The 144,179-nt window shown below is 44.0% G+C and overlaps 3 protein-coding genes across 3 annotated transcripts in view; 2 read left to right on the forward strand and 1 right to left on the reverse strand.

The window, feature by feature from the left end:
• The first annotated feature begins 15,781 nt into the window (after positions 1-15,781).
• On the forward strand, positions 15,782-29,998 carry znf507 (zinc finger protein 507). The gene is made up of 7 exons (XM_030095827.1): positions 15,782-15,892; positions 17,619-19,775; positions 20,678-20,789; positions 21,035-21,143; positions 26,533-26,637; positions 28,064-28,198; positions 29,050-29,998. Exons 2-7 carry the CDS (start codon positions 17,622-17,624, stop codon positions 29,459-29,461), a joined length of 3,027 nt encoding a protein of 1,008 aa, XP_029951687.1. The 5' UTR covers positions 15,782-15,892; positions 17,619-17,621; the 3' UTR covers positions 29,462-29,998.
• Positions 29,999-38,402: 8,404 nt separating this feature from the next.
• On the forward strand, positions 38,403-109,863 carry dpy19l3 (dpy-19 like C-mannosyltransferase 3). Its single transcript, XM_030098419.1, has 19 exons — positions 38,403-38,553; positions 39,130-39,259; positions 42,727-42,854; positions 51,257-51,347; positions 54,744-54,865; positions 55,315-55,460; positions 59,567-59,690; positions 59,863-59,997; positions 63,321-63,452; positions 64,353-64,454; positions 64,654-64,727; positions 65,534-65,692; positions 70,033-70,164; positions 73,808-73,919; positions 76,158-76,214; positions 76,704-76,786; positions 97,161-97,293; positions 104,257-104,415; positions 108,920-109,863. The coding sequence occupies exons 2-19, from the start codon at positions 39,142-39,144 to the stop codon at positions 109,121-109,123; spliced, it is 2,211 nt and encodes a 736-aa protein (XP_029954279.1). The 5' UTR covers positions 38,403-38,553; positions 39,130-39,141; the 3' UTR covers positions 109,124-109,863.
• A 9,890-nt stretch (positions 109,864-119,753) lies between these two features.
• Positions 119,754-144,179, reverse strand: part of LOC115389974 (neural-cadherin-like) — a 292,942-nt gene continuing 268,516 nt past the window's right edge. The window contains exons 35-37 of the mRNA XM_030093594.1: positions 140,900-141,144; positions 122,395-122,549; positions 119,754-120,489 (exon numbers count right to left, since the gene is read on the reverse strand). Of these exons, the coding sequence (XP_029949454.1) occupies positions 119,839-120,489; positions 122,395-122,549; positions 140,900-141,144 (1,051 nt within the window). The 3' untranslated portion in view covers positions 119,754-119,838. The remainder of the gene's footprint in view (positions 120,490-122,394; positions 122,550-140,899; positions 141,145-144,179) is intronic.

Here is a 144,179-nt window from a genome sequence, read left to right on the forward strand (position 1 = left end):
GAATGATAATAAAGTTAGAATAATCGTGTTAAGATGCAGAAATCTGATTTTGAGCCTTCCCTTGTCCAGTCTGGTTTGTATTTGGCTCCACTCTCTCATTCCGTGTGTTTTACATGGGAATTTTTATTCCTGTTTAATTCCGAATAAAGCCTAATTCCGCACTAAAATGACCATGTAAACGCCTGAAAACCATGTTTGGAATTAAGTTTAAATCCAAATAAACCGGCCGGTTTATATCAAATTAGGTAAGATTTTATTCTGGTCATCAGCCGTCAGAACAAGGCGATATTCCAAGATGGCGGCCCGTGGTTCAACTCATATGGAGACTATTTATTTAACGGGAACCTCAGAAGCAATTTCTATAATTAAGCAAGCGGATGGACGGGCGTATAACAATGTAAATATTTTCAAAGCATCAAAGTTAATCGAGAAATAAGAAGAGAAAAATTGCCGTCAACATGCTTTGTTTACTTCTGGTAGACGTCACTACGTCACGGCCGTCCCCTGTCCACTCAGAATGCTTTGCAGCCCCCAGTGTTAAAGAGGATACGGAGTACTCAGAAGTACCTCGGCTTTGGTAGACTGCTTTGCAGTACATGCCCGTTCTCATCAAATCTGTTTTTCAGTGTAGACTCATGGAGTTGCTAACTCTCCTGCTGCTAAGGGTCTTAAACTCTCCAGTCCAGCTTGTCATCTTGGTTGGCTCTAAAAGTCTGAAATCACAACTTTGTCGTGTTTTGCGTCCCTTTGCAAGCTGGGAGCCACTGAAAATACAACTTTTAGCAAATGGTTCCCAAGGTGGAACTTTTTGAAAACACGGAGATGGAGCCGAAACGTGAAAATCTGAGTTTTCAGTGGTCCCCGAGCAATGTTCTTCTGAAATGTTTTGCTGTAAACGACTCCTAAAAGATTTGCGAGATTATTCAAGTTCCACATGTTGTGCCTTTCTGCAAACATTTCCTAACATGCACTACAGTCAGATGCATTGTGGGACAGAAAGCAATCCCATCAGTGAAGAGGAAAGTCCAGTGTCTCTGTGTTCATTTAGCTTCTAAGATTAGACAGGCTCGTCTGGAGTGGTCGTTGGATGTATCTGATTGTCTGTTGGACTTGCAGAGAACAGATCTTCAAATCGAGTCTGTCTGGTTTGGAACAGTGTGAATATTGTGGAGTCTTGACCCATCTGAACAGTGCTAGAATCAATAAACTGGTAATTCTGGTGATCAAACTGCATCCCCCCCCCCACCCCTCTCTCTCTCTCTCTCTCTCTCTCTCTCTCTCTCTCTCTCTCTCTCTCTCTCTCTCTCTCTCTCGCCATGGTCCCCCATGGCAGGTCCAGACTAATGCACCTTGTCACAGCATGTGATGATAAAGCGTCTTATTACCCAACAAGCAGGAATTTTAAGATTACTATGAATATCTTAGGGAATCAATCTGACTCTTTGCTGCTTGTGACCCACTTGTGTTTGCTTCAGCATGTTTGCGGCTCAGCGCTGCTGCAGCGTCCGTGCATGAAGATCTGCATGTGGAATCATGCAGTAATCTGTCAGGTTTCCTGTAACTGCAAGTGGTAAAAACTTGACATTAAACAAAGAGAAAACTGACTGTCATCACATAGATGTTGAAAAAGGCACTTTCCTCATCATTTTTGATCATTAGAGGAACATCACAGAAGTCAGACCTTTTGCAACCTCCACCTGCTCTGAAATCAGATCCAAACACATCAAAGAAAACTACAATAAGATCATTTCTTCACATTTCCTCTTGATCAGATCTTGTAAAACTATCCTTCTGCCACGTATTGATCATTCTATTATGAGGAACATAATGAAATATACAAAAAAATAGGGTTTAATCAGGCTTCATTTACACAACAAAGTTTTCAGGTAAAAACAGAAAACTTCACTGCATTTTAGGATCTTTTTACACAACAACGATGCTCAGATCCACTGAAAACACAACTTTTCGGAAATCCTTTGTCACTGTGAGAACGGCAGGAAATGCAAGTTTTTCGAAACCCTGCTACTGTTCATGTCAAAGTAATTAATTCTCCCTCTGGTCCCGGTCTCTCTCTCTCTCTCTCTCTCTCTCTCTCTCTGTCTGTCTGTCTCTCCCTCTCTCTCTCTCTCTCTTTCTCCTGGACAGTCCAAAACGTTTTAAAGCCATCCAACATTCTGAACCTGTCCCACATCTTATTACTATCATAAACACATTATCATTCTTCTTCTTCTTCTTCTTCTTCTTCTTCTTCTTCTTCTTCTCCTTCTTAATTTATTAACTGCCACCCTAAAGCTTCCTGTTGTCGTGGATATCTGTCCGATGATGTCACTTCCTATAAAAATGGCGCCAACTTTGAAGAATTGTTTCTTGAAGTCTTTGTGCGTCTTTTGTTCAACTTTGTCCTCCTCTTTGTCCCAAAACTCTGCAGGCCGGAGGTCCAAAAGCCAACGAGACGCAGTGAAAAACAACATCCATCTCCGTGCCTCCGCCCGCCGACGCCAACTGCTCGGGCCGCCCCCCTCCGTTAACAGCGAGTCGCGCGGGACGGATTTATCCCTGAAAATATTTTGACTCCTTGACTTTGCAGATAACTCCCACTTTATGGGGGTAATATTTCCCCCTTTTCTTTCTTTCTTTCTTTTTTTTTTATTTTGCATTAGGTGAATATTGCACTTAAAACTCCGCCATTTAATTATTTGCACCGGCCCGATAAATATGACTTTATAGTCTCCATAAATCAAAGAAAAAATAAATATAAAAAAAACACACACACAGTTAAATCGCACATATTCCACCATAAAGCAGCGTCTATAAAGAACGGGTGTTTTACACCAAATGTGCATCCCTGAATACCTTAAGTAAATGTAATAAATGTGTGTGAGCCGCTGTGTAAATCTCACCGGTTGTTAATTTGATGCATTGGGCAATAATTTGTTATAAATAATTGTTTATTAGCGCTCGCACGTCCGGCGCCGAGGCCTAATGATACGTACTTAGCAAGTTTTAAGGGCGGTTCCAATCAGAGCCCAACTTTCCAGCAGCAGGGCCGTTAATTAAAAGGACGGATGAAATTATGGCCCCAAACATTAAAAGGACAAAGTAAAATATTCACATTCCGCCTTTTTTTTTTTTTTTACTGTTTTGCTGGGATGCTCTGGACATGCAGTATTTCACAGATTAAATGTTAGCATGGTGACCTTCCTGCAGCAGCTGCTCTCCCATTTCCCTCCTCTTTCTTTAAAAAAACTATCATATTTTAATCAAAGGCTCCTGCAATGGAAAACAAATGGGATCTGCCAACCATGATGTTTGCAAATGTGAGCCAGTAGCCCACCTATGGCCCGCTCTCCTCTATCTGTTCACTCATTTATTCATTCTACTCATTTTATTCTCCTGCGCTCTTGATCAATAAGTAATTAATTTCCCTGGCTGAGGGAAAACAGCTCTTATAATGTGCGCTTTTTCTTTCTTTTCTTCTTGGAAAACTTCAGGTTCAACTTCCAAGCGAAGCAGGAAAAGCAGATAAATAGATGTGAAGGGAAGAAGTGGAAACCCTCAGCATCATCCTGGAGATTTTCCCAGAGACGAGTCAAAGATTTCTGATTTATTGAGACAAAATGTGCCGACAGGTTTTATCTGAACTTTCTCTGTGGCAAAATAATGAATAAATATAGTTTTCACAGCAAAGAGGTGAAACACATAAAATTAATAAACAACTAAAATTTAATTAATAAAGAAAGTACTGAAATGAAATATAATTACCTTCAAAGTAAAAAGAAAACATAAAATAAAATGTTAAAATGAAGATTTGTCCAATGTCTTCACACAAGTCCAAATTTCCCTGAAACTAATGGAAGTAATGAAATAGTAACTAAACTAAAAATTATTGCAATCAAATTGAGGAGAAAATGTAGTTTTTTTATTTCTGAACTTATAAGTTACTAAACAAAAGTTATGTAACAACTATCAACTAAAAATAAAATGTACAAATTAATAATGATAAAATCTTTTAAAAAATCTAATGAAAAGCAACATTAAACTAAAAATGTGTCAAGAAAACTAAATTTAGCACAAATTCAATAAAGTAATCCAATCATTACAGCTAAATTATGATTTTTTTTAATTAATGGAAAAATTATCCCCCCAAAATAAAAAAAAAAAATCATATGAAGTATGTTTAAATTAAATAGAGTTTTTTTTATATTATGTGATGAACTAAATACAAGAGCTTAGTTTTTTAAAGTCTTTTAGAGAGAGTATAGGATATACTCCCACTACTACCCTGCAGACTAAAGAGACTATTTAGGCAGAGTAATCTGAGTAGTGGTGTCGCCCCTTGTCCTCCGATCCGGGGATCCGAAGGGGCAAATTACACAGAGGTGAGGTGTGTGTGTGTGTATGTGTGTGTGTGTGTGTGTGTGTGTGTGTGTGTGTGTGTGTGTGGGGGGGGGGGGGGGGGGGGGGGTATGGTCATCCAGCTACAATCGCAGAGAAAATGAGGCTGCATTAGAGGAATATCTATATCTGCGGGCATGAAGGAGTAGCGCACGTATAACTACAGGCTGTCGTTTTGTTTGCTCACAAAATGGAGGACATACATCGTCCCTTATTGCCCGAGAAGAAGAAAAACACACACACACACACAGAAAGGGAGAGGAGAGGTGGAGGTGGGGGTGGAGGAGGGGGGCAATGCAATTCCAGTTGCCCTTGGGTGTGGCGTGGCGCTGGTCACTCGGGGAGTGTGCTGCAGGAGTCACATGGTTCAGATGGATCACATCAATTTACCACACCAACGCCACCCCCGCCTCCACCCAGCCCTCCGTCAGCCACCCTGCCCTTTTACCCCTTTTACCTCCAGTCCATCATCACACAGTAGACCAAAGAGGCCCAGACATCTTTTTCCAAACCTTAATCACTCTATTTTCTGTCTTTTTTTCCTTTCTCTGTAACTTTTCCTCTTTTTTAAAAACATTTCTCCGTCTTTCTCCATCAGGTTTTGAACAGAAAGCTTCTCAAAAGTTATAACTGATGTTCAAAAGCTACACATATGAACGACAGGAACAGGAGCCCTCAACAGAACACACCGTCTTGCTGTGTATTTTTGTTTGCTTGTTTTTTTGTTTGTTTGTTTGTTTTAGTCCCTGCTGCACTTCCTCCTCTCACCTGAAGGTCGCTACTGCTCTCCTGTGGTCATAACAGGAACTGTGAGGCAGATAATAAAGATATGGGATTTACAATAAAAAACATCTGAATTTGTACTTCCTCATTTAATTATTATAATTATTTTTTTAACCATAGAAGATGTTGTTGGTGAAACCTGAAATAACTACTGCATTAGTGATTTGATATAGCTGGAGAACACCAAATTTAAATGACAAAACAGCAGTATATCTCATTTAAACTGGAAGACAATCAGCACGAAGACATACGGTACAATAATCCTGTAATATCAAGACAAACACATCAGGTTTTTCATATTTCTGAGGATTAACAGTTCAAAGCTGAGAGATATGTAAATTATTCTAGGTTAATGTCTTAAAGTCAATCAAATTTGTTTTCTAGCACAACTGCCTTTTTAAAGCAGCATTTTTTTTCTAATGAACACACACACAGAACTGAGTATTACAGCAAATAATGCACACAATACAAGATACACAGTCAAATATTGGAATCGAATATTTAGCCGAACAAACTGAAGCAGAGAAACAACTGTGACCACAAACGACGAACCATAATGAGCCAAAAAATAGAAACTGTTCTGTTTTAAACAGCTAAATGTTGTGATGTGTGCAGCTGAGACCCTGACACCATGCTGGAGGAATATCCAGTCAAAAATAAACAAAACATTAATGAAACATGAAATTCAAAAACTCTTCATGAGATGATTTGCTCTGTGCTTGTACGTCGAAATAGATGTCTTCATATTTCTATAGATGATTGTCAGTCTTTCATGTGCATCTGTATGTTGTTAGGCTGATTTAGTGATCTTGAATAAGCAGTGTGTGTGTGTGTGTGTGTGTGTGTGTGTGGGTGTGTGTGTGTGTGTGTGTGTGTGTTTGTTTTCAGCCTGTGATGGATCTCCTGAGTTGTTCAGTGTCTGCACTCTTTTTTTTTTTCATGAAGTTATCTTGGATTAATTTAACTGGAACTCCAGAGGGTGACTGCTGGATTTTATGTTCTCATTCATCAAGTTAACTTGATGAACTCCTGTTCCATCATCCCGGTCTGAATGTTGATGTTTTGACTTGGTTTCATTTTTTCCATCTCTACAATGTGTCTGTTCTTTCATTACGTTTCTCTCCATCTTAAGGACACTATCTCCAGGTTATCTGTGTACATGTTGTACTGTACACTTAAACTTTGAAGCAGCAGAGGATTTGTCCAACCTTTTTAAAAATAAAGATTAGGTTTCTTTACTTTAAACTGCAGGTGTCAAACATAAGGCCTGTGGGCCTGTGAGACGCCCACCAATCCAACTGCGAACATTTAGAAGAAATCATCAGGGACTAAAAAAGTAGCATTATCCTCAAAGTCGTGATGATACACTGAGCGCTGAAAAACACCCATAATGCAACAATGAAGAAACAGTTTAAATTTAAAGGTTATCATGGCACTATTTTACTGCTCCGGCCCACTCTGGGCCGGAAGCGGCCCCTCAACTAACATGGCTGTAGTATCAAGGTTAGATTTTGTTATTTTACGGCAATCATGATCTGACTGCTGCTCATTTTCTCTTTAGTTATGGAATGATGCTCACAAAATTATGTTGTCTTCTGCTATAATTAAAGTGTAGAATTTATTACATAATGAACATTTATGGTGCACAACCATGCTACCAACATGTGGAAAAATCGGAAGTGAATGTAGAATTGGTTCCAGGGACCTGATTCTGGACCCGGATTGATCCTGGACCCAGACTTTGAACATACCTGTCTTGAAGAGCAACTGAGGCATCAACACCAGCTTCACATCGAGCATAAGTATGTTCTCCGTTTAATGCAACTTAACTGATAAATTCTTCATTTAGAAGATAAAAAATGTTTCTAATCACTCAATAAATGATAAAAAGAAGCAGAGATTTGGATGTAAGGAGGGAAATATTCCCATTTTATGCTTCATGAACTGCAATAAACTCTATTGAAAAACAATTCTTGTGTCTTTCTTTAAAACAATCAAATGTATTTTACCAAATACGCAGATATGAATTAAAATAAATCTATGAATGATTTATGTCCCAGAATAAAAGTAAATGTAGATTTTTTTGGGGGGTATTCCTCTGTTGTGTAAACTAAAATAAAAGAAAACATTTCATTCATTCTCTCAACCTCTTGATGCTGTTCAGGGTGGCGAGGTGCTGCAGCCAATCAAAACTGTCGATGGGTGAGGGCAGAGGGACAAACACACACTCATTCACTCCGAGGGGCAATTCAGAGTCACCAGTTACCCTCACATGCATGTTTCTGGACCATGGGAGGAAGTCGGAGTACCCAGAGGAAACACACACACACACACACACACACACACACACACACACACACACACACACACACACACACACACACACACACACACAAAGGAAGAACATGCAAACTCCATACAGAAAAGCCCCAAACCCCAACTGGGAATTGAACCAAGGACCTTCTTGCTGTGAGACAAGCGCGCTAATCACTGTGAGTTGAAATATTTTACTTTAAATAAAGTTATTCATCGCTTTGTCATTGAACTGTTGACCTGAGGTCAAACTGGGCTGTATGTGGTTTCTGACCCAACAGAAACGTGATCCAGATTCTTCAGAGCTTTTACATTCAACCCACTTCTTTCCACTTTTTCTTCATTGATCTTGCATTTAAGGTATTTTTTATCCTCTGATTCCAGCATGAGCTAACCGTCACGTTGTGAAATGTTTGCACAGTTCAGACAGTTCAGTTCAAAAATCCAGTTCAGACTGCAATAAATACTTGCAGCATTGGTATTTTTAAATAATTCCCCACTTCGTGCTTCTTGTTCTGCTTTTTTCACACAATTTGCATTCAAAAATCTTGATTATTTGCACTTTTTTCAGTATTCTGGTTCTCTCCTGGCTCATTTCAATCAGTCCAGCTTCCCAGAAACACACACAGAGCCATGGATAATAGCTTAAACTGAAGTATTGCTTTAATACTTCAATAGAAATAAGCAACATTTTGAAAGGAGCGGGCCGGCTGGCCCCAGGCTACGCTGTAATGTGTGAGAGGAAGTCTGTGGGCTGTCACTTCACATTACAGCAGCAGCATGACGGAGAGCCAACAGGGCTAATAGGAGGTGGAAGGAATTACACTTCATGAAAAATCACATATGAATGGCGATAACCTGCAATGAAAGATGTCATTTTCAGCAGGGGCTTGTTTTACAGCAATCAGGCCTGAATTACATTACCTGTGTGATGTGTGTGTGTGTGTGTGTGTGTGTGTGTGTGTGTGTGTGTGTGTGTGTGTGTGTGTGTGTGCAAAAGAGAGACATGGTTCACCCTTATGGCACATAAAGCAGCAGAACACTTGGTTCTGAGAGTTCTGCTGACTGAGTGTTCCTGGGTTTTCTAAAAGTAGAGGAGGCAGAGTTTTCAGCTATCGCTCTCCCCTTGTGTGGAACCAGATAACGCTGATACAGTCTCTACTTTCAGTGTTAAGCTTTTCTGTTTAACGGAGCATACAGTTTGAACTGGTTCACAACACGTTACCATTTTGTAGTGAAGCTGCTGTAGGTTTAGACTGCTGTAGGACCTACGCTGAGCTTTCCTTTCTCACTCTCCTACAGAAGAAAGTTTACATACCTGATTCTGAGTCTGCGGGTTTCTTCTTGTTATTAAAAGGGAGGTTTTCCTTTCCATTGTCGCTTATGTGTATTTGTGGAGGATTCTGACTTCGTTTCTGTAAAAGTTCCAAAAAATAGCTGTTTCTATTTGGCACTATAATAACAAAATTGAATTGAAATTGAATTGAAATTGAATTGAAGCGTACCTGATGTCACACGCATGCGCAGTTTGCAGGATGTCAAATCCAGCCCAGGGACCAAGAAATTCATAACACCTCTGAAGGGTAAGCTCAAGCTTTCGGTCTTTTGAATAATATTTTTTGACCTGTTGCCAAATCAGCAGCATGGAAAGTGAATAACAAAACTGAAGTGAAATAATTGATCACTTAAAAAAAAAAAAAAAGCGTGCTGGATGTTGAGAGCATGCGCAGTTCAGCGGATGTCAAATCCAGTCCGGGGTCCAAAACGTTCATAACATATCCGAAGGTAAGCTCGAACTTCATTATTAACTCAAAGTTTCAGTCTTTTTAATTAATTTTTCCTGACCTGTCGGGAGATAAGTAGCACGGAAAGTGAATTAGACACAAACTTAAGTCAATGTTTGGCTTTTTGGAGCCAGAAGTGGTTTGGTGATTGGAATAGAGAAGTTAACTAATGCTAACTGCGTTTGCTAACTGTCCCTAAAATCCACATCAGTATCAGTTGTATCTTTTGTTCAGGATTTCAGTTGAAAAATGACCCATTTAACAATTTCAAAAGAAATCAAGACACTTAAGAAAAATTAAAAGCCCATGAACTTCTTTCTTCAAATGAAACAAATACATATTTCAGCTTCTTCTTTCGTGTAAAATGACTAGTTAATATAACTGATTAACTTGTCTGTAATTACTCTACTTTTTTTTATCATTATCGACTGATCAATCCAGTTTGGTAAAATATGAAGGACAGTAGTTATTAGTGTTTTCTAAGGATTTTTCCAGAATGTGTATAAATTAAAGAATGTTAATTTGTGAGAGATTTGTGTGTTTAATAGTGCTCCCAAGACTAAGGCCTAATTTACAGCAGTCTGCTGGTTTGATCACAAGGACATGAATGCTGAAAAATCATAGATTACCATCAGTCTATGAATGTTTTTTTTTTTACTGTTTCTTCAATTGTACCTCAAATTTTGTGACTAATATTTATTTATTTTTCTCCCACATTCAGATTTATCCACAGAAACACTTCCGATATGTTTGATCATGTCCACCTTCACTGCATGCAGTGATGCTCATTTGTTTACTCCCTTTTACATGTGACTTCACTCATGTTATTGATCAGTGCAGGCACAGACTTTGGACATAATTATGCAATTTATCACCTGTTTATGATATGAGTTGATCAAACCCATAGTATCTTACTGCAGTGTGTTTTACTATGTGAGTTTTTACTTAGTAAAACATCTGAATCCTTGATGTTCTTCCTTCTTCTAGTTTATTGCAGTGGAGATGAACACCAGATCCTCCAGGTGAGCTCAGACACCTAATTTCACAGGGGATCATTGCCCTATGTAAGAAATATTTCCTCCTACTGCACCAGATTTAATGTCAGTTATTACCTGCTTTGTGACGCTAAAATTGTAAAACAAGACCAGTACATTGATGGCTACAATTTCTTACCACTGCTTCTTAGGGATGGGAATTGTTAAGAATTTAGCAATTCCGATTCCATTATCGATACTGCTCAGGGCCGGTCCGGGCTTCTCCGGCACCCGAGGCGAGCCCAACACGAGTGCCCCGTGCTGACAGTTGCTGAGCGGGTGGGGGTGGTGCCGAGCGATGCCGAGAAGTGCGGTGCTCACATGGACCGTCAGAGCGGCGCTGAGCGGTGCACTGAGCGTCGGGATGCCCCTTGTACGGCCACGGCGCACCCCCAGTACGTGCCGCCCCAGGCAGGAAACTGCTTCGCCTGTAGGACGGACCGGCCCTGATACTGCTTAACAATACGATTCCTTATCAGTTCTCTTACCGATTCTCATTGAGTGAGAAATGAAATAATACAAATGGGGTGTTTGCATTAACTCTTTAATATCTTCATCCTGAACAGAAGACAAAAATATCCATGTCATGAAAACTTCGCAAGTTGCAGGCAGCCCCAGTTTCATCTTTTAGTGTGAAATACGGCCAAACTCTGGAGCTTCTTCCTGACGCCAGGTTGGAAAGCTCAAAACCAAAATACACCGGCCTCACACTGGATGCCCTTGTGTGTCTGGTCCAGCTCCACAGCACTGTCACTGACACAGCCTCAGTGTGTCTGCTGTCAGCTGATGGAGGTTGCCAGATCTGCCCCAAATATAATATTAAAACCGTCCAACAACAGAAAGCAGTCCAAACCTACATCTCTGTAGAGAATGCATGTTAAAACCGTAAAAACCGGATTTGCGTTTAAAAAAAAAAAAAAAAACACGTCACAAACACATAGCCATTCCGTCAACCCACCTCGGGTTCAAAAGAAGCTTGATTGTGCAGAGACCCGCCCAATCTGGCAACACAGCCGCTCCGTCATACAGCTATGTTTTGTGCAATTTTGGCATCGTTTGACTTTCCTACAATGAGTAAGTACAACATTGTTCATTGTTCTAATGCATATAATGATTATATCGCGTTGTTTGTTATATATTCTACCAGAAGAATTACAAAAAACAATGTAATGGCAAAAACGCGACACAGATTTTTTTTTTTAATCAGATTTTGGAACACGTAACGAGTTTCCATCTGGCACCCGACTTGTTTCTGTTTAGATTGAAGCAGCAGGGCTCCGGAGTGAGGAAAAATAGGATCCTTGCTGAAAGTTTCCGGCCCACGGCTCTGTAGCGGCGCCAGAGCCGACGCAGCTGCGTGAGTCCATACGCTCGCGCATGATACGTCGTCACGCACACAGTGGAATCGATAGCGGAATCGTAAAGGAGACAGCCAAACGATTCCTTGGAATCGAGACATGAGGAACCGGTTCTACAGAAGAATCGGTTCTCGTTTCCCATCCCGACTGCTTCTTTGTAAATCTACTTACAGATGAGGATCCACTGACTGATTAGGATTATCCGACTGTACTCATTCTGACTCAGAATTCTGGTTTACATCAACTTTTTCAGTCATTTCAATACTTTAAGCCTGCCGCTGTGGAACTAGTACAGCACACTGTCCAGGGAAAAGCAGAAAATGATACCGGTGTGTTTTTAAATACTGGTCTTTTGGACCATCTTCAACAAAAGTAAACAAAAAGTAAACCTTTCCAAAATGACGCAGCCTTCAAAACCAATCAACATGTCTGACAATCAACTTTTGTTTCATGCAGTTCGACTCAATTTAAAGATTAATACAATGATGACATGAAACTCAAAGTCCAAGACAATGTAACATTTTAAAATCCTGTATAAGATTGAAATTCAAAATAATTGTTACAATAAATGAATATGAATAAATGTATATACTTTGTTAGGCATTTCTTTCCTTTCTCTTTCCAGCTCATGTCTGTACTTTATGACAGTTAATTATGATTAAATTCCTCATGCTGATGCTTTGACCTTTAAATTTAATGAATAAATCGGGGAAAAAATGTTTTAAGAAAGCTTAGTGCACAGAAAAGTCCTTACTTTTTCTAAATGAAAAATTATATAGAAGGAAAATGTTACTTAATTGCAAACAGTCAGTCTGTTCAACACCTCAAGTCCCGACGATGCAGCCGTGACACTTTGCCCACAAACCGCTTTGAACTGTTTAGCTCCAGATGTACTGCAGGTCGACAGCTCTCTTCAGACAGCCATTTTTCTCAGCTCTGAAGACAGCAGGAATCAAATATTATTGAAAAAAAGGTATTTGTACAAGTGAATGGTGAATGGACACCCAACGCACAACAGAAGTTTCCAGTTTTTACTTGAAATTGTTGTCTAAGTGGTGCCTAAGAGATTTAATAAGCAGTAAATTGGCAAAAACATGAGATTTGATTGTGCGTGAATGAAACATCACTGTGCTGTGAGACAAAGTGTTCTCCACATGTTCTCAGTTCAGGCCCGTCCCTTAGTTTTTCTTTTCTGCTTCTTCAGAAGAAGAGCACTTCTGAGCGCACAGTTCTCTGAAGTGATCCAGCAGGAGTCCAGATGGACAAAGGAGGAGGTGAGACACTAGCACATTAGCACGTTAGCTTCAGGATGACGATGATGATGATGATGCTCCTCCTCAGGATGATAAGCTGCTCAGACTGATGGAGGAGTTTGGACGATGTCCATGGAGTTTTATTTCTTCACACTTCAACGTGAGTCCATGGAAGCAGGAAGTCCATTCAGTCATATTTCTGTTGTCATTTATTTAATGAAGCGATCGATGAAGAGCTAGGATTTAATAAGTATTCACTTCTTTCTTCTTCTCCCTTTCGTACATGTAAACAACACTTTTACATGTTGTGTTGTCTCTTTATATCATTCTGTCTTTCTTTTTTTTCACGGGATTGTTTACTTCGAAATAAAGGTTTCTTTCATTCATTCATTCATTCATTCATGCATTCATTCATTCATTCATTATCACTGGATTGAGGGTCTGAAGGAGTTTGTCTTCTCAGGGACAGAAGTCCAATGTCGACTGCTACAAGCGCTGGAAGCTGATCCAGAGCCTGGTCAGTGGCTGTTGGACCGAGGAGGAGCTCCAGAAGGTCAGATTAGCCGGACAGCCTCCATTTAATGAGATCTTTAATCCTATTGTTGTATCTTGCTGAGTCCCGTCAGACAGGAGAAAGGTTCAGGTTGTGTCGCTGTAAAATAACTGCAATTATCACAAACATCTGTGTGTTGCCGACATGGTCCAGGACCTTCATCAGACTGTGACTTTGTACTTGATATGATTTGGGAAGTTTAATGAGAAGATGTTTGACTACATGTCCTGACATATCGTCCTCCAACTGCATGCACTCTGTAAAACAATTAACATCTGTCCAACAGCTGCCCAGCATCCACCCAACATCTGTCCAACATCAGCACATGGGCACTCCCGGTCCTGGGGGTCCAGCATGTTTTCAATGCTTCTCGCTCCAACACACCTGGATTTAATGCATGTATCGAACGGCGTGTTGGAGAGAGAGCACGTTGACCGCATGCAGGACGGCGGCCCTCCAGGACCAGGACTTCCCACCCCTGCAGTGAGCAGTGGAGATCAACCTGCGTGACTGGCTTTAGTGAAGGTAATGTGATTTTTTTTTTCACAGAACAAGGAGACACTCAGCAGCACCTCCACGGAAATGACGTTTCCTTTGGAGGGCTCTGCGGACGCTGAAGCCGTGGACCCTCCAGTCAGCAGTTTGGACGGTGTCAATGTAAAACCATCATGTTCACAGCAGATCGGAGCTGCTGAGGCTTCAGCTGTGAGGGAAGACCAGGTGATGTTGGTGTCAACAGACTGCAGAGCGTTGACAGTCCTGCTGCTGCACGTCTAAAAACACCCCTCCTCCGCTTGTGCTCCAGGCTCCAGTTTGCCCACCGTTGGAGAGCAGGAGCGTCGATGGAGTCGACCAACCATCCTGCAGCTCTTTCCCCGAAGAGAATGGAACTTCAGTCCAAGTTTCTGAGACATCAGGAGCAAACAGCGATCCGGACTGCACCCAGGAGCTGTTCGCTCTCTATGGTTGTCCTTTAGATATGGAGCAGCTGTGCGCTGACCTGCTCATCTTCGTGGAGGAAGAACTTTCCAAGATTTCAGAAGACCATCAGATGGACCAGACGCAAGTCTCCATGCAGTTTTGATTCTCATGAATTCTCATCAGTCAAAACTGTCTGAAGAACAGGAGACGACTCATAAACGTTCAGAGTTCTTCATACAGTCGTCTTGTGGTTCTTACTCAGCATTTCATGTTGTTTAATTATTTTCCAGGGGTCAGTGGAGTCTTATGGGGGCTCCTAATTCACTGTGAGTGTGCATGTGTAAGTTCTTAATCTGATTTTTAACTATTTAAGCTAATTCTGCATTTTAGAACAATATAACTTAATTAAATTAAAATTCTGCTACTTTGTCAAATTGTTGTCATTAAATTTTTACTTTTTGCAAGATGTTACAAGAAGTATTCTTTCTGTATGTAAAGCAGACTGTTTGGATTAAACTGTTTAAAGCATGTAGATGATTGATTTTATTGTGTTACATTTCAAATCAAATCGTTTCAGATCCCTTCAATCCTGATGGAAAAGGAGCAGCAACTTTTATTTCATGCATTTATGTGAAATTTTCAAGAGAAAACATAAAATATGGCAGTTGACAGACAATAACGTTTGCTTCCAGAGTTGGCAGTCACTGTTATAACAGTCCAACTTGATCATCTGTCCTTACCGTGTCTGTGTGTTTAGTGTGTTCTCTGTGCACATGCATTTGGTTTCATTACAAAACAAACAACGGCCAAAAGTTACACTATTTTCAGCATTTCTGCTGTGGAAGCACATTTTCAAAACGCTGCCATGTAAACGAAAAATTCATAAACAATGCATTTTCACTTAGACACTTTCTGAGAAACCTCAAGCAGAAACACTGATCAAACTAAACACCACCTAACAGCAGTACATCAGTGTATTTAAAATCTATGAAAAAGTTACTTATTTTCCAGAATATGTGAATGAATATGAATATGAATACTTAATTTTATTTTTCAAATTGTGACGTTGAATGTCACATAATTTCAGAAATATATCAGATAATGGGGAATCAAGAAGCAAGAATGCTTAAGAACATTACAGTTGCCTTTCTTACAATGACGTGAGATTTTATGCACTCAAACACGAAGTTGTTTTTGTTGAATTTTAGAAATTAAAGTCGCAAGATTAGAAATGAACGCGTAGCCTTTTAGGGTGTCCTATCTGTCAAATTTACTGGGAGAGTTGAGATTTACGCAGCCGCATTGAACGCAGCAGCACCACACCGGCTGTCAGTCAGTGGTCACCTGACCGCAAACTCTCGGTCACGTGACTGATATTCCATCCTCGCCATTTTGCAATGTGGGAGAGTGAGAGAGGCCACTTTTTATGGCTGAGGAATAAAACTACACTTTTTATATACGCCGAGGACACAAAGAGCAGCCGAGCTTTTTACTGCCAGTGAGTATGAAAATAAAACCTTGCTGGAACGCGCCTGCGTGCTTACGTCACAACAATGACGTCCTTGTTGCACTCGCGTGGAGCTGTTAGCACCGACATGCTAACAGAGAAGCTAACAGAGGTGGTTTTATTTTAGGCAGAAGAGTGTGGAAAGGGCGAATATTGGGAGGAAAGTTCTATAGCAGAAAGTGTGCGCGGGTGTCGGAAGGGAAGGGGCGCCAGTGTGGAAGTTAATTCCCCCGTGGAGGGACATATTTTTAGATCCTGACATAACAGGTGCTCATCTGAGACACATGATGGTGTCAGCCCAATCCAGACTCCGTGCACTGCTCCTGCAGGATCTCACTTTCAGACCGCGAGGAAAAGCAGAAGCAGGAGGAAAGGGGAAGGTGATCTGTGGTTAGAAAGAGGGAAGCGATGGGAACATGTACTCATCTCCTCCACGGTCATGGTTGTAAACACTCACACGTGTTTCCAGGAGAACAGAGAAAGCTTATCATCACCCCGGTCACACTCATCAGGGTCTCTGACTGCTTTCCTTTCATGGTGAACAGCTGATTACAGCCAGGGTCAATACACTGCTGATAACTGGGAGCCTTGAAAACCACGTATTGACGTATATATTTGAACTAGATGGGGGTTTGCGCATCGAAAGGATCTGCAGAAGTTAAATAGACTTTAAAAACTCCACACTTCTGAGAGTTTATGAGAATCAACACATATTACTTAAAAAGAAAACAACTTAAATTAAGAGACACAAAAACGGTGTAAAGCAATACTCATAATGATTAAATTAATAGAGCTTAAATTACTTATGAAATCAAGGTCTAAAAGTGGAGTAAAATGTCTAATATGTATGTAAGGTGTGTACCATGTAATGTACATATTTTTGAGTAATGGTTCCACATTCATATTCAGTGTCACTTGGAAAAAATAACCATTATATATAATTATAATGATTATTATTATTTTGAAAAGCAGTAGGATTAAAAAATTACTTGATTACTTGATTCTTCAAAGGACATTTGAGTTATAGCTTCATATTTGAAGCTGAAAATGTAAAATAATTTAGCTCAATTCATCAACTCTCTGGCCTCTGCTGTTGCTATGAAATTCATCACATTGTTGTTGGTTGGATCCGTCATCTGTTCTTGGGTCCTTGAGCAAGACAATTTAAACAATTTAACACATTTTCAGACCGATGACATTTGACATAACGGTGTAATTGATTTATGGATTTCATGTGTAATATTTCTAAATTGTGATAGTATAATGATTTAAAAAAGAAACTTAGAAAACCATATCACAAAAAAAATGCATAGCACAAAAAGAAGAACGCATGTTGCAGTTTTAGGGAAGTTGAATGTGAACTATATGAAGTAATTTGTCATTTTCTTGAAATACTAAATAAAAGGAAATGCTGATGTGGACCTGCTCCGATTGTTGAATCGACATTTCGACACCGAGGTTCATGAAGATCTGAGTTTCAATCAATATTCTTTAAACAGCAGATTTTTCTTGCATCTTGCATATTTGTTATTTTAGTGATTGTATTTTGTATTTTGTACAGATTATTTTTATGTGAAGCACTTTGTGACCCTGGTCTGGGAAAAGTGCTATACAAATAAAGCTTACTTACTTACTTACTTACTTTCTATTAAAAACTGTAAAACCTTTGTGGAACTTGCATCTCAGATTTCCCGCCTTGTCCCCTCTCGTCCGCCAGGCCATGGAGGAGGTCAGCAGTGTTGCTGTCCTCATCTCGCAGTCGTCCTCGCCGACGCCGTCAGCGCTGCGACCTCAGAGCCTCAGCCCCCCGTCCGCAGGAGACGAGCCCTCGCACAGCTCCCAGCAGCGGCAGGCCAGCGACTCTCTGGTCCAGGTCATCGAGAAGCTCAGCAAGATCGTGGAGAAGCGGCCTCAGCGCCGCTGCGCCTTCCTGGGCCAGAAGAGAGGCGGCGAGGAGGAGTCCCGGAGCGGCGGCCAAGCATCTCCCAGTAAGAGGGTCAAGAGGAGCTGTAGGGACGCCGACGGCGCTCTGTCCCCGCCGGTATCGGGTGACAGTAACAACAACAGCATCCCGCCCTCGGTGACGGAGGTGGCGGGCAGCCCCGACCCCCGGCGCACGGTGACGTGCTACCAGTGCAGCCTCTGCCCGTACCTGTCCCAGACGCTGCCGCTGCTGCGGGAGCACCTGAAGCAGCACAACGAGCAGCACAGCGACCTGATCCTCATGTGCTCCGAGTGCCACTTCACCTCCAGGGACCACCGGCAGCTGGAGGCTCACGTCCGCCTGCACTTCGACAACGGCGGCCCGGACTCTTTAAAGAAGCGGGACGGGGAATGGACGGGCTACCACTGCGCTTTAGGGGCCGAGGAGATCAAAACCTCCGCGGACTCCCTGAAGGAGCTGCCGCAGAAGAAGAAGTGGTACAGCTACGAGGAGTACGGTCTGTACCGCTGCCTGATCTGCAGCTACGTGTGCAGCCAGCAGAGGATGCTCAAGACCCACGCCTGGAAGCACGCCGGCCTCGTCGACTGCTCCTACCCCATCTTCGAGGACGAAGACGAGGGTTTCCCGAAGAAGGACGCAGGAGCAGCTGTCAACAGCTCCGCCGGCAGAGAGGAGATAGTTGTTCTCTCCCCGGTTCTTCAAGAGAAGAACCTGCAAAAGCTCCCCGCCGCCTTCAAGCTGCAGCTCTGTGTGCCTGTGACCGTCGACGACAAACCGGATGCCTTGAATCTTCACGTTTCCGACCTGAGCCAAAGTCCAAAAGCAGCAGCCGAAGAAGAGGAGGAGCACGCCTACCCCATCAAAGACCTGGCCTCCGAGGAGCCCGTGGTGGAGGTGCAGGTGAAGACAGAGGCCGAGGCCGAGGTGGAGGCGGAGGGGGACGACAGCTTACTGTCGTCGGCTCAGAAGATCATCAACAGCAGCCCCAACAGCGCCGGACACATCAACGTCATCGTGGAGCGCCTTCCGTCAGCCGAGGATTCAGTCATGACCACCAACCCTCTTCTGCTCACGCAGGAGGAGGACCGGGAGGAGGGCTTGATGGGCGTGAAGAAGGACGACGCCAAAGAGGAGCGCGCTTCTGCCGAGAGCCAGATGTCAGGAGCCGACGTGAAGTCATCAAAGACCAGCGATTCGTCAAGCGATGAGAACGTTCCCCCGGCCGGTCGGAAGAGGACGCACTCCGAGTCTCTCCGGCTTCACTCGCTGGCCGCCGAGGCCCTGGTCGCCATGCCGATGAGGACGACAGAGCTGCCCACCACCAGCTCCAAGGCCAGCGTGAAGAGCATCACCGCGCAGGCGCAGAGCCAGAAGATGTCCGAGGCGGGGGCACCGGCTGCCTTCCTGGACCTGGAGCTGCCCGCCGACGACAGGGAGGAGGATCTGGGACCCCTAGGATACGTGGAGGGCGACGAGGAAAGCCCCGCCGTCAAGGCGGGCATCAGCCTGTCTCTGCTCACCGTCATCGAACGGCTCCGAGAGCGCTCGGACCAGAACGCCTCGGACGAAGACATCCTGAAGGAGCTCCAGGACAACGCCCAGTTCCACAACGGCGCCGTGGCCGGAGTGGTGGCGGGGGCCGGGGGCGGGGCCTACGTGGAGGGGCTGGTGGGCCCGGCGGAGAGCGGGCTGGTGGATTACATCCCCGGCAGCGAGAGGCCGTACCGCTGCCGGCTCTGTCGCTACAGCAGCGGCAACAAGGGCTACATCAAGCAGCACCTCCGGGTGCACAAGCAGCGGGAGCCGTACCAGTGTCCCATCTGCGAGCACATCGCCGCCGACAGCAAGGACCTGGAGAACCACATGATCCACCACTGCAAGAGCCGCATGTACCAGTGCAAGCAGTGTCCGCTCGCCTTCCACTACAAGGTGAACTATGACTGTTGAATAATGCGTGTTTTTATAGACTCCTGCTAACGATCTTTCATGGCAGCATCACTGATATCTCAGCTCGGCTCTCGGTGTTCTGTTGGGTTCATTACTCTGAGGAAGTTAGTTTAAAAAAAAAAAAAAAAAAGTAGTTTTCTTTGAAATTTAATAGGCGGTATGATGGGCCGGTGTTCCCCACAAGCTTTATACAGAGCTGTGTTAGACCAATAAATTTGGTGAAATCTGATCAATGTTCCCAAAGCTGAGAAGACCCAAAACATATTTTGTTCATCGGTTCATGTCATGTGGAACTGAAGGAAACAGACACTTTCACCTCAGTCTGTACCTTTAAAAAACAAACTAGTCTCATAGATTCAGTCATTCAAGCAAGTTGATCAAATGTCCTGAGTGACTGCACTGAATTACTGAACACTGGAATTCAAACTGGCTTTCTTTATGTTAATGATCAGTTTTACTGTCAAGGAATCATTTCCAGGTTTTCTTTCATGAATAAAGCGACATTAATTTCATTGATACTTTCTTGACAAATCATAAACTGTAAATAGTGAGGACTTCAACGTGTCAGAGTTCGACTGATTAGTTTGTTTCTCGGAGAATGTGAAAGTATCAGATCAGCACTGCAGAGGCGGTTTGATGGTGCTGGCAGCGGATGAAACTATTGATTCCTGGTCTATCGGGGGAGTCCGGGGCCCATCTGCAGCCGAGATGATGGAGTTCATCATAATATCCTGCAGATTTGGGATTTGGGCCGAGAGCGAGCTAATTGTGAAGGGCACGGGTCGGAGCCAGAGGTGGCATTAGCGGAACAGAGGGTGTATTAAACCTGCATCTGTGTGTGTGTGTGTGTGTGTGTGTGCGTGTGTGTGTTTCATTTGCTCCAGAGTCAGTTAAGGAGCCACGAAAGAGAGCAGCACAGCGGCGTCAGCGACTCGACGGCGCTCCCAGCCGTCACTGAAACCGTGACCATTGTGGAGGACAGCGAGCAGATCACAGGTGAGCATCTTCAGCCTCTGCTGCAGAACATTCCAGAGAGGAGAGAACAGTGAAGGCTGCACAGCGACAAGAGGACAGACACTGTTGTCTCCCACAAAGTTAGCATCGAATTCATAACTGTCAGCTCGCCGTCGCTCCTGCAGCCTCCTGTTGGATCACCTGCTTTAAAAGCTCCACGTCTGATGGACCACGTATCAACCTGTTCTTCCGAGCGAGTTGTTGAATCTGATTTGTCTCCTTTGCAGAATGCAGCACACAAAAAGTCTACAAGTGCGACGTGTGCAGCTACACCAGCTCCACCTACGTCGGCGTGAGGAACCACCGCAGGATCCACAACTCGGACAAGCCTTACCGGTGAGTCCCCGACCGCGGCTCAGCCTCATCCAGACCAGGGCCAACGAAAAGGTTCACGTCTACACGATTTGGTTTACACGGTGTCTGTTTCCATGGAAGCAGCAAAAACGCTGAAGATGATGTAGTTTTCATGTCCAGCCACTAGTGGCTGCTGTTATTTCCGCCACAAAAAATTCTCTGGAGCCACAAAACCTGGATATTTTTTTTTTAATCTGGATTAAAGAAATAAACTAAAACATTTGCAAAAATCATTGCTGTGAATACAAAAACAGAGTTCGTGTTCTTGAGGTGTCACAAATGAAATTTAGATTTATTTTAGCTGTTGTAGTGATTTTTAAAGATTGTTTTTTTTTTTCATGGATTTTCCTAATTTGTTCGTTTCACACATCTTGCCTATTTTAGCCTCTTTAACTATTATAGCTGGTACCGGCTCTTTTAGTTTTCCTCTTTCTTCTTTTCCTCTAAAGAAAGCAAAGCTGTCTAGCAGTTTTAGTTAGCCTATCTCAGGGGTCAGGGGTCTGCAGCCTCCGGCTCCGGAGCCACATATGGCTCTTTAGTCCCTCTGTAGCGGCTCCATGAAGCTTTTCAGCATGAAACGTGAAAAAACAATTAACTAATTTTATTGTAGTTACGTAATAGTTATTATAGTTCTTAGTTCAGAATGGATTCAAAAAAAGGTACAAGTAAAATTGGGGGAAAAAAACACAAAAAATGTGGGAAGAAAATGATAGAACAGCTTGAGAAACCTGAAATGTAAAAGATTTCTTAAAAAAGAGAATTAAATATGCTATGGACAAAACGAACAAAACTGCCTAAGAAGAGGTAACATTTTTAAAACAGATATAATTTTAAAATTGTCGACAACAAATGGAATGAAACTGTTGAAATCAGGTACAAAATAGGTTAGATGTAATGAAATGTTCAGTATTCTAAACGGTAGTTAAATCTTCATAATCATAGTTTTTTATGTTTCCATCAAAACTATTACCTGAAGCCTCATGAGCTGCAGTCGCCTCATTTTAAAGGTTAAATGTGTTTTGTGACTCCAGACCAACTTGACTTGGTGGAAAACGGCTCTTTAGGTCATAAAGTTTCAGACCCGTGCCCTCGGTTCAACGTTTTGCAAAACGCTGTATTTCCAGTTTCTCCAAGCGCTGTTGTCGAGTAAACGGACTCCCAAAACGCACTCGTAAAGGGTCCTCGGATCCTCGGCAGTCTGCTGGCAGTGGACTGGGCTTCATTAAGAACTCTTTTACTCTCACCAGCTTTATAACCGCATGCAAATCAAGTCCAGCAGCAAAGCCCGGAGTCGTACGTCGCTCATTACGGAGTTCACAGGTGCGTCCTGGAGCCGCCAGCTGAATGAGAACAAGATTCTGCAATCATTAGGAAGTTTGAAGCTAAAAAAATCCACACTCACTCTTGGGCTTCACAGTATTCCCTCCAGAGGAGCGGCCGGCTGCCGGGTTCCCTCATTTTCATTCAGCTGGAAAGTGGCGCTGCAAAACAAACGGGCCTTTTTTTATTTGTCACTCTAAGCTCTGTGGAGAGAAGAGGACGCTCCGCTCCTCCGGTAATAATGCGGACCTGGTGCCGGCGCTGAGGACTGTCAGTCACATATCACAGCAGCCTTTCTGCTCGTCCCAGAGGAGCAACCCAACCAAACCTGGGCTCGACGCGATGAAAAACGCAGCATTTCCCGTCTGAAAACATAGAAAACAGTTAAGAAAGAGGTTTTGGCGAAAGAAGCTGTTGATAAATGTCAAGCATCCACAATGTAAAAGTGCATTTTCAGAATAAAGCTGTTGTCTCTTTGTTGCCTGGTAACATCCGACCCACAGTTCAGTCTTGCAAACAGCTGCTGTTGCTGAGTTTAATCATCACCTCAGCAGTTTTCATAAAGGTGATTTGTTCAATAAATTCCAGGACTGGAAACTTTCCTCACACATTTCATCAGCTGTATGTCAGAACTTTGTCCAGTATTTCAAACATTGAGCCAATCAAAGCCTTTATTCACTGAGGCCAGCAGGTAGCATCCCGATAACTTTATTGAACAGTGGCGAGGCTGCAGGCTGATCAGTAACAGACTTCCAGTCAGTCAAAAATGAAATCAGGATTTGATAAACCAGAAGAAAATGGTTATTAATTCATGGTGGGCTCAAGCCTCATGAGTCTTGAGTAACGGTTTGGTTCGACGGCCCTCGGTGACCGATTAGAGAAACATGAGCGCCGACACTCTGCCTCTCATTGAGACGGATGATTCTGAGAATCGGAGAGAAGCTGGGGCTGTAGAGAAACACGAAGGGAAGGAAGTTGGCTAATAACACATCACACTGCCTCACCTTCCCACCAGTCTTCTTTATTATCAGCCAAGCCTCTTGTTCGTGACTTGCACTGGTTTGGTGATTTCATCCAGATGATCTGGAGGTTGGGACTGATTTGTTTATCAAAGTTTTGACTCCAAACGTCGCATTACCTGCTCACCTCCTATCTGGGTCTGGATGCAACGCCTTTTAGGTTTTAGTTACTTTACATAGAAAGAGACATGTTAGACAGAATAAATGATTCACACCTTCAAGCTAAATCAAACCATTTTTCTGCTTTTATCCTGAAGAGTTCCCTGGAATCAGTCGGATGTTTCTCGTGTTCCGTCTTCAGTGAGGCTGAGTCAGACGAGCTCGTCACTTTCTCCACTAGATGGCACTGCCAGCCTTCTGATGGTGTGACCAGAGACCATAGCCACACTCTGTGTGTGTGTGTGTGTGTGTGTGTGTGTGTGTGTGTGTGTGTGTGTGTGTGTGTGTGTGTGTGTGTGTGTGTGTGTGTGTGTGTGTGTGTGTGTGTGTGTGTGTGTGTGTGTGTGTGTGTGTGTGTGTGTGTGTGTGTGTGTCCTCGCTGTGGAAAAGGTCGGGTCTCTTGTAATTGCAGCTTCCAGACGGAGCGATCAGCCGCCGTGTGAACACAGGAGATCGTTCAAACTGTCAGTTCACTGCTTTTCTACTGGATTGATGCTCTAAATCATGTGGTGTGTGTGTGTTTTAAGCAGAGTATTACTTAGTTTTAACAACAATTGGCAGACATTTTCATTCATATATTAGTGGTGGCCTTTATTAAATTCCTGCAGCTCTGATCACCTCCTTCAGAGTTTTTAGAAACTTGTTAACTGATGATGCAGAAGAAAACGCTCCAGTCCTTATTTTCAGCGCCATGATTGTAACCGTAGTCTACTCTCAGTCAGAATTTGGTGCAGAATAATATCCAATGTGTTGCTTCATGTGGGTGGAGCAGGGCTCTGTAGTGCCCACTAGTGGTCGGTTCACATATGACAGTTGTGCTGCATGTTGTTCATGAATTAAAGTGGAGACATTCATGCATCATGTGTGCATCTCTTATAAAAACTCAGACTTACCTTCTGCAGCAGTGTGAGTTGATGTGTGCAATCACTCCTGACCTGCATCAGGGACCATGACCTCCCATGATCCCGTTCACCTCGTCTCGCTCTCTGAACCGCTTTTGAAAGATCCTGACGAATGCAGACCAGAAACGCTCCACAAACGCTGCAGTTCAAATAGACGCTTCGATTCAGGCGCGGTGGTTCTCGTAAAAAACTCTTCAAAAAGTTTTCCTGCTTTGCTGACATTTCCTGGACAAAGTGAGCACTCGATGAAACCAGAAAGTAATCAGGAGATTAATTATTAGAATGATCATTAATCGCAGGACCAAACTGAATGCCACCCTGTAAAAGGTCGACTTTCAGCCTCCGCAGGCTGATTTTCTAAAACCCGCTATCGATTTGGCACCGCGCACGTTTGCAATCTGATGTGGTTAACAGAAAGATTTCCATCTGGACGGATCAATGAGGACCGGAGCGTGGGCTGCAGGTGTTCCCACCAGCGCCGCCTCGCTCCGGCACTCTGGACCTGAAATGAAAGAGTTTCGGGTTAAAGTGCTGACTTTCAGCTTCCACTGCAGTGCAGGAGGATGATGACGGGGCTTCGGTTCTGCAGCGCTCCACCGCCGGCCTGGCGCAGCTCTGCCCCGCTCTGTCATTCACGCACACAGAAATGCGTCCAAGTACAGACGGCCGCGTTCACGACGCTGTGGAGCCGCCTTACGTCGCTTTGAACCGGAGTGTTTCACTGAAAAACTTCAGACTCGCGATGCTTTTTCTTCATGTTTGATCGTGTCATTACCACAAGCTGCTCAGTGAAGTACTGCCGCCGTGTGTGAAACCTTAAATCTGTTTGTACTGTAGCAACACAACATGAAAGTAAAGCACGTGCTGGATTGCGACTGGCAGAGAGCTGAAATGTCCGCTGTCAGTGAGATACGTTGCATTACTGCATCGTGTTGTAAGTGAGAGACCTCTTTAAGACCCAGCTGGAGAAGTCTTTTTGCCAGGAAGTGGCGTAACTAGTCATCTAAAAGCTGGAAACGAACAAACTGATAAAATTATAGATCAACAATGTCGGGAATTGGAAGTTTTCTGTCTTCGTGGATAAACCCGTCGGCAGGAAGCGGTAACCTCCAGCTTTATACCGAGAGAGACACAGAATCCAGCGGCAGCAGAATCGGTCATTGTGAAGCCGGACGTCATGATGTTGTCCTGTGAGGATCTTCAAAGCTGGAAGTGTCTTTAAATGGATTTGAATCTCCCTGCAGCAAGGCCCTGGTATTTACCACGTTACCACAACAGGCCCCAGGCTAATCAATGTATTTGTTATGATCCTCGTGCTCTTTGAGTCACAAACAGTCCAGATTCAGAGGTTTTCCAGCTCGTTGTTGGAAGGTCTGTCTTCACATGAGGGAAAATGTGAGATACTTCATGATGGCTTCATGTGTTTAGGGTATCGAATTTCATCTGAAACAAAATAACCCCAAGTATTGCGTTGAGTTGAAGCAGAGTGTGAGGAGACAACACGGTTTTATCTTTCCCTCTTAATTTGTTTTAATTCTGTGCGAATGGGAATGAGTTGAGCGTTGCTTCTGTGTGCAGACCTTGTACAGTTCCTCTTTTTTTTTTTTTTTTTTTGCCTCCAAGCTACTACAAAGTGAGTTTCATCTTCCAAGAGCAGCAAAGTAGAAAACATTGTGATTTATTCTTTTTCTTAAAGTGGTCATTTCCACTCTGTTTTCCTGTTTTCAGGCTACGAGTGTGGAGGGAAAGCAACACTTTGACTTGGGCTGGGCGATTTGGCCACAAATTAATCTATATCTGTATATTTTTAGGTCGTGACATGATATTCCATATGTATCTCGATGTTTTTCCTCAGCCATGCTGTTCATGCATACTCCCAGTGCAGTCATTTCTCCATCCGAGTCGCCCAGCCCCTAACTCTGAGTCCTAACGCCGAGTCCTCCCGTCACTCGTTTTGTCGTCGTCCGCCAGGTGCTGCAGCTGCGACTTCGCCACCACCAACATGAACAGCTTGAAGAGCCACATGAGGAGGCACCCGCAGGAGCACCAGGCCGTGCAGCTGCTGGAGCAGTACAGGTGAGCCAGCTGCCCGACCCACATCGACCCACGCCGGCCTGCAGCCTCCGCCCGGGCTCAGGCTACTGGGGGGGGGGGGTTTGGGGACCAGCTCCTGATTGCTGCTTCAGCGGATGGTGGGTGGGTGGAGAAGCTGAGCGGCTGCCTGAAGCATCCTCCGCTGATTGCTGATTTGCGTCTTGCTCGCCACTCGTGCTCAGTACCTGCAGAGCCTGGTGTTTCCATACAGCGAGGATGTCTCAGCCTGGCTGCTCAAGTGGCGCTGAAGAGATTCAGCTCGGCTCTTCAGCCCAGTTACAGCTCGCCTCAAGATTAGACGAGCACATATATTCTTTAAAGCCGCCGTGACTTTAGATTTGATTTCTGACTCGTGTGTTTAAACCCTGTCGTTCCTGCTCCCACGGATCTCTTGCATTGGCCTGTTTGTTAATCAGTAGTTCCAGTAGAGGGCAGTGAATTTTAGGGTACGACGTTACAAGTGAAAAACCATCTCCTGTGTTTAAGGTCTAAAGCTTTTAGAGGAACATTAAGGGAATATCAGTTTCCATTTCATAGTGTGTCAACTGAATGAGAAAATAAAAACAGCTGAACCGAGAGGAAATCCTCTGAAAATAATCAGTAAGTTTCTGAAACAAATAACCCAGGGCACTGTTGAGCGGTTGAGCTCACAAACTGTGTTTGTACAGTCTGAATTCCATCAGTCGTGGTGTCGTCTGGTCCAACTCAGAGTAAATGATCAGTCATAGTGCAAACAGCGCAGGACGCTAATGTCACTGCAATCTGAAGCACACACACACTGAAGTCCAACGCCGAGTGTGTTTGACTTGATAAACGTGTGACAGGCGAATCTGACGGCCGCTTCCTGGAGGTAGGGCCGTTCGTGGTCCTGTCGCCTCATGCCCTGCTGCACCTGACCACTGACGGTGCTGACTTGTTTGTTTGAGTTGCTAATTTTGTCTCCGGTTGATAGCTACCAGAATTCATTGAACACGTGTGCTGTGAACATTAGCAGTGGGAGAACACGGACAGACGACCGGTCGGATTGTTACTAAGGTGACTGTCGGCTCTAAAGCTTCACGGGAGGAAGTGTTCTCGACTTCCTTAGCCTAAATGACACGAATGCCCGAAGCGTTTGAGTGCTTCTTAAATGTCTAATCCATAATAACTTCTAATTTTGACAAATGACTTCAGCACTGTGCTGCAAATCCTATTTCCTCCCCTGCGACTCTTTGTCTCTGCCTGTCTGGCTCAGCGGCCCCCGTGGAGCGTGCAGTGGGATGATTCCTCTTGATAGAAAGTCGTGGAAGGATTAGTGGAACCTCGGTACACATATTAAATCAACTTCCTCTTGATCCGCTCAGGCTGCTCCTGCTCCCCCGCTTTATTTATTTATTTATTTATTAATCAGGCCTGGTTCCTCCTGCAGGTGCTCCCTCTGCGGCTACGTGTGCAGCCACCCCCCCTCGCTCAAATCCCACATGTGGAAGCACGCCGGGGACCAGAACTACAACTACGAGCAGGTGAACCGAGCCATCAACGAGGCCATCTCCCAGAGCAGCCGGTGAGTTCCTGCCCTCAAGGAGGGAGTTTTCTTCAGCCACTGGGACCATTTTTTAAAAAAGTATTTTAATATCTGCAGCTGTCGTTATCTCCATCGAGCCTTCCTTCCCTGCTTCACAAAGCTCGGGCAGACTTTGGAAGTTTGTCAAACTCTGCATTGTTTCCTTCTTTGTTTACCAGTCTGTCCTCTCCGTCCGGGTGTTTGGTGACATTATCATTACAGCACTGAGTGTGCGTCCTCATGCTGATCCACAAGATCAAAACCTGGTCACCCACTCATACAAAGACCGCTCCACGGTGCTCCGGCAGTTCAAACCCTCCACAGGAGACGCTTGCTCTGTGATGTCTGTCAGTGAAAAGACCCAAAAACCGGTTTTGGACCATCCATTAGTGTCCCCAGCGCAGTGTGGCCAAATGTGTCTTTGAATCCCAGTGTTTTTATGTTTGTTTGCGACACTTCATTCATGTGGGCTTTCAGTGATCACTCATTGTTTAGATCCTTTGACGCTAACGAGCTCTGAAAACTGAGCTGAAACGCCGGGAACAATTTCACTGTTTTCCCCCAAAAAAAGACCAAACATTCATTTGCCCTCGACCAAAGGCTCGGACTGACGGTGGTCTGCTGAACATGGAGCAGAATCACGACGATGGTCATTTTAATGTTGCATGCATCAATTTGTAGCTTTATGAAAGCAAAAATCTGGGTGTTATTTAGTGAGCAGGGCTCTCCAGGGCAACAGCTGAATTCATCGTAGATAGACTAATTAGTTGTTTCTATTACTGGTTTGATATGTGAAGAGAGTGCGCTTCGTTGTGCTGAAGTTTTCCCTGTGTGTGACTCTGCTCCCTCAGAGCTTCCCAGAAGCCGCCGGCGGTGCTGGACCCAGCCGCCGAGCGCCCGGCGGCCCCCCGCTCGGAGGACAGACCCGGGGATCCGGTGGAGGAGCCGCTCTCTCCCACCAAACCTGGGCCGCCGGGCGACGGCTCCTCCGGCGTCACCCCAGACCCCCCGCAGTGGTCGGCCGAGTCCCCGACCCCCCAGGAGAAAGACGGCGCCCCGCCACCGCCGCAGAGCCACCCCCACGGCGCCCCGCTGGCGGCCCCCGGGCCCGGCATGGAGTACTGCGTCCTCCTGTTCTGCTGCTGCATCTGCGGCCTGGAGTTCACCAGCAAGGAGCGGCTGATGGAGCACATGAAGGAGCACGAGGGAGACATCATCAGCATCATCCTGAGCCGCGAGCAGCAGGCGCAGACCGCGGAGTGACGGGGGCTGACGGGGGCTGACGGGGGACGCCTCCGTGTCGTGCTCGCCGAGGGAAGGCGACTCGGGTTGCACAGTTCAGAGAATTTTTCAAAGTTGGGATCTTTCCATGGGAACAAACCAAAACATTTAAATATATAGTTGGGAAATATATTTTAGCATAATTCCTGATTGAAACAACCTTTTTTTTACATTTCATGTGAAAACAGCTGAATACGTGTGCAGTCCTCCACCACATGCACTGATGGCTTCTGCAGTCCTGGACCGCAGCAGACGACTGAATCCTGTCAGCTACACAGCGACATCAGTTTCAGTGACATGAAGTATTACTAATGTTAAACCTAAAAAATATCACATACACATGTTCGGGGTGTTGAATTTCATCGTTTCTGTGATGCATCACCATGCAGACGTGGAAAATTCTGCATTGATGCAGCTTCAAAATGATCAATTTTAATGAATATTTCCACAATTTTACCAAAAAAAAAAAAAAGTTCCCATGGAATTTCACCAGAAACTTTCCTCCCCTTTGCAACCCTGGTGGGACTCGTTCATGCCCCGTCAGGCTCCGTGTTGAGCCCCCCTCCGTTAATCCGTTAGATATTTGTGTCAAATAATTTCACGTTGTTTGATTTGAGCTCTGACCCAAGTTTCCTGGACGACACCGGGAAGTTCATACCTCACAGAGAACACAATCCCTCAGCCGCGACGAGCCGCGGGACAAATCACAATCTTTTCCAGTTTGGTTCATTTAATAGTGACTGTAAGGCAGCTCTTTTATTGCTACTGTAATATTTAATGTATTTAATCCGACACGGCTGAGGCTCGCGCCTCGTAGAGGTACAAACTCACCGACGCCTCCAGGCAAGTATCACAGCTTGAACATTATCTAATATTTATCAGTTTATCTTTATGCATGTTAGCTTCCGTTATGCAAGTTAAAGAGGAATATTTGTTATTTTTATCATGTTTTTTTTGTTCGTATAAGTGTCTTCACTTGTAATTTTAATAGTTGAATCATTCATAAAGTAGCTTGTTTCAGAGGGAAAAGAGAAGGTGGAGAGAGGAACTGAAGATTTGTGTCTGGCGGTGAGCAAGGGATCAGCATGTGAACTAAAAGGGAAGCTAGTGTCGCTAAAGCTCTTATTTTCACTAAACGGTGCCTGTGTGTCCGATGGAAGGAACATGTTCTCAGTGCTCCAGGATCCACAATCCAGTGGTGGTGCTGGAAGGTATTTTATATTTATATAACCCATCCCGTTTCATCTTGTACATAGTTCTATTTTTATGAGTGTTTTTTAAACGGTCGCACTTTTCAGTGTCAAGCCAAGTCAGTGCTGTTCCCACCGGACATGAAACCCAGCTGGACGCAGGCGGAAATAAACTTTGTAAGAAGTTTTTGACGTTTTGTTTTTATTTTCCCAAATAAAGACTAATTTCTAAGACAAAGTTCTACCTGTGCAGTTTGGTCTGGTGAGTTTTCTGCTGATTCTGCGAAAGTGATGTGCTTTATAGGGACTGTCAGAGTGAATGGTAATTATCTTAGGATGGGGCAGACATTATAAACCATTTGTCCATTGAGACATCAACCACAGAAGACTAAATGTTTTTGTCCATCCAGAAGACCTGTATACACACATCATCCAAGAAGGGGAATAAAATGAAGCTCATGCACGCTCAGGGAGAACATGCTAACTCATTATAAAACTCTGAATCTGAGCGAATGAATGGAACTTGTGGGGTTCCTCAAGGCTCCATCATTGGGCCTCTTTTATTTAACATCTGCTGTCAGTCATGCCGGAGACACACCGCTTTATCCACACATAGACAAAATGGTCGGTCCGTCTCTGTTAATAAAAGAAAAACTCACAGTGGTCACAGAAATAACCTCAAATGGCATTATTATGCGTTGACAAGAACAACGTTACGCAGTCAAAGTTTAGGGAATCCATGTTGCACAACATTAAAAAAAAAAACAAAAAGCTTGAAGTCCAGCCTTTAAATGGGTCTTAGCAGTAAAAGTCATCAGTGCAGGGAGAGAAGATGAAGACGAGGATGATGGGCCTCAAGCGTCGGGACTGTTTGTATCGTGCAGTCGTGTCATGCACGACACCGTGACGCTCATTCATCAGTGCGACCCCACCGTCACCCCTCCTCCTTCCATCCACTCAGACAGAGGCTGAGGAAATGAAGATAAAATGGAATATCCATAATTCATCCAGTCACCAGCACCTGACATAACAGCCCGACAGGACGTGCGTGTGTGTGTGTGTGTGTGTGTGTGTGTGTGTGTGTGTGTGTGTGTGTGTGTGTGTGAGTGTGTGTCATGGTGCGTGAAACCAAATGAAGTCTGTATCTCCAGGACCCGGTACCTGGCCTGGATTTCTCATTATCACAGCCGATAATTATTGTCTGGTTTTTAATTTACAGTCTGACGTGGACGGTTTGACGATGAGGCCGACGAGCTTCTCGGAAAATGAAATAAATACAAGACAGGATGGGAAACGTTTTCTCTCCGCTGACGATCCATGAGCAGGAAGATTTACAGGATACACACGAGTAGGCTCAATACACCGCGACTGAACTCTGAATTTGACCTATTTTCAGGACAGTAAATCACGTCTGTTGGAGAACAGTTCATGACGAGGAAATAAAACACATGAGACATGATGCTCGGTTTCTTCTGTGGGTGGCTCTCTGTTCACAGGAGTCATGGAGGTTTTTGTGAGGCGCTGTAGCCTCGTTCTCTTGTCATACAGTGACATCTAGTGGTCACAGATGGTAAATATATCTGTAGTTGTTTCAAAGCACTTTTAAAAAGAATGTTTAAAAAAGAAGATAGTGTATCAGCCTGTAGATGTGTGTCCTCTGCTGGTTGACTGTTGGAGAATTAGTAGGGATGTTGGCTTCAGACTGAAGCTGCAGAGCAAACTGACCATGGAGGAAGTTTGAGACGCACTCTCAGCTTCAACATCCACACTCCAGGAGAAGGAAACGCTCACAGGTCTCCTCTTCAGCTGTTGGTTTTTAACTAAAGACATATTGTTTGACTGTCTTCTTTCTTTTACTTACAAATGAATCAGACTCTCATGAATATTGTTCTCACCTTCAGACGCCCAAACTGATGCAGATCTTTCCAAATTACTGCTGCTAATTCACTGGAAGGTCCCAGGAGATCAGTCGCTCACCGGTTTCTCATGCAGACCATTGAAGTGAGCCTTGTCCTCGGCCGCGAGTCACAACGTTAAAGTGTTAAAAAAACATCTGAAAACATTCTTTTTTCCTTCTCCGAGACCCGAGCGCAGGGTTGAGGAGCGTGTTTGTGCTTCAACAAGGCCTCGCGATTTGCTTCCATTTATCTTAAAGCGGACACCTCATCACGCCGTTATGCAAGGCTGTTCGCAAGGTTGGCGTTTAATTAAAATCTGCTTGACACGCAAAGAATCGAAATGCGGTTGTGGAGAAGAGCTTTCAGGAGATTTGTTGGAAACTTGCTTGAACAAATATGTGTTTGTGTGATTTCACACAGTGAAACAACCACTGAGCTGTAATGAAGCTAAACACTCCGACTGCTCCTGCTCCAGCATGGAGCTCTGACCAGGCAGGCGGTCTTTACATGTCTTTACAGCATCAGCTTTTCTACCTAGACCATTTAAGGCCCACCTATGAAAGTGGAGATCAACGTGAGAGAATCCTGAACGAAGAGAGGCGACGACGGAGCGGAGGGTGAGGACGAGTGGAGGACCCGGGGCCGCCCTCCAGACGGTTCAAGGCCCTCCTGCTGCCAATTGCTTTTCAGCCTGCTTCGGATTAAGTTCTTGAATTCTGCTCCCTGAGACCCGTTTGTGTTACACCGAGTTTAAAAAAGAAGATTTTCAGTTGATTGTCGGTGAGAAACGGGTCACTCCCAGGAATTTGTTTTGAAACACCTTCTCTGTGTTTACCCCCTCTGTTTGTACATTTAAATGATTATTTGTATTACATTTTTCAAAAATTATACATTTTGTTTAACATAGATTTAAATATAACTTATTTTTTCAAACCATCAGGTTTTTTTTTTCAACTCTAAAGTGATTATCTCCAAAAGTTTCTGCAGATTCTCAGCAGTTCCAACAATATTTGTGCCATCTGCAAATAACACAAAATTTCACAATTTCAGATACTTTGCAAATTTCGTTGAGGTATAGTATGAACAGTTTAGGTCCCAACACTGAACCCTGAGGGACGCCACACACAGTATCCAGATGTTCAGAGAGACAGTCTCCCAACTGCACAAACAGCTCACACTCAGTTCTGCAGCCGTGGCTCAGGTGGTGCAGTAAACTGTTGGGAGCACAATCCCCGTTCACACATGTTCATGTGTTGCGGTGTCCTTCTGCTTCAAAGAATTTATTCATTCAGTCATTTATTTTTTGATAATAAGCTCTGTCGAGTTGTAATTTTTTTTCTTCGAGAAGAACTCATGTCTACAATAGTAGAAGGTGAACTAATATAATGTGTTCATTTCAATCTTAGTACACCTGCAAGTCCTGCTTCTCCCTTCAGCAACAACATCACTGTGGGACGAACATTAGCAGCTGCTGCATGTGAGAGTGAAACAGACGCTTGAAGTTTCAGTTAACATAAACTTCGGGATAGAAGCGTGGAGAAGAGCTCAGGAGCGAAAACATGACAAAAGCTTGAATCCTTGTTTGTAGCAAGTAGTTTATAGTAAACCATTTCCAGAATGATCATTGTGCTGTGGTTTTACCTGAGTTCCCCTCTCCTGCTGCGGTGGAGAAAGCTGGACTCAGACTCCCGGGATGCTGGGAAAGGTGAAGAGCTGCCAGAACAGAGCGAGCCCTCCGACTAATCTGTGAAACGACAAGGTGCCAGAAATCTGATCTTTGAGCTGCAGACATGATTGAAGTCTGCCGCAGAAAGATCAGACAGACGATTGTTGTGTTGTTAGAACTGCGGATGAAAGGTTTCTGACAAAGTGGACACGCAGAAAGGTCACGAGAACGCCTGCAGGAACGCCTTCATGTTTCCATTTTAACAAGACAACGCCGATATCAAAGCTGCCCCAAAGACCGGGATCGAGCCAGGAAATCTCAATCATCTGCCCGTCATAATGAGCGTGTGCAGAGGTTTCACGGCACATACGTGCAAGAAAATACAGGAGGAGAGGTTTAATGTTTGAGGATTGATAGTATCGGGCTGACAGAGCCTTGCTTACACCACGTTCTCAAGTGAAAACAGAAAGCTTTATTGTGTTTCTGTGTAAATGGACATCGTTTTCAAAATTCTGCTGTGTAAATGTGACACATTCAAACAAAAATGCTACATTTTCAGCTGAAATGAGATTAGTCCTTCAACTCATGACCACTGAAAATACATTTGTCAGAAAAATTTACATCATTGTATAAACTCTTTAAATGAGTGACGTACATCGGTTTAAAGGAACCTCTTTCCTTGTTCATGACCAGCATGCATTGCATTTATGATATTGTTCAATATCCTGAGTCTGGTTCTACAGAAAGTCTCCTCTGTGTCTGGTTCTGCAGGTTTCCTGTTAAAAAGCAGTTTTTCCTCCTCTGCTTATGGCTGTGGAATTGTTGGATTTTGATTTAAAAGTGTCTTGAGATTTTGTATTTGATGCTATATGATTAAAATTGAATTGAATTGAATTGAATTAGAGGTTCAGCATAAACCCATGTGAACCAAAATCCCAAAACCAGAAGCTGCACTCGGTCCTCTGGGTTTTCCAGATCCAGTCCCACTCAGGATGTTTCTGCTTGGTTGTCACTGACAGAGACCCATGTGTTTAAATAAAGCTTTTGTTTCAAGTCTTATAGCAGATCTAATGAACTGCTGATGGCTTTTATCCCAGTTTGTTTTGACAGTAATGTTTGGGCTAAGTGTAGACCAGCAGCCTTCACGTGACTCAAAGTGTTACCAAAGTAACACTTACCAAAGTGAGCTGTTTGATTACCAAATACAGGACAAATGGTTCTCTAAGGCCCCATTTACACCACAACATTTCATTGCAGAACTTTCATGTTTTGATGACGACATTTTGAAAATGCTGTACATTTACATAGAAACTGCAGAAATGCTGAGGATGGTGTCGTTTTCACGTTGGACCACTAGTGGGTGTTGTTTTAATGTAATAAACCCAACTATGCATACAAGCAGAGAATTAGATGCTGTAAACTTTGAAGCTCTTTTAAACTGACTTTGTTGATATTTTTCAAAATCAGAATCTGTGTCATGAAATAAAATGTGTCTCCGTGACTGCAGGTGACGTTGACGGTGTCGTACACTTGCTGTTCATTTCAAAGCAGAGAGCACACACCACATTCACTGTTGTTAATTAATCTGAAGCTTTTACTGTGGTTGTAGTGCGCAAATGCAGTCGAAGTGTTTTCCAAAAGCTGTGTTTTCCTCTGTTTCCATGAACACAGAGTCAGAAGTTGTTTTAAAAAGTTGTGTTTTCAGTGGCTCTGTTGTTGTGTAAATGCTACATTTAGCCTTATGTGCCTTAATAGCACAAGCCTTATTGTTATAACATGGTATAATGTTATGTTATTATATTCAATATACCATATACATTTTAGTGGTGTTACTATAGGATGGTATAATGTTCAGTTATATGTTAAGTTGATATGCATGATATGTAATCAGGCACTTAGGGTCCCCTGGAGGGACGTGTGAGGCAGATGGGGGCCTGGAAGAGAAGGAATTGTTAGCGGGAGCAGAGTTGGAGTTACTCAGTTGTGAGTTGATGAAAAGACTTAAAATAAAAACCCAAGACTGGATGAAGATGTCTCTGTGACTTTATTACACTTATGCTTCGTGTTATTACAGTAACTGCAGGTTTATTTCATTTCTCGGTGCCTGTCCATAATATGAAAACCTAAGTTACTTATTAAAATGCTGTCGCTGCGTGATTTCAAATATTTTATTAGTTTATTGTTACTTTATTGGATATGTTTTAGTGTCAGGGTCTTGTCTGTGCAAAAGACCTATCACTCCTCATGTAAAAATATGATATAGATAAAGATCGACTGGATGGTTGTCTAATAAGTGAAAAGTCTTTAACCTTACAGGAATATTTAGAGGACATACAGAGTCCAAATGAAGTTATTTAGAAAAAAAGGAGAAAAAAAAACAGCAAGTCCAAGCAATTAAGTCTTGTTTGGTAGTGAGAGTTGTTGGATTCACAGAGTGCTGACCTAATGTCATCTTATCTGCTCTCCCCATTCTTGCTTAGTCTCCGAAATTCACAACATGCATTGAATTCAAAATTAGCACCGGTCCCTGTGGAGCAGAGCTGCAGGGCTGCAAAGCTGCAAAGCTGCAGAGCTGCAGAGCGGCTGAGCTGCAGGGATGTAAAGCTGCAAAGCTACAGAGCTGCAAAGCTGCAGAACTGCTGAGCGCGGGAGCTGCAGGGCTGTAAAGCTGCAGAGCTGCTGAGCTGCAGGGATGTAAAGCTGCAAAGCTACAGAGCTGCAAAGCTGCAGAGCGGCTGAGCTGCAGGGCTGTAGAGCTGCAAAGCTACAGAGCTGCAGAGCTGCAAAGCTGCAAAGCTGCAGGGCTGTAAAGCTGCAGAGCTGCAGACTTCAGCTGCTCTGCAGACCCCACTGTCCCCCAAGCTGTTGTTTCCTTCCTTCAAGTGCAGCGCCCCTCATGGTGCGCGGAGCTGTGTTGGCAGAACACCTCTAAACTGAATTTCCTCTTGAGGATCAATAAAGTTTCTTGAATCTTGAATCTCTCTCAGGCTCTCTGCAGCTCATTTAAGCTCTGGACTCAGCCTCCTCCCATCCCAGGTAGAGGTATTCTTCAGTGGAGCTGCTGCTTTCCAATCTCTCCTCCTTCATTTCAGTTTCATTTGCTGTCCTCGTGTCGCTGCACTAACAAGAAGTGACTCATAAACTAAAGAGCAGCAGTGAATCACACTGCACCGAAGACTAAAACCAGACCAGAAAGAATACCCTGTGCTGCGTTCCGTTGTCTCTATAATTAAAATAAAGGCCTGCAGGGTTTAATTTATTTATATAGGAAACATGAAATTATGTTTTTAATGTAATTCAATCTGGTTAGACTTTAATAGAAATAATATGGATTCAAGAATTTTAAGAATACATTGATATTTCTGCGAATCATCAGATCAATATCAAAAGTCTCATTGATTCTTTCATTGTGACTCTGATTAGTCCTCAGTGAGATAAAAACAAGGAAAAATGAATGTCATTTGTGTGCTGGAAACCGTGTAATTTTACTCAGCTTTATATTTAAATGACATGTAAATGTTCTGATTTAAATCTGAGGATTTGAAATTGCAAGCTGTACTAATAAATAAACAGCTTCAATGTATTTTTTCATTGTTAGAATATAAAAGGCTGCTCAAGTTTCTAAAAACTGTGATCATAATTACAACATGTACTGCAATTAACTTTTGTGTCTCTTCTATATTTATCTGCCTGTATTCCTTATTGTGCTGTGACCTTTAAAAATCGTCTTTTACAGTCCTGTTGAATTAATTCCTTGCATGCCTTGTTTATATTCTAATCATTAACAAAATAATCCTGGATCATAACTTCTGTACATGTTTGCCTTTTGTGACAATCCGAATTAATAATAATTTTAATTACATTACATGAATAGCTCTAACCTTAATATAAGTGAGTGTGAAAGAAAAGACAGCATTATTTTATAATTATTTAAAATCTATTTACCAACTGCTCCTATTTTCTACAACAGAGGCTGAAGTAAACAGTCAACATAAATGAACAAACACTTTATAATACCATTTGCTATAAAGAAAATGTCCTCTAAATCTCAACGCATCATATGTCCATGTTTCCTCCCTGGCGGCGTGCGATGTCCGCTGGTGCTCTTATTGTGAAGGAGCCGCGTCCTTTTCCGGTGCTGTGTCTGCCGGTGCTCTTATTGTGACGGAGGCGGCTGTGTTGTTCCGGTGTGTGGATGTGAAGAGGAGGAGAGCGAAGAGGAGAGGAGAAGGAAAAAGGAAGGAGTGAGGGACACGTAGGGAAAGAGGGGAGGAGGTGGAGAGCTGTCGGACCGTCCTTCCCGCGCTGCTGTAGAGGAGGGTGAGCTTCCCGAGCTTTCAATCGTCTTTGTCGGTCAGACTGACTCAAAGTGTGGCGTCCATCACGGCAGCTCGCCTGCTTCACGTCCAAACCAGAAACCCTGCACATTCATGTAAACAGGATGTGTCTGCTTGTGTGTATATGTGTGTGCGCGTGCGTGTGTGTGTCCGTGATGCACATGGCTCTAATCCCCCCCGGACCTCTGTCCCTCCCCTCGGGTGGTCTGTGGTGGTGGACGGAGGGACAGACCGGGACAATCCGGGACAGAGTCCACCGGTCTGGAGCGTCATTTTAGGACCTCATGTGTTACGTTTCAGTGTGTGTGTGTGTGTGTGTGTGTGTGTGTGTGTGTGTGTGTGTGTGTGTGTGTGTGTGTGTCATGAGGCGCATGCAGCATCAGTGCCGTTTCCCAAATCCCATTGATGGTCCTCTCTTCCTCCTCTTCCTCTCGTTTCCTCCTCCTCTTCCTCCCTCCTCCCTCTTCTTCCTGCTCCTTCCTCCTCCACCTGTTCCTCCTCCCCCTTCGCCTCCTTCTCCCTCCTCCTCATCCACCTGTTCCTCCTCCTCCTCCTCCAGTTCCTCTCCATCATGACCAGCCTTCGTCAGAGGAAGGGCAGCAGGGGGAAGGACCCCCCCCTGGCTGCAGATCTCCCGTCCAGGCAGCCCGGCTGTTGCTCGGATCACCACCCGGAGAACATCCTGCATGGTGAGTTGCAGCTTTTCCCTGGATGACTGTCACCCCCCCCCCCCCCCCCCCCCCCCCCCCCTCCCACGCCCCACCCCCCCTCCAGATCTGCTTCTCCAGAACCTGACCTCTGCACGTTGACTTCTGGACTTGTGTTTTTCTCCACTTTGCCTCGGATGCTTTTATCTTTATCTCAGATGTGTGTGCAGTCGTGCTTTCCCTGAGTGTTATGAAACCAATGTCAGAAAGTTGTGTTTTCAGTGGCTCTTTGCACCGTTGTTGTCTAAACGACAGCCAAAATACTAAAAAAAATTGTGTTTTCAATTGAAAATATTGAATAATAAACACGTGTCCAGTCCTTCACAAGACAAACAGACAACCACGCCAGGGACGGCTGGTATAAATGGGCTAGCAGGACTAAGCCCTCCCAGCACAGAAAGACAGCTATTACAAAAAAGTTGAGAAAATTATTTTTTAAATAACTTACAACAGATTGTTTTAAGTTGAGATAAAACCAAAGGTAGCAACAGCACCAATCAACCACTTGCCACACTGTCTATTGAGACGGACTTCATCCAAAAATTACCAGACTTCAACGACATGGTGGTTAACCAGTTTGCATCCCAGAAAGGCATCAATGTGAGCTTCTTTTCAAATAAGGTAGGCCCGTGTCGACCTGTTCAAGGACTGTGACGCCTTGTTTTTGCTGAGGTCAGCTGTTGTACTGAAGGCGTGTTTGGCTACATGTCACCAAGCAGCTGTAATAAGACAGTTGTAGCAGGCTATCTGTGGGCAGTCGTTGAAGTTGGGTTGGAACACGTCTGCAGTGTGCGAGAGAGCGAGAGAGGGAGAGAGAGAGAGTTGATGTATAGCACTAAAAAAGTATAGTGTTCCTGTAATTGATGTAAATATGTGTATCATAGGTGATGTTGCTTTTGCAGCTCTGTTAACTATTTAATCGGTATTATGCAAGCATTTGTAGCCCCCACCAACAAATTTCACCACCAGCCACCACTGAACCACACACATTCTCTCACCAGCAAACCTCACATGCATGAGAGGAAACAGATGCACCCATGGGGAGAACATGCAAACTCCAGAGAGGCCAAGCGAGGCGAGTAACTGCTCCACAGTACAGATTTATTTGTTTATGCCGAACTCCACGTGGAGTAATTATCAAAGTCGTGAAGTTAAATTGCAAAAACTTTTATTCAGGAGAGAAAATTCATCAGCGTCACCTCAGCAAGTCATTAAAATATGCAAATTATTTAAAATCAAAGCAGCCCAGAGGACAATAACAAAGAACTAGATAAACTATACTGGTTACACAAAAGTTTGTTTGGATAGACAAAAATTCTTTAATTGTGTTTCAACAGTTGTTAAAGAAAAAAAAAACAATGTTCATAATAAAAATAATTTCTTTGCATTTTTCAGTTAAGAAAGTTTAGTTTTAGACATGCAGAATAAACTGAAATCCATGTTCGAAAAGTCAATGGAATGAATTAATCTCTATAAAAGTTTGTTAAATAGGGATTTCAATGAGCAGTTTGAAATGGTCACGTTTTTATCAAATGGTCTCAATTTTTCTGGTTTTTAGGCACTAAAACTATTTGATGAGAGCACAGGTGTCACAGGGAGTTTTTTTTTATTTTGTAAAGAAATTTCTCGACAGTAGCAGACACGGAGACAGCACTGAGACCCGAACGTTTCACTGTAGTCTGCACCAGAACATTTAAGTAAAATTGGCTTTATATTGCGATTGTAGTCATTTTTGGCACTAATTGTTCATATTTGGGAGAATGTAGACATTTCTATCATAGATACTCTAAACCATGTCAAATAAAAACTGAAGTTTAAGTTTAAATGCTATTATAGCAGTATTTTCCCCTGGAGATGAAATTGGGCTGGTATGTGGCCCCTGAACTAGAATGAGGTTGACACTCCTGGACTAGACGCATTATTGTCTTGTTACTGTGTGAAATGTATGTTCGTTATTTGAACCACTTCATGAGGTTGGAGTGGGCGTCCTGCTGGTTTCACTGTTTTTTTTTTTTGTTTGTTTGTTTTTGTTTTTAATCTCAGATCTGAAGAGTATTTCTAAGAAGGTTGAGGAAATTCAGGTTGGAAATCTCTTATGAAATGTCTCCTCGCCCTTTAGCCAAGTTCTCTGTCAGCGTCTTTGGTTTTACAGCGGGCGCAGAGGTTTGACCCCACTTTGACCTCGATAGTCCTGGACCTGTTGATGAAAGCAGGATAACTCCAACAAAAAAAAAATTAAAGAAGTAGAAGGAGAATGACTGTAGTTTTGCTGTGATGCTGTTTTTACTGATGACTCCAACGCTGGTGTCAGACTCATTTTAGTTCAGCTCCGTTTCACCTTGAGCTGGCCGGGCTGGTCAAATAATGCCGTAATAACCTTTAAATTTAAACTTTAAAGTTAGTTGTTGGCTAAAATCAGGTAATTACAACTGAAAATGACTACAGTCTCAACATAAAGCCAATTTTAATGAAACCCTCTGATGCAAAATCCAGTGAAATGTCTGAATCTGTGACAAAAGACAGTTTATCATATAGAGAAAGATAAGTAGGCCGGTAGGCCGGTTTTGGTCTGTGGGCCACATGTTTGGCCCCCTGAAGATGTGAGCGCTGTTGATGACTCTTCCATCATGTGATCACAGCAGGTGAAGCTCTGGACATACAGATGAAGAGAAGTCAGACCTTTTGGACCTTTTCATGGGTCACTTCTCTCAGCATGCTTTCCAAAGTCTGACCAGTGAAACGTTCTTCCCTTCTTTTATATAACTAGCAGAGAATCTGCGGTCTTAACTTTGTCTTTCCACTCCCAAAAAGGAGCAGACTGGCTTTTTGTCGAGGGACTCCTGAAAAGTTCATAGTCTGACTCACAGGCAGTGAAACTTGGCATGCATTGAGTTCAACATTTTCTGATGCTAACGGAATTGTTCCCTTCCAGATAAACTGACACTGATTTAGGAATTCAGGGCTTTGAAAAAAGATGTTGAAATTGTGCTGTGGCGTAACGTCTTCTGAGTCGGCCTATGAACTTTTCAGCCCTCCTTCATAAGCAGCTTAACACAAGTCATATTCAGATTATTTTATATGGAGTGGAGTGGCTGAGGGGGGTTGATCACCCTCATTACTGCTGTTTGTCTCCCTGCAAATCCCCAAAAACACGAGACATTATGACTTCAGTCGGACTTACATAACTTACTGAGCAGAAATCTGGTTAAGTGAATATTTCCTGACATTCTCCATACTTAATTCTCCGTTTTTAAACATTTAGGTACATTATTGGCAATAATCTCATGGCCTCAATGTTCACTGTGGAAAAAAAGGCGACTAAGTAGGGCTGTGTGCTGTTTGTAATTTATTTTTTGATCTTAGTACAATTTTTTGGCATCAAAACCCAGCTAAACTGAAAAGATTTACCACAAAAGAAAACCCTGAATGACTGGGCGATGTCCTTGCAGGAGATTGGTCGTGGGGTGCGATCATCTGGACGTCGATCGGCTGGTCTGTTTCCGTGGGCCTCGGCCTGCTGTGCTGCATCTACATGGCGACGCTGCATGAGAACGACCTGTGGTTCTCCAACATCAAGGTAACGTCCTGCAGTGCTGCCGTCTCTCGCTGGAAGTGTTCCTTTAGTGACCCGTGGCCTGAGTGCTTAGCTGCAACCAGACTGCTGAAAACACATGGGAGGTCTGCTTTTACACTTTAAACTGAAGTAAAGGACGGCAGCATGACTTCTTTAACAGAGATCAATTTCTTTTTTAAATATGGGAGATATCTCAGCATCTGCAGATCTTGAGATCCATTCTTTTTTTTTTACATGAAGAAAGAAGGGAGTTGACCAGTAAAGTTGATCCAATCAGAGGGGTCGATCTGCATCCTGTAAATGCTGTACACACTGGGTGCGTAGACACGCTAAAGGCATCTCTGGTAAGGTGCACGTCTCCGTGTTTCATTACTGTTGGCTTTTAAAAGTTAGCAATTGGTTATAGAGTTGTTAGAAATGATGCTGTGAGAGCCGTCCTTTTTAATTCATGTGACACAGCAATGTTTTGGAACCAACGTTCATTCGCATAGAAAAAGCAGAAACGCTGAAAATGATGTAGCTAGGCCATAAGTCGGCGCTGTTTTTTTTAAATAATACTTTTTATGGTGGTACACCAATACAAGCTCAGGCCCTGTTCACATGTTTCAAGTGGAACATTTTCGCATTTTCAGTTCAGGAAAGTTTTGCGTGTTTTTGTAATGAAACCGAATGAACCAGACGATTAAGTTTGATTGTTATTATGGTCACTGTCAACTTGAATACTACAAAACCCCTGTAGATTAAGGACCAGGAGAATGTGGTCTGGGAGTCACGACGCTCTGGAGGAACCCATTCCTTTTATGGTCCGGAGTCAAAGTGTTTTCAAAAAGTTGTGTTTTCTTTGGCTCTCAGTACCGTTGCTGTGTAAACAGACTCCTAAAATGTCACAAATGTTTTCTGTTTTCATTCAAAAACATTGTAAATTTGGCCTGAATTTGCGTGATGCAGTCTTTCATAAATCAGTCAATTCCAAAGCAGTTTAATCAGACGGACTGTACTTGGTCATGTGTTGAAAGACATTTAGAATCATCCGGCCAGGTCCAGCTGACCTGCTTCAGTAGCTTCACCGTTCCTCCTGCTCTGACATATGAGATGTTTTTTCCCGGGCGAAGGTTTTACAACGGGGGCCGACCCCGAGACGGCTGTTTGTCTGTGATAATGAAGGTTGACGTGCGTCTGGAGCGCCACGGTGAAATACTTTCATATTCTGCTGCCATTTTTAATTACCTTGCAAATCAAAGAGTGGGACGGTAGTTGTCAGGCCAGGAGGCACTTTGACCACTGAGTATGTGTGATTACGTACGTCTCAGCGAGTCAGCGGCTCCACGCCTCTCGTCGAGGGCTCGCAGCGATGACTGTGTCCATGAATCGGCACTTTTATAGCAAAGTTCCGAACGACTTGACATCCATGTGCAAGATTCATCAGCCACATCTCAGACGTGGGTTTTTACAAATGGAAAGCGTCTCCAGCTTTGAACGTTCAGCGCAGAAACATCCATCCAGCCTCTGCGCTTATCTCCAGAGGAGGCACGGGTTCGGCGTCGGTGCCTCCGTTCAGGTCGGCCCTGCCGCCGCGTCGCGAACACTCCGTCCTGCAGCGGGATGATTGTTTCTCCATGCTCTCCATGGGATTGATTTTCAGGCCCGTTAAAGCGGCCACGTGAGCCCCTAAATCTTTGGACTAGTTAAGCCAGTAGTCTTTAAAAATCTGCTGGGCGTCGGACCCAGCAGAGCATCGCGCCCTGCCAGATGTGGTGTCGCTCTTTAAAAGCCTCCTTTCACAGAGCCGGCGCTGCACTGGTTCGCTCTGAGATATTCATAGCAGATTCTGAGCTGGTTGACACGGCGGAACCGATTTCTCTGTCAGAGTCAAAAGTGGGGTGAAATGCAGAGGAGCACCGTGGCTGGGAGTTGTTTTTGGATCTTTTTTTTTTTTTAAATAATTTTTAAAGCAGCAGTGGTATCATGAAGCACCTGAGGGGACAAAAATGACCCAAAAGGCTGTTGGACAAATATGATAAAATACACTGAAGATCTGGTGCAATTATGTTAAAATCACTCATATATTTCTACTCCCCAAAAGTCCGTGGGTCTTTTGGTACCGGGCCACAAAAAGAGAACAAAGATGTAAAACCATTTCAGTATGTGGACAAATTCAAGACTTCCAAATCTCTCAAGTTAAAACTGTACATTTATTTAGAAACAAAAAGCCTTATTCATCAAGGTTTGGATTTGACTTTTGCCAGGAGATTTTGGCATCTTTTCTTTAACAGATTAATTTCACTGCTGGCACCTGTTGGAGGTAAAATCGTCTGTATGCTGCCATTCCTGATATTATTTCACGTAGAAATTTTTAAATCATGTAGAAAAAACAACCCTAGCCCAGGATAGACCACTTTTTTGCATGTACAATAGAGATGCACCATACATCACAAAATCAGTCTTTTAATATATCATGTGATAATATCAACATATGAACTATAAATACTGTATAATCGTGCGTTCTTGATTTAAACATTCAATATAATGTTGACTGACTGACAGACCTAATTATTTCATACCTGGTGGTCACAGGCAGTGTTGCCAGATTGGACAGGTTGATAAAATTTGGGCTGGTTTTCACAATATGTGTGGTGGGTTTTTCGTAACTATTTACACCCATTTCCAACACCCCCGATGCGCTACTTGGTATGATATATGAGCCATATTGACCATATGATAACACTATGAGCCGCCCTCCTCTGTCTCTGATTGGCTGGAATTCATTACATTCACTGATTTGATTGGTTATGTTCTGTGTTGCGTGGGCGTGTGTGTGGGTCAGCGGGAGAGAAAAGTTATTACCAGGCAGCCTGCACAGTTGGTAATCAACAATTTGACTGCAGTAAGTTGGATTTAGGTGTTTTGTTGCTCATGTTTCATTAGTATTGGATTAGTTTTTGCACTGTTGTCTGATTGCAAAGAGTTTTGTGGAGCCTGTTTTACTGCAGCTATGTGCTCATGATGTTATCTTTATTATGCAAATAAGATAATTACAGTTTTGTCCTAAATTTCTACAGCGATTGAGATTTGGGCTGGTTTTTGATGCGTTGGGCGAGTTTCACATCGTGTTTGGGCTGGAAACGGTGAGTCCGATCTGGCAACCCTGGTCACAGGGCAGAAGAGAGATGGGCTGAAATCACAGAGAAATGACCCAAAACAACAGTTTACAAAGCTTCTGCTCCTGAAACATTCCTGGTGGAAACTATACATACGTACATACGTATGACGGAAGGGAAAAATAAACTGTCCAGCTGGTGTCATTTAGGGGCAAGAGAAAGAACACTGTTATTGGAGAGAACAACTCTCCAGCCGTGTGGACAGCTTGGACTGTAGAGACGGCCGTCACCTGTTCATGTCACTGCAGAGTGGACTGTGTAGGAACACTGAGAAGCTGAGAAATCAAGGCCGATAAGTCGGTGGGATCTTAAGTTCTCTGCCCACCAGGTGCTCATGTGTTTCTCCTGCAGCCCTGAGAGGCATGTTTACCACAGAGAGAGAGAGAGAGAGAGAGAGAGAGAGAGAGAGAGAGAGAGAGAGAGAGAGAGAGAGAGAGAGAGCTCGGGGCAATTAGGGGAGTTTTGTCAACAGGAGACAAAGCAGCACACTGTGGTAAACGAGCAGAGCCTGGACGGACGTAGTCTGTGCTTCTGCCATGCTCCTCGTGTGTGTGTGTGCGTGTGTGTGTGTGGTATGTGTGTGTGTGTGTGTGTGTAAGTAGACAGATGCTTTCATGCATAATAAATGTGGGTCAGTTTACAGGCCTGGGCGGACCGCTCCCCAAATTGTTCCCACAATAGCAGACTCCTGGTTGACATCATCGCAGATTGCGTGTGTGTGTGTGTGTGAGAGTGTGAGTGTGTGTGGATTGTTTCCTTCTGTTAATGTTATCACGCTCTCTGCCAGGGACTGTGTTCACGGTTCGCACGGAGCTCACAGGCTCGATCTGAGAAAACGCTGGGTACAAAGTAGCATCGTTTATTGTCGGCTCCTTCAGTCAAATCCATTTTTCCAACAACAGTGACATGGAAGTGTGCCTGTTGGGTCAGCAGAGGGCGACCTGTAGCCCCACCCGGTGGTAACAACGGCTTGCTTCATACTTTTCGTCACAGGGTGGAAGGTGTCCGAGCTGTGGAGCTCTCAGAAGAGACACAATGATTCGTTATGTGTGTGTGAACCCGACAATGGTTTGACCCATTTATTCGCTGTTCTGAAGTTAAAACAGTGATGCTGTTGCATGTTGGCTGTTTGCAACAACACAATGTTTTGGAAATAAAACTTGTAGTCTTGGTAGTTTTAGTGTTTTTTTTTTTTTTGTGAGTCAAATAGCAATACTACTTCATGATTTATCCAGAAATGATCCCTCGTCAGTGTAGAAAAGGAAAATAATCATCTGTGGCAAAAATGCAGATACGAGAAATATTTATAGACCTCATTTTCACATGTCAACATGACTGTTATATAAACTTTACACATCAAGAAGCGTCCATGTGCTGAGGGCACATTGGGAGTTTTTATATTTTCATTGAGTCCAGTCAGAAGCAGCCAAAGGTCAGCTCTGAGACAGAATGATTATTTTCCAGATTCACCAAGAAATAAATAACTGTCATTGGCTGGAATAAAGAAAAATCAACCTTTCCACACAACAAACGATCGTCCTATGGCTTGGGTTATTGCACTATTTTGAGTTTCTGTATAAGTTTTTTATTGTATCAGCAGTGTCCTGCATATATGAGATGTGTGACGTGGCTTTCTGTCTTATTCCAGTCAGGAGCTGCTTCAAGAAGTGGCACAAGTCAAGGAAACTTTAAAAAAAAAAGGATAAAGATGGAAATACTTTTTGTTGTTTATTTTTTCCTTCCTGGTTGCCAAAGCCTTTACAGAGACATAGTCAGAAACTTGTTCATTGTTTTTTTTTTTTTCTTTAAAAGGAAATCTAATTCTGTGAAATGTTACTTTTGTTCTGTTTTAATGTTGATTTTTCTACAAATACAGCAATTTTCACATTATTGAGACATTCTTTCACCAAACAAATGGTGATGGCTCAAGTTCTCCAGGAAAAAAAAAGGTGTATTACTTGATTGTGAATCAGGACATTCCTCTGAACCTGAAAATTTCTTTGGTCTAAGGACAGTAATGCTCTTAGACAGTGGCCTGTAGCATAGCGTGGCATCGTCAAGACACTACAGTCTTATTCAGACACTTGTTAGGAAATGCGTGAAGAAGAAGTTTGTGTCATTTATTTTATGCTGTGACGTTGAATATGAATACCCATTGAGCCTTTGATGAAATCTATCAACTTCAGGGTGACACAACTTCCCTTAAAGATCAATTTATGAAAAAATACCAATATGGTTACCAGGAAAAGTCACCAGTTCATTGTGGGAATGTCTTGAGAAAGTTTTCACACACAAGAACACAGAAGGAAAGAAGCTTGTTCTCACAGTTTCACATCTGGACCGTCATGCTTGCTTCGTGAACCATGAAAGCGAGGCTCTCGTCTCTCCGCCAAAGCGCCTCGTGGTGCAGTTACCACCCCACTCAGGAGCTGCTACGTCTCCGCCCTGAGCCGCCCGCCTCCTGCTGCTGCTTCCCACCAGTTGGGATGATGGATTTCATTTCCTGCCACTGTCTGTATCTCCGTGCTGCTTGGTCTTCTGCTGACTGTCTCAGACACACACACTGCGAGCGTCTCCAGGTCGCTGGGATGGAAAGGACCGTGAAACATGCTGGAAAGTAATTTGGGAGTTTAGGTCTCCTTTGCGCTTGCTGTTGCTTGTTGCCTGCCCCGCCTGACCCCCTGCGACTGATGCTATCTGATCGCTCTGTTGAGGAAGATCGAGGGACGGATCTCGTTCCGTAATCGTCTCACATTTGGTTCCTTTTACACGGCGCGTTGCTGCAGGAATCGGTTTCTGTCTGAGTTGAAAAGTCTGAAGGCTTGTCTTTCTGTCTCTCTTGCTCGCGGAGCCTCGCTGTGCTTATTATCAGCAGCTCTTCTTGTGTGGGCAGCGAGGCAGCTGACTTCATCTGCCCTCCTGGCTTCACCAGGTGTGAAGTCATGTCCATGTCGGCCCCCGGCGCTCTCTGGACTCCATTTCAGACATGTGCTCACAGCTCAACGCCGGTTCCAGATCCACAAAAACTCTCTGACAAATGTTTCCCCGCATTTTCCGAGCGATGTTCCAACAGGCTCCCTCGCTGCTCCCCCGCCCCCGCCTCAACTTATTCTGTTCCTGTATGCATGTGTGTTTTTATAGACAAGAGGTCACCAGTAGTCATCCCTCTTTTCTTTCCCTCCCTCTGGTTGTTCCAGTTATTCACAGCCTGTCCTGTTGTTCGCACGAACTGTCACTGCAGCTCAGTCTTTAGGTTTGTTTTCCTCTCCTCTTGCTCACTGTGAAAGATTCCCTTTTTCTGTTGAGAGTTCAAGAGAGAGGTTCGACCCAGGTCGAGGCTCAGGCTTTGGAAGACATAAAGCAACGACGAGGCGAGGCCAACGGTGGACGGACACTGGCTCGGATTCTTCAGGCACTACATCACAGAGATGGGAGTTCTCCAGAGAGCCGTGAGGAAGAAATGCTAACAGAGGGAAACAGAGCAAAGGATCGGTGCCTTCCGAGAAGCAAACTAGCTCGCAGGGTAATGAGCAGTGTGTGAACTTGTTGACCAAGCCCGTTCTCTTTGACTTTAATTTAAACTTGAGGATTAGCCATCTCATCAGAGTTTCTGGTGAAAAGCCAAGGCTTGTTTTGCCTGAGGCAAACGCAAAAGAAGGGATTGGGAAGTAAACTAGCTACTCATTCCCTCAGAGGAAGCTTTTGCATATTTCCTTTTGGCAAGGAACTCCGAGCGATTAAAAAGCTAATTTATTTGGACTCACTTCAAGAGAAGAGAAACGCACCACATTTACATTTATTTCCGTATTGGATTTGGATCTGTTTGATTGCTACGCCCAGGAGCACGCTGTTTATCTACCTTGATTCAGCTCATCAGAGAATCCCACACTTTATTGACAATCTCTGTTTTTCCAGGCGATGGAGCTCCGTAAGAGAGTTAACCCCAGCCCGTTAGAGAACAATCCGGGGCTCTGGCCCAGCGCGCCAGCTGAAAGGAGCTGCAACAGTTACACAGTGTCGGGGACGGCGAGGTCTCATGCCACTCAGGAGGGGGGCAGAGGGGGGGTCTCTGTGTTTGGAGGAGCCGCCGCTCGTTCCGGTTCAGCCATTCTGCCCTGCCGGCCTTGGCAACAGTGTGTTTCCATGGCAGCGGGGCTGTTAGTGGCCGGGCTGCTGGCGCTGTCTCAGGCCTGGTGTGTCAACGCCATACATGAGAATCTGCTGTGGTTTTCTCAGCTCACGGTAGGAGTTCTTGCTTGAATTATTGACACTGTTTCATTTTGAACCCTCAGTAAACCATCATAAACACGCTCTGCCTTCCAGTAACAGACGGGGGACGGCGCTCTCGGGTTCTGTCAGTAAAAGACTGTTATTCCCCCCAGTAGTGCAATCTGGTTTTACTTTTTCCTCTTCATTGGGAAGTGAGCTCACACTCTGAGTGTCCCCTGAATAGCTCACTCTCTATACTCTCGCAGGCATACAGTAACTTTGTGATATTGACAGGTGGGTGGGATATTTTGCATTGGGGGAAGTTATCAGTCTTTTGAAGTTGATTTAAAAATGGCTTGCCTAAGCAAGTGCTTATCGTGCAGTGATGGATCGACGGTCCCATTTGTACGCCGGTGGACTCACAAATAAAAACTCTGCTTGCTGTTTTTTATTCAAAAGTCTTTATCTATTAGTTCATTTTGAGTATTACGCAGTCTACTGGAAACAGGCAGCTTTTGTTGTGATTTAGCTGCTTCCACTCAGCTGTAGAGAGACAATAAAACCAGCGAGACTCGAACTGAAGTCAAAGAAATCAGTCACCAGAGGAGATGAAGATCTTTTTTTTCTTTAGTTTTGTGGAGCACAGCTGTAGAAACTATTTACAAAATGAAAGCAATGGAGTAATGATTGACTTAATATTCTGCAGCTGCTGGCTCACTGTGTGTTTTCTCGCTCTCTCTCTCACTCTCACTCTCTCTCTCTCACTCTTTACCCCCCAGTGGAACAGTAATCATGCATAGCAAGCAGGGAGTCTCTGGGGAAGACTTCCCACACACACACACACACACACACACACACTCACACGCACGCGTGCACAGAGCATTACCTGTCTGGTTGTTAATGTGCAGGATTACCAGCGTGTTAGCTCCTTTGCTTAGATCCTCCATGTTTCTGTCATGTCTTGCCAGGAAATCCGTCTTCCGTGTTCCAGAGAACACAAGCGCTCGCTTCACCAAATGTTCTGTGCTTTGATTTCAGGAGGTGGAACGGGAAATCTCCTTTCGGACGGAGTGTGGACTGTACTACTCGTACTACAAGCAGATGCTGCAGGCCCCGTCCATTCAGCAAGGTATGTGCAAGGACTCAGTTCAGTGTCGATCAGTGAGTTTGATGCTTCTTTGTGTGTTTTCAGTGCTGTTTCAGTGTTTTCACCGGGAAAAACTTTAACATTTCTTCCTAAAAAGTTGTGAAATTGAATCAACTTCTACATCAATATTGACTATATCATTATTTGAGTCGTGTATAGCTCAATAATTTTTCGGTGGTGCTCTCATAGGAACTCAGGCCCTCTTTACACGTTTCAAGTGGAACATTTTTGTTTTCGATTTGGAAAGGTTTTGTGTGTTTTTGTAATGAAACCACACACACATGTTCACAGAGAACAATACGCTATAAACATCAACAGCAGGCCGCTGAGCTGCCGCTGTGATAAAAATGCTGGTGATGCTACGCTAATGCAGAGATTCAAACCGTTTTTCTAACCCTTTTAATCTAAGAACAAGTCGAAGGCCAAGAAACATTTGACTGAATGATCAAGGGAGGAAAAGACGAAGAAAAAAACATGAACGTTAATGATAAAACGTTAATGATAGACTTTTTTGTTTCCTTTTTTCTGGTGTAGAATTTAAATGTGACACGATGGCTGAGGCTGAGATTTAGGAGCAGATATCACTTTCCTGGGTCAGATTGGTGCTGTTCAGGCTGGTAGAGGTCACAGAAGTCAGATTTCAGCCACTGCTGGCTGCAGTGTGAATGTAATTACAGAAAATCCTCCTTCATAAGGTCGATACTCATTTTAAATCCCTTTAAACTGAACTCTCACAGTATGGTTTTCATCTGCTGCTCCTGGTTAAAGCAGATGCTCCAGTGAAACCACAGAAAAATGTTAAGTATTCTCAACTAAAATAAATATTTTTCAAAAGACTGCCAAGAAATTAGCAACTCACAAGAAGACTTTTGTGCAAATGTTTTGCCCATTACTTGTTTTTATTTGGTATTCATTAGTCTGAAGTTGATGTCAGGGGAATAAAAAAAACTGATTGAGTAGAAATATTGCGATACGTGCCTTGGTTTGAATTCCCCGGAGAGCTCGCATTCATCTGCAGAGAAACAATATTATCGGGGCGACGTTTTGACAGACTCTCATTGAAGTCACGTAACTAATTTGTCAAAGAAGTCAACCACCGGTTCTTTTCTTTTCATTTTTTTTGGGAGCACAGCTGCAGAAAGTATTTACAAAGCAGAGAGTTTGCGTGAGTGCCACTGTGCTTTTATTTGTCGTCTGATTAGATTTGGACAAGCAATCAGTTTTAACAGCTGAGAATATCAAGACTGTTAAGTAGATGGTTTTTCAGCTCAGACTCTTTGGAAAAATGCCTATAAATGAATTAAAAAAACAAAACAAAACAAAAACAGCCTAATATCATTCAGATTGGGTTGAATTCTCTGGTTTTGTGACGTTTGGACCTTGGATTGTGTGTGTTTTGTTGATTGTAGATGCCATATCGCAGAGACTTTGTTTGGATTTTTGATGCCAGGCTGGATTTTGGCTCCCGTCGGGGTCAAACATTCAGGCGTGCATCTTTTCTTTCTCCCCCTGTGCATGTCCACTCGGCTCTCCGAAGCCAACAGGACTCGGCTGATTGACTCTTCTTTCAACATGGAGCTTACCAGATGGCCTTCTGTACCTAGAAAAGAGGAAAAAACTGATTTTCACTTTACCGACTAGACCAAAACAGATGACTGCAGTTCTTTGTGACGCACAGTCTGGGCTGAGGGAAATTAGTCTAATTATTTAGTTCCCATTATCATGTTAAACTCGAGGTTGGAAATGAGTTCACTCCACAAAGGGAACAGAGCTGTTCTCCAATTAGAGGAGGAACTGGCTGACCTCCCTCTTCACCGCCTCCCCGTCGGTGTCACAGCGTGACGGCGGGACGAGCAGAAGCGAGCGAGAGCGAGGGAATAACAAGAGTGATGGGGAAAGAAAAGAGGCAATGATGGAGAAGCGAGGGGGAATGAAGCGTCGGGAGGAAAACTGAACGGACCATCCATCCATTTAATGTACCGCTGTACGGACTTCCATCACAGAGAGACGGACAGTCAAACACCTTGACTGATTCATTTTGAAAAACATCAGACCCCGTCGAGGTGATCTGACCTCACCAGCAGACACTTCACTTCTGTTTTTTCTTCGTTTGGAGAAAAACCCTCGAACAGGAAGATCATGCAAACTAAACACCTGATAGAGTTGTTGACGATTCTGATTAAAGGTTTCAGATGGCTCCTCGTACACACAGTATATATTGGGATACAATGTTTAAAAGACTTGGAAATGAGCTGTGCTAAATGAAATAAACTGCTTTATCAGTTTTCAGTTTAGTAATTTAGTTGCCCTTTAGTTAGCTTTGTAGCCTGTTAAAGATTAAACTGTTTTGTTTTCCCTTGTTCATCCTATAGGTGGCAGTGATGCTAACATTCTCTACTTTTCTTCCAGAGAAGAAATCGGTGAAACATGCAGTTATAAGAAGACTCCATGATATGAATTATTGTGCTTATTATTTGGATTCTGTATTGTTAGCTGTCTTTTTATCATTCATTAGCGTTGAAATATTCGACAATTCTAGAATCTTAGCTGGTGTTTCACTCATTTATGTCTTTATAGGCAGTTGATGCCAGTTGTCTTCCTGAACGCAGTGCTACTGTTTGGTCTTTTAAAGTCTCATCGGACAATAAATACAGGCAGTGTGATAATCAGACAGATTGTAAACTCCCAGTCTCATTGTGTAAGGAAAAACAATGTTAAGGTTATAATTTGACCTGTTGCTCGCTTCTGCTGTGATTCGTGGTGCAAAAAAGTCTCTGAGGCGGAATCAAGTTCAGGATGAGAGGCTGTGGTCAAATGTTTTTTTTCCGGGATCATCCCCCTGAGATACGGCTGAGCATTTAAATCAAAGAGTCTCCACAGACGCCCCTGGCCACACAGGAGGTGCCGACCTTGCTTTCTTTGTTGGAGAAATGGATTTTCTCTTGCTGGTGTCAGCCAGGATCTCACTTGGATTGAGCGTCTTGGGGAAACCCTGACACACTGTACGTGGGCCTTGTGTTTACCGTCACTTGTCGGCGAGAACTTTGCTGCGAAACAAAACAGCTCGACAGTATTCAGCTTTTTAAATCCAGGAAATGAAGCCCGAAGGGCTGCCGGCTTGAACGCACCAATGAGTCTTAACTTTCACTGTGCTTTCAGCAATTAAAGAATTAAAATTGGGGCAGAACGAGCAGCGGTTTCAACCGTTGACAGAAACTTCATGCAGTGCTGTTTTCCTTTCACAGCAGCACCGCTCTCTGTAAACCAGCCAAGCGATCCGTTCCCTCTGTCCTCCCCCGGCTGTCACAAAGCCAATAATAATAATTGTTATCAGTCGGCTTCGCAGGCTGAAGTGTGTGTGTCCGTGTGTGTTTACAGGCCTCTCGGAATTGATCCACGACAACTTGACAGAATCCAAGAGGACCATCAATCTCTTACAGCGCATGAACATCTACCAGGAGGTCTTCCTCAGCGTTCTCTACAGATTGTTACCCATCCAGGTAACGCCGCACTCCTCTTTCAGTGGACTGAAGCGCTCCCTCCGTCTGCATTTATAGATGCTGAAGCTGCTGGCACTGTTCTGTCTGACTGTCACTGGCTGTTCCACGTGTCGTGGCATTGAGTTGTTTTTTTTTTCACGTTGGAAAGCCGACGCGATCCCGCGCGCTTAGCGCCCGCCACGTTGGAGGAAAAGGTTTCCATATTGGCATATCAATTAACCAAGGAGGCGCCATTAAACTTGATCTGCCATCGCGCCGTGTGACGAGGATGTCGGCGAGCCAAATATCAGAGCAAGCTTTGAAAATGCCACGGTCTTCCTGAGTGTCCGGGTCGGCCGCTGTCACCGCACTGAACTCGTGTGTGCTCATGAGCAGTGAATAATGAACTAATCTCTGCTTTCTGTGTGTGCGTGTGTGTGTGTGTGTGTGTGTGTGTGTGTGTGGTCCAGTCCTATCTGGAGCCGGTGTATTTCTACATTTACACAGTGTTCTCCCTGCAAGCCGTGTATGTGATCGCGCTGTACCTCACGGCGTGGCTCCTGTCTGGCTCCTGGCTGGCCGGGACGCTCACTGGGGTCTGGTACATTCTCAACAGGTGAGCAGCCGCCATGCGTTTGCCCGTGGGCACTCGGGACGGTCACCGGATCAGAGAATCGGTTTCAGTTTCAGTGTCTTGGCAGTAACAGGACTCCTCAAGCTCCATGTTAAAACTACTCCTTTGGTGAGAAAAAGTATGGAAATCGTTGGAAATTGAAGCAACTGGTCCACATCTCAGTCAACAGCACAGAAATACTGAATGTTCTTAGCATCACATAAACACTTGAAGCTAATTATACCAGAGGAGGTAACTGGGATAAGGAGTTGGCAGACCTGAAGTCTAATTAGTGAAACCAGATTTGACACAGATGTGAAGCTTGGTGACGAAGGATTTTTCCTCACTAACTCCCAGCATGCACTGCAGCTCCCTCAAACACACCAGTTCCAGATCTTCTAGACCAGGGGTGTCAAACTCACACATTCAGCCCAATTTCATCTTAAAGGCTGGACCAGTGAAGTCTGGAAATCACAAACATTTTCCAGAATTCAGACATCAACACCAGTTTAAGACTCTTTCAGTGCCGTTTTCAGTCATTCTCTTGATGGAAACTGGACTTACAGTGGACAGAAAATCTGCCTTTTCTGCTTTATGCTGCCTACTGTCCGCATGCCTTGATCAGTTGGATCAGTGCTAGAAGTTCAAAAACACTTCAGATGTACTGCTGGAATTTTCTCTTTAGTCCTTTCAGATCAGTGCAGACGCCAGATTTCTCTGGTGACCTCTGGAAGTAGTGGGAGGCTTGTAGAGGACAACAACAACAAAAACAACAACAACAACAAGCTGCCATGATCTCATAAACTGCAGAGTGTTTTTATATAAAAAAAAGTGAAGTGCAACATTTCAAAGATTTCTTTTGATATTTTACAGCAAGAGGAAAAATGATTTCAATTTTTTGTATTTTTCTGTAAAGTGTTCAGCTTTTTCTCAGAGATTACAAACATCTTCAGATGTAGACTTGAATGAATTCACCCCTATTTGCACTTAAGCAATGGAAAACAGTTGGAGTTGCTCTAAAAACCTTAAAGGTGCATTCAGAAGTTTGCATGTTTTATGCAAAACAGCGGCCCCTGCAGGCCTTGGACGTAACTGCAGCTTAGTGAAACGCTCGTGTCTGTGGCTTGCGTCCATGTGCGTGCACAGAAGAGGGGAACTCCTTCCTCGCTCTTTTAGTAGCGCTTGAGTAAAATTTAAGTTTCTTTTGCCTGGTGGGTCTGTGCTGGAGCTGTGGCAGTGCTAGAAGCCAGTCTGCTCTTTTTTTCTGGAAGATCCATCCTCAGTACTGCTCAGTTGTTGCTGCTAAGCATCTGGCGGACTAACGAAACCTAAGGGAATCAGGCCAGCGGGAGCGCACATTACGTCACATCCTCTCAAATTCTCCCCCAAAAAACTCTGGTGCCGGACCGGCACTGCAACTTTCAAGTGACAATTTAGCGCTGTTAGAGGTACTTGCAATGAATATATCAGGGCACATTGTACACATCATTAAAATGTGTAACGTATTTATGGTGGAAAAAAAGTATTTTTAAAGTTGAAAAACTCCTTAATGCACCTTTAATTAAAAAGGTTATAATGTTTACATTTTTCTTCTCCAGCTCATTCAGATTGAGATGTATGCAGCCCCTGGACTAAAATAAGATTCAACACTGTATTTACTTTGAGCTTTTGACGTCATTTTGTTGGTCTCAAGTCGAGGGCAAATCCTGTGGGGGAAAAAAAATAGGACTATTTCCTCCAACACATCAGTTGAGAAAACAATATCAACTATATACAATGGGGGAAATAAGTATTGAACGCATTAACTGTTTTGTCATTACATTTATTTCCAAAGATGCAATTCATGTGACATTTCTTCCAGACACTGGTATTAACTCAAATAATCCACACATGAAAAGAAATCACAACATTCAAATCCATAAATAGTGATTATGTGGAATTAAGTGCAATAACACAGGAAAAAAGTATTGAACACACCATGGGAAAGCTGTATAGTTTGTCAAGGAAAGGCACCATACCATCTCACACCTGAAAGTAATTAGTCTTTGTACTTCCTATAAGTGCAAACCAACATCAGCTGGGTTAGTGCTAATTGATGGCCCTATAAACAGGTTGTTTTTTCACCAAGTAGTCAAACAAGACACATCTCATGATGGGTAAAAGCAAGGAGCTCTCTCAAGACCTTCGCAGCCTGATTTTTGCTCAGCATCAGAATGGAACTGGTTACAGACTTATCTCAAAGAATCTGAGTATTCCAGTAAGCACCGTTGGGGCCATTATCCGCAAGTGGAAGAAGCATCACCTTATCATCAACAGGCCGCGCACAGGAGCTCCTCGCAAGATTTCTGACCAGGGAGTCAGAAAGATGGTCAGAAGAGTTCTCAAAGAGCCAAGGACCACCCGGAAAACACTCCAGCAAGACATGGAGGCAGCAGGTACAAGTGTTACAGAGAAAACGATAGGCAATGCACTCCACCGCCATGGCCTCTATGGACGCTCAGCCCGCAAGACTCCGTTCCTCAAAAAAAGGCATGTTGAAGCTCGTCTAAAGTTTGCTAAACAGCATCTGGATAAGCCTGTGGAATACTGGGAGAATGTTGTCTGGTCAGATGAGACCAAAATTGAACTTTTGGCTGTCATACTACACACCATGTTTGGAGGAGAAATGGCACTGTACATCACCCAAATAACACTATACCAACAGTGAAGTTTGGTTGTGGAAACATCATGGCATGGGGTTGTTTCTCATCTCGTGGTACTGGCAGACTTCATATAATTGAAGGAGCAATGAATGGAAACATCTATCGGCAAATTCTTGAGATGAACCTCCTGCCATCCACCAGGATGATGAAGATGAGACGGGGCTGGACCTTTCAACAGGACAACGATCCGAAGCACACGGCAAAGTTGACTCTCGAATGGTTTGAAAAAAAGAAAATCAATGTGTTAGAATGGCCCAGTCAATCACCTGACTTAAATCCGATCGAACATTTGTGGAAAGAACTAAAGATAAGGGTTCACCAGAGGGCACCAAAGAATATTCAGGATTTGAAGACAATCTGTGCGGAGGAATGGGCAAAAATCACACCTGAGCAGTGTGGGCGATTAGTTCATACATACAACAAGCGTCTGGAAGCAGTCATTGCAAACAAAGGCTTTTCCACAAAGTATTAAACGAGTCTCAGATAGTGTGTTCAATATTTTTTTCCTGTGTTATTGCACTTAATTCCACATAATCACTATTTATGGATTTGAATGTTGTGATTTCTTTTCATGTGTGGATTATTTGAGTTAATACCAGTGTCTGGAAGAAATGTCACATGAATTGCATCTTTGGAAATAAATGTAATGACAAAACAGTTAATGCGTTCAATACTTATTTCCCCCATTGTAAATTAATATTATAAAGCAACATATTACATTCATAGTCCTCAAGATTGGATTCATTCATTTCAATGGAAAGTTGAATGAAAGTTTTGTTTTCTCTGGAAACGTCATGTAAACAAGGCCTGAGTGGCTTTGTGGACGAGGCGGAGGAAAGAAACAGAGCTTCAGCTGGATTCTACAGTTTGAAGAGCGTTTATGAGTCATAATGTTCAGTTTTCATTGGCATTTTCAAAAATATTTTGATAATTCTGACTGCATCTTTTCTGAAAATGAAATCAGTGTCATTTCAATAAATACATTCTAAGTATAGTTTTCTCACGTTTCCTGCAATGATGGTTTGATTTTATTCCTAGTAGACTTTATCTTGTTATGAGGCATCGTATCAAAATCAATATCACTGAACAACCCCATAGCAATATGATAAAGAGATTAACTGACACTGTCTCCATGATAATATTCAGTCATAATAAGGAAAAGGAGTCAACCACTGCCCTCCACTGGACGTTCTTGGTAATGCAGGGCGAACATTACTAATAATACAATATGCTAATAATATATGATATACTATACTAATAATACAATCTAAAATTAAAAACGTGCTGGTTTCACCATAAAATCAAAATAAATACAATCTGGTAGTGTCTGTGCTAATCAATGTAAAAGATAAATACAGTCTGTTAGGTGGAGTTGTTAAAGTGTGTTGGTGATCCTCTCCTGTGCAGAGTCGACACCACCCGTGTGGAGTTCACCATCTCACTCAGAGAGAACTGGTCTCTGCCCTTCCTGGCGCTGCAGGTCACCGCCATCACCTGTTACCTCAGGCCTCAGCTCACACACCTGCAGCAGGTACACACCCCGCAACGGTTCATCCTCTCTGCAAGGACAGCAGCTGGGAGCAGCGTGAGAACCCCCCTGTGTGTGTGTGTGTGTGTGTGTGTGTGTGTGTGTGTGTGTGTGTGTGTGTGTGTGTGTGTGTGTGTGTGTGTGTGTGTGTGTGTGTGTGTGTGTGTGTCTGCAGAAGGTGATGGTGTGGTTGATGTACGTGACCACGTTCTGCTTCTGCCTGACGTGGCAGTTCAACCAGTTCATCCTGCTGGTTCAGGCGCTCATCATCTACACGCTGGACTGCACCGACTTCCTCACAACCTCACAGGTACGAAAACAAGGATTCAGTCGCAGAACGAACCCAGTTTGTCTCTTGAGCATCACAATCAACAACAATGCCCAACAATCTTTCTTTTACATGATGTACGTGAACCTCAGCCACTCTACAGATTGAATTTATTCTGTTTGTCTTCACCCTTAACATTAGTGCTGTGTGACGTTATCAACTTTCCCATGTTCAGTTGTTCTGCTTTCACTACTCGTCATTTTATTTTAACACATTTAAAAGCATCCAACTCTTTTCATTTAATAAATAATACAAAAAATCCTAAATGCAGCTGAAAGCATGTTTTAAAGAGAAAACAGAGGATGACACAGTGAGTCATGATTTTTTAAAATAGATTTTTATGAAGTGTATAAGTAAAGCTCAACCCTGCTCTGTAACGTCTGTGCTAATGTCATCCTGACACCAAACGACAGACTGAAGCTCCGTTCACTGCTGACGGAACTACAAGCCATAGTCCAACCAGGAACCTGAAGCAGAAAACAAGCTTTAAGTGGAAAAACCCTGAGAGAGAAGCAGGCAAATGTCTGAATCCAGAGGAGAAGAGGAAAGAACAACACTAGTGTGTTTCTGCTTCAGTCTGAAAAGAAAACAACTTCATTTACAGACGGAAACATCAAGGCTGCTACAGGTACACACAGAGCGTCAGGCAGTAGATGGTACGCAGGGTTACCATGACGACCACAATCCGTAATTTATTCTTAATGGAGTTGACGAAGAAACACTTAGAAAATCAATCGGAAGTGGCTGTTTCTGACAAATACAAAGATTACTGTAATATCGTGACTCCCACACAGCTTTCCTTTCTGTCTCCACAAAACACATCATGTCTTCTTCTTTAAGTGTTAAAATTCTTCTTCTTGTATTGTGTTCGGTTTCTAATATTTACAGTTTATTCCTTTTGGACCATTCAGGCACGAGTGCTTTACAGGGAAATAAAGGAAATACATTAAAGCAATGCGATTAAAAGGCAATTTAAAGAAGATGAAATAAAGTAAAACCTCTAATAAAATAGGTCAAATCTGTTGTTTACTGGAAAGCCCGCGCTGATAAGAGTGTTTTTAGTCCTCATTTAACAGAAGTGAGCGTCAGCAGGAAGTCAGTTCTGCAGCTGAGGAGGAGTGAAAAGCTAATTGACCTCGTTTCTTCTGACTCTGGGAACACTGAGGGCCTGTTTTCAAACCAATATACTAAACTTTCATTGGGTTTTGGGAGTCCCTTTACATGACAACGGTGCTCGGAGCCACTGAAAACACAACTTTCTGAGAACAACTCCCAAGGTGGAACTTTTTGAAAGCGCTCGGGCTCCATCTTTGTTCTCTGTACACGTGTGTGGTTTCATTACAAAAACGAAGAACAACTCCATCATGCCCAGCATGCTCTCTACACTGTTTCCAGGGTTTCTGGCGCTGCCTTGTAAACCGACACCGTTTGTGAAACGTTGCTGTGTAAATGCAAAACTTTTCTAAAACGAAAAGGAAAAAAAAATGCTTTTTCACTTCTCCAAGAAAGCTGCACATCACCCCTCCTGCACACACACACACACACCCCGATTTAATTAGCAAAATTGTTCAGGGAATTTGTGAGTGTCAAGTAGCAGCAGTGATTTCAAATGCACAGCTGTTAAGCCTTTGTTTTGAGTGACTAAAGAAAAATGCTAAAATCGAATGAAAGTGCAGAGTGTGTGCATATCAGGATCAGCAGTTCAGCGTTCTGACGGTTGGTGGACTGAAGCCGTTGGTCAGTCTGGTGTTCCTCCACCGGCCCTCCAGACGTTCCACCTCCTCCCTCCTCGTTGATCCCTGGTTCCCCCGGAGCTTGGTGGTCTGGATCTTTGGCGCGTGGCTGCAGTCGTCTGTTAGCAGTGTGAGCAGGAGGGGGCTGAGCTCAGAAGGCTTTGAGCAGATCCAGTTCTCCATCCACTGTTGTCTCTGGGTCAGAACGTCCAGGACCCAGACACATGTGACTGAGGTGTCCAGTGGAGGTCTGCGCTCGCTCACTGCCTTTCTAGTTTGGAATGATCTTAGTTGATATTGGAAAATGTGTTTAGTTTTTCAAAGTATTATTATTTCAGGATGTCCAATGCCTTACTTTTTACATTTAAAAAGAAATAGTAGCTATAGTAATTAAATAAAAAATGATTTGATCTCATGATCCAAAGCATTGCTTTGGATGTGGCTCTGCTTTGATTTTAGTTGATAACGACCCTGTTTTACATCAAGTTTCTCCACAAACTGAAGGATATTTCCAGCTGTGAAGCCTCGTGTGCCTTACTTCGCTGGCGGCTGAGTATTTTAGATGATCAAAGGTTAAAAGTTTGAGTCTCTTTAAGCCGACTTACTGGTTAAATAATTCTAAAAGAAAAAGACAAACAAACTGTGGATTCTCATATATTTATCTGCTCTTTAAAATAAAAAAGTGTCCTGAACTTGTCATTGCTTTAACCACTGGATACAATTGAAATGATTTGAACACTAAAGAAACACAAATGAAATTCTGAAAATGATGAAGCTGTGTTGTCTGCTAACATTCCAGTACCTACAACCCTGAAAATGTTTTTTTAACAACAAAGAACGCAACACAAAGTGCTTTCCACAGTAAATAGAAAAACTAACCTTCTATTTCCTGAACACGTCTAAATTCGACATAATAATGACAATAATGAAGGCTGTGCAGGTGGAGGGCAGAGAGTTCATGAAGCTGTTTTCAAAGATAAAGAGTGAAACCAAAACAATACAACTCTAAACTAAATAAATTCATTCTTAATCTCTTTTTTAAAATAAGTTTTCTTCTAATTCATAACTGTTAGTACAGATACAAATATGAATTCCAAATTTATGGAAGACAGAAAGTCAAGCATTTTCTTTCCATTGAAGTTCATTTAATGACTCGAACAGGCAGTTTATTGTCCTGGTCCTTATTTTACTGGTTTTCCTTTCATTCCTGTGAGTCCCTGAAGAAAGATGTTGCTGTGGAACCTGGAGAGTCTCTCGTGTCTCGCTGCGGCTGTGTGCAGCGCGGTTTGGTTGAACGTGGCTGGAGGGAGGCGGCGGTTTCTCCGTTTGATGCTGTAAGCAGCGTTCATCTGTGAAAAGCGGAGACGGAACGTCACCTAAAATTAGAACATGGAGCGAGTTATCTTTCAACCAGGGGGTGGCTGATAAAGCTGTGCACGTCTCTGACGATCAGCAGCTAAATCTACTCTGCAACATGTTAACCTGCTGCTGTGTGTGTGTGTGTGTGTGTGTGTGTGTGTGTGTGTGTGTGTGTGTGCGTGTGTGTGGGTGTGGGTTCGTCCGTCCGTCTAGGTGACCACTCTGTACCTGGTCCAGGTGAGCAGCCTGCTGACTGTTTGGCTGCTGCAGTTCTGTAACTCCATGATCTTAGGATCTCTGGTCCTGAGCTTCATCGTGGCTGCGCTCTTCATCAGGCACTGCCAGGTGAGTGTGTGTACGTGTGTGTGTGTGTGTGTGTGTGTGTTCAGATCTAAATGGGAGCAAAGAGGAAGGATTTGTAATTCGGTCTCTTGGTTTACAGAACACAGACGGGAGATTAACCTGCGCTTCAGTTGACTCCAAGACATCGGCGTTTGCGGTCGATAACTCAGATGTGTGTGTGCATCGCGCTGTTGAGTCAGATGTGGTTTAGATCAATCAGGTCTTATCGCTGTAATGGCTGCAGAAGCCTTTAATGTGACAGGATGGAGGAGGGGTGCAGAGGGAGATGGAGGGGGCTTCAGAGAGAGAGACTGACATTCAGATCCGCGTTCAACACAAACTTTATTTCATTTATTTTATTTTCTGTCAGTTTTTTTCCTTATCTCCTCATGTGCCACACAATGATGCAACGGTGGTTAAAACTCATCCAGTTTCAGGCCCCAAAAAGTCGATTCCAGCCAATTTTCATGCCCGATGAACAACCACAAGCCCAAGACGGAGGATCTTATTAGTGTACTGTGAGAGGAAGGAAAAAAAAAGAGTTGTCACTATCTCTAAAAACTGACAGATTCTCACATCTTTATCGAAGCAGCTTCAGAGTGAAAAGCTGTGACGAAACCCCGAGATGTCCGTCTGCAGAGCAGCAGTGCTGCGCGCTGTGATTCCAGATCACCGTGCTGACTAATTAAAGTCTGCTCGGTGTCACTCTGAGAGGTGGAACACATCCTGGCACATCCTCGCCGTGCACTCTCTGTTTACGTGTGACCTTATCCACAAGACTTTTAAACAGCTTCATGCATATTCCCTGCATTAGCATAAAATTGAGGGAGCGTTGACGAGTCGGGAAGTAATTCCTGAGTCCTCGTTCAGGAGCCCAGTCACTGACGCCTTCTGTTCCCGCAGCCCGGGCTGAAGACGGGAAGCCTGCTGGTCCGTGTGAGCAAAGTGATCCTCCACAGCACCATGGTCCTCCTCCTCACCGTCACCATCAACTACCTGGCAAAGGTGCTCCTCAGCTTCTTGTCTTGTACTCTTTCATCCCTTTCATCCTCTCACCTCCGTCACCCCCGACCTCCTCTCTGTTCACCATGTTTCTAAACTCGCAGGTACGATATAACCCCGCCACCCGCTCGCAGCCTGCTTTATTTACCTCCTTCCACATTCTCACAAGATGACCTCTTCCCTCTTCCGTGTGTGTTTGCAGAAAGCTCTTCAGCTCAGATCAGACGAGCACATCTTCAAATTTATCAAGTCAAAGTTCGCGTTGGGCCCGACCAGGTAAGAACACACTCTCTCACTCTCTCACACTCTCTCACACACGTCTGCTGTGGTCCCGCTCGGCTCTTTCAGAGTCTGTTGGCTCATAATAAACCGTCTGCGGCGGCTGATCCACAGCGTAACTCTTGACTCCATCCACAGCCACTGCATTGTTCGCTAAGCACCTGGAGTGTTGGCGTGTTTGTGAATAATAGATGGCGGGGTAACACCGGCAGACCTCCCATCGATCACACACTCGGTGTGTGTGTGTGTATTTATGTGTGTGTGTGTGTGTGTGTTGAGCCGCTCAGCCGCTGGATAGCTGCTCCGGGGTGGCAGATAACACAGCTCACAGCCCGCCGCTACACAACTGGTCCTTCAATTATTCAGGAGGCTGTGCACGACGCTGCTGCTTTCCCTCGCTCGCTGCTACACTTCTCTCTTCTCTCTCTCTTTTTTTTATCCTCTTCCCTGCCGAGACTGGCGCTGGGATTGTGATGTCTCAATTCTCTGTTTTGTTATTTATCAGAAGCAGCGTGGCCCACGTTAACGTGTGCAATGTGCACAGTTCACGGAGAAAATAAAGTTTGAGCTCATTCTGAAGACGTTTTGCAGCAACATCGGTCTGTTCTGGCCTCAAAGCTTTGAGCCTGAAATTCAGGGTCTCTCTGGCTTTAAGAAGTGCACACATCCTCCAGCCAGTTATTTCTGTGCTGATTGACTCTGTTGACAAACCCGGCGCTGAAATAATCACCTGATCGTGAAAACTGGCCGAGAGGTGCCTTGTCGTCATGGTTGTGTCGTCGTGTTTGTCCGTCGCTCTCCAGGGATTTCGATGCCAGCTTGTACCTGTGCGAGGAGGCGTTCGGCGTGCTGCCGCTGGACACTCTGGAGCGCATGGCGGGCACCCTGCTGGTGTACCCGTACGTCATCACCCTGCTGCTGCTCGGCGCCATGCTGCTGGTGGCAGCGCTGCACAACCTCAGGTAGGCAGCGGCGCGGCATCAACATGGCAAGAAGGTGAAGCCAGACACCAGGCAGAATCTCAGTCTGACCCCAGTGTGACCTTAATATGACCTTGATATCACGACTGAAACACTCATCAGAATGATCGCATGTCACATGTTCAGCTAAAACCGAGAAGTTTTACAAGCAACTGAATCGAACCAGGAGAAACGCTGATTCAGATGTTGGTTGATCAGGATGAAGAGAGAAAAACGGGCACGTTTACAGACTTGTCACATCGATAGCTTAGGTAAGGGAACTGTAACGAACACTAGAACCACTGGAACCACCAGAACCAGACTCTCTGCAATGACTGAAGGTGATTTATATTCCCAAATATTAAAAAAGCAGGACAATCAAGGCTATACACAAAAGATGAAAGTGACAGTTTACTAGTGAATCCATATAAACAAAGAAAATGTGTTTTAACCTCATTAGATGGACTTCAGATCTCCTCTCAGCTTCTCCTCTAGGTTTTATCATTAATAGCCCCACCTACCTGGACAGACCCAGGCCAGGAAATGTTTACACAGCAGCGTTTCAAGTGAAAACGCATTGTTTTTGTGTCAGAAAAGTTATGCATTGTTTTGAGAACAGTGTTTGTTTCCACAGAAACAGCTGAAATTCCAAAAATGATGCAGTTGTCCATCCACTGAACATGTGTAGAAGAACTATTTACAAAGGCCGTGGTTCACACGAGCAGTAGCTGTGTTTCCTCCCGTTTCCAAGTGGAGTGTTTTCAAAGAGTTGTGTTTTTGGTGGTTGCTGTGTAAACAGACCCCTGAAATGCTGTGGAAGTTATCATTTTTCTCTTGAAAATGTTGCATAAACTTGACCTACATGTACAATATCTGTGTTTTAGTCCAGGTTGTTCTCCAATCACACTGTAAATATTGTCCAATATTAATCGTTCTTGTCCATTAATGTCTTTTAAACACATCTCCACAGTGCAGGTGGACACATTCAGTTCAATGAATTTATAATCTATCGATCAGTACACATCTGACCCATGACTTTTTGGAATTCCAGGAAATTATCCAGGTGCGTACTGAACAGTTGCTGAGTTTGAACTGCCAGGCTCATCCTTCCATGCATACAGCAGTTTGGTGTTTAGTGCATCAGCGCAGCAGTGGCCATGCTGGAGCACACACTCACACACTGCTCTGTGTCTTAAATCTTCATAATGAATAATTAAAGTGGTCACAGACTCGTTCTCTCCACGCTCAGTACAGACTGATAACACAGGCGGAGTTATCAAGTATGATTCCTTTTACCGGACCGGTGGGTTTATACGAGCTGCCGTAAAGTCAGTCTCACACAATTAAAAGGCTAAAATGTATTTTTTATTGATGAACCTGGAAGCTGAGTGGAACGGCAGAGTGTGTACCAGAGGACACCAAGTTATTTAGATGAAGAACTGTTAGTGAGGCCGTGCGCCGCCGCCGCTGCTGCTGCTTTATTAAACTGTGAGGGCAGCTGACTCACAGCCAGTCGAAAACAACAGAGGGAACATCGGTTTGGTTTTAATGTTCGCAAAATTCTCAGTCACATGAAGAGACTCCAGAACTGCCTGTGGTGACGGACTTTTTAAAGACAGGAAGCTTTAATAGCTGCTCCACTCGCTGTGCAAACTGCCTCCACCGCCCCAGATCCAGCTCGCTCTGAGCAGCAGCGTCTTCTCTCTCTTCTGTGTTTGGAGTCGGTTTGACAAGAAGAAACAAAACCATGTAGATTTAGTTTCATCAGCAGATTAGACGTGCGATATCCGCTACACTCAGGTGCAAGGATACGTTTTGCAACATTCTTCTGTTGTTGTTGTTTCTGTATAACAATCACTTTGTCACGGTTGTTGTGTAAACGGCACCTGACTTTGTTGTTTATTTCATTCTTGATTATTTTTTCGTTTTCTGATTGTAATTTTCCAGTTGTGAAGCAATTCTGGCTGTCGATTTCAGTTTTTATCACTATTCTCAATCAAGAATGATCAAATTCACACAATTTTTTAGAATTAATCACACTGTTCTTCCATATCTGAAACCCTGCCACTCTGAATTGACAGATCACGGGTGCACAGAAACCTAATTGTAGTTCTGTCAGCTTGTGTTTAAAGCAGCAGTGATATGTCATCTCAGGCTGCACAGAATGATTATCACGATATCAACATCCGTAACGTGCTGAACGCATACGGACTGAGAGAACTGTGATAAAGAATGTTTACATGCACCTTTACTCACATTCTGCAAATTCAAACTGACACGACCTTAAATGTAGAAGAAAAAAGTTATCACTTTATAGAAATTCTGCGAAAAATGGACTACAACTAGAAAAGTTTGTCTGAAGGCAAGAGAACAGCATCATCTGCATAACTGTTTATATTCATCCAGATCATATTATCACTTGTTAACCTGCTGTATTCTGACCCTACATCAGTGAATCTGATCAGGTTTGAGTTCAGTGAATCATCGACTGTGTATCCAGCCTCACGGGGAATGTTTCAACACATTCACTGGACTAATTACTCTGCATGAAGTGAGTTATACATCTCTTTTGTTAAGCGTAGTCACACACTGCTGCAGGTCAAGCAGCTGCTTACAGTGAAAGAAAGAAGCGGGGTAATTCAACACAGCCCCCCTCCTGCTGGGAACCAAATGACAATTGATAAGTGATGGCTGCAGCCTCATGAGATTAAACACAAGGGCACTGAGGCTCCACCTACAAGTGGTGTCGCTCACCTAAATCCCCAGACGAGGAAGCATGAGGGACGAGGAAACATGAAGGATGAGGACTCATTTCACTGCAGGTTCACTTACAGATGGGAAGTGATGAGTGTCATTTCTCCTGGTGGCAGAAGACATTGAAAAATCTGAGAGAATTACAAAGCAAAATGTGCAAACACTCAAACACGTGATGTTAATGGTATTTCTTCTAAATAGTAAGTCATCTATACAGTTAGGGGTTTTTCAATATGGATTAATATTCCAGCAATGATGAATTTGCAGTATATTTTGCAACACTATTAGACCACTATACATGCAAAGGATGTAGTAATTTCACATTAAAGCTGCAGAGCTGAAGTCATAAATCAGCTTCAGTGTTTTGATTTCAGACTGATATAATCCAGACGTTCGCCTCCCCTTCAGACCTGAGAGGAAGAAGAAGTCAAGTAAATATAGAATTTACTTAAAATAAACAGTGTTTTTGTAGAAAGACGACAGTTATATTAAAGTCCACAAGTCTGTATAAACAGGGTTTTTTTTTTTTTATTCCAACAATTTTGCCTGGTTCACATTTCTATTATAAAGACGGATGATGCAAAGTTCAGTTCAGTTTTATTTCTCTATATGTATTATAAATACAATACGGCCATTTTAAGACACTTTCACAGAGAAGAACCAACAATTCCTCATAAGCAAGCAGAGAAGATGGAGGAAGGGAAAAACTATCTTTAACAGGATGAAACCTACAGCACTCAGAGGTGGAGACTTTCTGCAGAACAAGAGACAGAGCTTTAGTAAAATGAAACGTCTCTAGTAGAGATTAAAGAAGCTCCCTGCAGTCTAAACCTACAGGAGCTTCAGTGGAGAATGGTCCAGAGTAGCCTGAACCTGCTCTAACTCTACGTTTCATTCAATGGAAGGTTAGACTGAAGACGGTGTTTTCCTCCGTAGAGTGTCCCACATAGGTCCTGCTGGTATCTTGAGTATTTACCAAATCCTGCAGACAGCTGGAGGCAGTAAACAGTCGATCAGAGAAGAAACGTGATTAAATGTTGGGTTTCTGCCCTTGCTGAGAATGACAAAGGCTTCCAGTGGAGGCGGAGGACGTTAAGAGCTCTGAAGTAGCAGAGACCCGGTCCCCGCCTCTGTGTCACGGCTCCGGATTGTTGATTCACACTGAAAAAACCAGAATATTCCAGCGGCCGCCTCTTAAAAGCTTGATTTGCCTGCGGTGCCAGGTGAGGGGCCGCATTGAACTAATCACATTAGCATATCAAGTCGCCCCGTGCTGGTGGAGGGCTGGAATACTAACCTCATAGAACAAAGGGCTATTTGCCAATTCCAGGATTAATTTAATCTGGTTTACCCCACCTCACGTAGAAGGTAGCCGCAGATTGCATTTGTATTCAAATGGCGCCCGGCGTCCGTCTGATTCGACGCGGGAGGCCAAATCCTGCGAGCGACTCCGCTGCCCTTGGGCGTGGATCCGCTTGTCTGCGTACTCGCTGCCGCAGGCAGACGTGAATCTGAACGGCGTTCCGGGATCCTCTTCTCTTCTCCAGCCGTAACGTTTCACGGATCACGGTTGTCTTTCTTTTCCACAGCCGGCACAAAGGAGCTTCAGCCGAGGAGAAGAAAGGAGCCGTGGAGGGCCGAGTGGTGGCTCTACGCCCGGACTTGGCCTATAATCTGTTGCACACGCTCTTCTACGGCCTCCTGGCTTTCAGCACTATGAGGTGAGCGCCGTCTACCAGCAGATGTTCAGTTTGACTCTTTCCGCCCCCTCCAGTTCTCAGACGGCGGCTCTTCAGAAGCACTCGTTGATCACGCGCACTCATGAGCAGATGCTAACATTAAATGGGTTCCACGAAGTGTCTGAATGGTCTACTTAAGTCCTGATCAGCCCTCGAACAGCGAGCGCCATCCAACTGTGCCTCCACTCAGAGCCCAGAGAGGAGCTACAGTTGGACTTGTGATCACCCACTCAGAGAGGATTTTTTTTTTTTTTTCCTCTTGTGCTGTTGAACGCAGCGCTAACTGCAGATTTGTTCAGGCTGCAGAAGTACGACATACTGGAATCGACCAATTTGAGTCACTTTCAGAAAGACGGTTTTGCTTTAATCCGTCCGCAACCTGTTAAACTTATGAACAGTTTGTGAGGGATACATTTGAAAATAGAAAAAGATGTGTAGCTATATCAAAGCGGACTTATACAAAAAAAAAGATATTAAAGTTCGGTTTAAATCTCCTCATGCATCGTGAACACACCATTTTCACTAAGACACATTTCTCTGCTTTTCTCCAGTCCGTTACTGAACTCTTCCTGCTTCTGTCAAATACAGTAATAATGGTGTTTTCCTGTAGCAGCTTTCTGTTGCCACACAGGGCCATCTAGTGGTCATAGATGGTATTTCCAGCTGTGATTTCATTTAAAATAGCCATTTGTTAAACAACGTAAAAGCCTATAGTCTATAACATTAGTGTAAGTTTGCTTTTAACTCATTGGGGCTACTTTTCGTCCAAAATCGCACTTTTATCGATTTTGATTTTACAGAGGTAACCGCTGATTTGTGATCAATGTGAAAAAAGACTGTACAGTTTTCCATTTCTGATTGTTTTTCTCATGCGCCGTGTTGCATTTCATCAGCTTCCACACACACACACACACACACACACACACACACACACACACACACACACACAATACCAGTAGTTTGTGTTGTGTGCAGCAGCTTCCCTCTGTGGCCCTCCTCCTCCTCCTCCTCCTCCTCCTCGGCGGTCTCCTCTTCCAGGTGACGGTGCGATGAGCGCCTCCGGCTTTCCCAGGACAAGGGCCTGAAGCGTCTTCTTTGCGGCCTCCTTTCTTGTTCAGCCACTCCTCCTTCTTGTTGGGAATGTTGCGGCTCGCTGTGCTGGCAGCTTTCAGTGCTGCGACACGCTGCCTCCAGACAAATGTTCTCTTATTGGCGACAGCAGAGCTGTAGACACCAAACCACACCGACTGACCAGCTCTGTGATCTCCATGCTCTCTTCTGTTTCCATAATCTCGATCTACCTTCCATTTTCTTTAGAAGAAGTCTGAATGTTGTCTCACGTGTTGTAGTCTTGTCCAGGTTAAATCTCTCAGCCATTCTTGGTTTAATTTTGCACTTTCAAAGATTTGTGTGCTGTAATTATATTTGAGCAAACCTTTCATGGCTGTATGTGGAAATTAAAAGAATGACTTATGTCTATAGTATTATATTACACAAGCTTTAGGCCCTGTTTGAACGGCAGTGTTTTAAAGTGTAAACGAAGAAGTTTCAGCTTCACTGAAAATACAGCTTGCTCCGACTCCATAGCCGTGGAAACGTGGGAAAATGCAAGTTTTTGGAAAGACACTGCATCTGTGGAAACAGGGTAAAACATTCCAGCTTCATCTCCGATGAACCTTGGAAGAAAGGACCAAACTCTCTGCTAAAGTGGGAAACACCTTTAACTCTCACAGCTGTCACAGCTGTAGGCTCCAGCACAGCTCTTTTATGGATTTGAGGACCTCGTCTCGAGGGGTTTATCCTCTCAGCAATGCATTTCAAGAACGATCTCTCGCTCAGACGTTCATTTATAAATGTCAAATTTTTTTATTCCCACTGTCAGTGCCATCACTATGTTTCATGCACATGTGAAGCTGTGATACCACGCTGCCGTGCCTGACGTCCACCATTCTCCACTGTTGGTGCCTGCTCCGCCCAGTGAGCCTCAGGCCTTGATCAGGGACTGGCTGGACTGCCCACTTCCACTGACGTGACCTGGTTGTGCAGCCATTCCTTCAACAGTACTTAACCAGCCTTCACCAGCGAGAAGAGGATTACTGAGATAAAAATAGAATTCCAGTTGATCAGAAACAAAAAGCCAAAATGTGGCCTTGTATTTACTCATGATCTCCATGTCCTCATTTCTTTTTTCTTTAAGTTTCAGAACTTTAAATCATTGCTCTCCTTACAGTTTCAGCTCCAGTCCCTCAAGAAAGATGGATTGTATGAAGTGTGAAGAAGCTGAGACATTCACATGCAGCAGGGAGTGCACATAATCTCATTTTCGAATAATTACAACCCAGAAACAGGGGAAATCACAGATCAGCTCACTTTGCAGGAAGAAAAATGACTCCTGCTCTCACAAACAAATGAGCCTGTGAAAAATGTTTCTTTGCTTAAACTAACTTTGAGGTTTCCTGAAACATCTTTAACAGGGAAGGGAATTAAGTACAGATAGGCAGTCTGCTGAATCCGAGAACATCTTATGTAGTGTTTTTAAATAAATCTTCTTTTAGTAGTGTGAGTTACTGGATCTTCTCGGGTTCTCTCCATTCACTGGAAACCCTGAAGATGGTTGTGTGTAAAAATCCCAGCAGAGCAGCACTTTATGAAACACCCGAATCAACAACCAAGAAAATCACTTCAATCAGTGGAACACGTGTGGACGGGGAGAGGATATTTCTTTAAAAAAAAAAACTTACAAAAGTGCATCCTTACTGGAAAAACAAGCTTTTCATTGAGTTTCTAACAACTGCGATAATGTCCTGTCTCTCTTTTTCTTGGATGTGGCTCATTCTGTGACCGTTTCCTAAAATTAGATGAATACTCTGCTTTGTTGACGCTGAACTCAGAGCGCCGTACAGACTGTAACTGTTGAGATGTCGGCGATTAGCGCGGCCGGCAGGTTCTGGACCGCAGACGTGATTCGTGTGCTCTGCCAGACATTTAATCCACGTCGTTCGTGCGAAGCATTTTTGTTGCGGTGGCGCTCTGAACTGCTGATTAAATTCCCATGAAAGGAGTGAGAAAGAAAGGCTTTTAATGCCGCCCGGGCCAGGTATGGAGGGAAAGTGACACATTTGATTTCAACACTTTCTCCAAAATGCTGATTAGGAGCGAAAGGCCAAAAGTGCAGAGAGCCATTTGTTCCTGTCAGACGGCTCCTTTGCATTAAAGGAAGGTATTGAGATTTATTTCTGTGAGGCTGCACTTCTTTTCTCTTCCTCGAGGCTCCGTCTCTGCACCTGTCAACTATTTCTCACCCCCCTCCTCCTCCTCCTGCTCTCTGTTTTAATCTGCCTCTTACTGGCTGTAGGATTCACGCACTCCGATCAGAACTTAATAATTCTGCGTTTTCCCCTCAAAATCAGGTCCAACCACAGTGGAGCACATTTCAGCCGGCCTGGCTGTTTTGTTTGAATTTAATGGACTTTACTGGCTGCAGGGGACATCAAAACACGTCCTGACATTAATATTAAAGAGATGCTTTTTTACCTGCTGTGTATTCTCCACAGTCTGAAGAATGCAGATTTATCTTTTAGCTCCAGGTGAGATTTTTTTCTTTTTCTTTTTCCTTTCCACACAGGATGAAGTATATCTGGACGGGCCACATGTGCGCGGTGGCAGCCTACGGTGTGTGCGGGACCGAGCTGTGGACGCTGCTCCTCAACGCCGTCCGCTGCAACAGCAGGACTCTGGTACCGTGTGCACACAGGCCGACCCGCTGCGTGGCTTCACAGCACACCTCCTCCCACATGAGCCAGCGCAGACTTTAACTCGGGCCTGCTGGCAGAGGCCCAGTTTAACCACGGCGCAGCGCTGCAGACTGCGGGCAACGCGCGCAGGCGCGTACACCGTGGTCAAATAGAGTTCACCGATAGCGAGGAAAAAAAAAAGACGGTCAACTCGATTGTCTCTGGCCTTGGGTTCGAATCAAACATCGATGCTCACACTTTATATTCACTTTTTCTTAAAGAATATACTCCGGAATTACAAGAGGATGAAACCATTTGGTGCAGGGGAAGAAAGAAGCCCAGGGGGCTGATATGAAAATCCTCATTACAGCATTACAGTAATGTGAAATAAAGATCACCAAGGAACAACAAGGAGAGAAAACAAACAAAGCAGTTCATAAAAACACCTAAACCAGTGGTTTCCGACCCCCATGGGGGACGGCAATGATTCATACAGGGCCACAGAGCCACCTGGATTGTAAGGCTCATAACATTTTATTATGTTCTCAATTTATGTGACAAAACTGCTCAGCTGAAGCGTTTGCGTTCAAGGGCATCATTTATATAAATAAATACAGTTTAAAAGTATCTTCAATATGCACACAGGTGAACTTGCAATGTGAATGTCTGATGATAGGAAAAAGTAATGAAATGTCCTCTTTGTCATGAATGAATTTAAAGGTAAATAAGCGTTTCTGGAGTGTTAATAGAGGAAGATGACTCCTGGAATATGGGATTAATCTTAAAAATCCTTCATGAGAAGTGTTTGATTAAAGTGTTTCCAGTGAGCAGCTGGCTCAGATTTGAGGCCAAACATCCTCGTTTTAAACACTCGTTGAAATAACCGCGAATTAACCACATTATAAAATGAAATGTGTTGTTTCTCTTACTCAGGGATGTTAATTCACAGCAAACTCCACAGTTAGGAGGCGAAAAGTGGCCTGTTTTTCACAAAATATAAAAAGATTCAACTGTTGTTCAACAGCTGAGACTTTTCATGCTCGAGGATCAGAAGCATTGAGAGGAGGTTAATCTAATTAATTTTCTTAAAAGACTCTTTGTTTAGACCTCAATGTGATTTTAATGAAATGAAGACTAATTAAATGTTAAAATGAGCCACAGCGAAGAACTCCACATTTAAATAGTGTGACATTCGCAGCCCTGTGTAAAGTTAGTTATCTACACTCAAGTTTTTTTTTTTTTTCCTTTTTCTTTTGAAGGATCTCAGGAAGTCTCACGTTATTGTGCTTTTATATGAATGGTAAATGGGTTTTCTTTACTCACCTGCATGAGAAGAGCAGACGGGCACTACAGAATTGGGCCCAACCTGTAAAAGAACATCTTATTTTTCTAGATTAGATTAGAGAGCTAATCTGCAGGTTATCATTTCACAAGCTGTCAATTTAAAGCAAATTTATTCCTCTGGCAGCATTTGGAAACAAAGCAATTCACCATGCTTTACGGGGAAATACATTAAAATAAAAAGATTAAGACAAGCATTAAAGGAGACTGAACAACTTTATTAGGATTAAGGTAGTTTGAGAAGTAAAATCTGTTGTTCAATGGAAATTCTGAACAGATTATAGTGGTCCCTGTCGTGATTGAAGTGTGTGTGTGTGTGAGCAGGAAGTTTGTTTCGCAGGTGAGGAGTGGAGGTAATAAAGCCTGCTTCTGACTCTGGGATCACTGAGTAAACCTCTTCCTGCACAGGCGTCTGGATCACAGACCACGCAGGTTGAAGTGTTTCATGTTCTACTAGAAAAGCTGTATTTAGGTCTGAGACTGTTGAAGTGGATCCTTTGACATGCAGACCTCCAGTGCAGAGATTGAAGTGTTTTAGTCTTTTTTTTTTTTCAGTTTTTCTAACTCCAAAGCATCAGAGCACCCAAATTCCAGTCATGCTCTTCACTATAATCCAATAAAAAAAAATCTAACCTTTAATTTGAAGTGAAGCTCTGAACAGTTTTCAGTGTTTTTTGTGTGATTTGCTGCTCTGGCTGTCCAGGTGCTGAAGTTCCCCAAGCGTCCAGCAGGTGTCAGTATGGTCCTGACCTGACAGCAGAGATCAGACTGACGCTCAGAGCACAGCTGAAATATCTGTCCTCTGTTCTCTCTTTCTTTTCTTGTGTTGGAGGGGGGGGTTATGAGACAATTAAGTCCCTTCATTTCATTATGGCCGTTTCCTTGTCTCTCACTTTGCAGTTAAGGCTCGTCAGATACGGCGTTCCTCTGGTGATGATCGGCTGCCTGTATTACAAGGTATGTCATTTTCTCTGTTGGTTTTATGTTCATCGCCGTACTGGAGGTCTCATTACCGAGCCCCAGAAGGTTCGCACGGCCCGTTACGGAACGCAAGGAGCAAAGCAGAATGGCCTGAACGGAAGCAGAGGAGGAAAATAAAAACAAGCAATTGGTTTCCAACAGAACGCTGAAATGATGGTTTTCCTCTGTGTTTGTTTTACTGGTGGATGGAAGCAGTTTGCACGCTGCAGTTTTTTAGGGCCCGTTTACACGATGATGATTCAAGTGAAAATGCACTTCAGGAAAGTTTCAGGCTTACAAAAAGCAACGGGCTGAATGTGGGATCTGACAATCTGGACTGGGAGTCATGGGACCCTGAGTACCGTTGTCATGCAAACAGACACTCAAAAAGCCTCAAATGTTTTCACTTCACATTGTTTCCATGTAAACAGTCGTGTAAATCCTCTGCCTTAATGCTTCTTTAACGGACATTTGTCCTTCCTGCAGTTCTGGCCGAGGCTGATGGAGGAGCTGTCCGAGCTGAGGGAGTTCTACGACCCGGACACGGTGGAGCTCATGACCTGGATCAGGTACCAGCAAACTGCATTCACTTGATTCTGATCAAGTTTTCCTCCGCCTGATGCCCTTGATTAGTGTGTGTGTGTGTGTGTGTGTGTGTGTGTGTGTGTGTGTGTGTGTGTGTGTGTGTGTGTGTGTGTGTGTGTGTGGAGAGCCGATGGGGCTCCATGAATAAGACATGCTGGTGCTGGAAAGCACCCAGCTGCTGGCAGAGCTCTCACCCACCTCTGGGTCTCTGCGCTGGGCTTTCCATCGCAGACGTGATTCAGAGTGAAGTTTCTCTGTTGATGCTGCCGTTGTGCGTGTGTGTGTGTGTGTGTGTGTGTGTGTGTGTGTGTTGTCATCAGTGCTGTGAGTACCGTAACTTCTTCACTCGCTCACTTTAAGGGGAGTTACGCCTGTGTGGGCATGAGTCCATCCATCCATCTTCTGCACTGCTTCATCCAGCCGATGTCTCGTGCTACAAAGAGTTAAAAATCCCTCACTTCACTCGTCAGCACCTGAAATATTAGTGTTTTATCCATGTGACACAGAAAAGCATCTGACATTACCATTTGCATTATGCCAAAGGTGTCGAACATACGGCCAGAACTCTGATCCGGTCAGCAAGATGAAGTTTGTCAGCTGTGAGAAATCATGATATTGTATTGAAATACATTGACATACAGCAGGGGCGCACTTTAGTCTCTATTATGTGGCGAATCAGTTCAGGTGATCAGGATTAACACGCCTATGGCGAAATGTATCAATATTAAAGATCATTTTGAGAATTTTACAAGTAATTCTGATCACATTCTGGACCAGACTGATAAAAGTTTGAATTCCAGCTACATGTGAGCACATGCTTACTGCCTTTGAAGATGGAAATACTATAGTAAAAATCTACTGTGAACCGAGGCAGGATACTGTTGAAATATCAGTTCTTTTTGTCAAATTTCAGGTTTTATCATGCACTAAAGAAAAGGAAAGTTAACTGAATGAACTTTTTAATGATCGCTTTTGAGATTTAGAGAGAGATTTAGAGTGGCAGTTATTTATAGATTATAATATAATTATTTGCCAGTCTGACCACTGGAGATCCACTCCACTGAATTATATAGTTTGGAATTAAATGCTCGTTTGTTTCATAGTTGTCAAACACTGAAGTTTCCCTCCAGTATGTGTTTGAGGCCGTCGTGGCGGACTGTGTCTGCAGGAAGCCATTGTGAGTCACTGCAGCGTCCCTGGAAGAGAAGTGAAGGGAAAATGCAGTGCATGTGCCACTGGCTGGTCCCCCGCTGCACACGGAGCGTGGTGCGTGGCGTTAGCAGTCCGGGGGGCTCACCATGTCACTGCGGGCACACGATGTGACCAAGGACAGCCGACGTATCGCCCACTGTCACCTTTCACCTCCACTCATAGCTGGAGCGAACGGAGAGCGGCTGGACAGCGACAGTGACCAAAACTGATTAATTTGATTGTGGAGTAAAGTTATTTATTATCAGAAAACACAACTCGGGTGCTGGAATAGTCATGTCGAGTGGCGAAGTTGATCACAGAGATTATGATTTTCTTTTATCGCGTGCTTGTGAATTGATTTCCCTCTCTGGCACAGAAATGAACCCACTGTCTCTGCAGCTCTGAATTAAACTCGATCAGGAGTTCCAGGGGCCACACGCGACTTAGCTGGATCTCAATTGAGCCAAATTGGTAAAAATGAGGGCTCCAAAATACTGCAAAAAAGTCCTGAAAATGTTCACATTTTATACAAATAACAGTCCACCACAACCTCACCACAGTCTATTATTTCCGAAAGCATGTCACATCCGTGAAGATTTCTGTAACCTTCAGTTTGAATGTCCTCATCAAAATGCAAGAACTTATGTATGAAAATACAGCAGGAAATACCGTATTGAGCCATGGGATGTACGACAACAGAAGGCTGCAGGAACACAGGAAAACCTCCACTATTACCTTATTTTATACAATATAAGTTACACTTTTCTTTAGCTCTTTGGCAAGTCTTCAAATCTTGTATTAAGTGACCTAAATATTGAAATATAGCAGTTCATACCATGTTGAACCACTAGATGTCACTGTATCACAACAGAAAGCTGCTACACAGAAAACTTCATTATTACCGTATTTGACTGACAGCAAGAAAAAATGTTAAAAAAAAAAACTCTGTAGAGCAGCAGGTTACTATTGCTTGAAATGTCACATATATGAAACATGCCAGGCAATGATAGGCCAGCTTTACTTGAATGATCTCATAAGTATTTTCTTATTGCATTATTGTTCATTATCTTTCTATAAGTTCCAAATTACCCTAAAATTAAATTACCCTAAATTCACCTTATCAAACATTTTAATCCTTTACAAAATACTGGCTTTCATTAGTTATCTTTCACCAAATTATATGTGAAATTGACATTTTCAGTTCATTTTCTTGAAACAAAACACTGTCGTAGAAAAATAAGTGGAGATATTAAAAATGTGCCGTATTCCAGGTTATGTGCAGATGAGTGTAACCTGGTTAGGAAGTGACGGCAGAAACTTGTTCACTTCAGCCTCTGCACGACTCCTTGCTTTTGAAGTGTGTGCTTTCATCAAGCTCAGATCTGAAGAGCTCTCCAAGGCCTTGGGAGGAAAAGTTTTACATGACTTTCAGCCTGATTTCAGCAGCATTTGAATGCAAAAGGAAGGAAAACGATGTGCTCGTTGTGTAGATTTTAAATTGCTGCTTCTTCTCGGCAACTGTTGCACAGGTACAAAAACACAGGATTGGATTAAAAGAACGTGATCATACACGGCTGGAACAAAGTGATCTGGAAGCAGATGTACAATACCAGTAGAATCAGTACAACAGGAAAAAAAAGTCCAGTTCCAAAACGCTGCAACCCAGTGGTGAATGTAAATAAAAAAACAGAATTTAACCCAGATTTTATTCCTAATAGCCACATAGAAGTTAAAAACTGATGTTAGCTCATGTTGAATTTCAACGCTCATAAGTTTTGACAGGACCATGTTTAGATACTGTATTGATTCGCCTGAGGAAATCATTTCTGCACATTTAATCCTCTTTAATTATAGTTAATCTGAACTAAAGCTGCTGGGGCTCAAAGGCCTGCCTTGCTCAGGGACCCTCAGTGGTAGCCTGCTAGCAGAGCGATACCAGCGCCTACGCCACAAATGCCACGTTCCCTTCATTTTCAGTTCAGGTAACTGATGGCACGTTCACCCGAGCAAGGATAGGAAAAGAAAAACTCCTTTTAACATGAATAAATGTGCAGAGCCAGACTCAGAGGAGGAGGAGACTTTCTGCCATCCCAGTTAGGGTTAGGGAACTGAAAGAGAGCGATGGATAGAACAGCTGTCGGTGTTTGTGTGAGGAGACGGTTTGCTGTACTGTTCAGACAGGAACGTCTTGTCATTCTTGTCTAATTCTGGGTTTGAGGTTCTCCTCTGTCTTTGTTTACATCAGTTCAGCTCTCTGTTGTGATGGATGCTCTGTGTGGTTCAGCATTCTCTCCAGCATTGTTCCAATTTTACTGTACTCCTGTACAAATTATGACTTGCTGAGCTGTGCCAGGCCTTCCTGAACCAGACGTGGTCTGGATGTTGCTCTGAAATGTCACTGTAGTGTTGATGGAGTCTGTCTGGACGTCTGAGCCTCCCGCACCACACCGGTGACGGAGCTCCACACCACCTTTGAACTGTCAGCTGATGGCGAGATTGATAAGCTTATCCATTTAATGCTCCGAACTTGGCACCCACAGTTTCATAAACACGATTTAAACCTTCCAGTTTGAAATCGCTCCTTCTCAGTCTTTCTGGATCCTGTTATCCATTGGTAGCTTCTCTGCACGTTAGAAGTTTGACTCTGACTTGTGGAGGACACGGTAAACTGTGGTTATTCCCAGATGTTTCCAGAGCCCGTGCAGTGATATTCAATGGAGGGTCATGTCTATTTTCAATGCAGGGCTGCCCGAGGGCCTGAAGACCATGACCGTCTGGTTCTGACCTTCAGCCTTTCCCCAGCAAAGACATTGGAATTGGAAATGTTTCTGTTTTATTCACTGCAGAGGACGGCAGCTTCTTTGTTGAGGAACAGTGTTTGAAACTTCTGCCTATCTTTACATGTGAAATGGGTCAGAGTATTGTTCTCACATAGCACCTACTGTTAACATGAGGTGTGAAGTGGGAGATGAACGTTTCATATGTCATAAGGAGATTATCTGTTTGATGTAGCAATTCATGACTCTCTGGAAATCAAACCAAAAATGTGTTTTCAAGTGAAATGTTGTGGTCTAAATTCTAACTTTTACTAAAAATGAGATAAGTCCTTCAAGAGGTCGTTCATCCCCTCAGCAATCAGGCTGTATAACAGATGTGCCTGAGCCAAACTAAGTACAATCCCAGCACTTGTATTTATTGTACTGTTGTTATTTATTGAATGATTTATTGAATGATGCATGTGAATGATCTGTGTGCTGCTGGACACCGGAATTTCTCCCTTGGGAGATTAATAAAGTTTTTATCTATCTATCTATCTATCTAAGTGTAGAACTTCCTGTTTTTACTTAAATACAACAGAGTGATCTAATACTTTGTGAGATGTGGATTCAGAGGGTGGAGAATAAATCTCCAGACGTTCAGGTTTTAGGTTTACTGCACCGCCTCAGGACGGTATTAGAGTGAGCCTCCTGATAATGTGAAGACGTCTGTCTTCGAGTTGGACCTTTCAGCGGGACAATGATGCTGAGCATTCTTGTGAAAACAGCCCAGGGTTAATTCTGATGCATTGAGTGAGAGTGGTACACTCAAGGAGCCTTTAAGAAATCCTGCAGCTGAAGGAGCTTTGTATGACAGAGGTTTTAAAAATGAGTGCAGCCTCTGTGTAACTGAAGGACAATCATTATAACAGGCACTAGAAGTTGTTTCTGTTGAAGTGGGCAGCACTCGCTCCCGAGACAAGACTTTACCCTTTCCTTTGAAGACTACCTGCGTTGAGGTTTCTGTTGAATGTAGTGAAATACAGTAGGTTGTATTTTCTGTTGAATGAGATGTGTTGTTCGGAGACTCGGACTGAGATTCATGGATCCGGTTCCATTCTTTAGTCTCCGTCTCCGTTTTGTGCGCTCACATTTGACCAAGCTCTTCTCCTCATCCGTCACTCGCACTTATCGCCAAGCCAACGGTCAAGCAAAACTGAACATGCAAACCTCATGGTCGGTATCTTGTACAGAACATGTCAGATTGTTTATGATAAGTGCCTACGGAAAAGGCAAGTCAGTGTCATGCACATGGATGACATGCACATTCATGCACATGGAGGTCTGAGTGAACCTGCGCCAAGAGCGATTTCACTCTAAAGGGGGTTCGCTGATTGGTAGTGAATAAAAAACTTCAGAGAGAGAAGCTGAAACTTTTTTGGGGGACATGTGCCACTGTTTCCATGGTTTCCTCCGTGTTATTTTTTACCCAGGCTGACAGCTCTTGAAGATAAAAACGCTGATAATTGACCAAAAAAAACCCCGTCGAAACAAACTACTAATTAAAAAGATTACAAGCACAAGATTAGAACGGGGTTTGGAATGAGGTCCTTTACAAAGATTAGGCGACGCTAACAACACTCATAATTTAAGGATGCTTATTTCCATCCAATCATCATCAGTGAGGAGACACTGAGCGGACCGTATGGGATTTTTCAGGAAATGGACGATTTTGGTTTAATCCTATTAGACAGATAGTGGAATAGCACAGAGAGTGAGGAGGAGGAGGAGGAGGAGGGAGATGGATAGTACTAGAGCGGAGAAGAGGTTGGGATTCTGAATGTATTTGTGTGTGTGACACCGACTCCCTTCCCTCTGGAGCTAATCCCATTAGGCTGTGAGGATTAGGGCCTGCCTACAGTTACCTTGGTCGTGGGACTGAGAGCAGGGCGGAGCGCTAAGCTCCTTGCTGCTGCTGCTAATTACATTGCAGATGAAAGTGTTAAGATGGGGAAGGGGTTTGCAGAGGGTGGGGTGGGGGGGTGGGCAGCAGCTCATATTGCACTGTATTCTCTCGGCGACCGAGGCCGAGGCTACTTAGGTGTGTTGACAAGATGACGGGAGATTCTCAGCCTTTTGGCGCGACGGGTGGCAGGACGAGGATGAATGCATACGCACGGAGAAAAGTATATTTCACCAGCAGCTGGTGCCGCTATGCAGAGCTGTCGGGGACTGGTTGTGGTAATCGTAGCTGCAGGGGGATGTAATGTGGTTCTTTAATGAAATTAGAGAGAAACGACAGATCCATCTGGTTTGCGGTACGCCCGTTGTTCCGAAGCTAGAGCGCCTTTAATGAGGATAAAAGGTTCAGAAAACACCGCAAATTGATCTTCTCTCTCAGTCTAAAGTCGGGATTATACAAGAGGAAGAATGAAGTTGTTTGTCCGCTAAAGCTGGATTTGCAGTTAAGATTAGCATTATTAGATTAGAGGTAAGGAGGGCCGCGTACGAGCTCATGGTCGACACCCGAGGCCCTCATTAGCACAGAAATAAAAGCGTTAAGACTGGTTGATGAGGGGATCATCACCACTCCCATGAGGATCTTTCATGACCCACGACTTTACGGCTTTGAAGAAGACTTTCTTAACGCGATAACAACCGGCTGGAGTCCATTCGTACTCCGAGCAGCCATAATTCACAAGTTTCCACTTGATAACAGCGGTGACTCCACAGCTCAGCTGTGGACTAATACTCCGCTCTAAATGGACAGTCAATAAATCAATAGCAATGGCCGGTTGTTCAGCTGCCTCAGACTCTTGAGTTATGGTAGTGAGTGTGCAGTTTTTAAAGTCACCAATATCACTGGCGTCCAGCTTCCTGAAGCCAGCACATCTTTACTTTTCCCATTCAGATTTACACTCTGGCGTTGCAGAAGAAGTGTGTTGTCAATCATGAGCGGCCGTAGAAAAGAAAGTAATGATTATCAGTCGCCCCCGCCTTCCCGCTCTCTGACGTGGATTTAAGGCGCTCAGTGTTACCGTGCTCTCTGCAGAGAGGAAGTCCTCAAGTTCAGGATCTTTTGGAGGTTTGACAAGTCAATGAAAACAAACTCCGACTGCGCAGCAGGTTGGTTCAGTGGAATTTTGACACTCTTTGTTTAAAAAGCTGAGTCTGAATGAAGTTTGACATGTTAAATCATCCAACAAAATCTGTTTTTGAAGAGTATTTTATGAATCTGGACTCCTGTACTATATAGTGGAACATGTCTCTTTTTGTTTTCATTGGACTTCTTCAGAGATTTTTGGATTCGGTTGCTGCGTCATAATCACAAAATGTATTACGAGGGTCTTGCAAAACACTGTTTTTTATCAGATTTTTATTTATTTATTTTTTGTTTAGGAATAACTTCCACTTCCAACTTCCATGTCGCGGCCACATGTTTATCATGGAGGCGATCTGTAAAGTCTGTGTTGTTATTTTGCGCACAGCTGTGGTTTTATCCCTGCTTTTCATCCCACTCTTGTTTAAATGTAAACTTTGGATCCGCTTTCAGCTGTTTGATCACCACATTCGCTGCTGCTCTGCAGGTCGGAGTTTATCGTCTGATCATCTGCTTCATGAGTGTAGTCCACCTGTTGGGAACTTTCTCAGGTGTGCTGACAACCTTTGAGATGTAATAAAGCATTGATGTTTTTAAGAATGTTATCTTTTCAGTAATTGATCCATATGAACAGATTAAAGCCCGTCTCCTCGGGCTGCAGCAGGTCGTTTTCCACCGAACGAGACACGGCGGCATTTTACTTGCAGCATGACGCACTGCAGCCGCAATGCAAGTCATCTGCAGACAGCCTATTTTCTCCGCATGCTGCAGCCAACTAAACACATCTACCTCAACAAATAAAGCCCAGCCCACATGATCCATGATCCACATCGTTAACACAAAGTCCCAAAAAGTTCCGCACATTATGAAGCCTTATTTCTTCACTTATTCTTCTAAACATAATGACATGAACTCAAGTAGCCTTTTAACAAGTTATTAATACGCGCTCCGAACTTACATGGAGAACAATGACTCGGAACATCAACTATGATACCCACAATGCCTTGTGTCCGTCTGCACTATGGCAGCCGTAGTAGTTTGAAATACACAATATGAAGCACAACTGGGGGAAAAAAAAGAAGATTCTCCAAAACGCAGATGTATTTTCTGAAAGATAAAGACGAAATGCTGCGTTTTTACTGTTTACATGAATAACTTTCACAGTGTTGAAAGGGGCCTGGTGGTTCCACCGCCCATTCCCAGAAGTGTTTCTTCTCTTCAAGCTGCAGGGCACTGGCAGCCGCGGCTGCAGCAGGGAGCTACGCTCACATAAAATTTCACAGCGCCGATGAGAGTCAGCAGTGGAACTTAATACTTTTCCAAAGTTACAATCACAGAGTATTTGTCAGACTTTCATTTGGTGTCAATGTCACGACTCTGCACGAGCCAAACTCAGACAATCTGCCTGCATTACAGCGTGACTCAGCACTCACAGAACATTTTCCACTAAATGTAGCAAAGGTACCAATCTCCTGTGAATTTCAATCTCCGTCTTTACGGAGACGTTAGAGTTTGAAGGATTTCCTTCTTTTCTTTTCTTTTTTTTTTTTTCCCCCTAGTCCCCAACCTCACCCCGCTACACTTCCTCCCCATGCTCCAGGTCAAGATATACAGCCTGTTTTTTAAAATTATGAAGACCGCAGTGGAAAATTATTAATGAGAGCTTTGACAGCAGTTTTACTGCAAATTCAGGAGGCTTGTTTCGCTACTCAGCATGGAGAGTCATTCAGAGAAGGAGCCGTGTTTAAAGTCAGCATATTTGAGTGAAGCACTGACTTGTTTATACCACAAAGTCCTCACGCCTAATTAGAAAAAATAAAAGAAAAATGTTATTTGGGATTGCTGCTTTTTGTATGAGAGTAAGTATGAGCCTTTTTTTTAACATGGCTAGTTAGATTTAGGAGAACCAGAAGTACTTTTACCACTTTTATGTTGAAGATAAAAGTGAAAAATATACAGCATTTGGGATGGATCGATTCCTCTCTTTTAAAAGACGAGCATAAGAACGAGTCCTAACCTCGAGCTGCTTGCCGATATCGAGGACGTATTAATTACCGTGGAGAGTTTTTCTTGGTTAAAGTTGAAAGTATAAATGCAGACCTTACCAGAAATGTCTTGTGAATGAACTCAGTAACATAACGTTATGTTGCAGCTTTCTGGATGCACAGACACCATTTCTGTAGCTTCTGTTGAGTCTCCTGCTCATGTCAGCAGATGTCTTCCGCCCTCTTCTCCTTATAAAACTCCGCCTGCTGTCTCCGGTCTGAAGGATGTCCTCCCCAGACTTCACGTTCCAGCTTTTTACTCATGACAGGAAAGCAGATTGAGTTCAGGGATCATAAAAGATCCCTTCGGGATGGTCCAAGTCTTTCACTATTTGCCGATCCTGAGTGTTTTTACCAGTTTTGTGTCATTATCCTGTTGGAGGACCCTGACCTGACCCAGACCGTGAGAATGCTTTCTGCCACAGGGCAGCAGAGTCGCCTTCACATGCCTTCGTATTCTTGATTTCATTGCACCCTGAACAGACGTCATGCATTCTGTACCAGGCCTAAAAAGCAAGGCTCACAGTAGGTGTGATGTTTTCATCTGTGAACAGAGCTGTTGGCCAGTTTTGTCCCGCTCGTCTAAAGGAAAGTCTCCCAGAAGCATTGTGGCTTGTTAGTTTGGTTTCCAGGTTTTTCTGGGTTTTCCTTCAAAAAGTCGTCTTCTTGAGTTTATACTCTTGATTCTCTGTGTAAGTTCTGCTCGGCTGTCTCTCCACCATCTGCACAGCTCAATCTGGAGCTTACCTCCAACCTAGTCAGTTGGCTGCGATGCCGCAAAGCTTAAGTTTTGTCATTAAAGGGTTGTGATTTCAAACTTAGGTCTCGATTGCCATTAACTTCGTGGAGTTTTAAGGTCCGCCTCATGCACTAGTACAACATGAAGCACAATGGGCAACGTGCCAAGAATACGTCGGCATGCGTCACGACGGGCGGTGTTGCGCCGCATTGTGCGCCGTATGTTATTCTCATCTATTTGCTCATTTGGAGCCGGCATCATTTATCAGACACCTTCAGATTCTCTTTCAACTCGAGCGAGGCAGCCTTGTCTTCACTGCTTACTGCTTACCAAAGACTTGGAGGTGATTTATTTTGTTCATTTGAGGAGAAATAGCCTACAGACTGCCCATCGGCAGCAGTGTGTTCCAGCTTGACTTCATTGACCCGCCTCTCTTTGCATGCAGGTGAGGACGTATAGCAGCTCTTCACTGAGTCCAACATGGCCGCTTTTAACCTTGTTCTCTCTTTATATTTCAGCTGATGCCACTGATGCATTTGGCTGCTCAGACATGCCGTGAAAGTCTTCACCTTTGCTCTGATGGCCTTTTCTTCTCTTTCTCTGGATGTGGTGAGAAAACAGCAGAATGCCAGAATTCTGTTCAGGCTCCATTTCCACGGCAATGATTTCAGGCCAAAACGCATAGTGTTAGTTGCATTGTGGGTGTCTGTTTTCGCAACACCAGAAAGCGGAGCCAATAAAGAAACTTTTTTTTTTTTTTTTAATGACACCAGAAGTGGAACTTCTCGTAAATGCATTTAAACGGGCAAAAGCCACACCTTCTGGGTTGTTAATCAGGCCTGGTCAGTATGAGACACACAGCAGGACCAATATTTATTACAGAAGTTTTTTGAGGCCAAACTGTTGTCCTGATGGGTCACAGATGAATCGCCTTCCAGAGTTTTACACTTTTTACTTACTTGCCATGCTGCCTTTCTTCAGTTCTGCCACATTTTACTGTGATTAGGCCTGTTTTTCTGAGATGCTATCTTTCCGATCTGCGCATTGTGAATCATAATTCATCATAGCAGTGTCTAAAAACAATAGAAAAAGAATCATTTTTTTGCGTTTTTTTTTTTTTTTTTTAAATATAAAGTGCTTTTACATTTTCAGTTCTGTAGCGTCTTTATTAACGTCTGTACTGTATTAGTTTTTTGTAGTTCTAAAAATGTTCTGCTGGGTAATTAAAATGCATGCTGAGCTAAACTCATTTCCAGAAGCTACTGTGAATGCTCAGATTATGAAGTAGGTTTCCACATCAGGCATTTAAATCATTCTTAATCCTTACACTTCGAAAGATGCACGATGCTTAATGACTTAGTAAATAGTAAGTGTGCTTGTTTTTCCTGCACCTATGGCTTTAAGAGATCATAGATATAGAACATACATTTCAATTTCCAAGGTTGTGAGTGCTCGCTTTGTGACATCTCTGCATTTTTGCAGTTTTTCTAGCTTGCCTTTTTTTTTTTTCTCTCTCACTGCACTTTCTCATTTGTGACTGTCTGGTGATGGCAGCAGCTGTAATATCCTTGTTTTATCAGAGGACTGTGAAGAGAAAGCAGCTCCAGATCCTCTGTTCCCCCGCATTATCCTCTCTGCAGAATATATTTGTGTCATCTGCAAAGCAGGATGGTTTCTACCATTTCTGAATGAATGAGGTTGAACAACAGAGCCTTGCTGTTTGGTGTTTGGTGACAGTTCCTCCTGGAGCTGAGGGGCTTCAGGTACCTGATTAAGCTCCTGCTTTTTTCTGAGGGCCACCTGGAGGCAGACCCCGAGGTGGTGTCAGGATACGCCTGAGAGGTTTAGGCTGATGTGGGGAAGTGAAAGGTTTCCCCTGGGATGACGTAGAGACGGTGGCATAAGACAAATACATCTGAAACACCTGGAAGTCATTGCTCCACGTGCTGAAAGCGTTCCGCTCTGCTAGCGTTAGCCACATGTGCAGGACGTCGCCCCCTGAAAGACGTTCAGGGACTCCGAACGGCTATTAAAGCAGTTTTAGGGGCCTCTAAACAGTTGTTGGCCTTTTTGCCCTCAGTGCGTAGGAGAGATTATTAAAAAGCTATAAACAATGGCCATTTCCAGCATTTGTTCAAATGACCGATGCTGACATTTTTAAGGCGGGGGCAGTCTCACTTGTTCATGCTGTCTCGGTAAAGGTTAAGCTCCTAACTCACACGACATCCCCGGATAATTCGAGCGCTGCTAATAGGCCTCGGTCTCCCGCTCTCTCCCACTTGTTATTGTGAATCTCTGTCATTGTGTCCATCTGTCTGTCTGATTAAAACAAATGACTTCAGCCATTCTTGGGAGACATGTGCCACTGCTCATTTGTATATCAATCCTTCAGTAAAAATCCATTTTTCGGCTCAGTCTGTGAGACTGTACACCCCCCACCCCCCTCCCCCCACGTCTTTTTGTGCCTTTCACATCCTCTGCTTCCTCTTTCTCCCACTGCCTCTCTTGCTCCCCTAATTGTCTTCCTGTCATGCTGCTCCTTGTCGCGCTTTAAATTGTCTAAATTAGAAGCATTTGGCCTCATCCTTAAATGGGGAAAGTGCTCTGTGTCTGTGATCTGCATTAGTGTGCGTCTGCATGTCTTCCTCTGCATTCTAACTCGACCGAGGCAATTTAGGGAGAGAGAGTCGGAGGGACGGAGTGGTGTCCTTGCTTGAACTACACATCTTTCAATCAGAAGCGGGCCTCCAGTCGCGAATCGATGGCCGGGCCCCGTGTATCAAAGCACTTCCATCTGGGCGTTAAACATCATCATATTTTCACTCAATAACACTTAACTGAGGCAGAATCAGACTTTAATATCAGAAGAGATTTTTGAATATGGAAGTTACAGAAGTCACCAGCACGCAGGCGCCAACACCAACTTTCTACTTTCAAAAACACTCATTTCAGTTGTTTCAAAGACGGAGCGAAGTCTGAATCAGGGAAAAACAAATCTCGAGCTTGAAGAAGACCACTTCAGAGTAGTCAGATGTTTTGTTCCTACCGGTGTCCTTCTGCACGGCACGCCGTTGAGTGTGTGATTCTCTTGGAGGACCCATTATTTGCAGCAGACGGGAATCTTTCTGGCACTGCGCTGTTTGAACTCAGAGGTCTCGTCGTGCTCTGCTCAGATTCAAAAAGCAGCCAGGCACCTCTGGGTTCCACTATCTGTTGTTTTTTTCTCCTTTGTTCAGGTCAATTCACTTAAACCAAACATGTTGGAGCATGGAAACATCGACTCTCCTCTGGAATCAGCTCTTTTTTTAATTTCCTGTCAACTAGCCATGGATTTAATCAGAAGTTATTCGCTTATTTCAGATAAAGGTCCTCCTCACTTGATACTTGATACTTGATACTTGACATCTGCTTGAGAGCTTGAAACTGAAATATTCTCCCTGCCTGTTTTAGCCTGTTTAAACTGACTTGTGGCCATCCACCTTTCTGTTTGCTTTACGCTGTTATACAGTTGAAGATGTTGGAACGGATCGCCTGATCTTCAGTTTGGTAGAAAACACCGTTTCTTCTACGTGTCTGTCAGGAGTGTTTAAACCACAGACGTCATTCCGATTTTCCTCCAGATCCAGAGGACTTCAGTGTTTGTTTCTCTGGACGTATTCATAAAGCCTTTCAGTTTCATTACATGTTTAATTCATCAGACCTTGTGTCTAATTCATTTTGAACAGCAGCTTTACAAAAATATCTTCTTCTTTTTTTATTCTTTTCTCTTTCGTCTTTAGCCACCTGTAAAGCAGAGTTTCAAAGAGCCCTAATGGTTTTAAAAAGAGGTGATATAATCAGTTAAAATAAGCAGGGTTAAAAAAGAAAAAAGAAAAGAAAAGGCGGCTCTTTGTGGCTGTGTAGGAGCTTTACATTAAAGGTAAATCCGCAGTGTGTGTGTGTGTGTGTGTGGTGACGGGGGGAGTTGTAAAGGAGGCATTGAGTAGCTTTTTCAGTTCTTTTTGGCTTCAGCTGATAAGTTAATCTATTGTGAAGGTAAATGCTGTCGTGACTCTTAGAAGAACCTTTTCACTAATCTCTACAGCAACATCCTATATTGCAGACTGGTAAAAGTGTCAGGTATGAGTTGTAACGCTTTGCATCAATTCAGATGTTCCGCCTAGGATTTGTCATATCACAGGACTAATTAACAGCATCTAAGATGACTTCAATATTAACGACAAGAGATAAGAGTGTTTAAAAAGAAGCCAGAACACCTCGTAATGATGGAGTAATGATCAGAGTTTAGTAATGATGGAGACAATCATTCTTCACAGGTGCTTTCTGCAGTTGAGCAACAGGTGCTAATGAGCACTTTAAAATCCAAATAGATGATCCAGACGACCTGATGGAGTGACGCACACACCGATAGAAAGCACAAAGGAGCCTCTGTAATGAGCCTCCTCCAGCCATCACTGTATACCGCAATTAGCGGCATCATTTCATTTTTATAATGTCATCGGGGAGCATGTCAGTGCCTCCGAGCATTCGCTCCTGAGAATACAAACATCAAATTAAATGTAAATCACAGGGTGGGTGGGATCTGCTCCATGAAATCCAGAGGCCACATAGATCCGCACGCTGGCAGAGACACGAGATGGACGTGATCCATTCCTCCTGCCAACACACACACACACACACACACACACACACACGCACACACGCACACATGCACACACACGCACGCACGCACGCACGCACGTACGCCTGCTCTGACCTCTCATTCAGCCCTGAGCACATGTGTGCATCCACTTGGAGAAATGGATTCACTTCACGGACAGAACATGTGGGCTGGTCATCGCTGCGGCACAAACATCTAGATGTTAAGAGAAAAAAAAACACAGTTTCACATCTACAGTGAATTTTCACACAAGTATGGATGATATGAAATGGAAGCTGGGTAATTTCTCACCATGTTGTGTTGCTTGACATTTCAAGTGAAAATGCAAAACTCTGTTGCTTTTTGGAGTTCCATTTGAATGACGACCGACATTTATTAAAGGTGCTGTAGGCAGGATTTTGCTAGTCAGTGCTAATTTTACTGTGTTTTCTTTGGATTAAATGTCAGAGTATCCATTGATAATCCTTTAGGAGTGTAGCATAACTGCACTACCGCGAGGGCGCAGCGTTTCCATCTGTCTCTGTTCTGAGCTGAAAAGGAATCGGGACAGCTCCAGGTATCTTTGACCAATCAGAAGAGCCTATGAGGCTCTAACCGTGATTGGTAGAGGGGCGTTCGTCGCACGTTCTTGTGGGAGGGGCTTAACTTGCGTAAGGGCGTGATGTCAGAAAAAACAGGACAGGATTGGCTGTGCTGGGTTTCAAATCGCCATCTTAGATGGGCGGAGATGCCGAATCCTGCCTACAGCACCTTTAAGGCTGGTAATTCGACACGGCTCATATTGAAGCAAGGGTGGGTGAAATTCAAGTTAGAAAGCCCAAGTCAGCTGAGTCCTCCTTAACAAGAGTTTAGTGAAGTCGTAACTTTTCAAGGTAGGAGCCAGAATTCTTCACACAACCCACAAAAACACATCATCACACAATTTAAACTATGACATTTTTGGTTTTTGATGACTATTGTTAAGTTCAGTTCAGCGTATTTACGGAATTCCAAGTCATAATAACATTTCACTGCACCATTTTCTACAAGGCCGAGGCTCCACAGTGTTAATTGAAAAACCTTGTGATTTTACAATTTCCTGTCGGGGACGAAAAACAGCATCGTTAATGGAGGAAGAAATCCTCAGAAGAAGCAGATTTCAAGTTACGGTTGAGCAATAAACCATCTTCAAATGGCTGCTGACTGAGACACATCCCATCTTTTATTTTCTTTGAGTTAAAATTAAAAAAGAAAAAAAAAAATCTTTCATTAACCATAAGGACACGTTTTAAAAGGAGTCTTTAGAAAAGTTTCACGATTGTAAGAGTTTTTCTCCTGCAGCCACTTCTGAACACATTTCATTTGTTCTGGTTTCTTGTCATTCTTCACTGTGTTTTCCTGGTTCATTATTTTTAGAGATGAATACTTATGAATTTTCATATGCATTAACAAAAAAAAAACAAAAAAATACACAAAACCTGCACTGTGGCCACTTGATTTCCACATGAGGGAATTTAATAGAGCTCAGGCCAACAGTGTGCTTCTGTTTCCAAAGTCTTTACTGGTGAGGTTCACTACTTTAAAATACCGTGGTGCTTTATTATTCAGGGAATTGAAGTAAGAAAAGTCCATTCTCCATTTTAAATGTAACTGATTAAGAGCCTAATAAATGAGAAATATCACTTCATTAGTGCCTGCTGTGTTGAATTGGGTAGCACTCACCTCCTCCGATAGGATCCCGGTTTGGGGATTTGCCTGAGACTTGGCGAGTCTTCATAAGTATTCCTCCTAAAGCTGTGTAGAAGATGGACAGTTGCTAGTTGGACTCTTACAATAACGTTTTAAACCGACTGGAGGCTTCTCAAAAGTTATCGGGGAGATATTAACCAGGAGGGTCGATTTGTTAGTTTTCCAGCTGCAGTTTCAAGGACGTGATCAGTCGGGCATCATGATTTCTGTGATGAGAAAAATACAGATTGAATTCCAGATCTGAAGAATGACAGCGGTGTTTATGTCTAACCTCAGAATGACAGGATTTGTTGATATTGTAAACCTTTGAATTTATCCACACCTTGCGATTGTCAGGAGAGCGTGAAACTGTGATTTCCAAACTTTGTCTTGAGGAACCCAGTTTATTTTTTCCATAAATGTAGGCATGTTTCATACGGTCAGATGTTTTTGTGACATAAGATAATTAAATTTTGACTCACCTGTTGTTAGGGCATTAAAAAAAGGTGTCTCCCTTAAAATCAAGCGGGCTTTGCGACGACCCATGAACCTTTGGCGTCGTCATCACTGGGTTGGAATTATTGGGGGTAAAATGTATTTGACAAAGAATAAAACAGGGAATAAAACAAGGAAAGTTGTGGTGATAATTCCGTGAACATTACTTCCAGGAAGAGGAGACTGCGCTGATTATACCCACCGCTATTTTCAAAGAAGACAGGAGACGGGACGTACTCGTCTGAAAAAGAGTGTTGAGATGTTCTAAAGACAGGTGTGTGCCTGTCTGAGCTCCTGTGTGTCTAATCCATTCACTGTGCCGCAGGTGGTCTTCATTCAACTTGGAGAAATATCTCAAGGCTAATTAAATCTATCAGGATGCACCTGACCACAATTTGCTGCACCACAGAACAGGATCAGAAGATTTTTATGTGGCAAATCTGCAGCTTTTGAATTCTGTTATATGTTCAAAACTTTATATTACTTTTCCTCACTGTTCTTTTATACTAAACATGGACAAAAAAAAAGTTTTACGTATGTAACTGCTGTCAGGACCTGGACCTGCTGTGTTTCTTGTTTTTGCTGACAATGTACTTACTCAGAAACATCACATGTGGTACCAGTGGACAAACCCAACACTGTGCTCATGTTTTTAGTAGCCTTGAAGTACTCAAGACTGATCCCAAGACCACAATTTTAAGAGCTTGCCTCAGTCTCGGCCCGGTAAAGTCTTGGTCTTGACAAGGTATTTGTTTAGGATGGTCTGGTCTCGATCTTGACTTTGTCTCAACTCTATAAAATCTTGGTCTTGGGCTTGACTTGGTCTTGGCTTCTCAAAGTCTTGGTCTTGGGATGTTCAGCTCTTGGTCTTGACTTGATATTGGTTTATGAGTTGGCCTCCACCTCTTACAGTCTTGGTCTTGGGTTGCTCTGGCCTTGGTCATGACTCTGTTTTTGCCCCCTAAAGTCTTTGTCTTGTCTTGGTCTTTGGACGCTCTGGACTGGTTTAGGATGGTCTAGTCTTGGTCTTGACTTGATCTCACCCCGTTAAAGTCTTGACTCAGTTTCAGTCCCTGTAAGAGAAGGAAGATTGGTCAATCTGTGCACAATTGCTTCAAAGGTACTCTACTTTTTGTTTCTAATTTATTCATAGATGTCTTGTAGCTCACCAGACCTCACAGCTATGAGGAAATCCCCCACCCCAGAAGTATTATGATCCACTCAAACGGAGGAAGGTTTCTGTGTAACAAATAAACCATTTCTGTGTGATAGCCTCAGCTCAGACTATAGGAGTTATTCTGTCTTTAAGAAACAGGACACTGCTTTGTTAACTCAGAACAGACGGATAACTTGTGGTTTAGAGACCACGTGGTCGCTGTCGGTCAGGTAATTTCCAGAAGTACTAATAAATTACCAAATTTAAACCAAATTATATCTCAAATATTGTAAATACAAATGAATTCTAAGGTCCAAATGATTCATTGCTCTGCGTAGAAATGATTTAGAGCTACATTTCAGCCCTCTGATAGCAAGTAGGATCTTTCTGTGTTGCAGCTCTGAAGCTCAGAATCAGGTCTTATTGTCCAGCGTCACAATCAGTTCCCCCTGCCTCAGTTAACAATGGACCTGACGACACTTCACATTTAGATGAACATACTCATGAGCACACTGATTATTTAGTAATCTCAAAAGGCTGTCACTACAGTAGTTTCTATACCTAGTAGAAATGCCTCTGCTGGGCTTACAATGTAAACATTCCCAACTCGCCTGATTTCTGTTATGACAAGATTCAGCCTCAACTCATAACTTGTATTGTGCGCTTACTAAAACAGAGCGTAGTATTTGTGTGCTGCAGTTGCAGTTTAGCCGAAAGTGCCGAGCTGCTGTAGAAGATAAAGCTTCACCATGGGTGTAGGCTTGTTTTTGTGTTTTTCTGTCGTTCTTTGATGGCATCGCGGTTTAACTGGCACTTTGAGAGACGGTTGATTAAAATCCAGTAAACCTGCCTTGGATTGATAGCTCTAAAGAGCTGTTCCTCCATAAAAATAACATACTAGTCAGCTCAGTCCTCGTCCACGCAGGGCAGGGCTCCACAGAGCAGGGATCCACAAATACTGCTGTAGTAAAAGTTCTGAGTAATTACCTGTTAAAGCTATTTATAATCAGCTTTCTGTAGCGATGCAGACATCATAGTAGGATTTGGCTTTGTTTTTGTTTCATACACATGCACAGGGTTCTAAAATCATAAAGGTCAATTCTATTGAGGATATTGAATAACCACTAATATAGCACTGTGTATGTACATGACAGCTTTCCTGCATTTTGTATTTTTGTTCACCGTTTTCCAAAATGTTGATTTCACCTGTGAGGTCCAGCTCTTCTTGATATCATGCTGTTGCAGGTGAAAATGATCAAATCTTCTTGTATTTAGACCACTGGTTAAAGTGACAACAGTCTTGAAACACTTTTTTGATACATCAGGCTCCATCCAAACTGGGAAAATGCAGCTTTTGTAAAATTTTGAGCTTTTGGAGACACATTTCTAACATACAACAGAGACTTAATGTCTTGAATGTTCAGATCAGATGGTTGTTTTGCACTCGGCAAGGAGTGCAAAAGACCCGGCATGGAAACTACAACTTTATTCTAGTGTTTCCAGCGATCCCAAGCAAAATGCTGCTTTTCTGAAACAGAAATGGAAAAACCGTCTCCAGCAGAAGATTCTGAGCTCAGATAAGACTTTATTCATCCCACATGAGGAAATGCAGTTATTGCCGCAGCTCCACAGCGCAGTACAGATGTGAAGGTGAGAATTGTATCTCAGCCTCAGAGCAAGGTTACAGTCAGGACAGGGTGAAGGTGAAGAACTTAGTCATGATCAGTCGGGGAAGAAATGTGTTCATGAAACAATGGTTTTCTGTGCTGGTCATGACTTAAGCTTGATATCGGACTGAATTGTTCCACAGAAGGTAGGAATTGTTGCTGCACTGTAGCTCTCCAGACATCTTCAGGCAGAACAGCCAAAAATAATGTATGAAAAAAAGAAAAATCATGTATTCAGCACAGAGTTCTTGAGATCAGTATGATTTTGCAGATTTACTTTCACACATAGGAACTAAAAGTTCTTTAAAGTAGTTAACATATCGCCTTGACATTGCGCTCAACCTTGGTTCTGCATATTCTGTTTTCTCCACATGAGTTTGTGATAAAATTTTATTTCTAGGCCAGCAAATCCAAGAAAAAAAGATTTTTTTTTTGTATTTACCCCGATAGATAGCCATGTCCTTGAAGCAACACCACTGAAAGAAACTCTTTAAATGCCATCAATATGTCGCAATTATTGCTGCAGATCAAAAAGCAAAAAATAAAAATTAATAAAAAAAAAAAAGAAACGTGTGACTTGAATGACAAAGCTGGAAAATAAAGAAGTAAAATTCAATCAAACTTTTCTGATGACTGAATAGCCTCCAAACTTTTTCATCTCCTCTGTTTTCACCTTTTTCTGTCGTTGGCTGTGCGCTTCGCCCTTTGTGTGTGTCTTTTCTGGTACGTCTGCACAGCAGTTCATCGAAAAGCTTAGTTATGCCAATACGTCACGAGCATGTTCTCGGCGGTCAATGAACGACGTGTCCTTCTCTCTCTTTTCTCTTGCTGTGTGTCCTCAGCACAAAGACCCCCAAGCAGGCGGTCTTTGCGGGAAGCATGCAGCTCCTGGCTGGCATCAAGCTGTGCACAGGTAGAGTTCTCACCAACCACCCCCATTATGAAGATAAAGACCTGCGGGAGAGGACCAGACAGGTACTGTAGGCTACCAGAAACACAAACACTACGGAATGGGAATCAGAGGCAAACCGGAGGTAATTACAGTGCCAGCGGTACGAGAGAGCCAGGATGACTCTAATGCTTATTAGCAGCACGGGTTAGCTTTGAGTCCATCGTTTTAATATTTGTGTTTTCACAGATCTGACAAAACACCCAAACAGGCGGTCACAGCCAATACTGTGTGTTGAGCTTTCAGACCGCTGTTATTCCAAACTTCTACAAACAGATGTAAATCTGCCCGGAGCTGAACACGTTTCAACTCAGAGTGGCAAACATTTGGACATTTTCAGATTCTTGGCTTCAGAGACAAACTCTGGTCTGACGGGAATGAGTTGAAGGTAAGTGAGAAAACAGTTCCGACCGAGGCGCTAAAAGGTGAAACCAAAGCACTGCTGAAATGTTGAAATGAGTATCATGAAGGACATCCTCAGAGGTGTGTGTGAACACAGGTGTGTCCTGGGAAATTGGGAGCTCCACTTTCTGCCATGCATTTTTAAGATTGGACTCTAATGTGCTTTTACTCAGATCCAGATCGAAGTTTCCCTCTCTCTGATGGAACGTGTTTATTCAAAGAAGTCAGAGGTCAGCAGACAGACTGGCTGGAGACGAGAAAGACAACAGGAAGTCAGAGAACCTCTGGTTCCAACCTGCAGTGAGCAGGAGAACGTCTGGGAGAGTCTCCCAACAGCTGGTGGATACCAAAACGGGGGTCCTGCAGGTACCTGAGGCTACAGGTCAGACAGGACCACCAGAACTGGACCAGAGAAGGCCTGAGGAGTCTCTAGAGTCTCTGGAGAGAACTGAGTCTGAAAGGAAGTCACGCTTTCAAAAGTCCGAGACTTATTCTGGTGAAGCAAACTGAGACGCAGATGTTCATTAGAGAGAGAGGACTGGAGAAATAACTGCTCAGTTCTCATACTGATAGCAGCGACAGCTGGTTACTTCTTAATTTCTGTCCTCTCAGATAACGCTTAATAAAGCTACGTAGTGTAAAGCAGATCTTAGCCTCATTCATGAAGTTCCTGTTTGTTGAAAAACTTAAGGAAAGCCAATATGTGTTGCTGTGTGTCGTGTTTTGAGAGCTGGTTGTTTTCTAATCCTGAGGTGAGAGCTTCAGTTCCCAGTGGTGTGTGAGCTGAACATGTAAAGTTATGTATCCTTAACTTCCCATCCAGCAGCAGTACGCACAAGAATCTCCTTATTTACATTAGCAGGGAAGATTTCACCAGTTTTTCTTTGGTGTAGTCAATACACTCATTCCACAAATATCACATACGCCTTAAAATATTCCAGAAAGAAGTGATGTCTCCACTTTTTCCGCTGGCTCCAGATCCGCTCTATAGAACTACATGCAGGATGCTGTTTGCCGCCACTTCCACTTTTAGGATTCAGTAATAATATAAAATGTGTTTCAGGCTGTGAGAGAAGAACATTGCTCTTTGTGTGCATTGATCCCTCTGTGTGGAGTAGAAGGAGGAGGTGCTGTAAAATCACCTTTAGCTCATTTTGACCACTTTCAGTCAATGTTTTGGCTGCAAACATTTGTCCTCAGGCGTTCAGTGAGCCGGCCTCCTGACTGATCGCTGGTGTCAGCCAACCTTGCGAGGATTTTCCACTTTCTCTTGTTTTCCTCTGAACCTTCCCCTTTGTGCTCGCCTCTCTTTATTCACACTGTCAGTAAAACTCAACAAAACACAGATTTTCATCCAAGTTGAGCATTTTCTAGCTCTGGCAGATGCGTGCCTTCTAAAGGCTAAATTTGTAGTGTCCACAGTGAATTTTCATGCCTGTCTCTGAATTTTTTATTTTGTATTTTTTTTTTTTTTTTGTGCTTGTTTCTGCATCGAATGAGCAACTTAGTGTTTTAGTAAAAATCAATTCTTGTTGGACAACTCCATCAAAGTTTTGTAGTGAAATTCCACCTACTTATGCTTTCAGTATTAGGTATTTTATGTCGGGTAGAGATATGTAATCCTTGCATGAATAAACGGGACACATTTTATTTCATTTATGTGCAGCCCTGTTATTGTTTTCACATGCCACCTGATAATGTACTGATTGTAAAAGGCAGTGAGGTGGATGGGGAGGAGCTGAGCAGGACCAGAGAGGCAGGGGACGCTGGAGACCAGACACATGCAGCCGTTTTCATATGAGCAGCGGTACTGTTGAGCATGAGTCTTGATTTCCACCGAACCCTAGAAAACCTGGATTCTGGTCTTCAGTATGGACACAAATCTCACAAAACAGATGATGGAGAAACCTTTAGCGCTGGGCATGACAGGTGCTTTTCCACCACAGCCACCAGTGACCCTCTTGTCTTGCTGTGTAAAGACAATGTCGGGTACATGCAGTTTTTTTTTTAAAGAGGTCTGATGTTCTTTCAAAAAAGTAACATGAATTCTCTGCACCATCGGAGCAAATGTTTTGAAGCTAATGAAATAAATCCAATGAATAACTGGAACATTTGTAGCTATTCTCATCATCTGTAATTTGCTTTTTTTTTCCCCCTTTTCGTTTCTTTTTTATACCCAGTGATTACATGAGTCATTTTGAGTGCGGTGGATGGGAACAGATGAATATTTTTGTACTCTGATGTTCCATTTTTAAAAAAACAAGAAAGAAAAAAAAAAATCCTGAAGGAAAGCTGTCTTTGAGATAATCAGCTGTTGTGATGGCGACAATCATGAAACAATACAGTGAGATGGCGAACCGAGTGAATACATAAGCACTTTGCATTGTTTATGCGCTGTATTCGTGCCGCCTCGTCCCTCCGTCCGTCCCTCCGTCTCACTCAGCTCTGAGCTGATGCTCTTGCCTGAGAGATCAGGGAATTGTCTGGAGATGGGGGTCGGTGACCTGCACTGATTGTGTGAATGAATATGGGATTAGAGGATGCACTGAGTTCAATGTGCATCCATTAAGGCAGGATGAGTGGTAACAGAGGAGAGATGGAGCCAAATAGGGTCGCCTTCCGGCAGCAGAGCGGCGCGGCGGCGCCTGCTCTGGACAGTCACCGTGATAACAATCCAGCCTGGTGGTCTGTTCGTACAAGTGTCCCCGTTCTGCCGTCGCTGGGACAGAAACGACGCGTTTTCAACTGAAAGCTAGTCATGTTATTGGGATCTTGGAAATATATGAAAGACTGAAGAAGTCTATTTTTTTTTAAGATTTCTATTAATGTAGCGGCAAAGAGTTGGAACAGTCAATAATGTAAAAAGCTTCTGTTCAAATCAAAATTGCCAGAGCAGCATTGTCATTATTTCACAAGTGAGCTTTTTCTCAAACAATTTAAGCGATGTCTAAAAGTCCAAAGTTGTTGGAGTTTTGATTGGATTACTCTGCCACTCACAGTTCAGTCGTTTCTCACCAGTAGAATAAACTCTCGCTCCCACATCGACTGTGAAATGAGACGCACCGCATCTCCAACTTATGCAGGCAGAGACATGCTGGAAAAGCTTTCTTCATTCGGTGTGTGTCTTCTTCACAATGAGGCGGGACTAATGTGTGTGTGTGTGTGTGTGTGTGTGTGTGTGTGTGTGTGTGTGTGTGTGTGTGTGTGTGCGTGTGAATGTGTGTGCATGGGTCAGATCTCGGGTAGCCGAGCTTCTGTTTTGCCTCCCAGTGGGAAGTCAGCCATGCTGAGCCGACGGCGAGGCCGGAGACTCGCACAGAGCTCATTAACGATCCACGACACTGGCGCAGGCCTTCTGGGCCCCGTGTGTGTGTGCGTGTGTGTGTGTGTGTGTGTGTGTGTGTGTGTGGCACTGAGGAAGAGAACCGTGTAAAAAGCATTTTCAAACATTTGTAAAAAGCGTAATGATGTTCCTCAGCTCATTTCTGCCCTTAATTCGTGTGCCACTACAAAATAATTCATTAGCGGAGGAGGAATACAGTCATTTTAGCCACCTGTTATTTCTCCCCTTCCAAACGGATCCAAACATCCAGCAGGCATATGTTGTGAACGGAGGTTGTTGGGAAACGGTGTCTCTTTGCGTTAAACTGTCAAACCAGCCCTCCTCTGCACAGCCACTTGCAGGCCAGAGAAAGTTAATCCGGTCATTAAAACCCGCCTTTATCTGTGTGTAGCCATCAACAAAGCCATGGTCATGGTTACTTTAATAGGATTCTGACCCAAACATGGTTGAAACAGTTGCTCTGCCTCAGAGATGCAGGATGTGATGCTGAAGTAATGTTATGTTGTTCCAATAGGAGGCAGTAGTGACTCTATGTAGCAACCAAGAGTCCTGCCTCTGTTGTTGACAGACCAGAAGCTGGAAGTAAAAGGCTGAATGTTCAATGTTGGGGTTGGGGCTGAATTGTATCAGTAAAACATGCAAATGTGATAACATGTACATAAATGATGTTTTTGTGCTTTATTCTTCCAAATGACAGTTCTCCATCTCTTGTCCCGTTTTTACAGCAGTTTTGTGGATTTTTCTCATAGCATACATGTTTCTAGTCCATAAGTCACAGTTTTTAGGTACCTAGCTGGTCATTGGACTGGTATTAATATATAAGTATCAAACTGTACCTGTACATACCATGTCCGACCACTAGATGTCACTGTATGTCGACAGATAGCTGCTGCAGTACACCAGAAAAGGTGAAACCTGAGTTACTACTGTATTTAACTCACATCAAGAAAAATATAACCAAAAGTATTAAATTATTTAATTTAGCAGTATTAATTCTCTACCCTCCCGTTTACAAGCAGACTGTTGTAAATTACTGCTTTAACAATAAGAAAAGTTTCAGGGAGCATGAGGTGCATACAGAATCAATAGCTCACAGTGTTTGGACTTTCCATTTTTTTAATGCAGAGTAGCAGTGTTTTTGTTTCGATGCTCATGCTACATTGTATACTTTCTGATATTGAATTTTCTTTGCTTTATGGTTGTGCTGTATGGTCTTATAGGTGGTAGAAAAGGAGCAGACAGTGGCTCGAATTGCCTGAACGATCTGAACTTAGCAGAGAGGCAGAGGAGAGGTCCGTCTGTGGACGATGAATGTTACAACACAGACATTCCCAGAACAGATAAACAAGAATTCTGATTCCTGAAAGCAAACAGGATAACTGAAGGGGTTTTTTTTTTACCCTTGTTAGATGAGTTTTTCACTTTTTATAACACAGACTGTAAGGTATTTTCTCTTGTGAAATGACTACTTGAGCTTTGAAAGCGGAGATTCCTGCAGATGCTGTTGGCTTTGTATGATCTCAAAGGCTTTCAGAGTGGACACTGAAGCTGTGTGCTCTCTCCCGCTCGGCTGCTGGGTAAATACATGTAATTGGTATTCTTCAAATTAATTAATGTAATCACTAAAAACCTATTACATTCAAGGAAACAATACAGACGGATGATTTTGAGTCTTTTTTATAACTAACTTACATACTTGGCATCAGAAACTTCATGAATTTTCATATTTTAGGAGTATGAATATCATAAAACACACTGAGATGGAGGCGTAATGACGGTGTGGAGCCTCACAGACCTGGACCTTGATTTTCTTCTAAAACACAGACAACACACAGGCCACTGTGGTTCTGCTTTTCTTCTTTATTCAGCCAACACACAAACACACACTCCTTCAGTGGCATGTTGATTTTGGTAAATATTGTTTGTTTTTGTGTCTTTGTTCTGTTAATACTGAAATGTAGAAGAATCTGTTTCACCCTCCTGCTCTTTTAACCACCAGTTCTGCCCCAGTTGTGCCAACTCGTTTTGATCGATCAGGGTCCTGTAATCATTAATAGATGATGTTATTCTTTTCAATGTGGTAGCAGGCAAACTCACTCTAGAAAAACCTGCTGTGACCCAATCAAGTGTCGCTTTCTTGGTTTACTGACCAGTTATTGAAGACAATATGAAGGAGCTGATGACTTCCTCTAAGATTCTTTTGGCTGCAGTTTAAAATCAAAAGGAAATGATTTTAATGGAAGTGTTCACAGCTGTTCTGCAGATATCAGGAAGAGGAAAGAGTGTGTTACTGCGTGACTTGGTGATTGCTGAACTGTGTGCACAAGCGAAGAAACAGGTGTTCTTGGGTACAGAGAGTAACTAAAGATCAATGCAATTGAAAGTGAAGAGCTATTGATTATTGTGTTTTCCTCGGGGTCAGTGGGAGTCTTCCTTTAACTTGTGCTAATGTATCCATCCATTAGCGTTGTTTCCGCTTGTTAACTTTCCCTGCTTAATGCCACAGACGGTCAGCGATCACGGGGTGAGTCGGTTTCCTCGACAGATCGAAGAATCAGCAAGACAAAACCTGCATTTAGTGTAAATGATGATAAACAGTATATTACCGTGTCTCCAGCAGGGCGGTGTGTCGCCTCTACACCCGGTCCTGCATGTTTTAGCTCTCTGCCTGACTCAACACACGCGATTCTAACTATGTCGCTTCTGATCAAGATTAGGACAAAGAGCTTTGAAATGTGGCTCCAAGACCAAAGTCGGCCTGTTTGGACCTTTTTTTGCAGATGCGTTTCCATCCATAAACGAGGCCGGACTGTACGTCTCTCTGCACACCGTGTATCAGAAGCGGTTTCTGCTCTTGATACCTGTAGAACAGCTGTGAACACTGTAGTCACTGAGCGTTCCAGCCAGAAGCAAGTCAGCGCGCCATCGTAGCTCCTTCATGCTTTCAACCGCGAGACATCAACGGGTTGTTTGTCTACTTCAATATTTTTAATGTTGAACCTCTAATTGTTCCAGTCAACATGATGGTTAAGGTTCAACTAGATCTCATCAAAATTTTAAATCACTTGGCTGTTAAATTATTTCCAGGAGAGATTTTCCTTCCCGCAGCAATTTACAAAGATTTTTAGGTTAAGAAGTTCACATTTCGAAATCCCTGAATGCCAAATGAATGCTTACTGTTTGAATGTGTGTGTGTGTGTGTGTGTGTGTGTGTGTGTGTGTGTGTGTGTGTGTGTGTGTGCAGGTGTACCAGGTGTACGCTCGCCGCTCGCCTGAGGAGGTGTTCGACATCCTGAGGGCCGCCGGGGCCGACTACGTGGTGCTGGAGAACAGCATCTGTTACGAGCGGAGGCACAGGCGAGGCTGCAGACTGCGGGACCTGCTCGACCTGGCCAACGGACATGTGGGTGGCATTTATTTAACGTGACTCAGTGTGTGTGTTCCTGTGTGTGTGCGTGAAAGCTCTCAGCCTCCGCAGGGAGATCAATAGCCTCACTTCTTATCTGCGCCTCGCCGTCTCTCACTCTCCCGTCGTCGCTCTCTCGTCTCTTGATTTTGATGTGGGATGCGGCTCGCTGGCTGTTTGGATTACCGGAGGCGAGACGAGCTCCAGTCTGGCCCAGTGTGATGTGAAACACATGAAACACCCGAGACGCACAAGTGTGTGTTTGCGCAGCGCCGTAAATGTCACACAGCATACACAACATCTGACACCTAGACAGCTTTATTGGAGGAGCGCTGGCTTTATGGTCTCCGGTCTGTCCTTTTCTCCTCATACGTCTCATACTTTCTTTTTATTTATTACTCTCTGTTTTCACTTCACTTTTCTATCCCTCTTCTTTTTTTTCTTCCTCTGTCTTTCATTTCAACTTCTCCCGTTCTTTCGCCTCTTTGCTTGCGACAGCCAGCTGTCCGTCCGTCTTGCTCTTGTTTGAAGAGTTTCTCCGCACATATTGGAGGAAGTTCTTTAAAGCTGGCGGTCAAACGTGTTACTGTCTTCACTCTGAGGAAGCCTCAAAGGAACAGCTTTTATATTCAGATCCACGGTTCCGCATCATTAGTAAAGACGTGCTCTTCAGCACTAATGGGACGACAGATACTCTGAACTATGAAGACATGGTGGGTTAATTAGGTCTGAGGTGACCGCGGCCCGCTTCCGTCTCGTGCTACCAGAGAAAAAAAACTTTATTCAGGTGTTGCTACGACGCATGCACACCAGGGCAGTAGTAATAGTTCTTCTGCACATGTGCAAGGTTGTTTTTGTAATGGAACCACACATGTATGCAGAAAACAATCTTCTGGAAACATTAACAATGGGAATTTGTCGCGTAAACAAACAGACCCCCAAACCAAAACATTTTCCATTTTCCCTTGTTAAAAGACATGTAATGGGGATAATGTTTGTTCATCTCTTTTAACATAATGCACCAAAGTTTATTGCTCAAAATATTCATTAAAATTTTTCATGGCTAGACATACATATAATATATAGCAGAAGAGAGAAGTGGAGGAAAAGATCAACCAAAAATAAAAACTTTATCTTTCTAGAATGAGGAAAATTCCTATTGCAAAAAAAACAAAAAAAATCTTAGATTAGAATACCTTAAAAAAATTGTTCCCTCTTCATATTAATTGCATTTTCTTGTATCAGATCAGCAGCTAAAGCTGAAGCCTTTATCTGGAATGCTTCCATCTCTGGGAGACCAAATATCTCACAAACTGCCGGGACGTTTATGGCTGCGCGTCGCTCCAGCAGTGGATTGATTATTTGTCAGTTGTCTTCATGCTGCCTTGTTTTCATTTTGTAGAACAGTGTGACAAACGGCGAGACAGAATGTCATCGTTTCCCCGCAGAGCTCTTTAGAAGCCGTCCCCTGACAGAGCCGGAGCTCCAACTCGTGGCACACCACGGTTAAACGGCGTTCGACACCGGGGTTGTTTCCCAGGCCTGATTGGAACCGTGACCGACTTTAGACGCCATCTTCGCTTTAAAGCGCAGCAGCATTGTAGAAATGATGTCGTCCACTTGTGAACGTTTCCCGGTGTTTCGTGGACCGGACCAGGCGCCGTGCCACACTTCGGCCTGGGACAGGTGACCGTGGCGTCTGTACCAACGTCTCCATGTGTGTCTCTACAGCGGGCTTCGTCCCCCTGCGTGGCCAGAGTGCTGCTGGCCCATCACAACGCCCTCCATCTTTCTTTATCCCTTAAAGACGAGTAACTGGGCCGTGTCGTGGATATCACAGCTCCTGTTCAGAAGGGCAGAAAAAGTCCAAATTGCCGGCTTTGTTTTGCCGCAGAGATTTTCTGCAGTGTCCCTCTTAGTTACGCTTCTCTGTAAAAGCTTCTTTTTTTCCCCTCTCCAGGCCTTTTAGCTGCAGAGTCCACAAACGCTCTTTGATAAACCCGCCATCAGAGCATAGCTTACTGTTTTTACTCTTTTTTTTTTTTTTTTTCTTGTGAGATATCACAAAGCTGGTGCTGACTGCTCCATCCGCCGACTCGTGAAGTTCGAGGGAAAAGTCCTTGTTGATTTTTTAGCCTAAATAGCAAAGCTTCAGACGTCGGCGGCTGCTCCGCATCAGCCGAGTGTTCAGGCTCAGTAATGGCGATTCAGACTGAAATCCGCCAGCACAGCGGCCGTGCTCCGGTAGAGGAGGCGCACGGCTTCCACTTCACCCCGTTGAAACTTGCTGGTCTGTGTGTTTTCAGGAATTGGGTGTTAAATATAAGGCCCTTGGGTCAAAGCCAGCCTGCAAGAGGCTCCAATCCGGCCTGAAGGACTAATCAGACACAACACAACACTCAGCGATGCTGCCATGAAATCTAGCTAGCCAGCGTTAGCCTCAAAGCCACGCTGCCAGGAAGAGTCTGCGAAAACATGCAGAACGAAACCGCCAGTGGAGAAGTTTTTAGGACATTTTACTGTATTTTGCATCAGAGGGTTTCTTGAAAACCAGCTTTATATTTAGATTGTAGTTTTTTTTTTTTTTGTTAATAATTGTTTAATTTTTGTGAAAATATCAACATTTTCCTCACATGCACTGTGCACCACAGCAAAGAAAGACTTTAAAGTTTAAATTTCACTGGCATAACTGGCATTTTACTGGTCCATAAGTTTCAAGATGAAATTGACCTGAACGTGGAACCTGAGTGTTTCCACCTCTGACGATCTTTAATACCTCATTACCAGCACACAGTGATTCATTTTGGCCGATCGGCCGATGTCTGTTTCCTATTGGCCCAGAACAAATCCTACAAATGAAATCGAATACATCCCATTTTAGAACCTTCAGTCTGTTGGAATTCAGATATTTAACACTATAGAACTTATATGAATTCGCTTGTCAACCAAATGAGGCCAATTAAATAAAACTATTTCTGCTTTTCACCAAATATGGGAGAATCCATAATGAGTGCAAGATGGCAGCTGAAGGCTGAAGGTTTCAGACCGTGGACGGGGCGAGACGGAGGATCGAACTGCTGAGTCCACAGCTTTGGAGGAGCCGTTTCAGACTCCTGTGAAGAATGATGAGAGAGAGGTGTCGGTGCAGAGCGCCGTGGGAAGCGTCTGTCTCTTCTGTCCACAGCTGTTTCGTGGCATTCTTACCAAATTGTTGGTGACCGTGTTTTATCCTTCGCTGTGTCAATGATCGGTAAGCGACGGCGTGCCTGAAGCCGTTGCGTCTGCCGGATGGTGTGGTTCCAGCCATGACAGCAGGACATATGGCACAGCCCGCCTTTCCTCCTCCTACAGCAGATTTCACTCTTTATCTGTAGACGTTCACACTCCTACACATTTGATTAAAGCATTTTAGCTATTTTAGCTTCGACGGTCGATTTCGGTCACATTTATCAAGCTGTGCCTGGAATGTTTACTGGAAGCAGTTTCCAGAGCGTTCCTTCCTAACCTATCTGGAGAAAAACTTGAAAACCTGGAGCGTAGAATAAAGTTCGTGTCCATGTTCGCTTGGTTGTAAAACTCTGGTTCAACAAAAAGGTGGAAGCAAATGAAAAAAAGTTCAGAAAGTTAGATTATGGGGATAAATTGTGATCGTAACAAGGAATTTTAGTAGGGGGTGGCAATTATGGCACATTAAAGTCATCAGGTCTCGATAATCAGTCCCTTTTAAAAGCTTTTATTGTGTTCCTTAAGTCTTCAGTGCATATATAATGTGATTCTGGGCCGACATTAAGGCCAATTGCCACTTGGCTGGTTGGTGAGGACGTATAACTGTGAAGCAGTAATTGTACTTTCCTCTTTCGTTTTGTTGAGCCGTTCGTTCTTTCTTTTTATTTCTCCTTCTTTTCACTCGGTGAACCAACTCGGGTTACTTCCATTCAGGAACCCGAGGTGTTCGTCATCAATACCAACCGGCCTTTTATGTGCCAAACACACCAGAAGATGTCGAGCCCTCGAAATAATAACGTGAAGAATTGTAGATAAAAATATGGATGATCGGCTTCTAACTTAAAAAAAAAAACAAAAAAAAAAATGCCAAAGAACATTTTTAAGTTTGTTTGTGATCCTTATTAATCATCTGTTGTCGGGGAAGCGTAACCCCTCGGCCCCGCTTGTCTTTGCTCCACTCAGGAATGCAACGTCTTGATATTTATTGTTTCTGAACGTGTCGAGTTAAGCTCTCCGTCTGACGCTTCATCAATGCAGCAGTCAGCGGGTTGTAGAGTAGAGCGTTTGAGAATCACTCTGGCCGCCCGTCTCGACGCCGTGCAGCAGGCCTGCAGACGTTCTGCCAAGTGAGGCTGGCAGCCGAGCAAAGTGAAATCGGAATGCGCGCGGTGCGGCCGGCGACCCCGTTTCTGATGTTTATTTAACGCCGTCCCGAGCGTCTCGCCGACGTATTGAAACACCCAGACTCTCTAACCTCGTGTGCTCCTCCTCTCAGATCATGGACGGACCCGGAGACAACGACCCCGACCTCGTCCCCGCCGGCCACCCGCGGTTCTGCGAGGCCGTCAAGGCGGACCAGGCGGCCTACACCGCGCTCTTCACCAGAACCTTCCAGAACAAAACCTTCCACGTGTACCGGCTCAAGAAGAAACGCAAGAAGAGCGCCAGGAGCTCGCCGGAGCCCAGCGGGACTCAGTAGAAGTTCCCCAGCAGACGCCGGAGGGACGGCGGGACGAGAAAGGCGTGCGCTGAACCCGGCCGCTCGGACCATGATTTTTTAAACGCGTGGCTCTTTGAACTGCAGCGCGGGAGCAGCGGGCCGCTCTGAGCTCGGGGCGCCAATGTCTTAGTTAGTGGAGAGTGGAGTCCTGCTCTGGGCTCTTCTGCCTGCACTCGTACAAAACAACAACACGAAAAAAATATAAACAAGGCCCCGTTTACACGACAAGAAAAAAGACAAATTTCCCAAATGAGAATCTTTGGCCCAGTAACCAGGAAGTGAACTCCACTCGTCCACATGTAGCCACTTCCTGCTGGTTCCTTTTTTACTTTGACTTCTTCGCCCAATAGCAGTAACAGTAAATAACTGAGGAGAGCCGAGAATCATGGGAGATTCATGACATCGAAATGGCCACCCCGTGGATCTCGGATGAATCGCTGCTCACCTCGGTTAATTTAGCTGAAATTTAGACTCTACTCGTCCAGATGTGTTATTCTGGGTGAGTAACGGCAGCTTTTAGCTCGTCCAGACGGGAATTTAACGAGTTCAGACGATGTTTCAAGCAGACTGATGTCCGTTTACACGAAAAATACCACAAACGATGTACCGTATTTTCGGCACTATAAGGCTCGCTGGATTAATAGGCGCACAGTCAGTGAATGGTTTTTATTAAAAAAAAATCATACATGGGGCGCACCACATTTTAAGGCATAGGATGTATAGAATAGTATGAGCGAAATACATATCGGCAGTCTAGGTGGTTACATTCTCGGTTGAAATGTGTGAGTAAAGCGACATATCAGAGCCAGTTTGACTGAGGATCGCTCCTCTTCACGATGTGCAGCTCAGAGCGGCCACGACTGGTCGAACTCGCTTGGTGACCGGGGTTCAGCCAGCTGCCGTCTCCTGAGTGAAGCGCCCCACCGACAGCTCAGCCGCAGTCGGCCAGCCGCTCCCGGCGTCCCGGCGGGTGGGCTACCAATCGGGGGCCGGCCGTTCTCGGAGTCGCAGCGTGCAGCTGCCGCCCAGCGTCCCCACGTCGGCTGGCTGTGCAGCCGCGTGCCGTGCTCCGTTCTGTTTAAACTAGCTAGCTTAGCAGCTTAGCAAAGAGGGGTTGTTTGCGCATATGATCAGGGTGATTACCGTAATTCCCACAAAAAAGGCGCATCGAATTATAAGGCGCTCTGCTGGATTTTGAGAAAATTACAGGCTTTTACGTGCGCCTTATAGTGCGTAAAATACGGTAGTTAGCATGTCAGTCCAGCAGGCCACCGCAACACGTTTCTATAATACCTCATTTTGAATAAAATTCATTTAAAAAAAAATTAACCTTTTTCAGATCGATATCAACAGCAGGCCGTTAACGTGACGAGGTACAAAAAGAGAAATTCCAGGTGAGAATCATTCCTGGTAATTCTGAAGCAGAAAGGTTTCCTGTTTCCATGGCAACGTCTTAAACGATCCTGTAGAGCCACGAGCGTTTTCACAAAGTTCCACCTTGGAGCCGTTCTGCATTTCCAGCGGCTCTGACCACCGTCGTCGTGTAAACGGGCCTGAAGTTGACCCGAAAGTTCATTTTGATTCCTGTTGAAATCTGAGACTTGCTGTATTTTTGCAGATGAGTTCTTCTTTGCCAAGTTAAGTGAATCTGGGGGTTTGAACCGACGACAGTGACAGGTTTCTGTAAAAGCCGCTGCAGCTGTGACTGGTCCAGGTTGTGCAGCGTCGGGGTTTTCAACATTAAATACCATACTAACCGTGAATTCTGCCACTTGGTGAATGCACCAGGGTTTTGGAGGGGGTTTTGGAAGTGCAGCAGAGGCTCACTTCAAAGTGAAAAAAGCTGTGATAAGTTGATAAAGTATTTATTCTGAAGATCTGATGGAAAACGGATTCAGCTTTACAGTTCTGAATGAACCACCATCCGCCTCTTCAGCCTCGTCTGGACTTGTGTTTGTTGCTCCTTCAGTTTCTTTTTTACCTTCAGTTCCAAACAGAAACGGTTTGGACGACGTCGTCTCAGTAGCTGTTTAGTGCCTGGTCAGGTGAGTTTAGGAACTTTTTGGTTGTAGAAGCTCAGCTGACGTTCTGTCGCTGCAGCTTCATCCTCTGTGTTGTGCTGTGGTGTTTTTGTCAAGACTGTACATAATTATGAAATAAAACATGCTTTTAAAGAGAGAAGGATGCTAAGCTAACTGGCTTCCTGATGGACTGCCTCAACAAATCCTACCGATCATTCTTCATTCTCGACTGTTTTTTACTCCAGAGAAAGGTGGGTGTGTTAACGCTGCTGAAGTAAAACCAGCCCTGCTTACCATGACCAGCTGTGTGAGTGTTTTGTGTGGAAGCGGTTTGGTCTGTGCGTCTACCTGGGTGTGGACTAGCTGCAGGTCCTCTGATCAGAGTAAACCACCCCGATGGACATCATGAATCCTCGGCAGCAGCAGAGCTCCGGACGGCGCTGATTTTAAATCTTCAAGCCACTTAAATCACCTTCTTCCTGATTGTGACGGCGCTCGGTGTGAAGCTCGCAGCTCGTCTCCCTGCAGAGACACGCCGGGCCGACTGGACGCTAATGAGACGACCTCCGAATGCTCTCAGACATGAAGAAGCCGTCACGCCGTCTGCAGGCCGCATGTGGCCGCGCTGACCGACGCCATCAATTACCGCTGCAGAGAAAAGAACATTTTGTTATCTTGGACTGGCGACCAGACGCGCGGATGTTTTTTCCTCCTGTCTGTAAATTTGAGGTCAGAGTCTGAACCAAGTGGTATTTGTGACGGTGTTGTTGTGATTGCTGTCATGTTTTTCTTTGTCGCCTCTGTGATTCTCATCAGCAGCGAGTCTCAACCTTTTCTCTCGACTCACACACACACACACACACACACACACATGAATAATGTAAGTGGCGAGGAAATTGCAGCAGGCTGACAACGGCGCTGATTCCCCACCGCAATCCAAAATAGTTTGAGAGAGGGAGAGATCCGACACTTGCATATCAAACTGCGGCTCGGTGGCGAGAGAAGAAAGCGAGGAGGAGACAGAGGGACGGAAAACACTCGTGTTTCGACGGCAGAGAGCATCAAAACACGCCTTCGCCACCGTCTCCCCGTGGAATGGCAGGAGGGTGGAGATGATTGAGAGGTTGGAGCTGCGTGGGTAATTACCGCTCGGCCAGTCAGGCGCTAGCCCATTATGTGGATGCGATGGACGTTCCCCCCCCCACCTCATCTGGATTTATCTATATTTGTCCGCTGGTTAATAAGGACCTGTGTCTTTGATAATGCGCCCGCCGGCGGATGTGCGCACGCCGGTTGTCGCAGGGCTTTTGAAAGCGTGTGGCTGGTTAACGGGGAGGCCTCGCTGTAATGCATACCAACCGGCTGAGCGCGGCGCGTCCCCGCCTCCATATTGGATGTTTAATTTAAGAGATGTCTGATTGCTTTATTTGAGAGCCAAGTGATTCCATTATGTGGGCCTAATAAGAGTGAACTAATGGAATATTTTCTTCCCCGTCACTGTTAATTTCCATACATATTGGGATTGGTGGCTTGTTGGGAGGCGCGCCGCTTGCATGTGGCTTTTCTAATGAAGAGGGGATGAAGGCGTGAGGACATCGACCAGGCGAGGCTGCTGGGATCACTGCAACTACCAGATGGGTTTGATCAGCTGACAGTCAGATATTGGTTAGCAGTGGACTGAGAATCTGGTTCTAATGGGTCCTGAGTCGAGAGCCAGAGGCAGGAAAAAACATTTCTCTGTAAAGGAATGATTGTTCTGTTGTTACTGATCCCATTTAGGAAAAGACGTCCTGGACTCAGTTATCCATCAGACCGAAGGTCTTCATCGACGGCAGCCTGAACTTCGGTCTGCTCGTGGCTCACATTGAGTCTTTCAGTGACGGACAGAGGTCAGAACTCACTCGTCTGTTGGATCAGATCAGTCGACCCTTGACCCCGTCACCACTTCTCTGCCTTCTCCTTCCTGAATTTGCTTTGATAGAAACTGAAAACTGAAGATTCTCTGATTCAGAAATTCCTCAAATCCTCACACCTTCCCATTTTCAGCTTTTAATCACTCCAAATGTTCTCGGTAAGCCTTTTTGTCTTTTAAACTTTATTTAGCCCAAAGTCCCATCACTGTGGAATCTTCCGGGCATTTTTCTGAGTTTTATTCAGATAAACTCCATTTCAAGGCTGATTATCTCAGTAAAAGTGATTCATGATTTAGAACTTCCAAAATACCAATTAAGTTTTGTCTGTTTCCGTCTTAAAGCAGCTTCCTTGTTCAGTGAAGACAGGTGGACGTGCTGTTCTGAGTCATACATTTGTCTAAAAATGGTAATATATAGTGCTTTTTCATCTGCTTGAGCAGAGACCAAAGCACTTCACACTGTATTATCACATTCACCCATTCACACACCAGTGGAGGCAGCTGCCATGCAAGGCGCTCAGTCCACCCACCAGGGGCAATTCAGGGTTCAGTGTCTTGCCCAAGGACACTTCGACATGCAGACGGGAATCGAACTAACAATCTCCCGATTATCAGACGACTGCTCTCCCCACTGATCCACAGCCGCCCCTAAAAAGACGAAGACAGAAAGTAGCTGAGACAGTTTTTGCTAAATCAATCGTCCTGCGTCTTTATTCATTTGGTCTAAAAAAAGACAAATAGATTCATCAGTCTTTCAAATTTATATGATAAAGATTAGGTGACTGCTCTGCTTTTCTTCATGTAATTCAACTGTGGACTCAAGTCAGAGTTTGACTTCGGACTCGACAAAATGTTAGAATCCTTGCAACTCGACTTGGACTTTAGTCCCTTGACTCAAAAAGACTTATTTTCACCCAACAGAAAAATTCAAATAAATAAAATGTTATTAACGAACACTCTGCATCTCTCATCTCTTACCTGAGATGTGAAAATGAGTTGAAAAGACTCAAAACTCAAAGTGTTGGACTTGGAACTTGACTTGTGAAGTCTGAAAGCACTTTTCAAGTGCTTTCAGACCTACAGCATTTGGTCCGCTTGAAGCGGACTAGCGTCCCCAACTCCTGCAGGTTCGGTTCGTACGCGCTGGTGTGAAAGCAGACCAGTTAGTTTTGGTCCGGGACAAAGAACCGCACCGAGACCTCCTCGAGGAGGCGGTCTCGGTGCGGTCTCGGCGCGGTCCGCTGCTGGTGTGAACGTTGACCAGCCTCGGTCCTGTCCGCTCTGTTGTGGAGAAGGCTTTTTGGTCGGCGGAGGCTTCCGTAGCAAGCCGCGCGGCGCATCACGTCACACATGCTGGCCAATCAGGGTTCACTTCCGCCACGCAAAACACATTATTATGTGAACAGCGCCACCAAGGGGCAGGAGGGTCATAGTGGATAGTTCATCTGCAAAAACAAGTGGTGTGAATGCGAACCAAACTAGTTGACAGCTGCAACATTTATGAATAATTTATGTCCGAACCGAACCACTTTAGTGGACTAGTAGGTGTGAAAGCACACGACAGAGTCTTGGTCCCACGTCTGATTTTTTCTCTTACAACAAAAGGTAGATTTAGAATTTTCTCCATGTTTAAATCTGCCTCTTTCAGATGGTGTCAGGTAAACAGAGTCGTGTGTCTGACTGCAGTTTTCCCATCACAGCGATGTGACGAAGCCCCCTGCCGGGCTGGGAGGCTGTTTCTTCTCTTTACTGCTGGAAGTGGATCAGCGTCACTGGCGTCCGTCAGGATTTCAGTCCTAAGGAGGGAAAAAGTTGAAGTGGATTCTGGCAAATGTTTGAGCTCTTTAGATGAAAACGGATGGAAACACTTAAGAACATGAGTCCGTGTTTATTTGGCGATAAATGGATGGATCGCGCTGGAAGTGGAGAGAAGAGAGATGCTTTCCTCTGGTGAATAATGTGGAATAGTGTTTCTTCTTCTGTGCCGTTGTTCCATCAGGCCTGTAGGGGGCAGAAGTTCTTCACAGTTCACCGCCTTTTAAGTTCCCGTTTACACAATGGCGTTTCAAGTGAGCGACGTGCTTCTCCTTCCTGTTTCCATGGAGTTTTCAGTTTTCACCTGGAAATGTCGTGGCCTCATTGAAGACATGTGTTTGGCTCCATTTTGAGTTTCTGACTGTTCAGTTTGTGAATTTCATGTCGTCGTGCGGATCTGTCTGGTTTCTATACAGGTTATTTAAATTAGATCAAGAGAACAGTTTTCTGTTTGTTTTCTTTCGATTAGAATTAAATCTGGCGCTGCATGCGTCTGTTTCTTGCAGGAATTGAAGGGAGAGTTTATTATTAGCGGGCTGTGAATCTCGGTATTAATCACATTGGGTGTGACAGTACATCTCGTTTCCTCCAAATTAATCATCTTAAATACGCGATAATCATAGAAACCATGATGGAACAGTAGCGCTGTGATGCTTCCCCGTTTTCCTCCAGTAAATCCTGACTGTGTCCCAGTCGGTGCGTCTCACTGAAGCATTTTCCTCCAGAATACCGACTTCCTGATGAAGAGAGAGAGTCCAACATGCTGCTAACATTTGGTTTTATTCAGGTTGGTTTCTCAGTCATGCTCTGATGCGTCTTTTTCATACATATAGTTTGACATGTTCTAAATATTCTACTTGAAGTGGTGGATTTTGTCATTTTGAAGCTGTTTAATTTGATATAAAAGCTCCATGAGGATCTCATAGTTCCATTCCATTTCCAGACTATTGGATTGGTTGTCCTGAGTGTCTTGGTCCTTGAGGAGAGAAGTTATTGTCCTTTTGGCTCCATCCATTTTCAGGCTCTGTTTGCACCAGTTTCTTTTATCAGAATAGAGCAGTTTGATCTAAAGAAAGCCTTGATTCGTATTCATTGTTCATTTTTCCCACACAGTCACAACTCAGCTCAGTCACCGGTGCAAAGAAATGAATTTATTGAGAAAAAGAAAGAATAAAGCAAATACAAAACACTTATATAACTGTCAAAAGCTCATCACCATCATGTGGATAAAAAATATCTTTTCTTTAAGTCTTTTTTTATATCGTAGAAGCTGCACTTTTTAAACCTTTGCTGCTTTGTCTTGAACCAAAGGGGGAAAAAAAAGCAATAGTTGGAATTAATTCTTCTTTGTATTTACAAATGAGGTAAAAACATTGACTTTGTTCACGACATGTGAGCACCCGGAATACAACATTTAAGAAGCCGCCGCTGTTTATGGTACAAATGAATGGTGGGTGGAGGTGAAGCATGAAGCCGCTGTGTGGCTTCATTCTACACAGGAAACTAAAAAAAAAAGAAAAGAAAACAGAAAAGAAAAAAGCTCACAATACAAACCTCCCTCTCAGAGAAATCCCCACGGTGTGATGGGGGAAAGAAAAAAAAAAACCAAGGAGGAAGAAGAAAAGCCGGTGTCTCACTTTGAGGAATCGTTCGCAGCGCTCTGACCGCCAACTCGCTTTCATTTCTAAGAGCGCCATTGTTGCCTCAGCTATTCACAAAGTGGCACGACGTTGTTTCTGGAAAGCCGTAATCTGGGAATCCACTCCTCTGTAGGGTTTTTTTATTTATTTATTTATTTTTTTTTTTGAAGCTGTGCAATCCTTTGGTTTTCTCCAGCATGACAGTGAGCCATCAGCTCCTATTAGGATTAGTGGCCTGACATGTTTTCACACTCCTCTACCCTTTAACTGCTCTCCTCCGCCGACAGGCTCGGCTCACAGGAGCAGAGAGAGGGAAAGAGCTGCTGCTGCTGCTGCTGCTGCTGCTGCTGCTGCTGCTGCTGCTGCTGCTGCTGCTGCTGCTGCTGCTGCACTGCCAGGCGCCAGGCGCCAGGCGCCAGCCTCCCATGCATTTTGGGGGAACGTGAGACGGAGAGGCTGCCACACCGGTGTTATGAAGAGTTATGCATGACTGCTGAGAGCTGCCTCCTCCTCACCGGAGTGCAGTTAAAATACCAAATTAGACCGAAGGACCATCTGACGCTAAAGCACGGTTGTCAAACATGAGGCCAGCGGTCCAAAACTGACTCGCAAAAGGCTCAATCTGCCAAACCAACAAGAAACTTTAGAAACTGTCCTCAAAGCCACGCTGTCAGGCAGTTTTGTAAAATACCCACAATGCAACAGCTGTAGGAATTCTTTTTTTGCACCAGAAGGTTTTATTAAAATTGGCTTCATGTTGAGTAAATTAAAAAAAAAAGTCTTTTTCCTCATGTCTAATCGCCGCCGCAGCGTCCGTCCTGGTTGTTTCTGCATGAAGGTTGACGGCTGCTTTAATAAATAATAGAGACCAAAGCAGCATTAGATAAAGATCACACAGTGCTCCAGCTGATTTTATGAAACAGTGTGGAACCTGCTGTTCAGGGTTCACCGTCTTGACCGGCGTTTGCAGGAAGGACTCAGATCTCAGCAGTCATGCAGACGAGAAGACGCCAGACAGACGTGCTGCTTCGTCACTGCTCAGCCTTCTTATGTTACCATCACAATGTTTGAAAGACAGATAAAAGACTGATCTGTCAGTCTCTCTTGACAAGCGGTCTGATCAGTCCACCTCCAAACAAACCCGTCATCACTTTGTTCCAGCAACTGACTGGAAACAACATGTTTTTCCATTTTTCTCCCAAAAATGTTTCACGTTCAGACGATTCGCCTGCATGTTAACCTCAGAAACGCTGTTGTTTACATGTGAACAAACTAGTTGTTGCCGTGTCCACTCATGTATGCATGAGTGCAGGAAATAGCTTGATGTAAAACCTTTAAATCCTCTTAGCATTCATCCACCCAATCATCTGCTGTATGTCACCATGTATGCAGACGATGGTGGAGTAAATGTTTAGTTTAGAATCATTTATAAATTAAACAAAGAGCCTTATTATTCTTAACTGATTTACAAAATTTGCCATTTTCAGTGCCTCTTAGTGCCACTGTTGTGTAAAAGACAAACAATTTTCGGATGTAAATAGCGTCTCAGCTGGTCAGAGAGCAGCTTGGAGTCCCATCAACAGCAGACCGATGGAAGGAAAATCTGTAAAGCACAATCAAAAGTTCCAGATCAGCTTTGAATGGTGGTTCTGGCCGGTTCCCTGACTTCTAGACTCTATTGCAGGTTCAAGAAAACATCTTACTCCAGCAGATGCAGTTCTGATGACTTGACAAGATAAACTTGAGGGTCTGAGAGGCTTCATTCACCTGGAATATGCCAAACTGGCCAAAGATGTTTGCAGCCTGTCCTCCGAAATACCTCAGAAAGCTCTTCAGCTGTTAACATGATGACTGCACACGCTTCCAGAGGCTGTCGCCGTCTTCACAGGTTCACGCCTGGAAGGACTGAACTCGTGTCTTATTCATTTGATCAAACCTGTAAAAATAACTGTAGTCTGTCAGTTCTGAGAGTGATTTGTTTGACAGTGTGAACACGGGCCGTTACGGAGGATCAAACGCTCGACGGTCCAAATATGTCAAGCAGTTGTCTTTGAGTGTGCTTACATTAGCACACGATGACTGTATGCACCGTCCCCATATATATATATATATATATATATATATATATATATATATATATTTATATCTGTAATCCTTCATCTTCCTCCCCCATCTGTATTTATAGAGTAGTCACCTTGGAAAGCTGTGCGACATGGTTTGTATTCCGCTGAGCGGTCCTCTGTTAAAATAGTCTCTAGCAGGCGCCGCATTCGGTACGCCTGAGGAGGAGCGCTAACCGAACGGCGCCACGGAACGAGCATCCCCCCCTCGCCGCCGCCGTCCACTCACATTCCTTTGTCATGGAGCTGTCTGAATGTTTTTTTTTTTTGTGCGTCCTCCCCCGGGTGGCGAGGGACGAGTGCCGACAAACAGAGAAAATCAAATGAAGACGCGGGCGCGGTACTAAGTAGAAAGCTTGATGTCTTACAACCTCACGGTGCGCTGAAGACTTGAAACACCCAACCGATACAGAATTACTCAACCCCGCAAAAGACACGTTACCGAAGGAGGGAAAAAGAAGAAAAGAAAAAAAAAAACTGGGGAGGAAAAATAAACTCACCCTGGAAACCAGTGATGGTCGAAGCACTTTTTTTTTTTCTCATATAAACATTGAAAGAAGCTGTGTACAGCCAGGCAGCGAGGACACGGCGTGTCCACGATCGAGGAAATCCACACGCTGGAGGAAACGGGCTACTCAGGAAGATCCTGCTCGTCCTCACGGTCTCAGCGGGAACCAGGCCTCTCTGTACACAATCAGCAGTAAGGTGCTAAAAATACAGTTCAGTGGCACTGATCTGCACAGGTTGAAAAAAATAAACCTGGCCATAAACCTTTTCATTTCACATTTCAGTCCTCGGGCTGACACTCATCCACCGCCGAGGAAATCCGGCCTTCCGAGGCGTCTGTGGCCGGGACGGATTCTCCAGACAGCGGAGCTCAGCTCCATCGTGATGAGTAGCCAGGGCAGAGCGACGAGTCGGCGCCTTCAGCCCGGCTCTGCTAACGTCTGCTGCCGTGAGAGCTCCGCCCGAAGGTGGAGGCGGAGCGGTGGACTGATGGGTCTGTGAGCGGCCTCCGTGTTGATTGATGGGCTTCGTCATCCGGTAAATACAACACCGTTTCCAGCTGTCAGCGGAGAGTTTCACTGTTTGCCCCCGCCGCCGCTAAGCGTCTGCTAATTGATAGTTTCGGGGGGGGCGGCGACCCGTTTACGGGGGCCTGAGTCACTGGCGGGCTGGGAGCGGCTCAGAGGTCGCTGGCCTCGGCTCGCTCGTACAGCGCCCGCAGCTTCTCGAAGCGAGGCCCCCACTCCGCCAGAGTCTCCTCCCTCCTCGCCTCCACGCCCCCGTCGCCGCCGCCGGCCCCCTCCAGCCCCGCCGAGCTGAAGGAGCTGAGGGAGCCGGCGGGCGAGCCCCCGCCCTCGGTGGAGAAGACCTGCAGGGAGTCGAAGGGCCCCGTGTCCGGGTGCTGGTCGGCGTCGCGGATGATCTCGCACAGATAGCGGGCCAGGTCCTGGCTGGAGAACGACAGCGAGCGGCGCGCCAACTGGGACGGGCGGGCCTGGCCCTGCGCCGGCAGCCGGGTGGGGGGCACGTCGCGCCGCACGCCGCTCGTGGCGGTGGTGGCGGTGGTGGTGCAGGAGGAAGAGGAGGAGGCGGAGGACGAGGAGGTGGAGGCCACGGACGGAGGCAGGGTGGTGGAGCTGGCAGTCCGGCTCAGGGCGTCCAGCGGCTGGACCGACGGGGGGACGGGGGGGGCCTGGTGGAGGAGGTGGTGGTGGTGGTGGTGGTGTGGGGGAGGGGGCGGGTGGTGCAGGGCTCTGGAGCGGCAGTACTGGACCGACTGGGCCGGGCTGGGCTGGAGGGACTTCTGCAGCTCCGCCATGTCGTAAGCATTCTGAACACAGAGAGGGAGGCGAGTTAGCACAGACACCCGCTGAAGACCCCCACCCCCCCCCACCCCCACCCACTGACAGAGCACCCCCACTGGTGGAACGTTCTCAAAAGTTCCACCTTGGAAGCCATTTTCAAAAAGTTGCATTTTCAGTTGCGCTGAGCTCCATTGTCATTTAACCGAACCTTAAAACACAACAGAATATTTCATCTTCACTTGAAACCGTTGTGTAAACGGAGCTGTAGGAGCTTGTGAACCCTGAGATTCACTGTTTTCATCCTATAAAAGAAGCCAAACTCATACATCCAAACTCCTTACATAAGCAGAATTTACAGGAGAAAAAGCGCAGATGGAAAGTTTAAGTCGGTGCAAACGCAGTGGAAAAAAGCCGAGATGATAGCAAACAGAAGGAGCAAAGCAAAGTGAAAGACTGAATATTTGTTGAAGGGAGAGCGAGGGAAAGATGAGGCAGACAAAAAATGAAATATGACAGCGACGGAGCAGAAAAATGAAAAGAGAGCAGAAAAACAATCAGCTCTCCCCGTTACATTTACTGTGAACGCTCCACCTGTTTAAGCTTCCAATCTGTCTCCATTTACACACAGAGGACGGGCAATTTGTGAGTGTCTGCCAGTTCCTTCACGAGGCCAGAGCCACGCCGGGAATCAGACCAGCAGCTTTCAGCGGCTGGACTGAGGACCGGCCTCCTCGCTGCTAATTCAGTCCCTCCAAAACTGTAACCAGGGCAGCGGAGATTCAAGAGAAAACAGCGGGAGGGAGAGGAGGAGGAGGAGGAGGAGGAGGAGGAGGAGGAGGAGGAGGAACGCTGCACATGCTGGAGGTGTGGGTCGCTTTGTTAAACTGATTATGTGACAAGTGGAAGGAGAGATTTCAAATGAGACTCTTGAGAATCAGAGGCGGCGTCGCTCTGCAGGGGAGGAAAACGGCATGTGTGGTTTGTATGTGCTCAGAGGGTGGAGGTGGTGGGGGGGGGGGTGGGGTGGGGGGGTTACACACTCAGGCTATGCAGCGGCAGCAACATGTGTTTGCGCGACGATCCAAGCCTCGCTACATTATGCAAGCTGCCGAGCGCCGTGGAGAGCGGGTGGGCTCCGCCGACTGGTGGAGAGGCGAGATAAGGAGTGTGCGTAGGCTTAATTAAAACGCTCGCACACGCACACGCACACACACACACACATGTACACACACGTAATGCTGACGGATCCTGGTCCAAACTGAATCGACTCGAATGCCACGATGAAGCTGCTGCTACTGTTAGTCATTTGAGGAATAAAAGTGATAACAGGCCGGAAAATCTGAATTCTGCAGCTGAAAACATTTCACCTTTACATGAACAACAGGTAGAACAGGAGAGCAGTTTAGTCCCGTCACTCTGAAGGTTCGGTTTATGGGGTACAAGCGACGCTAATTCCCTACCTTTGGTGGGAATGAGGAATTGAAATCCCATCATTTATGTGTTTTTCTTTAGTTAAGTGTTTTTATGCTGTAAATTAGTTCTGGGCAATGATTTATTTGCAACTTCAACAACAGAACAACACTGTTTGGTTTAGCAACCACAATGTCCTGGAATCAGGAGCTTTGGAAACGCAGTGAAAGCATCGGAACTTTCCAGCTGCTGGAGTGTTAATGTGTTACGTAGCTGGTCTTCGTCTCTGATCCTCTCCTCCATTCTCTACCTGGAACAGCAGAAAGTCTCCTCCTCTGAGTCCGGTTCAGATGAAAGTCTTGTTATGTTGGTAGTTGAGTTATTAAAAACAACAAATAAAAAAGATTTCACACGTGCCAGAAGTGGATTGTCTGGTGTGCTTCGGCCCATGCACTGTTCAACTTTCAAACTGAAGGAAAGGGTGTGATGTGTATGCGGGTGTGTGTTTTCGGGGGGCGTACCTGGTCCTCCTCCCCTCCTCCCTCCTCGTCGTAGTTGAGGACGTTCTCGCGGATGTCCTCCCAGCCGTCGTGGTGAGCCGACACGTGGTAGACGCCCTCCTTCAGGCCCTTGTAGGACCGCCACCGCGTGTAGAGGAAGATCCCCAGCAGCAGCACTGGTGGAGAGAGGCCAGCAGCAGTCATGAGCATCCAGAGCTTCAGACATTGAAATCCTGCAGGCCATTACAGGCGTGTCTCCAGAGAGGAGTCTGGCCTTCAGCGTCACCGGGAGAACACCTGACTGGGTCTGCGTCTCAGGAATCAATTCTGGTTAACGAGGCTATTGGTGATATTTGACAACATACCTTGCATTTTTTTAGAATTCCCAGTGTTTTCAGTGGGTAACTTTTAATTCACAGTCCATAAAGCTGCTGTGAGTAAAGTTTGCATCCTGCATGCGCAGAAGAACTGTTTACCACTCACCTGAATCGACTTGTTTTAAAAACTGGAATCAACAAAGTTCATCTTATCTCTTAGCTTTAATTAACACAGTTGAGAATCTGCTGATTGTCTTCAAGGCTCTTTTTCTTTCTTGTCCCTGAGGAGCTCCGTCTCCTGGGCCTCTTATCAGCTTTCAAATCATTCTCCACTTATTTGAATACTTTGTTGGACCCATCTGCAACATCAAACAGATTAGTCCAAGCATAAATACAAATGCAGTTCTTTATGTTATTTGTTGCTTTTAATCTCTACGTCTTATCATTATGTTGCCGTTTCATGTTTTTATCATGTCTCTGTAGCTTGTTTTTCTTTAAGCCTGTTCAAATAAAGTTTGTTAAAAAGCATTTCCTCATGGTTGTTTGCAGTAATTAAAGGCTTTGTAGATGCAGAACGGCCTTCAGATGATCGCCGTGTGTCAGCACGCCCGACGTGAGCGAACAGGACCTTATCAGACCTCCGCAGGGCTCATTTGGATCAGGAACGTTCAAGCTTACAGATATTAAAAATACTGGCCTGGGCCGGGTTCAGGAGCGATGAGGTTCCAGCTGACACTGGTGAAAGCAGAGCTCACACACTGGGCTTCAATGGATCCAGAATAGTGTTCATATAAGAGACTAAAGAAGTTTAATTACAAGTCGTTTAAAATATAAAGTGCTCATTGAGAAAACTCTTACTTGTCTGAGTCTCACAAGCCAGTAACAATATTATCTTTTAATTTACTTGGGTGCATGTATTTATATTGAGCTTAGGACTACGAGAAATATCCTCACTTCTCAAAATAACTGCTGAACTATGGAGAACTGTCAGGAAATCAAATAACTTCGACCATATCTACTGTTATCGATCTGATCCAGCCTGCTTCCAATCACTGGTGATGTACTAATCAATCAGAAATATTGACTTTCACAACGCCACATGCTTTGGATTGACTGATACTAGATGTTAGTTATTATTTTTTAGTATTTTTTTTTTTAATTAAAGTTCATAAGTATTTAGCTCCTGTTTCACTGTGGTTGGTATAACTCCTTCTGTGGTGCTGAGGACTCTAACTGTGTGTGTCATGATGGAGTCTTTCTTAATGAGTTTATTTTGTTACTGCAACTCCCACCTTCACCCTTGAAGGGACGTGAAACCCTGAAAAACCTCCCGGACCTCGCTCTTTTTCTGAGGATACAAACGGACGACAGAATCATCAAAGAAGGCCGAGATGATGCAAAAATAAAAATCCCAGTGTAAGCAGTGAATACACAGATGCACAACTGCACCACTCTGCATGTATTTCCCTCTCTGCCACTGAAGTGACCTTTTCAAATGTGTAATCATGGGGCAGAAGCGCTGCTGGGACCAGCCGAGCATGGTGGAGGGAAACAGCCCCGAGGAGAGCCAGGTATCCAGAACATCAGGATCCTGTACGCCTCGTTCCAGAACCATCACGCCGACTCACACACATCCGACCTCCTCCTCCTCTCAGCAAACCAGCCGATCAGAAGGCTTTCTCCGCTTTCAAGAGATTTGCCGAAGAAGCAACTTGTAGAATCCGTAGAGCTACGTTGAGACGGCGTTTAATAATTCAGCAGAAAACGTCAGTAACATCCCGGATAACTTTGTGAGTCATGCTGGTTCAAATCACAACCCAAAAGACCGTACATGAGAGAGCTGCGTTTAATCACTTCAGAGAACAGCGGCGATCACACGGCACAGCCGATCCGAACTGGCAGCGGTATAAATACCAAATCCCATTAATCCGCGCTAAAAGACGTCAGCCGTCTCAAACGAGGCGAGCACATCTTTCAAACCTCTTCAACCTCGGTTTTCTTTATTATGGGTCCACGTGTGGCTTCGTCCTGCGTCATCGCCGCCGAGTCCGTCGGGCGAGCGCAGCGACAGAAGGCACTCGAACGCCCCGTGAATTGATAACAGCCCATTAAACAGCCCACCCTCCGACAACTCTTTAAGAGTAAATTCACTCAGCCAGAAACCAGCAGCAGAAGACGAGAGGAAAAAATCAATATTCATTTACTGTCAACTTGTCCCCGTCGCCACGACTCCGGAGCACCGCACATTTAGAAGGCAAAATTGTTCCGAGAGATTCGCCGTTTTGTTTTCAGAGGCGAGTGGGAGCGAGCTGAAGAAACAGAGTGACAGACTTGGGTTTTTTTTGGGCAGGAGACTCGTGTGGCCGGCTGCAAACACCCCAGAGAGAGCCAGCCGGCAAAACGGGAGGTCACGGGTTCAGGCTGTCAATGGGCCTCATTTACCGAGGGGAGCCCCGAGCCGCTCACACACACAGCAAATACAGAAATCGAAGCAGCCTGGAGGACTTCTGAGACCAGTGGGAACATCAAGCCGGAGGACTTTGAGTCTAGGTCACATTTGATCCCAAAACTGCTGCGAGAGGGAAGCAAGTGGTAAACATTTGCAGTGATTTAGCTGACATGATGCATGAGACGCCAGTCGTCTGGTAAACAAAATAGGGAGTGACATTGATTTCACTGCTGGGATTTGGAATAAACTGAAAAGAGTCAGAAGCTTTTGAGAGGGAACCAGAAGTGCTGTTTGATTGCTCTACAGGCAGAGCAACTGATAAACCCATAACTTGCTCTGTGCTGACTTTCACACAATAATGTTATCATGATCTTGGAATTTGGCGAAATAACTGAAAATGAGGACATGATTTGTTGTTCTGTCATGAAAGCCCTCAGTGAGCAATCTGGTAAAAAAAAAAAAAAAACTTGTTAACAAGGGAAACAACATCAGCTTTCTGCAACACTTATTAATGTGTTGGGATTTATAGCATGAGGCAAGAAGAAGAAGAAGAAGAAGAAGAAGAAGAAGAAGAAGAAGAAGAAGAAGAAGAAGAAAATCCACCTTTGACTTCAATGTTTTAAAACTTGTTTTCAGGCTTTAGTGCTTTTTTACATTCGACTCATCTCTTTGGCACCATGTTATGACTGAACATGCATTTTATTGAACTGAGAGGACTGAAAACCTCCGACATTCAATCAAATGAAATGATTGAGAAATCAATTGAAAATTCAGTTACCTCTAGTTTGTTCAATAGCATCAGTATATAAGTACTGTCTAAGTACTAATCAATGGCTACTTGAGTATAGTTACTAGTATTTATTCCATTTTTTTCTCAGTATTAATGCTGTCTGATTAAGAGTGGATCTGCCAAGCAGCAGTGAAAGTGAAAGCTGCAGCTGTAGCTGAGGGCTGTGAAATGAGAGAATCGTGATGTGACCTGCCGTCGTGTTGAGGATATATGTACACTGTTTTTCAATGAATCTGAATCAAAACCCGTCACTCATATTGTTTGCCACAGTTGTCATCTGCACATTGTGACAAACTTTTAGGTGTTTCAACTGACAACACATCGTTTTTTGCGATTTTGTTTCCCAAAACTTTTACCTTTACTCGGCGATGCTTTGAAAATGGTGTCTGTTTACACAGAAAGGGCAAAAACACTGAAAATGGTGTGGTTTCGTGTTTCCCTTTCAGTGGCTCGGAGCACTGTTGTCGTGTAGACAGACGCCCAAAGCGAGACAGTAAATTGTCATTTTTGCTTGAAAATGTTGTCGTGTGAACAATTCCTTGTCTGTGTGCCCAAACACTGCATCTTTGTCTTGAGATGTGGTTTCAGTAGTGCAACATACCAACACACCCACGAATGCACCAAACCACAAAATAACTATGTGCACTACTTCATTTACTATTTAATTAAGTGTGGTGCCGGAAAGGAAAATCAGACCTCTGTTGATCTGAAAATAGCCGAGATACTGTTTACTTGACATTGCATCTGAAAATGCAGGATAATAATACACAATCTTCCATGTAGAAAGAAGGTTACATTTGTGTCTGGGTCAAATGAGTGAGGAGAAAACCATCCCGACTCTCTGCGATTCCATAACCTTTCCAAAATGGCTACTTACTTGAGGTCAGTGGAGAGGAGCGAATGAAGGGCTGACAGGATCAAAACAGGGATGCAGAGTGGATCAAACCACGGTGAAATGTACGGAGGGAACCACCGAATCCTTTCATATTACAGGATTTAAAAAATAGGAATGGACGGTGCCACCCTTTTAAAGGATGAGTCCTACCTTTGAGTTATTTGCCGATAAAGACGTTTTGATCATGTTTAGCATGTAGCATCACTTGTGTATGTTTTTTTTTTTTGTGATTATACGAAAAGTAAAGTCTGAGAGTAATGGAAACAGCAGTTGAGAGAGGAAAGTAATGTTGACTACGACTGCACCGCGCTGCACGAATCGATACGCTGTGCATTAGAGCCGATACGAAGAGGGAAAATACAGACCTCGAGATGGACGGAAGCCAATACAACCGCCCAGACCTGGAGAGGACTGCTGTTTGGTTTATGGTGCTGGAGCCTTTAAGTGTTTACACTGCTGTGCTGTATGTGTGTGTGTGTGTGCGTGTGTGTGTGTGTGTGTGTGTGTGTGTGTGTGTGTGTGTGTGTGTGTGTGTGTGTGTGTGAAGAAGTGGCTGGAGCGAGCTCCGTGGGGAGGTAAGTGCGGAAGCTGGAGGTCAGGGTGTACAAGATGAATCTGCTCTGTTCAAAAGCCCTCTCTGGAGGGCAAACAAAGAAATGGAGAATTTGATCGGTATTTCTGACGCTGCGTTTGTGTGTGTGTGTATGTGTGTGTGTGTGCAAGGGAGAGTGAAGAGTGAGCCTGAAAAGAAAGATTATGTGTTTATTTGTTTACACTGCCTCCAAGGTCCTGCGCTGTCTTTGACCATCACTCCATTTTTTGTGGATGTTGTTTAACTTTCTGGCTCTCTGCTTGGCTCTTCCTCCTGCCTCCTTCTTCTCCTCTGCCTCCTTCCATCTCAGCTTCTTTGGCTGTTTTCTTCTTCTGCTCACGCCCACCTCCACACACTTCCTTTAAAGTTCCTTTAAGAGCAACCACTCCGTTAGGTCAAGCACTGGAGCCGGGCCTGGATCTCCAGACCACATTCTATGCATTATACTGAGGCTCCGCTTCAGCCTTTACAAGACGAAACGCATCGTTTTTGCATTTCCGTTGCAGAAAAGTTTTTGATGTAGTTAGCATGCCAGGCCACAAGCTGGTGCTGTTCTTATTTTCCATATACTATATTGACTATGGCCCAATGCAGCGAGGTAGCCCCACTGGTTTCAAAAAGTTCCACCTCGGGATCTGTATTCAAAAAGTTGCATTTTCAGTGGCTCAGAGCACCGTTGTCGTGTAAACGGGCCCTGATGATACTGAAACAAAACCCCTATCAGACAGTGATTCAGTTGTTCGACTGTCAGAGCTGATCGGAACGCAGGACGGAACACTTCTCACCCGTCACCGTGACTACTGCTCACCACCAAAGGGAAATCACCCTTCGCTGGACTCCCGCCCTGAATCTTCAGGAAGCATCAGATGCATGCAGCAACTATCTGATGAGCTCGGGAATCCATCGTAACCTAAGCAAGCTCGGATGGGGCTGAATGAGTGTGTGTGGGTAATGGGATTTCCAGTCAGACGATCAATATCGGAGCTGCCCTGCAATGAGATCAGCGTCTATGAGTATATCAACACAAGTCAATGAAACGGAATGGATTTCTACCTCATGAAACGATAAGTCTGTTTGAAGGAGCCGTGGCTTTCTGCTGGTGAGACCTGGCAGTCCTCCGCTCCTCATTCTGCTATCATCCCAGCCACTGACGCACACTTCTCACTTCCAAACCGCTTGTTTTGTTTCAGTCGGTAAAAATCACTATAATCTGAGCAAATGAAGAACTAATGCCTGTGTTTGCTGCTTCAGGACTGGGCTATTAGAATTCTTTATTATCAGAGTCCCAGTTGGTCTTTGGAGCCCATTCAAAGAGCAGCAGCACTGACAGGCACCAGAAACGGCGCAGCTGTGGCTCAGGTGGTTCTGATCCAATCCGAAGGCTGGGCCAGATGCTGAACCCACAGCTCCCAGAGGTGTCCCGCATGGCAGGGCTCTCCGTCAGCTGAGAGGATCACAGTGTTGGTGATCAGTTGATCTTTCAGTCTCTTTCTTTAAATATCAAGCTTTAAACTTTCTGACTTCCTTATATTGCCATCTCAGTGCCATTTTCTTAATTACACTGCTGCAGGTTTAAACAGAAGTTCTGTCTTAATCAGTGGTGGGCCGTCAGGGCCTGCAAAGCCTTCTCTGCTGGCCTAAAAAGTATCTGAATTACAGACTGATGTAAATTATATTTTGTCCATAAATAATTAATAAATGAGTCCAAACGGTATGTTCCAGTTCCTTTCATAGTTTCCCCGTGGTCGCGCTGCTTCCAGACATGTTTTTTTCATATTAAATCATTTAACCAATCAGATTTCAGGCATCATCTGTTGCTAGGGTCAAAGAAATCTGCCTGAGGCCTTCACAGTCCGTTCTGATAGCCCAGTAAAGTAAAGTAAAGCGTCAGACAGTTGCTTCAACCAATCAGAATTCGAGTTGGCGACTCAGCGCCTTCTAGCTAGCGTACACTAACAACAGCATATCCAGGCCCTCTGATTTACATTCACCAAGGGATACAGTAGGGGGCGGTATGCACCTAAGTTGTTGGTCGCCTACCGCAATTATTCCAAAGAAGAAGAAGAAGAAGAAAAAGAAGAAGAAGACCTGAAGCGAAATAAAACTTAAGCCAGAAATACCACAGGGCAAGCTGGACTTTCAGCCCTGGCTTTATGGAACTGAAACGCTCGGATAATCTATATGACAGAACAATTTAACTCTTTTTGAGGAAGGAAAGGAGGATGGATTTTGTTTACAAATAATCGGGATTTTGGTGAGTAAAATGTTACTCTTTTTCTAAGTAATATTGCTGTTTTATTAAGTTGTTGATGCTCATTGTATGTGCACAGATGTAGTAGGAGACTTGTGCACTTCAGCAAAGGAATTTATTCTGGCTGCACAAGTATCTATCTGCTGTGCAACAGCTCTTTATATGCATATCTGTATAATGAGATTTTTTTTATAGACAAAATAGTTATTGAGAGGTGGACTGGTTCAGGCGGATCTGTTCTGAAGGCCTTAGAGTGAAATGCACGGTCCGCCACTGTTCTTAATACACTTCACTTTTCACATACGGTATACTGCCGAAAGTATTTGCTCAGGTCTCCAACTCATTCACTTCAGGTGTTCCAGGGTCTATAAAACCAAGAACCTCTGCATGCAGACTGTTTCTATAAACACTGGTGAATGAATGCGAAGCTCAGTGACTTCCAGTCACTTTCCAAAAGAAAGACAGTAGAGACCTGTTCCCTGGAGGGACCAATCACAGTTATCCGTCCAGACCTAAAGTTGACAGAACACCTTTGGTCACTTTAACCCACTTAAGAAATTCAACGACACTTTAGAATCCATTCACTCTGCTGTATCAATTCACTTTTCCCTTAAAGCTATAGTGCATAACTTTAAAATGTCTATGAATGTCCGTTTTAGCCAAGCCACTACTAGTGGAGATGACAAAATGCAGATTAAGCCGATCAGCTCCTCTAACATGTTGCGGGATTTTTCAGTGTATATAATTCTTGCTTTGCTTGTCGACCGGCGACATTCCCGCGCTGGCGCGCAGGAAATTACGCATTTTACATCACAACAAGAAGGGAGGGGGAGGACGGGAGGGTCTCATAGCAACAGGCTCAGCTCACAGTCTCAGGCAGACCAAGGAAGCGACATGCTATCGAGGTTTCCGCCAGACCTTTTCAGTCCGGGCGCCCCGCCCGCGCTAAATTGTGTAGCGCCCGGACAAGGAGAGTAGAAAAAAAAAACCTCCGACGGTCGAACACCAGCAGCGTTAGCAGCGACACCACACACACACACACCCCCCACCCCCCAACTCTTCCTGCAGGAAACACTGTACTTTGTGTGTAACACTTATTACACTTATTCGTCAAGAATCAGCTACTGGAGACCAACGGACAACAAATGATTTCCGCTGACGACCACTGGGTCTTTTCATCCTCTAACCTGTCAGTTACACATTAGCAGGCACCTTGTCTCCCGTTTGGAATAAGCTACATGCGTTTCTGTGGTAAAAAAAAAAAGAAAGCAATAATTACCTCTTCAGAAGAGTCCCATCTTTTTTTTCACCAGCTGTCCTTATTCACACAGAATAAAAACACGGTGGAAACGCGAATCACCGTGGCAGGTTGGGGGGAGAGGGGGAGGGGGGACACCGGGGACACTTGGGCTTAAGTCATGTGGAAGCGCCGGCTTTATTGTTGTAAGAACGCAGAATTCCGCTAGAGGGCGACCGAAGTTACGCACTATAGCTTTAACATATTGTATATAGGCCCGATTATATATTGTACTGTATAATTATATATATTGCAACATATACCGCATATTGTATTGTATATATTATTTTATATTATATTATAATATATAATTTAAAATCCATTTACCCTGCTGTATCATTCACTCTGCCATTAACATATTGTATTGTACATATTGTGTATATTATATAGTTCCTGTTATACTTTTAAGACTCGTGTTGTACATACAGTAGATCTTCCTTGTTTTTTAGCTTCTATTATCAATCCTTAGTACGATTTACACTATTACTTGTTCGTCGTACCTTTCTTTACTTTTTGCACCCCCCACCTCTTGCTCTGGTAAATTTCTCCTCTGTGAGATTCATAAAGTCTTCATAAAAGACCCAGACTGTGAGCCAGAGACTGCAAATCAGGCTTTCTCTTCCCACATCATTGTCTGACCTGACAAACGGTCCACACACACTTCCAAACCGTGCAGAAATCCTCCGCAGAAGAGTTGAAGCTGTTGGAATCAGATCATATGAAATCCTATGGTTTAAGAAGGGATGTCACTCAAGTTCAGATGCATGTGAAGGCAGGTGAGTGAATTATTTTGGCGATACAGTGAATCTTCACTCTTCATACATTTCTACATTAGAATTACATAAAGTGCACATGGACTGAGGTAACCCTGGTCCATGTTCTTGTCAGGGCTCCCCCTGCTCCCTCTGCTCCTCCTTCATCATTTTGTGTGTCTCCCATCCCTCCTGTGTCCTTGTCTCTCCCCGGGACTCACCTCACTTTTTCAATCATTCATTTATCCCATCACGTCTTGACCCCGCCCACTTCCCAGTCTCCTACTTCTAGTCCCCCCCGTCTGTTCACCTGGTTGCCAGACGGTCGAGCTCCCATGCTGTAATCCCACGGCTCCTTGTGTTTAGTCCCTGAGTGTGTGCTTCCCTGTTCTGACCTCCTGCCTGTCTACCAGTCTCTACCTCAGCCTAATCCCTCCCGGATCTCTCTGCCTGGTGGAGACGTGTTCAGTAAACTCTGAAAACGTCTGTTCTTGGTGAAAGCTGCTGTAGGTTTCGGCTGCGGGAAGAGCTTCTGTTCTGCTTTGGGATTCTTTCCACTCTTCACTCCGCATTATTTATGTGTGACCACTCCATTTTATTTACAAGGCAATTAAAAATGAGGGCCAATATAATTAACAGCTAAGATCCAGGTCACTTCCATCCAGTTCCACATGATTTCTGGGAGCTCAGCCCTTTTGACTGTTATAACACTTCCCTTAATGAAATGTCCTACAAAGCTTTACATACTATAATACTCCTTTAAAAAGAGAATCATTAAGCTCAGGACAGTCGAGCCCTAGAGGAAATCCTCTGAGAACAGTCAGGACATTAGCACTCAGTCTTTGTATCTTCTCCCTCTGCCATTGGTCTTCTTATCGATCCAAAGATGTCCTTTCTTTAACATAATGTCCCTTCTCATCTCGTAAAAATAGTGCTGGTGTCAAAACTCATTGTGCTTTTATCTTGGTTATGCTCCCATAAAGGTGGAGCAATGAAGGTGAGAACAGCACACTGAGGACACTTTCCTCCAAACAAAGGAAAGTTCCAGTGAACATATGCCGTGCGAATGTCAAGCCCCATGGAAGGAATAAACGTCCTCTCCTTTTAATTCTGCGTGTTCGGTCCGAGCCAGTGAATTCAACTCCTCGGGGATGTGGGATTTCACATCTCCAGCCACACAAGTGTGGAGGGAAGCATTTGACCACGTTACAGTCAAAGCAGGAATGCAGCCGGCGTCTCGTCCACAAAAAACTGATGCTTTTAAAGAATAACACCTTAAATTAAGCACTGCAGCACTGGAGCTTCCTCAGCAGTGATGAACACTCGTCTCTAAAGATCTGCATATTGTGCAGAATATGAGGCAGGGTGTGACGACTCCTCTCAGAAACCGTACGCGTTGTAGTGGTGGGCGGATCGATCCAAATATCGATAGTATCGATACCAAAGTTAGTATTGATATCGATCGATACCAGCACGTTGAGATCGATATTTTTTTTTCTGCTCTGGCAGAGTTAGCGCAGCCTCTCTGTCGGACCTCAGCTCACTTCAGTGCTCAGACGCTCGTTAACGTGCTCTGCTGTCGGAGCAGCTAGAGAGAGAGAGAGAGAGAGAGTGAGGAAAAGCAATGGTGGATGGATGAAGATGCGCTGTGTGGACTTATTTCACAGCTTCAGACAAAGACACTGCATCATGTGTGCATGAAGGTAAACTTGCTGCTGCGGTAACACCACCAATCTGCACAAACTTTCAAAAGCAGCGTAAACGGACCAGACCCCGACACAGACAGAGGTCTCTGCCTGAGGTTTCCAACAGAAGCCTCCAGAACATCCAGGGAGTGTTTTAGAGAAGCCAAGTTAAGATTTTGGTATTTCCAGCATAATTTGACGTTGCTTTTCAATTGGTGGTCAAAGATGTCAATTTAGCAGTGATTAAATTATTTTCATATTTTTAGTCAATTGAAATAAATCCTGATTGTGTTAATGGAACCAAAAAAATATAATATATATCAAAGGTAGTGGTGAATGACAGCAGCTATAGTTTACAGTATATTTACACTGATGACTGGAGTTGTTTAATGTGGTTCAGCATGTGACTCTGAAGATGCTGTGTCTTGACACAGCTTGTGTGTTTTTAAAGTTTTGTTTATCGTGTTATTGCTGTGCATTTTCAGGTATTTTTTTTAAATGTATTTATTTACTGTAGTATAACTGCTCACGGTATCCAGGGGCAAAAAGCGACCTCAGGGTATAACTCATTGACAAAAGAGCAAAGAGCCAATAGTATTTTGCACCTTATTTGCACTAATGACTTTTTTTCATAAATACCTGTGGGTAATGGTACTTTTTGTTGTACTGCTTATACTGATACATTTTTTTAAATTATATTTTCAGTATTGACATTTTGTGTGTGTGAAAAAGGCAAAATAAACTTTTTATTGAAATGTTGACATTGTTGTAGTAATCTTGTGTTTTTTTTTTATAAAAACTGTTCTTTTATTTGGTTAAAATCTTGGTCCCGTGTTTGATTTTCCAGGTGAGGTGATTACTATAGTGCTCCTCTTTCTCTCTCAGCTCACTCAGGCTCACTGTGCAGCTCTCCTCCTCCTCCTGCTGCTGATCAGACAGACAGACTGGCTCATTAACGGCAAATTTAAGATGAGGATCAGGAGCAGGAACTGTTAGGAGCTACTTCAGAGCGCCAGACAGCGAAACTGCTACCTGTGATGTATGTAAAATAAAAATAAAAACTTAAATTTTTTTTTTAAAAACCTAGTAAAAAAAGTATCGTATCGGTATTGGTATCGGCGATACTGGCCCAGTATTTACTTGGTATCGGATCGATACCAAAATTCAGAGTATCGCACACCTCTACTCTAAAGATCTGCATATTGTGCAGAATATGAGGCAGGGTGTGACGACTCCTCTCAGAAACCGTACGCATTGTGTTTAGTTTAAACCCTAACGGGTTTTGCTCTGCTGCTCATTGTATTGGTGTCACACCGCAGCAGGATGGAGCAAGCGCAAGAAAAACAAACAAACAAAAAACTCTCATCTAAGAGAAACTGTTTCATGGCTTTGAGCACCAAAAGCCTTCATCTTAGTTTGTGTGGAGATGGTTATGATTTACTTCTTGTTATCCACATCCTTTAACATCATGCGGTTGGAACAGGCCCAGTGTTTTCCTTGTGAGGCTGTCTGCTCATGAGCTGCACTCACACTCCTCTCTGAAGTGATTAGAGAGCGTCACGGCAGCCTTGGGGGCATTATGAGTCCAGTAAATTCATTTCAGAATGCTTTTGTGAGTTATTGTACAGAATATGTCAGATGCAAGGTCTTCAGCAGAATTGTGTAATCCTCTAGGAAGTGCAATGCCAGGAAATATAAAAGGAAAGTGAAGCTTTTTATCAAATGTCCATACTGGGCTTATACTGCATGTATATTTTATTTTTATTTTACCAGTTTATATACTAAGAATAATTAATAGCAGCTTATACAAATTGTGTTGAAACTGACTAAAGCACAAAAACAGTACATTCAAATTCTAGAGGCATATGTTTAAAAAAAATCCAAAGCATAATTTGTTATATTGAACTCAAACTTCAGAGTGTAGGGCAACTCGTCAGGTTGCTGCTGAGGTTGCTCCACTAACAGTGGAGCTTGTGTTGAGATAGAAGTCATTTTCTGTAGTAAAAGTGTGAAAATATCAACACTTACATCACTTCTACTCTACACCAAAGACAAACTGGAAAGCTTTACATCAAGTGGCATCATGTTACCCATCCAGCCAACTGAAAATGAAATCTGGCTGTGTGTTGCCCCTGAACTAAAATATATCTGTGGTGGAATAATTGCTGCAAGTTTGGAACTTATCTCATCCAACATGGAACAAAGGACTGGGACCTCTTCACAAAGGCTGCTTGTCAAAGAGACAGTCAAAAACAATTTATGGGAATTTTTTTGTCTAAAAATCACGAGGAAGCTGGAGAAAACATCACACAGAGAACATGCAAACTCTATACATGAAAGGCCTAGAGTTGAACCTGCCGGCATCCACTATGAATGAAACAAACTTAAAACCCGAAGGCTTCCCTAGTTTATCCACCACTTTGGATACTCAGAAGAAGAAAGGGAGGACATAACAGGGCACCAAGAAAGCTTCACGGTCAGTGTTATACTTTATAACCTTGTGAAACAAAATTGATGACCAAATTCTCAAAGTTTGTTGCATAATTCTGTATAATATCCAATATGTTTATGTATTAATTTATCTCCGGGCATGTATTGTATAATGATTGCTGTCCAACTCACAATTTTAAACAAAAATAACCTTGGAAAGTTCTTCAACTTGGAGGAGCTGGTGAAACAGAATCAATTTACCAATCTATAAACTTACTGCTTAATTCATTTGGGAGGGAAGACTGTGAGGATACATTTATTATATGAGGCATTGACCAGCAATCTAATGCAATAATTTATTGTCCAAGCTCCGAGGGTTTTTAACTCAAGACAGCATGGGTACACAACAGCAGTGCTTTTAATTGGTGGAGATAATCACAAATTAATCACAGAATACCATCACAGCTGAACGATCTATGAATGATGCATTGTACTTCTAGTTGGTGCAGACTGTTGTAAAGAATAGTGAAGATGTCTGCCCTAGTTTTGAACCAATGGAATCATTGTTTTCCTGCCTGCTACGCAAGCTGCCTCAATAAATGCACCAAACCCACCTGTTTGGCATGTTTCTCTTAAATACAAACTGAGTTTGATTGCAATGGTGCAGCACTGCTCGCCTGATTAGTTTTTCAAGCTTCTGTGAGGACGTAAGTGGAAGATGTGCCACTTTTAAGCAGTCAAGCTGTTATAAATATAGACTTTTAGAAGAATAATCATGTCGCTCTTCTGCTGCCAGAGAAAATACTGTGAAAATCAGCTGAGATGCTGACAGCAGATGCTTCCTGTGTCTCCAAACTGGAGTAATGAATGATGACTTTTCGTTTAATTCATGTCAGTTTGCTTGTTGCTGTCTGTCCTATTTTCTCTTTCTCCATTACTTTACTGAAACAGGACAGCTGAAAGTCTCCTCTGAGTCTGGTTCTGCAGGTTTCTTCCTGTTAAAATGGATTTTCCCTCTCCAGGTGGAGCTGTTGGTGTTTAGTTTTTAGTTGGTGCAGTTTTAGTGTACAGACTTGTTTCCTCTCCCTCCTGACGGCTGTTTGATTGCCACTTGACATGCAATCGAAGCGGGACCAAACGCATGTAAGCGATGCAGAAAGGCTCGTCAGTTCACCACAGTGAAGTTTTCTGTGCTGGAACTTTTGGATGTGATCTGACCGGTAGCTTTAGTGTGGGTGGTGCTTTCCCTGAACTATATAAGAGAGACCACTATCAGTCGATCTGTCCTGTGGCTACGTTTTGGTTCATGTCACAGTTTAAAATTAGTCACAAGCAAGTTTTCTGGCTTGAATCTTCATCTTTTCTGGCAGATTTTAGTACTTTTCTTTCCTTTTTAGTTGTTGTATTCTTAAAAGAGAGACATTATTTGTTTTAAAGCTTGAGATGTAACGAGACAGAGAAGAAAATTTAGAGAAGGGATTGGGTTGAGTACTTCTACTGTGGACTAAGAGTTTACTCCACAGGTATGTAAACCAGAGTATGAAACATGAGGCCCATGGGCCAAATCAATCAATCAAATAAATGAACAACATTAAATTGTTTCTCCCAAGAGATTTGAATGCATCTTAAAGTTTGAGTAGCTGCTTAAGCAGGGAAAACAAATGAGAATTAAGAGTTATAATTTACCATAAAAGACAATTAACATGACAAAAACGCAGAGGTGAGAGAGGGGAACTTTGGGGGAGATGTGGGGGGCACTTCAGTGCATGTGAGTAGAAGAAGCTGTTGCACGCATGTAGAAACCCAAATAAGCAAATAGCATAAATGAGTTCATATTGCAGAGAAGCAAATCAATATTCAAGCAACATGATAAATTCAGAGGGCCGGGGCATTAATCATTAATATCGTCAAGAGATAGCCAGTTGGACGCTGACTGGGTTTACTGCTGCGCTGACATTTTTGAACTAGAAACTTTGACTGTGAACTGACAACCTTGGAGGAGCACCCCAGGGAGAGTCACCGGGTCAGCGCTGCCCGTCTATCACTCCGATCGATGGGTGAAGAACAGAAACTCACACACTGCTGTGTGGATGTTCACGTGAGGGGCTTCAGCTCTGCCGCATTCGCAAGAAATGACGAAGTAACAAAGGCTTGAAAACCAGGAGTTCAGGACTGAGACGAGCAGTTTCATCTGGAAAGCTGATGCTCGTTTAAAAAAAAAAAAAAAAGAAAAGAAAAGAAAAGAAAGGCATAGTCAAATCTGTAAATATACAAACAGTGGATCTATGACAGAAAAGGGCTGTCACATGAAATCCAAACATTTTTCTTGACATTACTCATAAAGTGTTCCATTAAAAAAAACATAAGATTGTAATGTCTTCTTCTTCTTCTTCTTCTTTTTATTTCACTAAGACTTCATCTTGACTGATCAAACAGTGAAGAAGCAGCAAAGTGCGGCAGGTCTGAACAGACCCTTCCTGAACGGGCCTGGGAGTCGATTCATCGCTTCTGTCTGTTGTTTGTCGACACTTTATTTGAATGTCCTCACTTTCCTAGCAAGAGATGAGGCAATCGGAGCATCTCAGTGCCGTGGGGCAATAAAGAGCGAATCCCCTCCATGTGAGAGCGAAGGTAAAGGCCGTGCACACGCTGCAGGCTGCACGTCGGATCTGAGGGCTCACAGTGGGACAAAGGTGCAACAAAAACAAAACGTATTTAAAAAATGTAAAAAGTCAGAGCTTCACCTTCTACGATGGGTGTCAAACATAAGGCCCGTGGACCAAAACTGGCCGTCAGCAGGCTCCAACGCGGCCAGCTGTACATCTGAAGTGGATTAGTTTCCTTCCATCAGCCTTTGGATCAGTCTCATTGGTTTTAAGTGTTTAGCTTTAGTTTTTGTTTCAGCAGTTTTTCATTATATTTGTTCATAAATGACTAAAATAAATAACTTTGTAACAATAAAATTTCCTTCGGTTTTAATGTTGGGTCTTAACAGTCACACTTTATTGGTTCTATCGACATTTTCAGGCACAGCTTCTACAGATTTAAACACGCTGTAAAATCGTATTCACGATCTAGTGAATTCTCATAATCGTCGTGTTTGATAACAGATTGGAGAGTATTTCTTTACTCCAAAAGCTGAACCCATTATCGCGGGAGCAGAAATGAGCGAGAATCGCCGAATACATACAAGTCTGGACTGAAATTCACCAAAAATCCCCTTAATGGTTGTTGGAATGTCTAATTCAGTATTCAAGTGTGAATGTCAGCTTGATGGAAAGTCAAAGATCAATCCCATTAAGATTCATCTCTAACGGTCGAACAGATGTTGAGATATTCTGACTCGTGCTGCTAGAATTCCTGGAATTACCGAACTCTGAGGGATTCATATGCATGTGACCACGGATATCTGTGCACAACATGATGGGGGAACCATCAAATATTTGTCTGTTCCAGACTACAAAAGAGATGAAAGGGAATTAACTGATGGGAATCTTTTTACCTGCAGAATGTCTTTAATCTTCACTGATCACAACATTTGAAGATGTGTTTTCTTTGAGAGTTGCTGCCCTTCTTTTGTTCTTGCTGCTCAAACATTTGGAGTCTGCTCAAGCAATATTTGATGAAGGCATTGAAAAGAAAAAAAAAGAGTCTGTGTTGCTGCTACTTAAATTTCAGAGTGAGCAACGCTTGACCGATCGAGCGCAGAATGCTCCACCGATTGAAATTACTACCAAAGCCCCTGGAGCATTGATCTCAATTTCTGCAGGTTTGGTAAACACCACCTTATACGCCTACAAATCAAGTAATTAACACTTAAAACAGAGCGGAGCCTCGGCAGGATCAAGGTTGGATGTCGCATCTAATATGAGCCTGGAGCCAAATTGGAAAGGGAGATATTTCAGGATGAAGGTGAGAAGGAGAGAAGGAGAAATGATCATTTGAACTGTGTGTGACTGGTCTGGAGGTGTGAGGGAGGTGCCATCGGAATCAGCAATGAGACGGGCAGACATGGCCGGCAGCGCTGTGACACTGACACTATCACCGTCATCCTCACCGCTACGCCGCTACACCGCTCCCTCCCCCTCCTCCTCCTCCGCCCCTCGTCTCCTGCCTCTGCTTTGTAATCTATTCAGCTCCCTCTTGTTTTCTTTTGGTGCCGCTCGGCATCCTGTTTTATTCCCTGCTCCTCTGATCCACTGCCTTTTCTTCTACCCCGCGTCGTCTCATGCTGCTCTTTACTGTTCTGTTGGATTGTCCTCAATTAAAGAAGGGGAGCGTGTCACTGTACCCACAATTCTCTGTGAGTGACTTCGCCTCAGGCGCTTCTTTCTGAGCAGAGGATCCTGCAGGAATGCAAGGCTAAAGGTACAGGTGGATGAATATTCAACAGAGGCGGCTGGAAATAACAATGTGGATTTGCACCGACAGAGAATCGGACGCCAGTCTGCTCCAGTGCATCTGCCCACTGGCAAGAGGAAGCGCTGGCACGCCACACTGTGGAAGTTTGCAAGTCTTAACCTGTGACCTAAACTGAAACTCCGTGACCTTTGGGTGAAGAAAGCCTGAATGCAGCGAAAAGTTGATCGTCAGTCTTTTACACGCTTTCAGCAATTTGATCAAGAGTTCAGATCCAAGACATTCAAAGCGAAGTGAAAATAAAGTTGTTTGCCAGTGTTGGCTGACTCCGCATCAACCCGTCAGTCTTCCATCCTCACCTGATCCAAGAGTTTATCCCAGCAAAACTCTCACAGTCCATCTTTGGCAAGTCTCCAGTCCATTGCATACACACACACACACACTAATGGATAATTCAGACATTTTACATGCTAACACCCTGAACACAATGCTAAACTTTGAGCACTTTGCATATGAAAACTGGTACCGTACCAGAAATGATATCGAGTCAGTCTATCAAGAACAGAGCAGGAGTGGAATCAGAATCTGGACAGGCGGCCCGTCAATCTCAGGGCTGACACACCAACTCAGGACACAACTTAGATCGACTGAATCCAGCTGCTGCGGCACTTCGGTTGGTTGACCTGTATATAAAAGAAGCGATATCTACCCAGTAAGGCCATGAAGCAGATGCAGATGGCGAAGAGCGAGCTGAAGCTCAGGCCCACGTCCTCCCTGTAGATCGCCAGCGTGGTCTCGCAGTGGCGGCCCCTGAAGCCCTCCGGGCAGTGGCAGGTGAACTTGGTGGGCGACTGGGCCACGCAGGTCCCGCGGTGGCAGGGCCGCGTGGCGCACAGCGTGTAGACGCAGGACTTCTTAGTCCCGTTGACACGGATCATGTGACCGGGAGGACACCTGCAGGCAAAGAACGGAAACGTGAGGATCTGATTCACTGAGACGACGCCCGAGCCGAGAAGTAGCTTCAAATGCTTGAAGAAATAAATTTAAATGACCAGGAAGTCAAAAACTATGAAGATAGAAAAGAAGGTCATGGTTTTTTTTTGTCTGATATTTGTGACATATGGCGATGGAGAAACATTGACGTGACACTTTTAAATCATTCGTACGATCAAAATATCAGCGTCTGTGAGTCCGACTGAAGAAAAAAGAAAGCTGACTTCAGCACAAAAAACTTTCTGGAGCTTTTTTAGGCCTCGGATTTTCATAACTCCTCCATGTAAAACTGTTTTTCTTGGATGTTCAGTCCACTCCAAACAAACACAAGACGAAACAAGACATAATACAGTATCGATTTATTTGTCCCACGATGTTGAAATTGGCCTTGTTGTAGCAGCGAGTGGACAGTAAAGAAGGAGTAGCAACAGAATGCAAACAATAACAATGAATATCAAAGTACTAAAAAGGTGTCATTTACATTTTATTTTAGTTGACTAACTTCATTATATACTTACTAAACTAAAATCTTTATTTCCAAAAACTAGATAAAATTGCAATTCTTCTAAAATATGACTAAAACTAAATTAGATTGGACGTTTAATGCAATGTGTTTCCTGGCATATTCTGTGTATGAACTACAAACAAACACAACCTACAGGAAGCACTTCAAGAACTGACAGTAACTGAGACGTCTCACCACTTATTTTCCGTTTCATCAAATGGATTTAACTTACGTAGCACATTTCAACAAACGCTTTAACTTTTCCCCAAAGCGCCTCACATGTGACGTGAAGGCAGCCGCCCTGCGAGGCGCTCACTCCAGTGTCAGTGTCCTGCTCAAGGACACTTCAACATGTTGACAGGGGGAAATAGGAAAAATCTAACCCCCCCCCGCCCCAGAATGTTTACTGCCTCTGCCACAGAAGTAAAACGTGAATAAGTTCAATCAGTCACGTGGACGCACGCTGAACAGAGACAGAACTGCAGCAGATGAAAATGCTGACTGAGGCACTGGCAGTAACTAGGATGGCTTTATGCAGACAGGGGCACATTTTCTGCCTCACTTCAGAAAGCACCACCATAATTAAAAGCTCGTTTGGGTGTAACAGCTCAAACAAACATTTTACGAGCCCATTAATTCAGCGTTGCATTGGGTGTGTATGGAGCCGCTCGGGGCTGTACGTTCTGATGGCATCAGAGATGAGTCCTGCCTCTGGTCCCCGGAGATACGCTCCTGCTTATAAATATTGATTCAATTTTACTGTGAAGCGGTAACATTAAACTCAAACAGGCCTCACAATTTACGTCATAACTGCCACAAAACTTGTTTAGACCATGTAATAGAGGGTTAACTGGATATATCTCCTCCTAAATACAAACTGTGAGTTATGTCCACGTCCGGCTGATCTGCTGAGCTGTTTACTTGAACCCATGCTGCTGTTTTTAATGCATTCATCTGGAGCAGAGTTATTAGCAGTCACTGGGGGAGCTGCGGGGCGATGAGGACCCAACGCAGCAGCAGGTTGCAGGGGTGCAGGGGAGATGTGATTCACGTTCCTCATGCAGGATCAGGCCATACTGTGTTTTAATTACATTCCCCCCACAGCTCCACTCACCATATCTAATTACAGAGAGTCAACCACTGTGCAATTGCTGTGTTTATGTTCAGCCATTCATGCAGAGAAGTGACTCTATGAATGATGTGAGGTCTTTATGTGGGACTTTACTGATACCATATATTTTGTGCCCAAGTGTTGAGTTTCTGAAAACACGGACTGGTGAATCCATCAGAGTGTGTCTGACATGGTTCCATGGCATCAACACTAGATTCAGCTTCTTGTTTTGTTTTGTTTTGTTTTAAATTTGCATAATTTACTTGGTGGTTTGACCGGATTGGAGCCTCCTGCAGTCTGGATTTATTCCACAGGCCTTATGTTTGACACCCCTGATTTAGAAGATAATGCAAACTCTCAGTATTACTTAGAAGCCCCATCTGGAAGTAAACAGACTGACTTGGCGAGGAAGGCCTCGGAGACTGTCTGTCAAGCATCAAGACAACAGCACCATATGCTCCACGGGACTGAAATGTCCATCCATCCATCTTCTCCACCTAATTCATCCAGACCGGATTCATCAGCTGCTGAGAGCTGATTCTAGCTAACACACAGTGAAAGGCAGAGTCCATCACCAGGCTCAGCCAGCACAACTTGAAACAAAGACACGACAGAATTAACCAGCGTTCCACTGAGATGTGCACTAGGATACCTCCATCAACATCTGCGAGTGGTCGTTAATATCAGCTGTGGTTACACGGATCATTAGTTATAACATTAATGGTCCAGATGGAATTCTGATCATATGGGGAGATGCTGTTAATGATCCAGTGAGAGTCCATGTAAAAGACCTGTCAGACTGTTTTCAGCTGCCTGAGCTCTGCGTGCATGTCTGTGAACGTCACGCCACCATGTGATGTGGCGGCGGGTTGACGCTTCTTCCTGATCGCACTTAACAATCCACTATTCCCGAAGTTTCTACAGACACACAACAAGTTTGATCAAATCAATACTGCTGGATCATGTATGTCACAAACAGCCAGTGTCTCAGTGCAAAGCATTCTGGGATCGATCCACGAGCTGAGAGATGATTTCCCTGGTGCATATGAACCCATTAACCCGGTCACTTTATTCACTGTTTATTTAAATGAGACGATCTGATTTCTCAATTGGAAGGAACTCGATAAACAAAGTGACCACATGTACATGCAGCGTGTCGATGGACGTCCCACTGCATCACACTGACTCACTCCTTCTTGCAGAGCATTACGCTTTTAGAGGAGTTTGGGTGGACAGGTGTCGAACACACTGCTCAGCGCTAACACACTGAATGGACTTCACTCTGTTGAGGGCATTAATACCACTTTAACAGTCTCTAAGCTGTTTGCGTGATGTTTCCTTCCAGCCATTCATATTCTCATACACACACTCAGACATTAA

The sequence above is a fragment of the Salarias fasciatus genome, chromosome 1, assembly GCF_902148845.1.
Source record: "Salarias fasciatus chromosome 1, fSalaFa1.1, whole genome shotgun sequence".
Taxonomy (NCBI): Eukaryota; Metazoa; Chordata; class Actinopteri; order Blenniiformes; family Blenniidae; genus Salarias; species Salarias fasciatus.

Bases quoted from the DNA above. Each gene is read 5' to 3' on its own strand.
- znf507 (XM_030095827.1), top strand. From the start codon at position 17,622: ATGGAGGAGGTCAGCAGTGTTGCTGTCCTCATCTCGCAGTCGTCCTCG. The intron at 19,776-20,677 runs GTGAACTATGAC...CATTTGCTCCAG, and splicing joins CGCTCGCCTTCCACTACAAG to AGTCAGTTAAGGAGCCACGA. The intron at 28,199-29,049 runs GTGAGTTCCTGC...CTGCTCCCTCAG, and splicing joins GCCATCTCCCAGAGCAGCCG to AGCTTCCCAGAAGCCGCCGG.
- dpy19l3 (XM_030098419.1), top strand. From the start codon at position 39,142: ATGACCAGCCTTCGTCAGAGGAAGGGCAGCAGGGGGAAGGACCCCCCC. The intron at 39,260-42,726 runs GTGAGTTGCAGC...ATGTCCTTGCAG, and splicing joins CCCGGAGAACATCCTGCATG to GAGATTGGTCGTGGGGTGCG. The intron at 55,461-59,566 runs GTGAGCAGCCGC...TCTCCTGTGCAG, and splicing joins GTCTGGTACATTCTCAACAG to AGTCGACACCACCCGTGTGG.